We start from the raw sequence: 144,179 nt of genomic DNA, 5'->3' as shown, positions 1-144,179 counted from the left end.
GAGTATACTACCCAAAGCAATCTATAGATTCAGTGCAATCCCTATCAAGCTACCAACGGTATTTTTCAGAGAACTAGAACAAATAATTTCACAATTTGTATAGAAGTACAAAAAACCTCTAATAGCCAAAGCAATCTTGAGAAAGAAGAATGGAACTGGCGGAATCAACCTACCTGACTTCAGTCTTTACTACAAAGCTACAGTCATCAAGACACTATGGAACTGGCACAAATATAGAAATATAGATCAATGGAACAAAATAGAAAGCCCAGAGATAAATCCATGCCCCTATGGACACCTTATCTTTCACAAAGGAAGCAAAAATATAAAATGGAGAAAAGACAATCTCTTTAACAAGTGTTGGTGGGGAAAACTGGTCAACTACCTGTAAAAGAATGAAACTAGAACACTTTCTAACACCATACACAAAAATAAACTCAAAATGGATTAAATATCTAAATATAAGACCAGAAACTATAAAACTCCTAGAGGAAAACATAGGCAAACACTCACTGACATAAATCACAGCAAGATCCTCTATGACCCACCTCCCAGAGTAATGGAAATAAAAGCAAAAATAAACAAATGGGACCTAATTAAACTTAAAAGCTTTTGCACAACAAAGGAAACTATAAACACTGTGAAAAGACAGCCTTCAGAATGTGAGAAAATAACAGCAAACGAAGCAACTGACAAAGAATTAATCTAAAATATATATAAGCAGCCCCTGCAGCTCAACTCCAGAAAAATAAATGACCCAATCAAAAAATGAGCCAAAGAACTAAATAGACATTTTTCTAAAGAAGACATACAGATGGCTAATGAACACAAGAAAAGATGTTCAACATCACTCATTATCAGAGAAATGCAAGTCAAAACCACAATGAGGTACCATTTCATGCCAGTCAGAATGGCTGCTATCCAAAAGTCTACAAACACAAAATGCTGGAGAGGGTGCGGAGAAAAGGGAGCCATCTTACACTGTTGGTGGGAATGCAAACTAGTGCAGCCACTATGGAGAACAGTGTGGAGATTCCTTTAAAAACTGGAAATAGAACTGCCATACGACCCAGCAATCCCACTGCTGGGCATACACACTGAGGAAAGCAGAATTGAAAGACACACGTGTACCCCAGTGCTCACTGCAGCACTGTTTATAATAGCCAGGACATGGAAGCAGCCTAGATGTCCATCAGCAGATGAATGGATAAGAAAGCTGTGGTACATATACACAAGGGAATATTCAGTTCAGTTCAGTTCAGTCGCTCAGTCATGTCCGACTCTCCGCGACCCCATGAATCACAGCACGCCAGGCCTCCCTGTCCATCACCAACTCCTGGAGTTCACTCAAACTCATGTCCACAGAGTCGGTGATGCCATCCAGCCATCTCATTCTCTGTCGTCCCCTTCTCCTCCCGCCCCCAACCTTTCCCAGCATCAGAGTCTTTTCCAGTGAGTCAACTCGTTGCATGAGGTGGCCAAAGTATTGCAGTTTCAGACACAAGGGAATATTACTCAGCCATTAAAAAGAATGCATTTGAATCAGTTTTAATGAGGTGGGTGAAACTGGAACCTATTATACAGAGTGAAGTAAGTCAGAAAGAAAAATACCAATACAGTATATAATGCATATATATGGAATTTAGAAAGATGGTAACGATGACCCTATATGAGAGACAGCAAGAGACACAGGTGTATAGAACAGTCTTTTAGACTCTGTGGGAGAAAGTGAGGGTGGGATGATTTGAGAGAATAGCACTGAAGCATGTATATTATCATATGTGAAACAGATCGCCAGTACAGGTTCGATGCATGAGAAAAGGTGCTCAGGGCTGGTGCACTGGGATGACCCTGAGGGATGAGAGGGGGAAGAGGTGGGAGGGGGATTCAGGATGGGGCACACATGTACACCCACAGCTGATTAATGTCAGTGTATGGCAAAAAACACGACAATATTGTAAAGTAATTAGCCTCCAACTAAAATAATTTTTTTAAAAAAAGATACACGCACTCCAATGTTCATAGCACCATTATTCATAACAACCAAGATAAGGAAGGAACCTAGGTAGTATCCAGTAACAGATGAACAGATAAAGAATCTGTGATATATATACACACATATACAAACAATAGAAGATTACTCAGCCATAAAAAAAAGAATGGAAGTTTGCTTTTTGTGACAACATGGATGGATCTGGGAAGATTATGCTCAGTGAAATGACTGAGGCAGAGAAAGACAAATATTGTATGTTATCACTTTTATGTGGAATCCAAAAAATAAAACTAATCAATGTATATTTTTAAAAAAACAGATACAGGAAACTAGTGGCTACCAGTGGGGAGGGGAAGGGTGGGCAGAATAGAAATGATTAAGAGGTATATGCTACTATGTATAAAATAAATAAACACCAAGGATTGTACAGCACAAAGAATGTAGCTAATAATAGCTTTAAATGGAATATAATCCATAAAATTTTGAATTACTACATTGCACAAGTAAAACTAATATTATAAAATCAACCATATCTCAATTTAAAAAAATGAAAAGGGAGACATAATACAAATATAGGAACAATTTTTTAATTTAGCAGAAATGGAAAATTCTGTTTAAAATGTACACTACCAAAATGTGTTTAAGAAATTTAAAAAATTCAGTAACTGTTACCAAAAAAAAAAGCCCACCCTTTCCTATGTAAATACTTACTATCTCCATTTTACACATAATGAAACTAGGTGCCAGAGAAATTAAGTAACATGTTCAAGTTTCCATGGCCAATCAAACAAAACTATTGTGTTTAATCACTATACTCTACCCTTACCTGATACATGCTAGATCTGTGGGCATCGCAGAAGTAAAAGATGATGGTTCCTCATAGGATGTTAAGAATCTTTATAACACCATTCCTGAAAATATGGGAACTGGATTCATGGCACAAAAACAGACTGAAAACCTCCTAGGTATCCAAAGTTATATTATCCAATTGTCCCTTGATTTTTCTCTTTCCACTTGGAGCATTTTTTTTCCCTTTTGTTTTTGCTGCTCCTTAGCATTTCTACATGATATACCAGAGATGAAATTTAGTTTTGTTTCTTGTACAAAGAGCTAGGTGGAAGAGAAGGGAGACTGCCCAGGATGAAATTTATCTTGTTAAGCAAAAGAGATTAAGTCATCATAATCATGTTAGAATAGGTAACTAGATATAACTTCATATTAAAGCAATCCCTCTGGAAGTCCTTGCCACTGGACAAGTTAATGAAACTGACATGGAGCAAATTTCTCTTGCTATATCAGTGAAAACTACAGTATATAAGATAGACCTCATTTTTTTTACTGCCTTGTATTTTTTAAAAGTGTTATTGAAGTATAATTGAAATACAAATTACTATTAAAGTGTAAATTTTGATATACGTAAACATAGCACAGTCAAGACTAATGAACATATCCATCACTATCAAAAGTTTCTTACTGCTCTGTTGCTAGTTCCTCCTTCCTTCCCTCCTCCATACTCTCCTGGCCTCCAAACACCCACTGATTTGCTTTCAGACACTATGGATTTGTTTGAAGCTATTGGAATTCTATACACATGGAATATGCATACTGTATATATTATTTGGGGGCAGAGGTTTGGAGGCTTATTCATGTTGCTGCATGTACCGATAGTTTATTCCTTTTTGTTACAGTGCATGACTGTACCATAAATTATCCATTCCCCTTTTGATGGACATTGTGGTCTTCTCAGTTTTTGGCTACTACAAATAAAACTGCTATGAACATTTATGTATAAGTGGACAGATGTTCTCATTAAGAATGTCCATTTCAGAATGGACATAGGATTTCATGCCTCTTGGATAAATACCTGAGAGTAGAAGAGCTAAACCATTTGATAGGTGTCTACTTAATTTTTAAACTGCTTTTCAAAGTGGTTGTACAGTTTTCCATTCCCATCAGCAGAGTATGAGAGTTTCAGTTATTCTGAATCCCTGCCAGTACTCGATACAGTCAAACCTCTTAGGTTTTGTTGTTGTTATTGTTTTAGTTGCTTAGTCGTATCTGATTCTATTGCGACCCCATGGACTACAGCCTGGCAGACTTGTCATTCTAACTGGTGTGGGACTAATAATGATGAACATTATTTCATGTACTTATTTGCCTTCTATATTAAGTGCATCTGTTTCAAATCTGTGCAAATCTTTTGCTGTTTTAAATCTGATTGTGTTTTCTTACTATTGAGTCTTGACAGTGATTTATATATTCTGGTTACAAGTTTTTATTAGATGTTAGACCCATGAAGATGCCCACGTCTCAATCCCCAGGACCTATAAACATATTACCTTCTATGGCAAAAAGAACTTTGCTGATGTGATTAAGCTTAAGGACCTTGAGATGGGGAGCTTACCCTGGATTATCTGGGGGACCACCAGGCACTGTTTCCTCCAATCTTTTCAGCTGATTCTTTTCCCGGATTTGATTGGTTTCCTCCCATGCATTCATGCCATCTCTGGGATTTTTCTCTGCCCTCTTCTTTCTTCTCTGGTTCTCTGTCTTCTGAACTCTAACCATCTTGATTTATCTGGACTCTCAACTCCATCTCCTCAACACAGTTTGCCAGGCTCCATATAGGTTTGCCCTTCCTGACCCACAACCTGGAATTTCTCACAAGTTGGTAAATGGAGGCAAGCACAAGGCCCACCTTTTATTTTCTGGGTCTCAAGGATCATCTCCAGTGGAAAATCATGGTTTCATATATTTTGTACAGTTTTTTGGTTGTTCAAGTGGAAGGGAAACATGATTTCTTTTTCTCCATTTTGGCCAATAGCAGAAATCCAATTTCAAGTGTCTTAAAGGCACAATGTTATGGCAGGACTGCAGGCTACTTCACCAAAGTGTGTATGTGAAAGTGAAAGTCGCTTGGTCGTGTCCGACTCTTTGTGACCCCATGGACTATACAGTCCATGGAATTCTCCAGGCCAGAATACTGGAGTGGGCAGCCGTTCCCTTCTCCAGGGGATCTTCCCAATCCAGGGATTGAACCCAGGTCTCCCGCATTGCAGGCAGATTCTTTACAGGTGTCATTACCTTATTATTCCATAGCAACAAAGAGATGCACTAAAATAAGTATGTAAACCCCAGCAACTATGCCTCATTCATTCTTGCATACTGAGACATTTATCATAGTTTCTGGCCTGTAGCACATAGAAACTGCTTGATAAATATTTTTCAAATTACCATGATCAAAATAAAGTGAAAAGATATCGTAGGAACATTAGATTCAGATGTTGCCTCCCTGACTTCTGAACTTTCTCACTTTGTATATGCTTGACTGTTAGTCTTTCTTACAGAACCAGGCTTTCTCCATACATCAGGGAAGATTTTTCCAAGCAGCTACACTTGCACATTCTTCCAGCTATGTTACTCTAGAGACAGGATCCCTTTTCCTCCCGTTTCAAATGGAAAAATCCTCAGGAAGAACCATAAGCAGCCCAGATGATCACATGCCCACCCATTTGCCAAGGGAGAAGAGGATACTGTGTTTACTGTTTAACAAGGCACTCTCCCATTAAAAGGGTTTCTCTGATAGCTCAGTTGGTAAAGAATCCACCTGCGATGCAGGAGACCCTGGTTTGATTCCTGGATCGGGAAGATCCTCTGGAGAAGGGATAGCCTACCCACTCCAGTATTCTTGGGTTTCCCTTGTGGCTCAGTTGGTAAAGAATCCACCTACAATGCAAAGACCTGGGTGTGATCCCTGGGTTAGGAAGATCCCCTGGAGAAGGGAAAGGCTACCCACTCTAGTATCCTGGCCTGGAAAATTCCATGGAATGTATAGTCCATGGGGTTGTAAAGAGTCGGACACGACTGAGAGACTTTCACTTTTCCCATTAAAATGTCATTTGGAGAAATGTTATAGAAGTAGAAAAAAGACAATCAATGTAAGTATCTCATCATTCACAGACAGTATTAAACTTTTAGAACATTTCTTTCCTTTTCTGTGGGTAATTTCCTTTGGGAAGTGGGTAGCAGGGTCACTATGTTATTTAGCCTGGCATTTCAGTTTCTGCTTGTGAATGCTTGGTTTCACTTTTTCTGAGGAAAGTTAGATGGAATTAGAGACCAATTAAACCCTATAATTTACACCATAAGTCTATGTTTTAGTTGAACACTAGGAAATAAGGAAAGAGAAGAGAAACAATTCTACCTCTTCACTTGTATTGAGAAATTCTGTATCTTTAAGAAACCCACAAACCATGTTGTTCCCATTGCCAGGCTTGACTCACCTGCATTAAGGAGCACCTGTATACCTTCAGGGGAGTCTCTTTTGAACACCTGTATAAAGATTTGCCTTTAGATATTCCAAAGCACTGTGTCAAAAGTTACATTAAAAGGAGAATCTTGGCAAATCAGCTCCAGCAATTCTCAAATGTCATATGCCTTATGACACAGATTTTAAAACAAAGTCCCCATTTTATCTGGATGAGCCATGCATCAGTGTTTATTGAATATCTACTTTGGGCATAATACTACACATGTTGCTTTGGGGATCATAAAAGAAGTGGATACATGATTCTCACTCCAAAAAAGCAAACCACCCATTTAGTTGGAGAGGCAGGTAAAATCGGTCTATCATCTTTATTGTGAGTGTACTCTTGAAGGAGGTATTAGGATTTTAGAACCATGCATCTCAATTTAACAAACATTCAGTTCAACAATCTTGTATTTTTTGCCCAACACCATGTTACTCACTGCACTTTGCACTACAGTTAAAGCTATGGTTTTTCCAGTAGTCATGTATAGATGTGAGAGTTGGCCATGAAAAAGGCTGAGCATTGAAGAATTGATGCTTTCAAGCTGTGGTGATGGAGAAGACTCGAGAGTCCCTTGGACTGCAAGGTGATCAAACCAGTCAATGCCAAAGGAAATCAACCCTGAATTTTCACTGGAAGGACGGATGCTGAAGCGGAAACTCCAGTACTTTGGCTACCTGATGTGAAGAGCTGACTCATTGGAAAAGACCCTGATGCTGGGAAAGATTGAAGGCAGGAGGAGAAGGGGATGACCGAGGATGAGATGGTTGGATGGCATCCCGACTCAATGGACATGAGTTTGAGCAACTCTGGGAGAGAGTGAAGGACAGGGAAGCCTGGTGTGCTGCAGCTTATGGGATCACGAACAGTCAAACATGACTTAGCAACTGAACAACAAAATATGAGTGGCACATTGTCTCTCCCCACCAGGGCTCTTCCTAGAACATAAAGTGCCTCTTAACAGAGATGGAAATCTCATCCAAATCCCTCCTGGTGGGGCTTTGCAAAAATGTGCCCTCTTCTGACTGATGAATTAGAAAAAGGTGTCCCTCTGGTTGGACTAAATAGGGAAATGTGTCCCTTCCCCTAGAGCCCTGGGCTGAGCCAAGGGGACAGTGGAATTTGGACACTATTTGTTCTCCAGCGGTACAATCTACAGGAGGAAACCGTACCTCCTTATTTTCTGCTCCTTACATTTTAAAATAATAAGCATTTCTAATTCTTTGAGCCAGGTAAACAAGAGCTGTGGGCTTCCCTGGTGGCTCAGTCATAAAGAACCCACCTGCCAACGCAGGAGATGTGTGTTCCATCCCTGGGTCAGGAAGATCCCCTGGAGAAGGGAATGGCAACCCACTCCAGTATTCTTGCCTGGGAAATCCCATGGACAGAGGAGCCTGGCGGGCTACAGGCCATTAGGTGGCAAAAGAGTCCGACATGACTTAGCGACCGAACAACAACTTAGAGCTGTAGAACTCTGTTGCCTTAAGTTGTTGCTATGATTTCCTGTTAATCTCTTGGATTTTCTTCAGATTGCCCAGGCTTGGTGGGGCACTTATTATTTCAAGAGATATAGGTACCTCTGCTTTTCCCATGTATTGTTAGATATGATGGCAGAAGATCTAAAGAGTTTGTCATAAAAAGCCCCGGGCAGCTGCAGGAGCTTCTGCCAATGCATGCATTTCAGTGCTATGACTTACGGGTAAAGACAAGAGGGCTAGAGAATCTTTGAGCAAATATACAATCCTTCAGTGACCCCTCTGGCAATACATCAGAGGTTCTGCAGTGTAGCTCCAGGCAACAAACTGAGGCCAGCCAGAACTGCTGTGGGGGCGGGGGTCTTGGCTGTGCTCAGCTTTTGAAAATCCTTCACTACGCGCTGCCCAAGTGGCTTCTGATTGAGTACATTTGATGACTCCAAACTGGGCCTGATTGTTACTCAGGCTGGAGGGTCTTTGGGAGTGCTTTGGGAAGATCATTATTGTTTGCAAAACTTTCTTTCAAGTAAGGGTTGTCTCAAGTGTATAACAAGGGTGTTCCCATAACCAACTCCAAATAAATGAAAGCTTAATGCTAAGAACATTCAGCCTTTTTATAAGCTTTATTATAAATTACCTGGGATTTGTTGGGACTACCAATTTTACTACAGTTTGTACTTTGAAAATGAATATTGTTTTGTAGTGTTAGCCTCTTTGGTTAGAAAATAACTGGATTCCTGGCCTTCTTCAGGTCTGGTATCCAAGAGTTATTTGGAAAGCATGAGATTTTCCCTTCTTTCATCTATACTTGTTTGCTCTACTCAACCTTTACTAAATAAATAATAATCTCACCAAATAAGAAAGATAATGTAAGCTCCTTGAAAGAGAATTAGGTTGTTTGTTGCCGCAGTATTTATACTGGTCGGGAGCTGGAGGTAGCCTCAGGATCTGTTACTAGGTAATGAAATGTGCACCAAGGAACACCATGAAGTGGTTAGAAGAACAACTTAAATGTACCCATAGCAGCATAAATGGCCTAAGCCACAAACTAACGTGAAAGGGAAAGTGTTAGTCACCTAGTTGTCTCCGACTCTTTGCAACCCCATGGACTGTAGCCTGCCAGGCTCCACCGTCCATGGAAATCTCCAGGCAAGAATACTGGAGTGGGTAGCCATTCCCTTCTCCAGGGGACCTTTCTGACCCAGGATCAAATTCAGGTCTCTGGCATTGCAGGCAGATTCTTTACCATCTGAACCACAAGGGAAGCCCAAAACCACATGCCATTTCATGGAATTTCATGGAAAAAATGAAAAGCGGGAGTGTATATCATCAAAAAGTCTATAAATAATAAATGCTGGAGAGAGTGTAGAAAAAAAGGAACCCTTTACACTGTTCCTTGGAATGTAAATCAGTATAGCCACTAGAGAGAACAGTATGTCAGTTCCTTAAAAAGCCAAAAATAGGGCTACCATATGATCCTGCAAATGCACTCCTAAGCATATTCCCAGAAAAAAACATAATTCACAAAGTCACAGGATTAAAAAATCAATACACAGAATTCACTTGCATTTCTATACACTAACAATGAAAAATCAGAAAGAGAAATTAAGGAATCAATCCCATTCACCACTGCAACAAAAATAATAAAATACCTAGGAATAAACCTACCTAAAGAGACAAAAGTACTGTATCAGAAAATTATAAGGCATTGATGAAAGAAATAAAAGATGACATAAACAGATGGAGAGATAGTCCATGTTCCTGGGTAGGAAGAATCAATGTTATGAAAATGACTATACTACCAAACACAATCTACAGATTCAGTGTGATCCCTATCAAATTACCAATGGCATTTTTCACAGAACTAGAACAAAAAATTTCACAATTCATATGGAAACACAAAAGACCCCAAATAGCCAAAGCAGTCTTGAGAAAGAAGAATGGAGCTGGAGGAATCAACCTTCCTGACTTCAGATTATACTACAAAGCTACAGTCATCAAGACAGTATGGTACTGGCACAAAAACAGAAATATAGACCAATGGAACAAGATAGAAAGCCCAAAAACCCATGCACCTATGGGTACCTTTTTTTTTTTTTTTTTTTTTACAAAGGAGGCAAGAATATACAATGGGGCAAGACAGCCTCTTCAATAAGTGGTGCTGGGAAAACTGGACAGCTACATGCAAAAGAATGAAATTAGAACACTTCCTAATACCATACACAAAGATAAAATCAAGATGGATTAAAGACCTAAATGTAAGACCAGAAACTATAAAACTCTTAGAGGAAAACATAGGCAGAACACTTGTTGACCCCTATGATCCACCTCCTAGAGTAACAGAAATAAAAACAAAAGTAAACAAGTGGGACCTGATTAAACTTAAAAGCATTTGCACAGCAAAGGAAACTGTAAGCAAGGTGTAAAGACAACCCTCAGAATGGGAGAAAATAATAACAAATGAAGCAACTGACAAAGGATTAATTTCCAAAATATACAAGCAGCTCATACAACTCAATACCAGAAAAACAAATACCCCAATCAAAAAGTGGGAAAAAGACCTACACAGACATTTCTCCAAAGAAGACAACACAGATGGCTAACAAACACATGAAAAGATGTTCAACATCGCTCATTATTAGAGAAATGCAAATCAAAACTACAATGAGATATCACCTCACACCGGTCAGAATGGTCATCGTCAAAAAACTTACAAACAATAAATGCTGGAGAAGGTGTGGAGAAAAGGGAACCCTCTTGTACTGTTGGTGGGAATGTAAATTGATTCAGCCACTATGGAAGACGGTATGCAGATTCCTTAAAAACCTAGGAATAAAACCACCATATGACCCAACAATCCCACTCCTAGGCATATACCCTGAGGAAACCATAATTGAAAAAGACACATGTTCACTGCAGCACTATTTACAATAGCTAGAACATGGAAGCAACCTAGATGTCCATCGACAGATGAATGGATAGAGAAGTTGTGGTACATATACACAATGGAATATAAAAGCCATAAAAAGGAATGCATTTGAGTCAGTTCTAATGAGGTGGATGAACCTAGAGCCTGTTTTATAGAGTGAAGTCAGTCAGAAAGAGAAAGATAAATATCGCATGCTAACACATCTATAAGCAATCTAGAAAAATGATACTAAAGAATGTATTTGCAGGACAGCAATGGAGAAACAGACATAGAGACAGACTTATGGACACGGGGAGAGGGGAGGAGAGGGTGAGATGTGTGGACAGAGTGACATGGACACTTACATCCCCATATGTAAAACAGATAGCCAACGCAGTTAGCTGTATGTCTAGAGGGGTGGGATGGAGAGGGAGATGGGAGGAGGTTCAAAAGGGAGAGGATATGTTTATACCTATGGCTGATTCATGTGGAGGTTTGACAGAAAACAACAAAACTCTGTAAGGCAATTATCCTTCAGTTAAAAATAAATAAATTTAAAAAACATAATTCAAAAAGATACATGCACCTGCATGCTTATTGTAGCACTATTTACAATAGCCAATACATGGAAGCAACCTATGTGTCCATCAGCAGATGACTAAATAAAGATGTGGTATATATACACAACAGAATATTACTGAGTCACGAAAAAGAATGAAATAAAGCCATTTGCAGCAACACTGATGGACCTAGAGGTTATCATACTAAGTGAAGTAAGCCAGAGAGAGAAAGATAAATATCATATGATATTGCTTACATGTGGAATCTAAAAAAAATTATACAAATGAAATTCTTTACAAAACAGAAATAGAACATAGAAAACAAACTTATAGTTACCAAAGGGGAAAGGGAGTTTTGGATTAACGTATCACATTATTATTTGTAAAATAGACAATCTACAATATAGCACAGGAACTATAACCTATAATAACCTACAAGGTAAAATAATTTGAAAAAGAGCATATATAATTGTGTGTGTGTGTGTGTTATAGCATAAGAAAGTGAAAGTCGCTCAGTCGTGTCCGACTTTTTGCGACCCCATGGACTATAGTCCATGGAATTCTCCAGGCCAGAATACTGGAGTAGTTAGCCTTTCCCTTCTCCAGGGGATCTTTCCAACTCAGGGATTGAACTCAGGTTTCCTGCATTGGAGGCAGGTTCTTTACCAACTGAGCCACAAGGGAAGCCAAGAACACTGGAGCAGGTAGCCTATTCCTTCTCCAGCAGATCTTTCCAACCCAGGAATTGAACCAGGGTCTCCTGCACTGCAGATGGATTCTTCACCAACTGAGCTATGAGGGAAGCCCCGGCATATGACAAAGACTAGTTCAACACAATGTGATTTCTGCTTTTTTCCCCTGAAGAGTTTCAGACAAATGTGTTGGGATTTCATGGATCAGTATTTAACAAGCACTGTCCTTAAGTCTTCTAATCAGAAAAGCTTGTGGAACACTGCTCTAAAGTCTAGAGAAATCACTGGAGCACTGGATGAGAGCCTCTTATGAAAGGTGAAAATGCAGGACAGGGACTCAAGGAAGAGAAAGGAGATATTGCCATGCATAAGAACATTTGGGGAAAGCATCCAATCAGGTGCTGGGAGGTCTTATGTTCTTTGAAGCACATATAGAGTGGAAAATTAAAAGGGGGGGAATGTTGGCATTCTAGGAAAGAGTGCTGAGCCAAGTTTCAGAAGTGGGCAGCACAGAAGGAGGTGTTTAATATGAAGACTGCATTTTGGATTGGCATGCAGAAGGCTGTTGAACAAAAAGGCTGAAGAAAGATTATGCAGGACTTTGGAAGCCAAGGGAAGGTTTAGACTGAGCCCTGAATAACAACAGAACTTAGAGGTCAGGTAGATGAAAGAAATCCAAGAAAGGAGTTTGAGGAAGTGTAGCCAGAGATAGGAGGAAAATGCAGAGGAAGGACTTTCAAGAAGGTGGGTCAACTATTTGGAATGCTGCTGAAGTGTTAAGTGGGAGGAGGATTAGAGGGTCTTCGTCAGGTTCAAGAGCACGAAGGTCACTGGAGATGCAGAAACAGCTGCCTAATGGATCCCAAGCCATTCCCCACTTTTTCTTTCTGGACCCACAACTAGACTACCTTTCAGCCTTTTTCAGTTTGGTTGTGGTCAAAGTGAATAGAGTTCTTGGGCAACTTTTGCCTCATTTACTTAAGAGAAAACTCCTAGCCTTGAATGTCCACTTTTCACAGTGCCTGAAATGCAATGACTAACTTGACTTTGGAAGGCAGAAGTTGAGGATGACAGAGCCACTGTCACGGCACAAAGGTATGCACTAGCTCTCACGCTCACCTCAACATTGTTAAGTAGGAGAGAAATACATTTCTTTGTTCTTTAAGACATACTGTTGACTTATTACAGCAGTTTAGCCTGTTATCCTAATAGAAAGTTGGCACCCAGCACAGGGTGGGTGTGGTACCACTAAAACAAAGAATTAAAATTCCGTTGCATTGGTTTAAGAGGCCGGTTGCAAGTAATTAGAACAGACATCACTGTCTGGAAACTTGATGACCCTTATATATCACAGTAAAACATTTAGTAGAAGAACCACCTGCAATAGTTTGGAAGGCAGTGTACCTAAGGAGCTAACAGCTCTAGAAGAAGGGGTGGTAAAGATCCAGAATATGGATTTTGGTTGCCTACTTCTCAAAGAGGGATTCACCAAGAAGCTATTAAAGCTTAAGGGCCCCTCACTGGATGCACCCCTTCCATGAAACTGGAAGCAACACGTTCACAAGGGCATAAGACACAGTACTTGTGCGTGCTCAGCCCTTTGCGACTCTTTGTGACCCCACAACTGTAGTTCGCCAGGCTCCTCTGTCCATGGGATTTCCTAGACAAGAATACTGGAGTGGGTTGCCACACCCTCCTCCAGGGGATCTTCCCATCCCCTGCATTTGGCAGGCAGATTCTTTACCAGCGAGTCACCTGGGAAGCCCCTCTTCACAAAGGTATATGTTTTGTCAATTTTTCCAAATTAAGATTTTTTTTAATCATAATCAGTTAAGACAATTCTGTTTCTACTCCAGCTTCCCCTGTGTCACATGTTCCCTCGCGGTAGATGATGAAGTAATGGCCACATTTTAGTTGATTGTACTTCAGGGAAAAGTGAAACAGAATTACATGGTTTGCTGTTAGTTTCACATATGAGCAGGTTATTGCTAGCCATCCCAGAGTAAGAACAGCTTCTAAAAACATCACTACCGCTTAGTGGGCTATTTTATGGAGAACATGGCAGGAAGACTTGGCATTGCTTTAACAGTGTATGTAGACAGTGGAGAAAAAAAAATTGATGAGGTGGTTGAAGCCAGAAGCTAGTGTGTGGGAGACTCTTCCAGTCATTACAGAGGTCCAGTTGTAAACACAATACAGCTCTGTTTGGTACGGAAAATTTAGCACATTTAATATATGTGCATTATTCTGTGTGTGTGTATACATATATAATATGCAAATTAAAAGTTTAAATATTTTAAGCAGGAAATTTGTGTATCAAGGCCTAATCAAAGCTGAAGTTCTCTTCTGTTAGAAATATACTCACTAAAGGGTGCTAAGTCACTTCAGTCATGTCCAGTTCTGTGTGACCCCATGGGCTGTAGCCCGCCAGGCTCCTCTCTTCATGGGATTCTTCGGAAAAGAATACTGGAGTGGGTTGCCAGGCCTTCCTCCAGGGGAATCTTCCCAACCCAGGGATTGAACCCAGGTCTGTTACGTCTCCTGCACTGGCAGGTGGTTTCTTTACCACTAGAGCCACCTGGGAAGCCCATACTCACTATTTATACAATTTTAAATGGACCACGCAGTTTTCACCTTTTTCACTTGGAACCCATTTCAGGACACTACTCAGGGCTTCTGGTGCAGAGATCGCAATTGACTGACATCCCCAACTGCTGCTCCACTGGTTCTACCACTGCATTCACCAGCCTGGGAGCAAGCATGGCAGGGGTGCTCAGGGTGCCAGGGCTCCCTATTCTGGGAAAGGCAGGACTCCTCCAATTGTTGACTGTGGCCTGATGATGCCCCAGCAGCCAGGACGAACTCCTGAGTCCAAGGCTCTTCTTCTCTTCCCTCCCCTCTATTTCCTTCCCACCCTCTCTCCTTCCACAGATGCCAAACCCACAGCATGGTCTGAAGGCTCTCCCAGCCTTCTCCTTCTCCCTCCCCCATAAATCTCATGTACATTTCATCTTAGCATCTGCTTCCTGGTGGACCTGAACTAAGGCAAGTGTCATGACAATGGTCCAAAAAACAGGCAGGAAGGTGAAGATTTGGGGGACTGATTTACCTACTGACCAGCATGGCAATCCACTCCAGTATTCTTGCCTAGAGAATCCCCATGGATAGAGGAGTCTGGCAGGCTGCAGATCATGGGGTCACACAAAGTCAGACACAACTGAAATGACTTAGCATGAACGCATAGCAGGCAATGAGCGTAACATCCCAAATGATAAAGTGAGGCACCCTGGCCCAAGGTGGCAGCTCAGTTGTTAAAGATTTTAGTGGTGATGACCTAGGGAAATGTTCTGAAGGAGGAAAGCAAACGTGCGGGGCAATGATTCAGCCAGACATGGAATCTGACAGAGCACAGCATACACACCAGAGGCTCTGTTCACGGGGAAGGATGTGAGAGTGGGCCCACAGCCACAGGATTCAGTGGTCTGTAAGGTACCATCACTCAAACGGAGCCAGCCTCATGGAACAGTGGAATAACCTTCCCAGGTTATTCAGTGCCAGCTCTAAGACTTTCCTCTGGAAGGTTAGGTACTGCTCTCCAGGAGATATCACATGTACTTAATCAAAGAGCCTGCTATGTCCCCATGAGGAAGACGACATGGTCTTAGAAACCAAGGGTGGAAGCATAATGACCCCACCTACCCATGAATCCCATGACCCACCTGAAAATCATCTTTCTGTTACTTTATCCAGCCAAAGGAAGCCCTAGACGATTACAACCTGCTGTTGAACAACAGCTACTGTCAGGCTTAGGACAACACTCCTGTTGTGGAGGTGAGGACCGAGGAATGTGAGTGCGACTTGTGTCCCTTACGCTAATATATCTACATGTATGTCACGTAAGGCTCATTCCTTTCAGAGGATTCATGTTTTGCACAGCGAAATCTTTCCAGCTTGCCCCAAAGATGGCCTATTCTAGACACAGAGGCAGTCATGGGCTGAACTGTGGCCCCTCCAAAACTCACACGTTGACGTCCCAGACCCTCAGTACCTCAGAATGGGTCTGCATTTGGAAACAGGGCCTTTAAAAAGGTGGGTAAGTTAAAATGAGGCTGGGTCCTACCCCCACGGACTTTATAAGAGGCAATTAGGATACAGACACACAGAGGGAGGACTGGGTGAGGACACAAGGAGAGGACGCTATCTACAAGGCCAGAAGAGAGGTCTCATCAGAAACCAGCCTTGCCAACACCTTGATCTTAGACTCCAATACTGAGAGACAAATCATTTCTGTTCTTCAGGCGACCTAGTCTGTGGGATTTTGTTATGGCACCCCTAGCACGCTAATGTTTGTGCTAACTTAGATTTTTCTGTAAAGAAACTAAATGTAACCGCAAGGTCTACCTCCTATAAGGTTGTTCAAGGCTTACTCTTTTTTTGGCCGTGCTGTGTGGCATACGGAATTTTAGTTTTCCAGCCAAGGATCAATCCTGTGCCCTCTGCAATGGAAGCACGGAGTCTTAACCACTGGACTGCCAGGGAAGTTGCAAGACTTGCATTTTAAGGAAAACCAATATTTTCAAAGATTTGGGCAAGAAACCCAAATCTGTTTTCCTTTTTGAAAAATATTTATGCAATATATTGATACAGTAAATTACATCATTTTAATCACAATTTGTACAGACATTTGGAACATTAAAAATGCCTGATCTGGACATATATGAAGGGTATTTTTTTTGTCATCTATAAATTTATATATTCAACAATAGAAGTAAACTCAAACTTACTAGAATGTGAAAGTAATAAAGATAATTGATTAAATCAATATGAATTATTTTGACATAAAGCAAATTATAACCAAAAACTTTTCAGATCACACCAAAAACCATAATGCATTGAGAATTACAGATCCATTTGTATGTCTCCTTTGGGAAAATGTCTATTCAGCTTCTCTGCCCATTTTAAAATATGGTTGTTTGGGATGGAGGTTGTTGTTGAGTTGGATGAGTTCTTTATATATTTTGGATATTCACCCTTGATCAGTATTTTGCCAAAGAAGACATATAGATAGCCAACAGGCACGTGAAAAGACGTTCAACATCACTAATTATCAGGGAAATGCAAATTGAAACCACAATGAGATGTCACCCCAGGCCTATTTAGAATGGCTATTATCAAAAAAGCAAGAAATACTAAGTGATGGCAAGGATGTGGAGAACAGAGAATCTTCATACACTGTTGGTGGGAATGTAACTTGGTACAGCTACTATGAAAAACAATATGAAGATTTCTCTAAAAATTAAGAAGAGAACTACTATATGATCTGCCTATCTGACTTATGGGTATTTGTTCCAAAGAAAACAAAACACTAATTCAAAAAAAGATATGTACCTCTGTGTTCACTGCAGCATTATTTACACTATGCAGCCAAGACATGGAGACAACCAAACTGCCCATTAATAAGTGGATAAAGAAGATATGATATATATATTTAATATGTATATTATTGTGAGAAACCTGTATGCAGGTCAGGAAGCAACAGTCAGAACTGTACATGGAACAACCGACTGGTTCCAAATAGGAAAAGGAGTGCGTCAAGGCTGTATATTGTCACCTTGCTTATTTAACTTATATGCAGAGTACATCATGAGGAACGCTGGGCTGGAAGAAGCACAAGCTGGAATCAACATTGCTGGGAGAAATATCAATAATCTCAGATATGCAGATGACACTACCTTTATGGCAGAAAGTGAAGAGGAACTAAAAAGCCTCTTGATGAAAGTGAAAGAGGAGAGTGAAAAGGTTGGCTTGAAGCTCAACATTCAGAAAACAAAGATCATGGCATCTAGTCCCATCACTTCATGGGAAATAGATGGAAAAACAGTGGAAACAGTGTCAGACTTTGTTCTTTTGGGCTCCAAAATCACTGCAGATGCTGATTGCAGCCATGAAATTAAAAGACGCTTACTCCTTGGAAGGAAAGTTATGACCAACCTTGATAGTATATTAAAAAGCAGAGACATTACTTTGCCAACCAAGGCCGTCTAGTCAAGGCTATGGTTTTTCCCGTGGTCATGTATGGATGTGAGAGTTGGACTGTGAAGAAAGCTGATCGCCGAAGAATTGATGCTTTTGAACTGTGGTGTTGGAGAAGACTCTTGAGAGTCCCTTGTACCGCAAGGAGATCCAACCAGTCCATTCTAAGGGAGATCGATCCTGGGTGTTCATTGGAAGGACTGATGCTGAAGCTGAAACTCCAATACTTTGGCCACCTCATGCGACGAGTTGACTCACTGGAAAAGACTCTGATGCTGGGAAAGGTTGGGGGCGGGAGGAGAAGGGGACGACCAAGAATGAGATGGCTGGATGGCATCACCGACTCTGTGGACATGAGTTTGAGTGAACTCTGGGAGTTGGTGATGGATAGGGAGGCCTGGAGTGCTGTGATTCATGGGGTCGCAGAGAGTCGGACACGACTGAGCGACTGAACTGGACTGGAACTGGACTGAACTGGATGTATATTATAAAAGATACATTATATATGGGCTTCCCAGGTGGTGCCAGTGGTAAAGAATGTGTCTGCCAATGCAGGAGATACAAGAGTTGCAGATTCAATCTCTGGGTCAGGAAGATCCCCTGAAGTAGGATATGGCAACCCACTCCAGGATTCTTGCCTGGAAAATTCCATGGACAGAGGAGCCTGGGGGCTACAGTCAGTGAAGCTGTGAAGAGTTGAACACAAGCAACTGAGCATATTATATATGCACACACAATGGAATATTACTCAGCCTTTAAAAAAGAATGAAATCTTGCCATTTGTAACAATACGGAGAGAGCTTCAGTTTATTAGACTATAGTGAAATAAGTTAGATAAAGGAAGACAAATACCATATTATTTCACTCATATATAGAATATAAAAACAATCTAAATGAACAACAAAACAGAAAATAGAAACATAGACGAGAACAGAGTAGTAGTTACCAGAGGGTAAGTGTTGGTGGGAAACCAATACGGATAATGAGGATCAACTGTATGGTAACAAGTGGAAACTAAACTTTTGGTGGTGAGTACACCATAGTGTATACAGCAGTAGAAACACAATGTTATACACATGAAATGCTACCTCAATAAAAAATAAATTTAAAAAATTTAAACAAAAATAGATCCATCTCAAACAGAAATAAAGAATAAGTTCTTTATTTGGTAACACAATTAAAATAATGATATATAAAAATACATGGGAAAAATATAAATTGCTGCTGATTTAGCAAAATTCTGATTCCATCCAAGATACTAATAGAACATTCATACTGCTCTGCCTAAACAAGTATATCACTTTTCAGTGACAAACTACCTACTGAGTGCTGTCAATTCAAAGATTATTTAAAAGTTGACCTGCACTGGAAATCTTGAACTATTCTGATATCTTATAGAGCATACATGAAAGAAACCAGATTGAGGTTTTCCCAAATTAGACAATACTCATAAAAAAAGAGATGAGACCATATTGATAATGAAAAGAAAAATAAAATCCACATATCTTGGAAATTAACAAACTATTAAATCATAGTTCAAAAATAAAAATTTAAATTTTAAACACTTAGAAATGAATAAAGCTTGAACATATAACTTGCAGAGTGAGGTGAAAATGGCACTTCCAATGAAGGAGTGTTGTAAAAATGAATAGAGATTGAAAATGAATGTGTTAAATGTCCAACTAATAAGTTAGAGAAAACAGGATAAGTCTGCAGGAAGGAGATAACAATGACAAGAGCAGAAATGAACAAAATAGAAAAAAAATTACAAAAGAGAAAAAAAAAATCAATAAAACCAAAGTTGGTTCTTTAAAAATATTTATTAAAAGGTCAATCTCTCGTAAAAGTGATCAAGGAAGAGAAGGCAAGAGACAGCATGATCAATACTAGCATTGAAAAGGGATGCATCATTTATCTCCGTTGTATCCATGGTTATAATATTAACAGTACTATGAACAAACTTATTATAAAACTGAAAATAAAGACAAAATGCAGAAATCCTTAGAAAAATATATCCCAAAAGTAACTCAAAATAAATATTATATATGCAATAGGCAACTTCTACCAAATTTTATGAAATGAGTAATTCTAATCTCATACAAGCTTAAAAATGTAGAAAGGGGGAAAACTCAGGAATATATTCTCTGGGGCATTAAACTTTGACACTAAAACTCGAAAAGATTGGTACAAGAAGATTATAGGTCAATCTATTTGGGGAAGATGATGCAAAAATTTTAAATAAAACATTAGCAAACTGAATCTCACATGTATAGAAAACAAAATATACCATGACCAAGTTGCATGTTTATCCCAAGATTGAAAGACTGCTTTAATATTAGAAAATCTATATATGTCAGTTACTACATAAAATATATTAAAGGAGAAAAACTGATCATCTCAACAGATGTAGAATAAAAATTGTATAACTTATTTTTGATAAAAATCCCTAACAAATTAGAAACAGAAGAGAATTTTCTCACCCTAATAAAGGATAGCTACCAAAAATTTACATAAACTCTCATTTTTAAGTGTGGAACATTGAAAATATTTCCTTTAAAAGTAGGAACACAAAAAGTTCCACTGATAGTAAACACTGTGATAGATATCCAAGCCAGTGAAATACAGATAAAGAAATGACATACATTTCTTCATGGAATGGAAAGGAAGAAAAACAGTCATTTTTCACAAATGCTGTATATATAGACATAGAAAGCCCAAAAAACCTTATAGATAACTTATCAGAACTATGAGTTTGATGATGTAGCTGGCCAAAGATCAATACACAAAAATCAACTGCATTTTTATATGCCAGTCCACAAAGAGTAAATGGACTCTAAATACCCATTGAAAATGGCACCAACAATGGCTGATTTTATGTGGCCCAGATTTCATGAAATGTATCCAAAAATTATTCCAAATTTAATCAAAATACCTGCAATTCAAGAAACTCACTCAGTGTCAAGGAATGAATGAATGGATAAAGAAAATGTGGTATATTTATACAAGGGAATTTTATTCAGCCAAGAAGAAAAAGGAAATCCTGCCACTTATGACAACATGGACAAACCTTCAGGATATTATGCTAGGCGAAATAAGACAAAGACAAATACTGCATGGAACCACTTATATGTGGAATCTGAAAGAAACTCAAAAAACGAACTCACAAATATGAAGAAGAGATTGGTGGAGGTGGGGAGTGAGCAAAATGGGTGAAGGTGGTCAAAAGGTACGCAGCCTCACTTGCTTTTAAAGGATAAAAATAGGCTATATTTCAAAATTTAGGTCCTGAGAATATAATGTACTATATTATACAGTGACTATAGTTAATAGTGTATTGTATATCTGAAAGTTGCTGAGAGTAAATCTTGAAAGTTCTCATAAGAAAAAAATGTAATCATGTGTGGTGATGGACTGTAACTAAACTGTGATGGTCATTTTGCAATATATGCAAATATTGAAGCATGTTGTACACTTGAAACTAGTGTAATTTTATCTGTCAATTATACCTCAATATAAAGAAAGAAATTCAACGGAAGTTCCAGCGGGTTCTTTCTTGAACTCCTTCAAGATAATCACTAGAAACTGACAACACAGAGAACCTGACTTTCATGCATTCGAAAGAAGATGGCAGTTTATACTTAACCGAGGGCGGGGATACACAGAAGTGGCAGGTGTTTCCTACTTCTTCAAAACAGACTGCAGGTGATTTGATTCCAAATCACTGATGATTTTAGCCTGGGAACAACTTCCAGACATTGTCTTACCTATTTCCTCTGGTTACACATGCACATACAAGGACTGAGAACCAAGGTGTTAGCCAAGTAAAAATGACTTGTCCAACGTGATGTGTTACAAAATTGCCACTGGCAATTCCTCAATGCCCAGTCTTGAGGACTTTCCAGTAAGTCAGAGGAAAGATTTTTTCACCAATTCCCTATACCCTGGTAAATCATAGGGTACCCCCAATAAACAAAAGAATTAACCCAAAAACTTCTTTCGGAGAAGAGCCAAGAAAATGTGAGTATGGTTTGTGGGTAAAGAAGAGTTTAACTGGAGTGTGAGGATTCACTGAAGAGACATGAGGAAGAAAGGATATAGCATGGTTCTCAACTCATGGTCTCGGGACCTGGACACTTTTCATAGAGTCTGTAGGGTCAAAGCCATTTCCCATTTATACTGGGATGCGGTTTCCCTTTTCACTCTCCTTTCCTCTAAGCATACAATGGAATTTTCCAGGGGCTACATGACCTGTGATATCACAACAGATTCAGTGAAGAAGCAGATAGGAGAATACAGCCATTTTCTACTAAATCAGACACTGGAGAGATTTACAAAAATGTGAAACGATGCCCATCTTCTCACTAATTTTTTTGAAAAATAGTAATCTTTTCATAAAATGTGTTATATTAACATTATATCAACATACTTTTGTTATTGTTATTTTTAAATACATAAGTCAATATTTTTGAAATTCCTTCAGTCTTAACTTCCAATACAGTAAATGGTGACAAATGTTGCCTGTCTAAATGAAGGCTCTTTGAGGTTCTCAAGAACTTTTAAGAGGAAAAAGGGATCCTAAAACAGAAATGTTTGAGAACCACTGTTCTAGATTTCTAAAACTATGTTGAAGAATTTGTCTTTCACTCACAGGGAGTGGCTTGTCACTGGAGGGTTTTGATCAGGGAAGTGCAAGGTCAGATTCAGGCTTTTGGGAAGACTTATCTGACTTACTTGTGGGTAGATGGACAATGAAGGGGGGATGAAGATCCAACTGTTAAGAGGCCATAGAAATGCAGTTGAAAAGCAGTGACACCGTGGGACTAGACAGAAGGAGGCAAAAGGATACAGTAGTAGGATTCATGAGTGAGACAACTGATGGGACTCAAGGGGTACTGGAGGGAAATTGATGGATGTGTTCCCGAGTTGACCAAGATTGTGGTGGCATCCTTAATTGAAGTAGGGAAAGGGGGAAGTAGATGTGTTTCTCGGTGTTGAGTTTATGCTCTGACACGTTCACCTCGAGGCAAAATTGTGACTCTGATGAACGGATAGCTGGAAACGTGGAAGAGGACTTTGAGAGAGGCTCATTCACGCTGGACATGTGGAGTTGAGTGGGTTTGAGATGATGAAGACATTCCCCAGCAAGACACGGGGGGAGATAAAGATGGCGAGCAAAAAACCCAGAGGGGCAGCAGTAGGGTGGTGAGGGAAGCTCGGATCCAAACGGCAGAGAAGAAATTGGACTTTGCAATTTCTCAGAAGACAGGAAGGAACACCTCTAAAAGAGAGTAAATGGCACCCAGATGTCCATAGTGTTGAGGGGCTAAGAGAACTGGAAGACCCCCTGGAGGAGGGCATGGCAACCCACTCCAGTATTCTTGCATGGAGAATCCCCAAGGACAGAGAAGCCTGGCGGGCTATAGTCCTTGGGGTCGTAGAGAGTCGAACATGGCTGAAGTGACTTAGCATACACGCACAGGGAATTTGATTTGTAATTTTACTGGAGAGGTGGCTGTGAGTCAGACCACAAGGGGCAGAGGAATGAGTATAGGTTGAGATAGCCTAAGAAGAAGTATGGCAGCAAAAGAAAAGAGAGAAGGTGGTAGCCTGCTCAGAGAATGGAAAAACTCTCTGAAGATAAAGATACTCAGAGAAAAGAGCAGAGGCACCAAATAAATTCTCTCTTTGGAATCAGTAAGAGGAAGTCTGAAAAAAAGTAAAAAGACTGATTAGTATTGTAGAAAATGAGTGAAAGAAAAAAACGAAAAAAGAATGTATGACAGTGTTAAAGGTGTTAAAGGTGTAGGGACACCTGATCTGGGAGAGATCAGTGCCTGCAAGGATTCTGCGCCTGCCAATCAAACAAAATACAAAAGATTCTAGTTCCAGCAAACTCCTGGAGCTTTGACAACAGTCAACATTCAACTCAGTTTCCTCTGAAAAGTAGAACTCAGGGAGATTTTATTTTTGCATATTCTTCTTTATAACTGGAAATTGATCAATTTTCAATCAGGAGTTTGTATTTTTTTATAATTAAAAACATTCATAGTTTTTAACACTGTGTCAAGGCCACAGTTTTATTTTTAATTTTTTTAAAGGTTGCACTGCTCAGCATTCACGATCTTAGTTCCACAACCAAGAATCAAACCCGTGCCTCTCACATTAGGAGCATGAGGTCTTAGCTACTGGACTGCCAGGGAAGCCCCAGGGCCACGGTGTTAAACAATCTATCCCTGAGGAACAGGAAGGAATTATTATTACTTATTACTCTCTATATATTCTCACTTATTACTCTATATATTTATCCTTTAGAATTTCAAATGTGCATGAAATTTAAAATTTTAAGACTTTCAAAACACTGTCACAAAGAGGGGAAACAAACAGCTGATGTTGCATTCTCCGATGTTCAGCATTTGGTGCCAGACACAAGGATATAGGATCCTTGCCCTCGGAGTGTAAAGAGATGGGACTTAATGCAAAACAGCTTCCAAGTGCCAACCCAGTGTACAAAGTAAAAATGTCATGGCACAAGTTATAAGGCCATTGGGACTGATAAGAAACAAAGTAATTTGATACTTTCCAGAGCAGTGTCAGTGGGCTTCTGGGGACACCAGGTTTTAGAAATTTAGGAAAGACTGAATGATGGTAAAAAGAAGGCATCAAGTGTAAACCACTCACCTGAAATCATGGCTGGGACAAAAAGCACTTTATAGTAAAGTGCTTAGGAGCCCATGCTCTAAAGTCGTTAACACGAGGGTATGAATCCTGGCTCTGTCTCTTCACATTCTGTAGTCTTGGGCAAATCACTTCATCTTAAAAGGGGATAACTGTAATATTTGCTACATAAAGTTTCATAAGAATTAACTATGATGCTGCATGTAAAACATTTAGTTGGGTGCCTGGCATACGGTCAGTGTTCAATAAATACTTGTTGTTTTTTTTTTCACTTGTCAAGTTGCATTTATGTCTGTTATAAAATATAAATATAGCAAACATGGGCCTCCATAAATTCAATTAATATTTACAGTCTACTCCTAGTTGTTTATGCTAATATAAAATAACACAGCATGAAAATAAAAATTCATTACAATAAATGCTTTGAGAACACTATGCCTGCAGATATGCCACAAAATGTATGAGATATTGTCCCTGCCTTAAACACTAATTTGCAAACAAGATTTTAAAAGATATGTAACAATACAGGTCAGCTAATGCTGCATTCCAAATGCGTGATTTGGATCAAAGTGGTTCCGGAGTTTGAGGGTTAAAGAAATCACTGAGCACAGAAAGAATTAGGAAAGATGTTTCAAGGATAAGATTTGAATTGATCTGAAGAACAGGTAGGACTTAACGAAAATCAAAAAAGGAAAAGGGCATCCTGGGGAGGGAAAATGTGATAAACAGAGCTAGAAACAAAAAAATGCAGCTCATCTAAGTGAACATGGTGTCCTGGCCTGTATCCTAGGAGAGTCAAAGGATGTCAGCAGGGAAACTGGGGTTTAGTTAAGAGGCTATTTTGTTAATTTGGGAAAATGGCACATGACAATATAAGATGTCAACATTCAGAGAAACTAGGTGAGGAGTACGGTCATCATCAGTATCCCAGGGAGACGGGTTCCAGAACAGGGCTCCTGTGGATACCAAAATCTGGGGATGCTCAAGTCTCCTATATAAAATAATGTTATATTTGCCTAGAACATAGGTACAGCCTCCTGTATACTTTAAATCACCTCTAGGTTATTTGTAATACCTAATACAATGGAAGTACTATGCAATTACAGTCGATGGCTTGTGAGTTTAAGTTTTGCTTTGGGGAATTTTTTGGAATTGTTTTAAAAACTTTTTCCATTAATAGTGGTTGAATCTACAGTTGCAAAACCCCCAGATTCAATGGGTGAACCATATGTAGAAACTCTACCATCTCTGAAACTTCTCTATAAATCTAAAATTACTTCAAATTAAAGCTTATCTTTAAAAATGAGTTTGTGGAAAAGTAAACAAATATAACCAAAGCTCAGAATTTGGTTAGGAAAATACTGGTGAATGGAATAAGGGACCAAATAGTAGACGACTTTGCAAGCCTGGCTAGAGATTTTGGACATGTGCAGTCCTTGTAAGTCACTGAATGTAGAAGGGTGGTGGTGTGTTTGAAGGAGAAAGGGGCAGAGCCAGCCTTGAAATGGGTGCTCTGTCCCCATAGAGGCCTGAATGTCATCGTTTGTACTTGTTCAACCCCACACTCCCTGAAAAACAAATAACACACATTTTCGCTTTCATATTTTCCCTGGTTATTAAAATCCTAATGCTGGGTTAAATGGAACCAGAACTCACAGAACCTTTCAGGGTTCATAGAACAAACTCTGAATCAAAACGGAACCAGGACATACAGATCCTTCTGGAGTCCATGGAACAAACTTTGAATGAAATGGAACCAAGACGTACAGATCCTTCTGGCAATCAACTGAACAAACTGATTAAATGGAACTGGAACTCACAGAACTTTCCAGGGCCCACTGAGCAAACTCAATTCAATCACAACTCACAGAATCTTCCAGAATCCACGGAGCCAACTCAGAATTAAATGGAACCAGAGCACACACAACCTTCGGAAGCCCACTGAGCAAGCTCAGAATTCCACTGCACCGGAACACATAGAACCGTCCAGAACCCACCAAACAAACTTTAAATTAAACAAGCAGAACTCACCGGGAAACTCTGGGCTCGCACAACCTTCGGCAGTCTGCCAGGCATCCCTCCGCACCCGCCGTGCGCTGCGCCGCGCTCGCCCGACCCGGCAGCCCCGCTACTTTGACTCCTACGGTCCCCGGAGACAGCCGACACCGCACTGCTTGGCGTTGCTGCCTCTCACTGAAGTGGGGTCGGGGGCTGATTGCTCCTCCTTCTTGTGTACTGCGAGCCCACCCAATGGGCTCACCTGGATCCCAATGGGATCACCTGGATCTTGTTAAAGTCCTGCATCCTAGGCCTTCGGCATTAGATGGTTAGAGGATCTGCATTTAACAAGGTTTCTCAGTTATCTGTAGCTACATAACAAATCACTCCAAAAAGGAGATGCTAAACCAGTAAACATTTACGATCTCACACCTTTGCCGAGGGTCAGGGAACACCTTCATTGGAGGGCTCCTGCTGAGTGCTTCCTAAGGCTGCAGTGGTGGTGTTTTAGTCGCCTGCCTCTTGTGACCCTGTGGACTGTAGCCCGCCAGGCTACTGTGTCCCTGGAATTTTCCAGGCAAGAATACTGGAGTGGGTTGCCATTTCCTTCTCCAGGGGATCTTCCCGACCCAGGAATCCAACCTGGGTCTCCTGCATTGCAGATGAATTCTTTACCAACTGAACTAGGAGGGGAGCCCCTACAGTCGACATGGCCAAGGTTTTCCTTGGTGGCAGGGGAAAGTCCACTCACTGCCTGGCCAGTTAATACTAGTGTGACCAGAGATGACAGCTCTTCATCACGGGCCTCTCCATCCCACAGGACAACGTGAGTGTCCTGACAACATGGCAGCTGGGGTCGCACGGCAATGGTCCAAGAGGGAGCCAGGAGGACGTCCCAGTGCCTCCAAAGTTGCCTACGTCATTACATAGGTCATGTGTAATGACATGACCTGCCTCACTCAGCCTGGGAGGGACACCCGGGGCCGTGACTGCCAACCAGCAGGCTCACTGGGGCCAACCTGAGGCTATCGACCCTGCCCAGTATAGTTGGGGAAGCACTAGCTTCACCCAGAGCTCACAGCCCTGATGCGTGGGGGCTGGGAATGCTTTTGAGATTCCTTGGCATTGGCAGGATGCAGGGCCTCCTTCAGGGCAATGGGCTGCTCGCACTGTCCAGTCTGGAAAACTCTCACCTGGCCTTGCTGCAGACGCCAGAAGCATGAACGCATCGAGACTCACTGACCCGCTGATACGTGGGGCTAACTGAACACCATGGTGGCTTGTGAGCACCGCTGTCTTTCCAAGGAGCCTCGGTGACTGGCTCTCCCACTAGCATCTCCATCCCTCTGCCTCCCATCAACACAATTTCTATGTTTACCACTTTGGTGGGCGTGAAATGGATCTCATAGTTATCACGTGAATTCCCAAGGTTAGTTACTAAGGCTTACTAGCCATTTAGATTTCCTTTGTGTGAAATGCCCATTTTTCTACTACAGGGTTGCTTTCTCCACCATTGACATCTTTTATATATTTTGGATACTGATCTTTAGCAGTTACATGTGTTACAAACAAGGAACAATTCTGATCCTGGGGTAAACTACCAGAGGCTGGGGAGATGAAGGTAACTGATTGACTCCTCCGCCACCCTGCCCCCCAACCCTGATCATGCAAGCCTTCATGACTTGGCCTCACTCAATAGCCATAGTCCTGGAGTGGACTTTTTCTTTATGAAAAATTAGTATTGGAATGAGGTGCCACTTCTGCTGTATAGCCAAGAACAATCCCTTGGAGGATACTGCTTCCTTGTAGAGAAGGCTTAAAAATCAACAACGCCCTAAGTTATGAAAATGTGAGGCAAACGGGCAGTCCTGCCAGTGAAAGTTTAGGTGTAGGTGTAGGTATGTAAAATGACTGTGTTTGTTGCTTACCAACATTTGACTTTCTCCTTTAGGCGCAAGGGGAAGATCCCTTGTTGGGAGGAGTCGAGGTGCTCCCATCCAGAAGGAGTGAAGCCAGCTCTATGGGGAAGATTTATTTCAACACCTCAGGAGGCTGGGGCTGGGTTTTTTCCAACATGGCCCACCTGGCACCGTGCTAAGCTTTAAGGGGAAATGGCTGGGCGTGTGACTATGATCTTAAAGAGAAGTGTCCTCAGAGTTCAGGGGGACGCTGCTAGGGTGATGGAAAGAAAAGAACTGAATCAATAGGAGTCTCTTAGCAAGCATGCACAGGTTTCCTGCCATCAGAGTCTGCAGGACCACCTGTAACCTCACATGGCAGAGACCCAAGGCCTGGCGTTCGTGGACTGGTCACGCTTCCTGGTTTTCTCTCTCTTCCTGGTTTCTTGCTGCAGAACCGATCCGCTTTGAACTAAGTTCTGGTTTAGCTACCCAAGTAGGGTGGTTGGGGGAGGCTTTGGGAGATAAGGAGACTTCCTGTCCCTGAGCGCTGGTGGGTGCTCGAGCAATACACTGAATAAATAAAAGGTGAGGTGTTTATACTTCAAGCTAGTAGGTGGATCGTTCCAGATACACTGCTGACACAGATTTCTACCCGGTGAGTCACTTCCCTTACGGTCTTTCTCTAAGTTTCTTAAATGTATTCCCACAACACCTGCAGTTAAGCTCAGTGTTTCTGGGAATGTAAGAAGCAAAACACATCTCTGAGAAAAATGGACCCACAGGGTAATAATGAGGGCTTTGAGAACAGGAAATCTGCATGTGCTGGTCTGGTTCTTTATGCTTCTTCTTGCTCACCTCCCAGCAGGCTGCCTGTCTGAAGCCATCTGGAAGGACACTTGCAGGATCCTCTAGGTTAGCCATTCCATGAAAGCAAGAGTCCTGTGTTCCTTACTGACCTACAGGAGGGCCAGTTAGAAGCTCAGTAAATATTTATTAAAAAAAGACGAATCTAGAGAGCTAAGGGACATGAAAGTATCTAAACACTACCATGTAGGATTGAAGATGAATGACAGTTCATTTCTGCCCATTGAAAAGCCTATAGGGAGGGACCAGTTTCCTCAGAGAAGATTTGGTGCAAGGAAGGAACACATTAATACAGATACCCTGGGGAGAAAGTCTGTGTGATGGAGGGCTTCAGTCTAGGTCTCTCGGAGTTAAAATGAGCCAAAGAACATTTGCTTACTGACAAGTATCCATACCAAGAGGAAATAGAGAGCTTCAAAGAGAGGGAAGTAAACCTCAATATTCTGGGCCTGATGCCAGATATTCTAGCACATGAAAGATGACAGACACAGGAGACAACACCTCGAGACCTATTCCAGACTGTATATTTTCCTCCCTTTGTGGGTCAGCCGCTGTTGAGTAATGTGTGTCCAGGAAGTAATAGAGAATGTGAGGAAAGATGTTTTCTGCTGCTCTCTCTGTAATTCTAGGAGCCACACTGTCAGGAAGGCTTGAGGTCTAAGTCATGTTGTGATGTCTAGACTATGTGAGAAGAAACAGGATGATGGTAAGATGTAGCTTATGCAAGGATGCTTGTGGCTGAACATGTATTAGTAGTTTGATTCCCCCTCCCCCCAGAGTGACTGGAAAGGTCAAGGCAGCCTCTGTGCTGTGCTGTGCTCAGTTGCTCAGCCCTGTCTGACTCTTTGCAACCCCATGGACTGTAGCCTGCCGGGCCCCTCTGTCCATGAGATTCTCCAGGCAAGAATACTGGAGTGGGTTGCCATGCCCTCCTCCAGGGAATCTTCCCAACCCAGGGATTGGAACCCAGGTCTCCCGCATTGCAGGTGGGTTCTTTACTGCCTGAGCCACTAGGGAAGCCCCAAGGTAGCCTCTACTTATTGGGAAAGAGGAATATTTTATCCTTTTTTTTTTTTAATTGTTGCCGTGTTAGAAAACTCTGTTGTTTCTGGGACTTTGTACCATGTTTTTCTCCTTATGCTAATATAGAGAATGATCTAGTAAATCACCTGTATCTTACTACTTGTTCAGGTTTCCCTGGTGGCTCAGAATCAGACATGACTGAGTGATCAATACTAACTCTTGCTACTTGTAAGCAGGGGGAGAGTTTTGAAAAATGTAGAATTTTGAAAAGACACAGGGTTTATCTGATCTGAAAGGTTTATACCTAATTCAGGCAAAGTGGGGAGGCTTTCTGCAAAGATGAGAATTGAAAAGCATGGGAGTCTGAAAGACTGAAACATCTACAGGCTCTAAAAATCTTGAGTAGAAAAATAAACACATTTAGAAAATTTACTCATGCAGGCTGGGTTCTCACTACTGTAAAAGTAGAGGTAAGACTTAGCAGGTCACAACATTTTTACAGTTTAGATGCTCTTCCTTATTAGTGAAAGGACTGTTTAAGAAAAGCAATTTTGGCAAAAGAATAAATTCATAGTGAGACTGTTTTACACAATTAGCATTATTGACATTTAGGAAGCTTAAGTAGAATAAAGTCAATAAAATTGTAACAGGTATTCATCATGTTCTTCAGTTTTGATTCAGTGTATTCCTTTATTAAATAAATATTTCAGCATAAATAGTATATTGATCACTTAACAACAGAAACTCAGAGTCCAAATATCTGAATTTAAAATGACACTTGGGAAGTTACTTCCTTTACAAACGTGTGCTGAGCACCTATGTTGTGGCCAATCCTGGAGCAGGTCTCTTGAACATGAGGCTGAGTAACACCCAGCTCATATAATCCAGGCAGAAGATGCTCACACAAAGATAATCCACAAAATAGGGGACACTGAGCTCATGCCGAGTGCCAGCCAGCACTATATGTAATTCTCACAATCTTACCATCCTTCCTTCCTTCCGTCGCTCAGTCGTGTCCGACTCTTTGCGACCCCGTGGACTGTAGCCTAACCAGGCTTCTCCATCCATGGGATTCTCCAGGCAAGAATACTGGAGTGGGTTACCGTTTCCTTCTCCAATCTTACCATAGAAGGCCTATTAATCCATTTCATAGATTAAACAAAGAGCATCAGTTCCTTGCCCAATTTCACAGGGCTGATCTGGCTCCAGAGCTTTTGACGCTTTCCTCTGCTTATGTGTAATGTATACAATGATGGGCCTGTAAGTGATGGACACACGAACAGTATTATGAAAAAACGGAAGTAGCACTTTTGACTGGGTTGATGGGCATAATGAGGGAACACTTCCTAGAGGAAGCCAGGCCAGAAGGAAATCCTAAAAGATGTGTGAGGGTTAACGTTACCAGCCAGGGTTCTCGGCCTTCCCTAATCAATAGAAATTGACTAGAGGCCAGACAAGAAATTCAGGCAAGGCTTTATTGGGGCCCTTGCTGTAGCACGTGTGAACTCAAACAACAGGGTCCCTTGCTTGCTTGCTCCCTGAGGGGCCTGAACTTGTTCTTATATGGGGTGAGGGTGGGCGTGTGTCTGGGCGTTGGGCTGGAGGGCACCTCAATGTTTTTTGCCCACCCCTCTGGCGGTGTTGAGTGCAGGCGACAATGTGTGGTATTTTTTTGCTCAAGGAGCGGTGTGTCCAGGGCAAGCATTGCAGCACTGCAGCACAGGGTCCCAGGTCCCAGCCTGTCTCGTTAAGTTGATGGTTGAGGGGAGGTAGGCAGGAACTGATGCTGGAGAGCCCTGGGAACCTTCCCACGGAGCCTGGACTTCTCCCAGTATTCAGGAAGATTCTACCAAAAGGTTTTAAGTTGGGAAACAATACGGCTGGACTTAAGTTTTAGATCCATCTTCTCTGATGGCTTTTCAGAGCAGTGGATCTCAGAATTAAGCATTTCCCTGAGGGCTTTTGGGTTTCCCTGGTGGCTCAGCTGGTAAAGAATCTGCCTGCAATACGAGAGACCTGGGTTCAATCCCTGGGTTGGGAAGATCCCCTGGAGAAGGGAACGGCTACCCACTCCAGTATTCTGGCCTGGAGGATTTCATGGACTATACAATCCATGGGGTCCCAAAGAGACATGACTGAGCGACTTTCACTTTCACGGAGGGCTTTTAAAACAGAGGGCTGGGCCCCATTTCCTGAGTTTCATCCAGTCGCCTTGGTGAGAGGCCTGAGAATTTGCATTCCTAACAAGTGACACTGTTGTGGCTGCAGGCGCCACACATGGAACCTCCACTGTTGTTGTACAGGATGTATTTGAAAGGGGTGAGGCTGGAGACCATTTAGGAAGCTAATATCAGTAATTTAGGAAAGAGAAAAGGAACATCTAAAGTCAAATCTAGAACTAGAGTATAAGCTCTATGAGAACAGGAATTTTGTCTATCTTATTTAATTCTCTATTTCCACCATCTAGATTACTGTCTGAAAGTAAATGTGCTAGTCCCTCAGGCGTGTTCGACTCTTTGTGATCCCAGGTACTGTAGCCCACCAGGCTCCTCTGTCCGTGGGATTCTCCAGGCAAGAATAGTGGAAGGGGTTGCCATTGCCTTTCCTAGGGGATCTTCCTGACTCAAGGATCAAAACCAGGTCTCCTGCATTGCAGGCAGGTTCTTCACCACCTGAGCCAACACAGAAGCCTCGATTACTGTCTAGCACAGAGTAAGTGTCAATAGGTATTCACAGAAAAAAAGATGGGAGTTCCAGGTTTCTAACCTGGATGACGATGAGTGATGCCATGAATAGTGGTAGATACTACAGGATGAAGGGCAGCTTCGGGATGGAGACGGGGATATGTTGCATCTGAAGAATGTGTGAGAGTTCCGGGGGAATAAAATCATATGATAGCTGGGTGTGAGAATCTAAAGCCCAGAGCATGAGAGCTCTGGGCCAGAGATACCCTTCTGGATCCCACTGGCCAGTGGGTAGCTGGTAGTTAGAACCATGAGATTGGTGAATGAACTTGCTCTAGTGGAGCAGTTGGAGTGAGAAGAGCCAAGAGTTAAGAGTGAAGCACCACAATTTATGGAACAAGTAAAGAAGAAGGAAAAGGAGGTGGTCAGAGAGGCAGGAGAGAGCTAGGGGAGTGCAGTCGTGGGAGGCAGGGGTTTTAATTATTTGCTGTACTTTTTTATTATACAAATTTTCACACATAAAAAAGAGTGGAAAGAGTAATACAATTTCCCATAGAGCCCTCGACAATGGTCAACTCACAACCAATCTTATTTTACTTATATTTCTACCCACTTCCTCCTGCCAACTAAATCATACTATTTTTTAAATGAAAAACACACATCATACTGGTTCATTAGCAAATATTTCAGTACATGTCTCTAAAAGGTAAGATCTCTTTACACAAACAGCACCATTATGTTAATTCAACTAGTCCACTAGTTGAACGGATATTTGGGTTGTTTCCAGTCTTTTACAAAGTCACAGTTTTTGAGAACGAAGGAATGACTTGTAGTGCCCAGTGAATCTGAGCCATCTAATAGAAGACATTAAAGTATTCATCGGATTTTGCAATATGAGGGTCTGCTGCTGCTGCTGCTGCTGCTAAGTCACTTCAGTCATGTCCGACTCTGTGTGACCCCATAGACGGAAGCCCACCAGGCTCCCCCGTCCCTGGGATTCTCCAGGCAAGAACACTGGAGTGGGTTGCCATTTCCTTCTCCAATATGTGAAAGTGAAAAGTGAAAGTGAAGTTCCTCAGTCGTGTCCAGCCCTTAGCAACCCCACAGACTGCAGCCTACCAGGCTCCTCCATCCATGGGATTTTCTAGGCAAGAGTCAGTGAAACCTTAATCAGGGCTAAGGTGTACATACACAAACTACACAACAGTATGCAGTACCGAGCTTGGCAAGGATGGTTTTGACATCATGGTGCAAACGGAAGTCAGAATATAGTCGGTCACTGGGTGACTGTAAGAAAAATGGAGACGTCAGGATATATAAACTACTCTTTGAACAAGTTGGACAGAAAAGGACACAGAATTGTAACTGGATAAGCTTTTGGAAATAAGGGGTTTTATTTGGGGGCCCTCTGTTTTCTATATTTATGAATGTATGAGAAGATATACAGCGTGTTTGGAGATATAACAAGAGTAAAAATGAAAAAAGAAGTGTTGATGGCAGAGAAATGCTGTAATTCTTCATTTTTGAAGAGAAGACTTGAAGTTGTTGAATGTATGGTTGGAAAATCTAAATATGTAACAAGCATCTTTAAAAAAAATACATTTCCTGAAATGTATAGGAACTCAAGTCGCCATGAAAAGGCAACTTTCACTGGCCTGACCCTTGTGCCCTGGAAGCTTATTATAAAAGAGCATTTGTCCTTACAGCATTCTAAGACCTCCGCTACAGCTCTATCACTACTGCCTAGCCGAAACCACCGACTTTTCTCGCGACTTCCATAGTAGCCTCTGAATGGCCAGCCTGCTTTCGTTCTTTATTCTCCTGTGGTTCCCCTTTTCTACAGAGGAGCTAGGGAAACGTAACTCAAATCCTGCCTCTCCCCTGCTTTAAACCATTCAGTGACTCCCTACTGCAGTTGAAACAGACTCCAAAGTCCTTGGAAGAGTGTGCAGATGACGATCTGTAACTTTTCCAGTCTCCTCTCACTGTCCACATCTCAGCTCAAAGTTCTTCCCTTGGAGGGGCCTTCTCTGGCTGCCCTGCCTAAAACAGAACCCTGCCCATTCCCTAAAGTCACTGTTTACCACCACGTCCTGTTCATCCCCCTGACTTGAATGATCACACCTTCACTTACCTTGTGTTCATTGTCTGTCTCCCCAACCGAAAGGAAAAGCTTTTAGTTCATTGTAGCAACGCCAATGCCTTAAACAATGCCCAGAACACAGCAGCCACTCAATAGACATTTGCTGACTCTTGCAAGGACCTGTTATCTTTGTACCACTTATTATCTCTCCTTTGCTGCTGCTGCTGCTAAGTCACATCAGTCGTGTCCAACTCTGTGCGACCCCATAGACGGCAGCCCACCAGGCTCCCTCGTCCCTGGGCTTTTCCAGACAAGAACACTGGAGTGGGTTGCCATTTCCTTCTCCAAGGCATGAAAGTGAAAAGTGAAAGTGAAGGCACTCAGTCGTGTCCAACTCTTAGCGACTCCATGGACTGCAGCCTACCAGGCTCCTCCATCCATGGGATTTTCTAGGCAAGAGCACTGGAGTGGGGTGCCATTGCCTTCTCCATTTCTCTCATTTACTTTTATACAAAGCATTTCAGCTGAACAATTATGACTGGGGAATCAAACTTTGAAATAGACAAAATGGAGTTTGAGTTCATTAACAACAAAATGCAAGCTTTAGGGAGCTTTATATAAGCAGAGTGGAGTATCACTGAGTTAACTGGAAAAAAAAAATCCTGATCACCTTGTCTCAAGTGGAAAAGTGAAACATTAGCCTTTCTTTTGAAAGATGAGATTACTCGGAGTATGTGCACATACTGAATGGAAGAATCCTTTAGGGAACCAAAAGAAGGGTATTCTTGGTGAAGAAGTAACCCTTTCGATCCAACTGTACAGATAAATTGAAACCCACAATGCTAATGCCTGAGACTGCCTAGTTTGGAGGCAAAGTATTAGCAAGCCAGTTTGGCTACAGATCTATGGCTAAATATTCCAAGCTACTTTATAGATAAGAAAGATTGTGTTTTGAGTTCCACGTCCCTGATTTTGGGTTGGTCATTATTTGTCCCCATACTCAGGAGACAAAGGAAGTGCTATTTATCAACCAGCCTCCAAAAATTCTTGAAAAGACAGTGGCTTAAATGTGATTGATTCAGTTGGATATCCAAGCCTTATAGATCAATTATTGCTGATCATTGTTTTAATTTTCAAATAAGTTTCCTCATCACAATGGCTATAATCAGAAAACATTAGCTAAAGTAAATTATAAAAAGCAAGATTTTTTAAAAGAAAAATCTCTTTTATAAGAAAAAGGTTGACTGTATTTACACAACAGACTTTAAAGGTGATGCCCTGTGCCATGCTGTGCTCAGCTGTTTCAGTCATGTTTGACTCTGTGAAACTCAATGGACTGTAGCCTTCCAGGCTCCTCTGTCCATGGGATTCTCCAGGCAAGAATACTGGAGTGGGTTGCCATGAGCTTCTCCAAGGGAACTTCCCAATCCAGGGATCAAAGCGACATTTCCTGTGTCTTCTGCATTGCAAGAAGTTTCCTTTTTCTCTCTCTTTCTTTTATTTTTAAAATTATTTTTAATTGAAGGATAGTCATGTATGGATATGAGAGTTGGACTATAAAGAAAGCTGATCGCCGAAGAATTGATGCTTTTGAACTGTGGTGTTGGAGAAGACTCTTGAAAGGCTCTTGGACTGCAAGGAGATCCAACCAGTCCATCCTAAGAGAGACCAGTTCTGAATATTCATTGGGAGGACTGATGCTGAAGCTGAAACTCCAATACTTTGGCCACCTGATGCGAAGAACTGACTCATTTGATAATACCCTTATGCTGAGAAAGATGGAAGGCAGGAGGAGAAGGGGATAACAGAGGATGAGATGGTTGGATGGCATCACCGACTCAATGGACATGAATTTGAGCAAACTCCAGGAGTTAGTGATGGACAGGGAGGCCTGGCGTGCTGCAGTCCACGGGGTCGCAAAGAGTTGGACACGAGTGAGCGACTGAACTGAACTGAATTGGTTTATAATATTGGTTTGATTGCTTCCATACGTCAACATGAATCAGTCATAGGTGTACATATGTCCCCTCCCTCTTGAACCTCCCTCCCACCTCCCATTCTTTCTCACCCCTCGAGAGCCCCGGTTTGACTTCCCTGAGATACAGCAAATTTCCATTGGCTTTCTATTTTATATGTGGCAGTGTATACACTTCCTTGCTACTGTTTCCATTTGTCTCACTCTCTCCTTCCCCCCCACATCGTGTCCACAAGTCTGTTTTGTATGTCTGCGTCACCATTGCTGCCCTGCAAACAGGTTCATCAGTACCATCTTTCTAGATTCCATATATATGCGTTAATATATGATATCTGTTTTTCTGACTTACTTCACTCTGTATAATAGGCTCTAGTTTCATCCACCTCATTAGAACAGACTCAAATGTGATCCTTTTTTATGGCTGAGTAATATTCCATTATATGTACGCACCACAACTTCTTTATCCATTCATCTGTCGATGGACATCTAGGTTGCTTCCATGTCCTAACTGCTGTAAATAGTGCTGCAATGAACATTGGGTACATGCATCTTTTTCTATTTTGTTAATATGCCTAGAAGTGGTATTGCTGGGTTGTATGGTAGTTTTATTCCTAGTTTTTAAAGGAATCTCCATACTGTCTTCCAAAGTGGCTGTATCAATTTACGTCTTCACCAGCTGTTGGAAAGGGTTCCCTTTTCTCCACACCTTCTCCAGCACTTGCTGTTTGTGGATTTTTTGATGATGGCCATTTTGATCAGTGTGAGCTGGTCTCTCATTGTAGTTTTTATTTGCATTTCTCTAGGGATGGAGCAAAAGCAAAACCAATACCCAGTTGTGGATGTGACCAGTGATAGAAGCAAGGTCCGGTGCTGTAAAGAGCAATATTGCATAGGAACCTGGAATGTTAGGTCCATGAATCAAGGCAAATTGGAAGTGGTCAAACAGGAGATGGCAAGAGTGAACGTCGACATTCTAGGAATCAGTGAATTAAAATGGACTGGAATGGGTGAATTTAACTCGGATGACCATTATATCTACTACTGTGGGCAGGAATCCCTTAGAAGAAGTGGACTAGCCATCATAGTCAACAAAAGAGTCCGAAATGCAGTACTTGGATGCAATCTTAAAAATAACAGAATGATTTCTGTTCATTTCCAAGGCAAACCATTCAATATTACAGTAATCCAGGCCTATGCCCCAACCAGTAATGCTGAAGAAGCCGAAGTTAACCAGTTCTATGAAGACCTACAAGACCTTTTAGAACTAACACCCAAAAAAGATGTCCTGTTCATTATAGGGGACTGGAATGCAAAAGTAGGAAGTCAAGAAACACCTGGAGTAACAGGCAAATTTGGCCTTGGAGCACGGAATGAAGCAGGGCAAAGGCTCATAGAGTTTTGTCAAGAGAATGCACTGGTCATAGCAAACACCCTCTTCCAACAACACAAGAGAAGACTCTACACATGGACATCACCAGATGGTCAACACCGAAATCAGACTGATTATATTCTTTGCAACCAAAGATGGAGAAGCTGTATACAGTTAGCGAAAACAAGACCAGGAGCTGACTGTGGCTCAGATCATGAACTCCTTATTGCGAAATTCAGACTTAAATTGAAGAAAGTAGGGAAAACCACTAGACCATTCAGATATGACCTCAATCAATCCCTTATGATTATACAGTGGAAGTGAGAAATAGATTTACGGGACTAGATCTGATAGATAGAGTGCCTGATGAACTCTGGATGGAGGTTCGTGACATTGTACAGGATACAGGGACCAAGACCATCCCCATGGAAAAAAATGCAAAAGAGCGAAATGGCTGTCTGAGGAGGCCTTACAAATAGCTGTGAAAAGAAGAGAGGCGAAAAGCAAAGGAGAAAAGGAAAGATATAAGCATCTGAATGCAGAGTTCCAAAGAATAGCAAGGAGAGATAAGAAAGCCTTCCTCAGTGATCAATGAAAAGAAATAGAGGAAAACAACAGAATAGGAAAAACAAGAGATCTCTTCAAGAAAATTAAAGATTCCAAGGGAACATTTCATGCAAAGATGGGCTCAATAAAGGACAGAAATGGCATGGACCTAACAGAAGCAGAAGATATTAAGAAGAGGTGGCAAGAATCCACAGAAGAACTGTACAAAAAAGATCTTCACGACCAAGATAGTCACGATAACGTGATCACTGACCTAGAGCCAGACATCTTGGAATGTGAAGTCAAGTGGGCCTAAGAAAGCATCACTATGAACAAAGCTAGTGGTGGTGATGGAATTCCAGTTGAGCTATTTCAAGTCTTGAAAGATGATGCTGTGAAAGTGCTGCACTCAATATGCCAGCAGATTTGGAAAACTCAGCGGTGGCCACAGGACTGGAAGAGGTCAGTCTTCATTCCAATCCCAAAGAAAGGCAATGCCAAAGAATGCTCAAACTACCGCACAATTGCACTCATCTCACACGCTAGTAAAGTCATACTCAAAATTCTCCAAGCCAGGCTTCAGCAGTATGTAAACTGTGAACTCCCAGATGTTCAAGCAGGTTTTAGAAAAGGCAGAGGCACCAGAGATCAAATTGCCAACATCCGCTGGATCATGGAGAAAGCAAGAGAATTCCAGAAAAACATCTATTTCTGCTTCATTGACTATGCCAAAGCCTTTGACTGTGTGGATCACAATAAACTGTGGAACATTCTGAAAGAGATGGGAATCCCAGACCACCTGACCTGCCTCTTGAGAAACCTGTATGCAGGTCAGGAAGCAACAGTTAGAACTGTACATGGAACAATAGACTTGTTCCAAATAGGAAAAGGAGTACGTCAAGGTTGTATATTGTCACCTTGCTTATTTAACTTATATGCAGAGTACATCATGAGGAACGCTGGGCTGGAAGAAGGACAAGCTGGAATCAAGATTGCTGGGAGAAATATCAATAACCTCAGATATGCAGATGACACTATCCTTATGGCAGAAAGTGAAGAGGAACTCAAAAGCCTCTTGATGAAAGTGAAAGAGGAGAGTGAAAAGGTTGGCTTGAAGCTCAACATTCAGAAAACAAAGATCATGGCATCTGGTCCCATCACTTCATGGGAAATAGATGGAAAAATAGTGGAGACAGTGTCAGACTTTATTTTTTTGGGCTCCAAAATCACTGCGGATGCTGATTGCAGCCATGAAATTAAAAGACGCTTGCTCCTTGGAAGGAAAGTTATGACCAACCTTGATAGTATATTAAAAAGCAGAGACATTACTTTGCCAATCAAGGTCCGTCTAGTCAAGACAATGGTTTTTCCAGTGGTCATGTATGGATGTGAGAGTTGGACTGTGAAGAAAGCTGATCGCCGAAGAATTGATGCTTTTGAACTGTGGTGTTGGAGAAGACTCTTGAGAGTCCCTTATACTGCAAGGAGATCCAACCAGTCCATTCTAGAGGAGATCAATCCTGGATGTTCATTGGAGGGACTGATGCTAAAGCTGAAACTGCAATACTTTGGCCACCTCATGCGACGAGTTGACTCACTGGAAAAGACTCTGATGCTGGGAAAGGTTGGGGGCGGGAGGAGAAGGGGACGACGGAGAATGAGATGGCTGGATGGCATCACCGACTCTGTGGACATGAGTTTGAGTGAACTCCGGGAGTTGGTGATGGACAGGGAGGCCTGGCGTGCTGTGATTCATGGGGTCGCGGAGAGTCGGACACGACTGAGCGACTGAACTGAACTGAACTGAACTGAATAATGAGAGATGCTGAGCATTTTTTTCATGTGTTGATTGGCCATCTGTATGTCTTCTTTGGAGAAATGCTGTTTAGGTCTTTTGCCCACTATTGATTCCCAGGGTAGGCCAGATGGCTTCACAAGTGAATTCTATCAAACATTTAGAGGCGAGCTAACACCTATCCTTCTGAAATTCTTCCAAACTTGCAGCAGAAGGAACACTTCCAAACTCATTCTACGAGGCCACCGTCACCCTGCTACCAAAATCAGACAAAAACATCACACAAAAAAAGAAAACTACAAGCCAATATCACTGATGAACATAAATGCAAAAATCCTCAACTAAATTCTAACAAACAGAATTCAACAACACAGTAAAAAGATCAAGTTGGGTTTATCCCAGGGATGCAAGGATTCTTCAATACACACAAATCAATCAGTGTGATACATCGTATTAACAAATTGAAAGATTAAAAACTTTATGATAATCTCAATAAATGCAGAAGTTTTCAACAAAATTCAGCAACCATTTATGATAAAAACTTTTCAAAAAATAGGCATAGAAGGAATCTACCTTAACATAATAAAGGCCATATACAACAAGCCCATAGCAAAATGATTCTCAATGGTGAGAAACTGAAGGCACTCCCTGCAAGATCAGGAGTAAGACAAGGGTGCCCACCCTCATCACTGTTATTCAATAGAGTTTTGGAAGTCCTAGTAGGGCAATCAGACAGGAAACAGAAATAAAAGGAAATCACATTGGAAAGGAAGAAGTGAAACTCTCACTATTTGCAGGAAGATTCTTTACCGCTGAGCCACTGGGAAAGCCCTTAAAGAACAGAACATTTTTACATAAAACTTTTTCAAGTTCCAGGACAGAAACTTACAAGTGCTTTATGACATCCTTAGCTTAATACCAAAGGAAAACTTTTACAGTCTCTAGGAAAATAATAAAGCTTAATACAAATGGATACACCTAACATCTTTACACAATAAAAAGAGGGGTGTTGTTAATGTACCAAGTACTTCAAAAGATTATCTGCCGAAGTGCTCACAAGCCTCAACCATTATGGTCAGAGATAAATGACAAATACGGAAGGGCTTCCCAGGTGGCGCTAGTACCAATACAGGTAGAATAAGAGAAGTGGGTTAAATCCCTGGATTGGGAAGATTCCCTGGAGGAGGGCATCTCCACTCCAGTATTCTCACCTGGAGAATCCCAAGGACGGAGGAGCCTGCCGGGCTACAGTCCATAGGGTCACAAAGAGTCAGATACGACTGAGGTAACTTAACATGCATGCAGAGTGCAGAAGATGAGAAGCCTTCTGCAGCAGGGACTTCTAACTACCTATCCAATATTCAGTGGGATGCTGGTATATATGTCTAACAACAACAAAAAAGAAAGAAAGTCTTAATTTTTTGGTGTTTGTCAGTTTTTATGGTGTCAATGCTCCCATTGTGACATACTTCAGACTACCAATGTGTTTAACAACCACCTTGTTCAAACAAACAAACACCTGAAAATTTAACCATTAGCTCTCACAAGCCAGAATGAGCTATTTGGAGCACATCACTGTATTCATCCTCTTCTTCTTCATCACTAACAGAAATTCCATTTGTTGCACTGACAATTTTCTAAGATTAAAAACAAAAGAAAAGTGTCTCCCAGTCATTTTTTCCCCCAAGTCATTCTTGAAAACAGTCAATAAGATACCATGTGCTGATGAGAAGTAGGCACAAGTCATGGTGGCAATGGTGCTAGTGGTGTGATCCTTAGAAGAGCTTCAAAGTGAGTTCTCCCTTATTGTCCTTATCCTTTCCTTTTTCCTGCCTGGAATGCAGACATGATGACTGGAGCTGCAGCAGCCATTTTATAATCAACAGTGAGAGACGAAGTGCAAGGAAATCACAGAGATCTTGGCCCTGACATCTTTGAGTTGCCTTACCACCTCTGGAATTCTTATTTCTGATCGTTTTGCTTGCTTTTTTGTTTGTTTTTCTTTACAAGAAAACACATTCCTATATTGCTTAAGCAACTGTTTTGTGTCAAAGGCAGCCAAAGCCCATCTTTTACCTTGGGCAAACTTATCAATGGATGTAGACCTCATGAAGAGAAATTGCCACCAAAAGCAAACATGTTTAAAATTTTTTCTGGATATCACATAGCCGTTAAAACTTTTAAAGACTGACCAATCCACTAAATATTTTGCTGGAACGTGTCTATCTAAAATACTTGGCTTTGGATGGAGAAATTGTATTCTCAACACAGCACCATGAATGTTCGGTGAAAAGAACATTGGCTACCATTAGGGAACACCTCCAGTGCACCAGATGCCACGCCGTTAAGCACTGTAGAAGCGTCAGCATACTTACTGTATGACCTTGGGCAACTCCCTTAACATTCTGATGTTTCATTCTTGTCTGTAAAATGGAAATAATGTGATAGCTATATTATAGGGTTGATTTGAAAGATAAAGGAATTAATAATATATATGTAAGGTGTTCAAAGCAACGCCTGACAAACAGTAAACACTAAACAAATGTTAGCTATTATTAGCATGATTATTATTCCCCACAAATGCTATTGGATAGGCACTGTTATTACCAGCAGATGAGGATAAGGGCACCTGTTTCCGTTGTGAGACTACCAGGAGACGATGCCTCTCAAGTGTTTAGCATCGTGCCAGGCAAACGCTCAATAAACTCCAGCTATGATGAGTTCAGTACAGAACAGCACTCAGGTGAGACTCTTCAGTGAGATCTGTGCCAAAACAGTATGAAGGAAAAAAGTAGTTTTGTGGGGATGGGCGTGGGTGGAGGGGTGGGAGAGAAGGTTAGTGTTATTCATCTATCCCTATAATGTACTTATGGTGCCTTGTGATAGATAATTAAGCTGTCAGAGGATGAGTGATATTTGACATGCAATAGATGTGAAACACATATATGGACATGGCAAGAAGGAAAAAGAGCAAGAAGGTCTCGGGCTGGGGGCTTTGCAATAGCGAAGAGAGAACTCAGGGTCAGGGAACCTGGAGTTGGCCCTGATTCTGCCACTTACTGGTTTTTTAATTTGGGCAAATTATCTAACTGTTCACTTCCCTCACTTGTTAAATGAGAATTCTGAACTCAATGCACTCTTCCATCCCAACTTTTTGTTTTCTATTAATTAATTTGTTTATGTATTTGGCTGCACCAGGTCTTATCTGTGGCATGCAGGATGTTTAGTTGTGGCATCTGAACTCTTAGTTGTGTCATGTGGGGTCTAGTTCCCTGACCAGGGACTGAAACCAGGCCGCCTGCATTGGGAGCACAGAGTCTCAGTCGCTGGACTAGCAGGAAAGTCCCATTTCAACTTGAAGTAGGAATTTTGTTTGTTTAGTATCTAGGAGGTGATGTTGGACCATAAAAAATAGGCCAAATTTTGGAAACTGGAGCTGTTGGTTCATACACCAAGTATGAATGCAGGACATAATATTTAGATGTGTTGGGGTAACACCGTTGCAAATTTGCCAACATTTTGCTTGCGAGTATGAGTGAGACCAGGAAGGAAATGTGAGTCAGGGTCATGCTTTGAGAACCTTGGGTACCAGGCCTTGAAGTTAGAAGTGTATTGGAAGCACTGCTAAACTACCGTACTTTTCTTTTTTTTTTTTATATTTATTTATTTGGTTATACCAGGTCTTAGATGCTCCATGGGGAATCTTTGATCTTTGTTGCAGCATTTGGGGTCTTTTTTTTTTTTTTCTCTCTCTCGCTATGGCATTAGAACTCTAGTTGCAGCGTGTGGGATTTAGTTCCCAGGCCAGGGACTGAACCTGAGCCCCCTGCATTGGGAGTGCGGAGTCTTAGCCACTGGATCATCAGGGAAGTCCTCATTGAACTTTCTGAGCAGGAGAATAACATACCCAAATCACTCCCCTTGGGAGATTATTTCAGCAAGGAGAATTTTTTAAGGATCACCTGAGGTATGGAGGAGGGTTGGGGGATCACTCTAGAGGTATAGGCATGAGAACAAAGCAACTGGGGGCATGGGAAAAGAAGGATATGAGCAGTGTCAATACGGATATGAACATCACATGGAAGGGATGAACCCATGGAAATTCTCCCATATGATTTAATTGGCAAGGCATTGATGTGACAGTTCAGCAGTTTAGTGCAGAGCCATTCATTCTTGGCACAACCTATGGGTCTGAACATTTGTTAGGTGAATTTGGAAATGGTAGGTGGTAAACTCATAAACTCAGGGATCAGCCTTTGTTAATAATGGTTGAATTAACAGGTCAGATAAGCAAAGAGAACCCTATCGATTTATTATAGTTTAGGAATTCGGTAGCTTTAATATTCACTGTGAGTTTGGGGGGATAGCAATATTGAAATTCCTTGTGGTAGAAAAAGGGAAGAAGGTCTTCAAAAGCCTATGACTAGATGCTGCAAGTACTGCTGCTGCTGCTGCTAAGTCACTTCAGTCGTGTCTGACTCTGTGCGACCCCATAGAGGGCAGCCCACCAGGCCCCCCCCAACCCTGGGATTTTCCAGGCAAGAGTACTGGAGTGGGGTGCCATTGCCTTCTCTGGCTGCAAGTACTACCTGACCCAAATGGAAATGTGGTCTCAGAGAATAATCCTAAGCAAGGATTCAGAAACTGTTGAAATTCTTTCAAAATTCTACTGTCCCCGAGATATTTATCATCAAATGTTCACATAGAACTTTTACAGAGTGTACAGACTGTTTTGAAACTCTTAAGGTTAACAGTTTTTGGGAAATTCTTAGAAGTATCATTAGATCTGAAATGTAGAGTTGAGAGTGAGGACCATCATGAGAAAAAAAGCATTACTGTGAAGTATGCTCTCCTCTGGGCTTCCCGGATGGTGCTCAATTCAGTTCAGTTCAGTCGCTCAGTCGTGTCTGACTCTTTGTGACCCCATGAATCACAGCACGCCAGGCCTCCTCCATCACCAACTCCCGGAGTTCACTCAAACTCATGTCCATCGAGTCGGTGATGCCATCCAGCCATCTCATTCTCTGTCGTCCCCGTCTCCTCCCACCCCCAATCCCTCCTAGCATCACAGTTTTTTCCAGTGAGTCAACTCGTCGCATGAGGCGGCCAAAGTATTGGAGTTTCAGCTTTAGCATCAGTCCTTCCAATGAACACCCAGGATTGATCTCCTCTAGAATGGACTGGTTGGATCTCCTTGCGGTCCAAGGGACTCTCAAGAGTCTTCTCCAGCACCACAGTTCAAAAGCATCAATTCTTCGGTGATCAGCTTTCTTCACAGTCCAACTCTCACATCCATACATGACCACTGGAAAAACCATAGCCAAGAAACCAACTGTCAATCCAGAAAGACGTAAGAGACTCATTTGATCCCTGGGCTGGGAAGATCCCCTGGAGGAGGGCATGGCAACTCACTCTAGTATTCTTGCTGGAGAAGCCCATGAACAGAGGAGCCTGGATGCTGCAGTCCATAAGGTCTCACAGAGCCGGACGACTGAAGTAACTTAGCATGCATGCATGCACACACATGCTCTACTTTAAGAAAGATGCCCATTGGAATTTTCACAGCCATTCTATTACAGATTTATTTCTTCAGCAAATATTTGAGTGTCTACCGTGATAGGTCTGTGCAAACTTTGGGGATGTAATGAAAATCAAACTTCATATTACTTAGAAGGCTGTAGTCTTCCCATGAATATTCAACAACATGCCTCAGTTCAGTTCAGTTTAGTTGCTCAGTCATGTCTGACTCTTTGTGACCTCATGAATTACAGCACGCCAGGCCTCCCTGTCCATCACCATCTCCCAGAGTTCACCAAAATTCATATGCATCTAGTTGGAGATGCCATCCAGCCATCTCATCCTCTGTCGTCCCCTTCTCCTCCTGCCCCCAACCTTTCCCAGCATCAGAGTCTTTTCAAATGAGTCAACTCTTTGCATGAGGTGGCCAAAGTATTGGAGTTTCAGCTTTAGCATCAGTCCTTCCAATGAACACCCAGGACTGATCTTCTTTAGGATGGACTGGTTGGATCTCCTTGCAGTCCAAGGGACTCTCAAGAGTCTTCTCCAGCACCACAGTTCAAAAGCATCAATTCTTCGGCAATCAGCTTTCTTCACAGTCCAACTCTCACATCCATACATGACCACTGGAAAAACCATGCCTAAATACGTCTATAACTACAAGCAGTTCAAAGATCTCTGGAGGAAAGGGTATGATGAGAGAAGAAAGGGATATCAACATCCAAAATGTATGAATCGCGCCACCCCATTATCACTGGAACACCCCCCTTTACTTTTGTCTCCTGCTTCCTTTTTCCTTCTAGTTTTATTGAGATGTGATTGACACCCAGCACTGTATAAGTTTCAAGTGTATAGCATAATGACTTGAATTACATACATCATAAAATGATGACCACAATAAGTTTAGTGAACATCCATCATCTCGCCTAGATACAAAATGAAGGGAACTTCCTTTATTAATGTGAAGAACACTGCACCAGTGATCCTTGGCAGGCTTCTTCCTGGGAAACATTCACTTCAATTCACTTAAAAAGCTAATACACAAACTCTACATTACATTTATTTTTTTCCGTAGAACCATCTCTTAACATAAGCTTCTGGGTTAATAGTTTGCATATATAAAATTTGCAGCCAATTTTAAGGGCCCACCTTTTGGTAAGTGATTAATGATTGATGGACAAACTGCTTACATAGCAAAACAAATTTGTCTTCTGTCCGGTGATACCTCCTTTTCTGTGAGGATCTGGTCCACCTCCCTAGCTCAGCCCATCCACTTTCTCTGATCATACTGCTGAATCTTGCCATTATCCCAGACTGTCCCAGCTCCATGATTTTGATCTCTAGCATCCCATTCTCAGACTGTTCCTCAGCTTTTGGGAGTGGTCCCCAGCTCCAGCAATGGTTAGAGGCCTCCCCCACCCCAGCTCATCATTCCTTTGATCTCCTCACCTTTCCATCATCATCACACTCTCCTATGTCCTCTCCTCCATCCTTATCATGGCTTTTCAGAGTCTCTCCCTTGCCTACACCCTCTGCTTTCTGACCCTGGTTCCCTCCATCACATCCACCTGCAAAACCCCGGTTCTACCCCCTTAGGCCGACCGAGGCTAGAGGGAAAGCTACAGCCATGCTGACTGGCCTTGGTTTAAATTCATGACCACTAACCTCAAACAGGCACTTAATAGTGCTGCCTGGCAAATTTGCTCTCAAACTCTTCCCAAGAAGAGAACCGTCTCATGTCTGCTCCTCTCTCTTCCAACTTCCAGCATCTCTTCCGCCCTCACCAATCCTCAGGAAGTAGGGTCTGTGGCTATTTCACCAAGATAAGAGAAGCAGAGACAAGAGAACGTCCCTGTGTTTCCAGCTCTGCAATCACCAGCCCGTGTGTAGCTGGCTTCACACACTGCCTTCCTTCCCCTGCTAGCTTCTCCCTGCTTCAGCACGGAGGCTCCTGGCTCTTCCATGAAAGGGAAAAGAAGACTCAGCATCAGGGTCCTTTGCACGTAGAAACTCTCGCTGCAAATCCCGAGGTAGGCTCCCTCTTCCTTTAGGACTTCTTGACAGGAAGGTTTTCCCTCCTCCGTGGACATAGCTGGGCTTCCCAGGTGGCGCTAATGGTAAAGAATCTGCCTGCCAAGCTAGGAGACAATGCAGGTTCGATCACTGAGTAGGGAAGATTCGTTGGAGGAGGCCATGGCAACCCACTCCAGTATTCTTGCTGGGAACATCCCATGGACAGAGAAGACTGGCGAGCATTCTTGCAGATTGATTCACTCACTCATTCATTTCTCCAACAGTGTCAGGCTCTGCTCTAGGCACAGTGGGTACAGCGATGAATAGACACAAAATCCTGCAGTTTTGGTGAGGGAAGTACTTAGGTAGTGATAAGTGAAGTGTCCACGCCAAGCAGGGAACGAGGATACCAAGTGTACGTATTTGGTGGAGACGTGGTGGGGGTGCGGTGAGATTTTAGAGTGACCAGGGTAGGCCTCATTGAAAGAGGAATGTTTAAGTGGGAGAGAGGTGAGGGAGAGTCCCGTGTGGGCATCTGAGGGAAGGGCTTTCCAGGGAGAAGGCAGCTGGTGCAAAGGTCCTGAGGTGTGAGTGTGGCCCGGGGGATTCCAAGACTTGTGAGGAGACTGCGGTGACTCGAGGAAGGAGCAAGGGATAGAGTGGGGGAACGGGCCAGGAGAGTAAAGGGAGGCAGGAAGGAAAGTTCATGAAGGGCCTTCTCCACATTGTGAGAACTTTTGAGTGAAATGGGGAGTCAAGGGAAGATTTGCGAACATACAGTGATATCAAGGCAACCCCCATTCAAGTGTTCACAACTGTCTCAATAAGGTCCTTTTAAAAACAGTTCAAGTTTCTATTGCCATTGAAAGAGATACCTGGCCCCTGGGGCAAAATCAAATTTCACAGCATGTGTGGATATGAGTTTGGGTGAACTCTGGGAGTTGGTGATGGACAGGGAGGTCTGGCATGCTGCAGTCCATGGGGCCACAAAGGGTCGGACACGGCTGAGCGACTGAACTGAACTGAACTGAGCTGTGCTATTAGTAATTATCATCTGGGGCTACTAGGCTATGCTGGGAAAGGTCATCTATAGGCTAGAAAAATCAACAACTCTATGTCTTTTTATAGCTTCCCCCCAGAATCCAGGATCTGAATATGGATTAATCATCACGTCTTTTTTAAAAACAGCTTCATTGAAATAAAATGGACATGTCATATAAGTTGCCCACTTAAAATGTACTGCTCAATGAGCTTTAGTGTATCTATATAGAGTTGAGCAATCACGATCACAGTCTAATTTCATTTATTCATTTATTTTGGCTGCACTGGGTCTTAGTTGCAATATGTGTGCTAAGTCGCTTCAGTTGTGTCCAACTCTGTGACCCTATGGACTGTAGCTCACCAGGCTCCTGTGTCCATGGGATTCTCCAGGTAAGAATACGGGAGTTGGGTGTCATACCTTCCTCCAGGGGATCTTCCCAACCCAGAGATGGAACCTTTGTCTCCTGCATTGACAGGCAGATTCTTTACCTCTAGCGCCACCTGTGAAGCCGTTGCAGTATGCAGGATCTAGTTCCCTGGCCAGGGCTTGAACCCTGGCCCCCTGCTTTAGGAGCATGGAATCTTAGCCATTGGCCCACCAGGGAAGCCCCAGACCAATTTTAGAACATTTTTGTCAAGCCCTAAAGAAACTCCATAACCTTTAGCTAACACACCCTACCCTCAGCCCTTCCATTCCCCCAAACATAGGCAACTACCATTCTACCTTTCATCTGTATAGGTTTGCCCATTCTGGATATTTTGTATAAATGGAAGCTTACAATCTGTGGTCTTTTGTGTCTGGCTTCTTTCACTTAGCATAGTGTTTTCAAGTCTCATCCATGTAGCTTGTGTTGGGACTTCATTCTTTTTTATGACTGAATAATGTTCCATTGTATGGATAGAGCATACTCTATTTATCAAAGGAGGGTTTGAGCAGAGGAATGACCTGATCAGAGTGGCATTTAACAAGGCTCACTCCAACTATTGTTTCAAGGAGTAGAGAATGAAGAATTGTTTCAGATGTTGATCTCAGGGAAAATAAGATGAGGCCCAAGAATTGATCTGTAATGGCTCAAATCATTTAATGAAGAAATTAGCAGAAATATTCTGATGTGTGTATAAACAGGTTTTACATATTTACGGGTACTTGTTGCATTTCCTTTGAATAATTAAACATGGAATGCAGAAATAATAAAATAGCTAATAAATAAGAATTTTAAATGAATGTGGACATGTAAAAGTACATGAACAACTGGAGAGTACCATTAATTTTCTAAAAATACTGGTGGCAATGGTTCTTTTGGTACACGTGAAATTCATTCCTCAGAATAATTATTCGCCTCTAAACATAACTCAGCATTATGGTAATTATCCAAGATTTCGTGCCAGCTTACAGAGAGCTGGCCAAGAGAAAAATTAAATCTTACAAAAAGATACCGTCAATGTCTATGCAGATCAGGTTGCTGGGAGTTAGTTCGTTTTTACTTGGAGAAGTTGGTGTCATTTGAAAGACTTAGAAACTGGATGGAAAAAATTGTAAAGTTCTATTGTGGCATTTGTCATCTGGAGCAACGAGGTAACCAACTGGCATCATTAGATCCCGAACCGGCATAAAACACACGTGTTGATTGAGTCAAGGTTTGGTGTAAGCACAGGCAATAGTCATTAGGTTATCCAGTTCTGGGTACAAGCAACTTCTGGGGCTTGCAAATCACTAAGTGAGGGGCAAGGAAAACTAGATATTAAAAAGGCGAGGCTCGAAAGGTAACTGTCAAAATGCACTCCGTGTTTCCAGTGCAGTTCGGTGGGCACGGTGGGAGCGTGGATGAACATTTCGGAAATAAACACTGAAAGCGAAACTTCCCCGGCAGGTAAGGCACAAGTCCGTTCCCCCTGGACTGAAGGAGCCAGGGGCAGTAGTGTTTTCTCCTTGGAACTAGCGGGGCGTGGGGCTGGAGGCGGGGGAGGCGGCGCGGGCCCAGCGCTCGCGCCGGCAGGGCCGGGAATTTGGAGAGGATCCCTGGTCGGGCGGCGGCGGCGCGCGGGTGCGCGTGTGAGCGAGCGAGCAGGCGGGCGGGCGAGTGAGCCGAGTATTGGCAGCCGAGGAGTGGAGGCTGGGCGGCTCCGACTCCCTGACGCCAGCGCGACCAGATCAATCCAGGCTCCGGGAGCGAGCGAGCGGGCGGGCGGGAGGAGGAAGGAGAGGCCGAGCCGCTGAGCCCGGGCCGAGGCTCCGGGAGGGCCCCTGCGAGCGCAGCGCGGCGCAACGCCCGGCCGCCCGGACCGCGGCCGCTGGTCTCCCGGCCAGCTCGTGCGCCCGCGCGGATGGGCGCGCAGCCAACCCGGTAAAACGAAACAGCCCCGGACCCAGCTTTCCTCTCCGCCGCGCCTCCGCCCTCCCCTCGGCGCCCCGGGCTTTCCAGCGCCGCCGCCGCGGGCTGGGGCGGGAGCGGGCGGGCCGGTGGCCGCGACGGAGCGCGGGGCTGGCGGCGCGGGCTGCGGCGGGGAGGGGGGCTCTTCCCCGTTCGGGGCGGATCGGGGGACCCCCACCCCGCCCATGATGGCGCCTCCCGGCCGCCCTAGAGGAGCGGACCTGCCACCTTCGGCCCGCGGCGCCGGAGCGGCCGCGCCGGGCTCGGGCCGCGGAGCCCCCCGCGTCTTTGTTGGGTCTGCGGTGGGGAAGCCGCGCGCCCTGCCTGCGCCCGGCCCTCCGCGGCCACCCTCCCCCTCCGCCCGTCTCCCTCTCCCTTCCTGCAGCCGGGCCTGGGCGGTCGGCACGGCCCGCGGGCCCATTGTGTCCCGCGCCGGCCCGGGCGACCCCTGCGGGAGTCGGAGGGCGGCCGCGGGCGCTGCCCTTTCCGCGGAGCCGGGCTCGCGCCGGGGGTACGCCCGGCGCCCGGGGTCGCTCCGCGTGCGGGGCGGGCTCGCTCCTCTGCCCCCACCGGCCTCTTGGGGGTCGAGGTCAAGGAAAGTTCGCACCGAAATTCCCTCTTAATTTATTCGAAAGTCTGGCGGCGGCGGCGGCGTGTAAATTTCTTTTTTTTCTCTTCCGCCTCTCCCCCTCCCCCCCGCCGAGTCTCAGAGTGTCGTCTCATTCCTTTCCCTTTCCCGGATTCGATTGCCTCACTGCGTGTGTGTTTGTGAGTTCCCGGTGCAGCAACTGTTCATTTACTCTGAGCTCGGTCTTTGTTAAGTGTTTCTCGGGGTTGTTGCTGCGGGAAGGTGGGGGTGGTGGGTGTGAAAGAGACGTGGGCTTGTTTTTCTAGTTGATTAATGTATATATATATATATATATATATATATATATGAAGGCTTCCAGGGAGAGCGTTTGCTTGATGTACTTGGGGAAGGGCGGGGGAACCGATGCCTGCAGGTTCTTACAACTACAGTAGCTGCGGCTTTTGTTTATTTTGCGGCGCGGACGTTGTTTCCATGCACTTGCGAGATCGCCGGTAAGGCACTTCCCTTCTGAAAATCCAGGCGCGTCTCCCAACCATCTCCCGAGCAAGCATCGTTGTCGTAAGGGCTGTGACAACCGGCCGCCTGTTTCTTTCCCCCGAGGTTCTCTTGCCGTTGTAGCTGAAGTTTCTTAGGTGGAAGGACCAGAAGTTGCCTGATTTCTCGGGGTGCTGTTTCTGCTGCTGAAACTTTGAGCACGCCGCTCAATCGCAGAATGCGTTGATTGCAGAACGTGTCTCTCGTGGCCTGCGGTGGATAGCGTGCTCACATTCAGGAACACAGTGAGAAAACTGTTCTCTGCGCTGTGTTGATTTTTCGTCTTGTTTCTGATTACCGCCTGACGCTTTACTGGAGGTAGGTGAGCTGTAGTGGAGCCACGATTGAAAAAGAGTCGGGCCCGAATCAACGTTCACGGCCCCGGGATTTTTCAGTGGTATAAATATTTTGCATCAGTGTTATTCTGTCGAAGCGGCCAGGCCTGAATATGCTGTACTTGGTTTAAGTGTTTGTGCTCCCCGCTCCCTCCGTCTTTCCCATTTGCAGTTATTTGATATTTCTGTGCAGGAGTTGTATATTTGTGCACTATTGCAGTTCTTTCGGAAACTGTAACCAGGGCCTTGGGAGATGGTTTTCTAGAGGTGGGTGATGCCAAAGCCTCTGGAGAATCCGGGCAGGATCGGGTTTCTTCTGAGGGTAGGGATTTGTCCTTGATTTAGTTTTGACCGCTCCAGCCATAGGTATATAGCAAAATACATTTTTCCTTTTTTCAGTGTCCTTTGGTGTTATACCCCTGAGGAGCTGATGACCTTTGCGTTTTAGAGAAGTGACAATTTTTAGGCCATTTAAAATGTTAACTTATTATATACCTCTTGGAATTCAGTTTTCTACTAAGCTCAGTGAAGCATTAAAAGGAAGTGTCTCATTTTTCCAAATACATTTATTAGTTGAAAACTAAATTGCAGTTTGTAATTTTGATTTCTAGTAATTCTGGGTTTAATAACTTGGTTAGATTGGAAAAAGAATAAACTTGAGTGTAATTAGGTGAGTATATTTAAGCTTCAGTCGCCACCATAATCAAGGCCAAGTTGTGTGTGTATAAAAGATCTCATTTGTGTAGTCTTACAAGGCTAATGGAGGCATCGTTGAGGCATTATAAATAATGTAAGTTGTGTATAATGTAGAGTCTCCAGAGACTGCCGAGAAAGCATCATTACTAGCCTTTTCAACCTGCTTGAGATCTTAAATTGATTTACAGCACTGAACTGGTGCAAAATGATACATCAGGATGACATGGGGTCAGCCTGTAAAAGTCTGTGATGTCAGCCTATTAGTTCAGTCATCATAATTAAACCATATTACAGGGGCAGCTGAGCAGGAGTCTGGCGTTATCCTTCAGATATGGGTGGTACATGGATTCTGTTTATAGCGGAAATGTGGAACTGGTGAGGAACGCTCGTATTTCTGGAAGAGAAGAAAGGCTTACAGAACTCTGAGTTTCTGAAAAGAATTGAAGATAAATTAATGGATGTTAAGTCTGCGTTAAGTAGCTTTCCATTTGGTAGTGGACAAGCAGATGCTTTGGGGGTGCTGATAAGGACCTTTGCAGCTCTGATCCCTGCACTGAATCATGCTTCATGTGAGCTTGAATTTAACTTGGCCTTAGGGACCTTCTAAAATGTCAGAGGACCACATACTTCGCATCTCTGACCCTTAACATGGAGTCACACTGTATTGATGTATCTGCTGATACGTTATTTCTTTAACTAATCAGAGTTACCAGCTCTTTACTGAAAACAGAGACACTTAATATTTGAATTGAACAAATGAACCGTTCAGGAAAAGAAGATCCTTATTTTTTGCTTAAATTTCTGGCACTCCTTATTCAGTGTATCTGTCATCTGGGGCTGTGCTATCCAATCTGGTAGCCATAACCACATGTGGGTATTTAAATTGGAATTAATTAAAATGAAATAAAAATTCATCTTCCCAGCAGTACTAGCCACATTTCAAATGCTCAGCTCATATGGCTCGTGGCTGCCACGTTGCAGAAGGTGTACACAGAGTGTGCCAGTCGTCACAGATAGACAGTGTTGAACACTGCTCCTCTGGAACCCTTGCCTCTCCTCATCCTTGCTTTCTGCTCATCTTTCAGCTGGTACTCTGCCTCTGACGTCTGTGGATGAGTTTGTGGGCTCAGAGACAGAAAGAGCTACATCACTTAATTTTGCTGTCTACTAGTTGCTTTTTTTAAAAAAGCTCGGAAGTAACCATTGAAGCTGCTGCGTAAAATGAGGTTGACTTTTCTGTGGATCCTATTTATCATTGGTGTCATGGACTCTAATTTGATTTGGAGCTTTGGGTAGGAGAAATAATAGTAGCTGATTTTTTTTTTTCTCCCTGGATTTTTACCATATCCTTGTCTTTAATGCTCATATCTCATTTAAATCTCAAAATTTTCCTAAGTACTGTTTTCACATTTTACAGGTAAGGAAACTGAGTTCAGAGTAGTTCATTGTTTTGCCTCAGGCTACATAACTAGTGATGATATTCTTAGCAGTGATATGAACAAGGCAGCCTCACTCTAGAGTCTCTTTCTCGCTTTTTGACTGTTCTACCCCTTTTAACTTACTTTTTTAAATTGGAGGGTAATTGCTTTACAGTGTTGGGTTAGTTTGCTGTGCAACAGTGTGAATCAGCTTTAAGTATATAGTGGATCTTTTCTCATAGCTCAGTGGGTAAAGAATCTGCCCGAAAGGCAGGAGACCGGGGTTTGATTCCTGAGTCGGGAAGATCCCCTGGAGAAGGAAATGGCAATCCAATATTCCTTCCTGGAGAATCCCACAGACGGAGAAGCCTGGCAAGCTACAGTCCATGGGGTTGCAAGAATCAGACACAACTTAGCAACTAAACCACCACCATCCATATATGCTTCTCTCTTGAGTCTCCCCCTACCCACCCATAGAGCCTCGCTTTTAAATATATTAATATAATCTAGAGTACCTAACTCATCATTGTTCTGCTGGGCTTTATTATTCTGGTATAGACATAACTTTACTTTTATTTTTACGCTTTTAGGCAAATTTGCCTTCTCTTATTGTGCTCTACTGGGTCATTTTCCGTTGTCTTTTAAGTGCTTAAGAAAGGAAACATAATGATCCTACGTATCTAAGCAGAACATAATTGGAGGAATAATTCTGGCATAAAAGTAATTCAAGTCAAAGCCAAATTAGTTTTACCTCTGCTTTTCTGGAAACCTATTACTTTCTTTTCCCTTGCTTTTTTCTTATATAAAATCACAAACTGATGGTGCTAAAAAAATGTCCCAGTAGTTCTGTTTATCTCATTGAAATTAATCTTCCTTTAGTTGGTAAACACTGCATCTTGAGATGCAAATCGTTCACTGCAAATTCCTTGGGAAACTTGTTTCTTTAAATTTAATGTCTGCTTTTGTGTAGTCTTGTAGTTCAGCCATTGTTAAATTTGGGTGGGGGGCAGGGCCATTAGGGCTCTTTAAGAAATCTGATGAAACCCTGGATCCTCTGTCTCACTTGCATCCTCCAGTCCAAACATGCTTATTTGCTCTGGTAAACTTGTGTGTACACAAAAGTACCCCAATTGCGTGATATTTCAGGTGAAGGACATCCATGGGCCTGCCTTGCCAAGTGTGCTCATAAACACAGGATTTGTAATTTCCTTTACAAAGAGTAGAGATACTGAGTGTTAAAAAACTGCTCGGATGACTTTCTGCTCCAGTTGGTTCCTATCAAGTTGAGCGATCGGGGATAAGGGAGGGACAGCGGACTTGCCTGAAGTTACCAGCCAGTGATTGGAGGAGGGAAGCCCATACTTGAATCACTCTCACTGTCAAGTTCCCAGGTGTTTGTTTTTTATCCACCATGCCTGCAGTGTTCCTGGGCTTCCCTGGTGGCTAAGATGGTAAAGAATCTGCCTGCAATGCAGGAGACACTTTATTCCTGGGTTGGGAAGATCCCCTGGAGAAGGGAATGGCTACCCACTCCAGTATTCTTGCCTGGAGGATCCCATAGACAGAGGAACCTGGTGGGCTACAGTCCACAGGGTCGGTCACGATTGAGCAGCTAACACTTTCACAGTGCTCCTGGGGCTTTTGGTCTGATCATATCCAGTGTTAATTGGGCAGGGGAGGAAAGAAGAATTTTTCGGCACGATACTCACTTTGTGTGCCCAACATTGTTTGAGATGGTAAGGGATAAAGTCTGATAGCCTCACAGAGACTTTTTTACACATTAAAATTGATTTTTTTTAAGAGAAGAAAAAGAAAATGCCTCATTTAATCAATGAAACCTTTCTAGAAAATGGGAGATCCAAGACTGTACAAAGCTCAAATGAAATCAGGCAATTCTGCTATACAAATTTCCCTTTTCAGCTCTCAAAAAAAAAAAAATCACATTTCTTACCAAAAGCTAAAGATTGAGGTATTTAGGGAAGGAGCTCGGGGGTACTAGGGAGAGAATTGGAAGGTCTAAGGAGAAAAAGGATAATTTAAATATAAAAAGGTAGAGAAATTTGACATTAGTTATAAAATGACATTGAGGTTGATGAAGTGTTCTCTGTTGTACTTCTGTTTGTGGTTTTTCTTTTCTTTTTGAATCGCTGTTAACGGTTTATTATAAAAGGGTATGTTAGTCAGGAACAGCCAGATGGAAGAGATGCACAGGACAGAAAAAGTGTTCCATACCCTCTGCAGGCACCCTACTCTCATAGCATCTTTTTTTTTTTTTAAACCAAGGCTTGCTTATTTATTTGGCCGTATCAGATCTTAGTTGCCACACCTGGGATATTTGTTGCAGCACATGGACTCTCTAGTTGTGGCTTGCAGGCTTAGTTGCTCCTTGGCATGTGGGATTTTAGTTCCCCAACCAGGAATTGAACCCGTGTCCCCTGCATTGTAAGGTGGACTATTAACCACTGGATCCCCAGGGAAATTCCCTCTAAGAGCATCTTAATGTGTATTCACCAGCCTGGAGGCTCTGGTCTTAACATTTTGGTACCAAGATGAGCAGGATGTGCTTTGATAGCAAATAGAGGCATCTCCGTTTTGCATTGAACTGAAATCTCTTGACTCTTTATATCTGTTTTCTGCTATTACCTCGTAGTGCAGCTATTCCGGCTAACCTGGTGATCTGTCATCTGATTTGCTGCAAAAATATCTGAAGTATTTTTAATACTTCTTCTGGAGTTACTTTCTTTAAAAAGAAAACAGAAAAAGCTAAGCTAAGTTGCATGAATGTATTTACTTAAAATCTAAGTCTAAATTCACTTTGCTGTTCATTATTTTTTTTTACATTTTAATAATCATTTTATTAGTAACAGAAGAATCTCCACTAGTATTTACATAGTGCAAAGAAAGCTGTTATTACCCCTAAAATGTGATATAGCAGTCATCCTTCGTAACAGCAAAAGAACAAGAGGAAAATCCTTATGTTATAATTCACACTAATTTTGCTAGTTTTTAATTAGAACATTACAATGAAGACCTTAAATTATAAGTTGATGAGGTATGTTTAGAAATTAAATTACAAAATAATACAAATCCTTTTAAAGTATAATGTGCCAACAACGTTTTAATTAGGATTCAGGTTTCAGATGAGGCAAACAGTTTGATTCTGTGAAGTGTGTCAAGTTTGGAAGAAACAAGGTAGGAGGAAGATAAATTATTTCACAAGCTTTTTTTTAAAGATCAAAAATAGATACAGTGTTTAAACAGATAAGTTAATGTTCTACCTTATTGGCTGCAACATACAGAAAATACTTACCTTTTTGTGTTTTTCTTAAGCAAACTGTGTTCATTATTAAGATAGTGTCAGTTTTAAAGGCATATTGCTAATCCTAGGCAAAAAAGTAACATTTGCAGCTATTGCTGGCTGACTTGCAGAAGCAGCAGGCCATGTGGAACATTCATTTGCATAATGAAAACTGTCTTTCAGACGAGAAAAACCAATCTTTAATAAACAGTTCAACTCCAGTAACTGCATGAGGTTTTTAGGCAGATACAAGAAAGTGCAGTATTTGAGCAGTTTAACTTAACATCTTTGTGATTTTTTAATAAGCTAAAATGAGAACTTTAGGGAAGATTCCCTCTTGAAGATAAAGCTTCAGACTACGATTTGAGGGAGTCCATGCCTGGCAATTCTCCCAAAATCTGTTTGGTTCCTGTGCTCAGATAGGAGCCTTATTTAGAACCCAGGTCTATGGTGTGTGGATGGATTGATTTCTTAACTAATTTTCTTGAGACAGACAAGCCTGAGTTTCATGGAACACATATGACATACACAGCAGTTAATCATGCATTTATATGCTTTTAACCTCAATGAAAATAAAAATTCACTAATGTCATGTTTGCGAAAAGGATAGAGGAGTCTAGCTTTTGATTCAAAAATATATGCATACTTATTTAATGCTTTATTTGTAATTTCCTTTTAATTTTAGGGCAGCTATATTGTATTTTTTTCCTACAATCTTAAATAGTTATGGTATAGTTACTCAAAGTATTCATTCATTTACCTTTCTCTGTCTATCTTTTGTGGTTTCTTTGTGGTGTGCTTTTGCAAAGTGGAAGTATTTCAGACCTCTATAGTTGTTTTTTTTTTCCCTTTTAGTTTTGAATACCACAAGAGAAAAAGGGGAACTAATTATCTTTCAAGTATTATAATTAGGCATTAAATTAAGTCATTATTAGCTAAATGCAAGATCTTTTTGTGTTTTTCAATTGAAAGAGAACATGTCTTTTTAATGGAGGAGAAGGGTATGAAATGTCTCCTTACTTGATAATTTTGACATAGTACAGTAATGAGCATATGCTTCACTTAGCAAATCTATTAGTTCACAGTGTCTCAGTAATTAGTGAGAAGACAGAAAAAAGTGAAAAATCAGATGCAACATTGCAAGAGTCATTACATAGTGTTAATAATAGAGGGGTAAGTTGTACAGAGAGCACACATGAGGTCTTCTGTGGTGTGGAAGGACCTGGAGGTTTGCATGGGCCAAAGGATGAGACACGGGGGCAGAGGAGCGGCTTGGAAGACTGGAGGAAACATCAGCGTTAAGAGAACTTTCTGCCGTGATGGAAATGTTCTGTAACTAATGCTGTTCAGTACTATACCCGCTCATGACAAGTGGCTGTTGAGCATTTAAAATATGGCTAGTGCAACTGGGGACTACATTTTTAATTTTCGTTAACTTATGTTTAAATAGCTACCTAATGAACAATGGGCTCTTTTTTTGGACAGCGCAGATCTGGAGGCTAGCATGCAGCTCCAGAGGGTATTCCCACAGAGGGTATTCCTGACGGGGTCCTACAGGGCAGCGGTCCCCAACCATTTTGGCACCACTGGTTTCATCCAAGACAGTTTTTCCACAGACTGGGGTGGGGGTAGGGGGTGGTTTGGGGATGATTCAAGCACATTACATTTATTATGCACTATCAACGCAGTGTGCACTTCTGTTATTATTACATTGTGATATATAATGAAGTAGTTACATAGCTCACCATAGTGCAGAGTCAGAGCATCAGGCATTAGCTTCTCACAAGGAGCGTGCAACCGAGATCCCTCACATGCCCAGTTCTCAGTAGGATTCGCGTTCCTTTGAGAATCTAGTGCCACGCGCAGTAATCTGACGGGAGGCGGAGTTCAGGCCGTAACTGGACTGATGGGGAGCAGCTGTAAATACAGATGAAGCTTCCCTCGTTCTCCTGCTGCTCGCCGCTCACATCCTGCTGTGTGGCCCTGTTCTTCACTGTGGGTTGCTGTGCCTGGAGTTGGGGACCGCAGCTGTAGAGTGAGGTAGGAGAGGTGTTCCCCAAGGGGAAATTGGATGGGGATTTGAGGACCTCAGCATGCCTGAATAAGGAAGCATTGGTAAGTCACTGAAGGTGTTTGAACATGCAGTTTGTGCTGGAGAGGGAAAAGCCCACATGCCAGCAGATTGATAAGAAAGCAACTTTGAGTTATCTCTCTGATGGAGGGGGTTTTGTGAGTGAAAAAAACGCTTGGTAGTTATTTGACTATAGAGTAATGGGAAAGAGAGATGTCAGAGATTATGCTTAAGTCTCCGATCTGTGCGTGATTACTTACTTGTGTCCAGCTCTTCGACTCCATGGACTGTGGCCCTTTGGGCTCCTCTGTCCATGGGATTCTTCAGGCAAGAATACTGGAGTGGGTTGCCGTTTCCTTCTTCAGGGGATCTTCCCAACCCAGGGATCTAATCTGTGTCTCTTGCATCTCCTGCATTAGCAGGCAGATTCTTTACCATTGGGTCAACTGGGAAGCCCTTCCAACCTGAGTGGGTAGAAAATTAATAAAGCTTTTACTTAAGAATGGAGAAGAACTGGTTGTGGAAGAAAGGTTGTGTGAATGATAAATTAGAACTGACAGGTTGAATGTAACGTGGTGTACCCAAGTATTCTACAGGCAAGTTAGAGACACATAGCTAAGCTAAAGTCTACAGAGGAGCTCGGAGCTTTCTGTAGACTCCACATAGTAAGCTGCTGGGAAGGACGGTGGAACAGCTAGGAATGGATGGGCATTTGGGGAAACTGAGAGCTGGTGGGTTGACTTTTCCACTGATGCCCACAATTAGGAACTAGTAGAAAGGAGAGGCATGTTTGCAGTAGACCGAAGAAGGAACTGGAAGAAAGGTGTGGGGTCAGAGGAGTTAAACCAGGAAGCCAAAAGGAGAGGGATCCCAGAGGAATCTCCGGGGAGCGTGTTGTGTGGTTCAGGGTGAAGGAGAGGAGGTCAGCGTTCATCAGGTGAATGCTGCTGAGGTGAAGAGGCTGCGTATATTAAGAGACAGTCTTATATGCCCTCGAGTGACTGACGTTTCAAAATTGATGAGACTTACTCATTTGTGAAGGTTGAGGGAAAGAAGTTAACGGACAAAGAACCAGCACAGATGATGGAGTTGTTGATCTGGAGATGGTGACGAAACCACCGTCGTGGTAAGGAAGGAGACTGCCAAAGAGGCAGATTGGGGTCCATGGAAGAGAGGGAAGCAGACGATGGCGCTCGTGCCAGCTTGAGCTGGTTTCCCCAGTGATGGAGGAGACAGGTCAGTCCCTCCGTTGGGCTAGCGAGTGGGAGTGGAGGATCAGGAAACGGTCCTGAAAGTGTGAGAATGATGGAGACGTTTTGGAATAACCGTCGTCGGTGGCATGCTTGGAAATCTATAGAGAGCTTAAAGTGTGAACAGCCCAGGGAAGCCTGGGGTAAAGCTTGATGTGGCTGGAGAGCGGACTAGTAATTGTTGCTTTTTAGGGAATGGCAACCCACTCCAGTGTTCTTGCCCGGAGAATCCCAGGGACAGGGGAGCCTGGTGGGCTGCCGTCTATGGGGTCGCACAGAGTCGGACACGACTGAAGCGACACTCAGCAGCAGCAGCAGTGTTGATACAGCTTGGTGGCCTGAAAGTAAGGTTGGAGAGGAGTGCTGGCAGAAATGATTCTGGCCTCGGGAGAGCAAACAGTTTAGGAAATGAGGCATTCGAGTCAGATTGCCTGGGTTTAAGTCCATGCTCCTAACATTTACTTACTTTTTTTTTTTAACTTTGGGAAAGCTACCATTAACTTTTGAACGTCAAGTTTCTGCATCTGAAAAATAGAGATAGTAGTCTCAGCTTCAGGATTGATATAGTAAGATGAGTTATCCTTCCATATTTCATCCAAGATGCTGCTAGTCATAAGATGTTATTTGATATACTGCTGAGGAAAAAACCATCGTGTGGGGACCACATACCATTCATTGTAAATTTCCTGGTTTGGAGTGGGTGCATCTTGCCATCAGTGATGTAAAGAATGAGCATTCAGAAAATGTTAGTGTTCATTTGTAAGAGGCAATGTGATTTTGGAGTCTAGAATGTTAACGAAAGCAATATCAAATCCAATCTAGATAAGGGGTCACAGGTTCTAAGGCGTCTAATGCATTAAATGAATTGAAAAAGGTTAAGCAATGAGAATCCCAATAAATGAAATTGTAAAATATCAGGTTTGGGAATTTGTAGAGCAAGTGTTTCCCTGACAATTCCAGAGAAATCTTTTTAAGAAAAATACAGTAATTGAATCCTTTGATGATTTTTAAAAGTTAAGTTGCCCAGAGCTTTTAAAAGTATTCTGAATTTATCTTTGTGCTTTTCTTACAGTGTTCATCAGTGTTAAAAAAAATTTTTTTTTAAATCAGAGAATACATGCTCAGTGCAGAAAAATTCTAGCATGGATTCTTGTCATAATGTCAGAATGGAAAGGGGAGATTGATTCTTGATAGTCATTGAGTGAACTGATTGTCATTTTCAAAAGATAGTGGAAGGGTAGTATTAATAGCTACCTATAGAGCTCTTCTAATCATGGCTCCAAAGGCAGAAACCATAAAGGAAAAGTTCATACATCGAGCATCTGTGTGACCAAGCACATGTTCATGAATGACCACACACCAAAACACAACCTTTCAAATCTGCAGCAAGTTACTTTTCTTTGTAAGAATTATTTTAAATCAATAGGAAATACACCCCTGCAGAAAATTGGTACATGGGCCTAGAGAGTATCATACCAAGGGAAGCCAGACAGGCAAAGACAAATATCATAGGATGTTCTTTGTGTGTGGAATCTAAGACAATAATGCAGTGACCTTAACTGCAGAACAGAAGCAGACTCACAGACAGAAAATAAACTTACGGTTTCCAAAGGTGAAAGTGAGGGAGGGATAAACTAGCGATTTGGGGTTAACAGATACACACTGCTATATATAGTCGGCAAGGGCCCACTGTATCGCACAGGGAACTGTATTTAATATCTTGGTATAGCTTGCACTGGTTTGTTGTTGTTGAGTCTCTAAATCATGTCTGACACTTGTGACCCCCATGGACAGCAGCACACCAGGCTTCCCAGTCCTTCACTATCTCCCAGAGTTTGCTCAGATTCATGTCCATTGAGTTGGTGATGCTGTCTAACCATCTCAACCTCTGCTGTCCTCTTTGCCTTTTGCCTTTGATCTTTCCAGTGAGTTGCAGACTGTAGTCTTCCAGGCTTCTCTGTCCATGGAATTCTCCAAGCAAAAGTACTGGAGTGGGTAGCCATTCCCTTCTTCAGGGGATCTTCCCAATCCAGGGATTGAACCCAGGTCTCCTGCATTGCACGTGGATTCATTACCATCTGAGCCACCAGGGAAGCCCAGTTTATAATAGAAAAGAATCTAAAAATATAATCAAAATCATTTTGCTGTACACCTGAAACACTGTTAACCAACTATGCCTCAATAAAAAGATAAATAAATGCTGATCTCTTAAAGTTGGTAAAGGGCATGAGCAAGCAATTCGCAAACAAGTGCAAACGAATAGAAGTGAGATGTTCTGCTGTGACCTGGATGAGACTCTTCATTGGAAGGGGGACAGTGTCTTGTCTTTTACTTGATTGTATCGTTCTTGTGGACCAGGAAGGATCAGTCTGGGGAAACTGCGCTTTTCTCACTGAAGGAAAGGAAGCCAAAATTTCCCTGCCTCCTGAGAAGATGGAGTACAAAAAGGGACCCAATAAATCTGAGTTGGAGTTTAAGAGACAAGCCAACTCCATCCCATTTCCTTAATGTTGCCCCACGGCCCTCATGACTTGGGGCTCGGAGTCTCCTTAGCACGTGAGGTGTTCCCAGCACTTCGGGGCTGCCAGTTCCAGGCGGTTTCTCAGTCAGCTGGCACGATCAGTGCACCTAAAGGACACCAGTGCTTCATAGAGCATAGCGAGATGGGCCCCTTTCTCTCCTCCCTGAGTCGTGGTGTTAGATTTGATTCGTTGCAGTATTTCCTTTTTCATATGAGACACAGTGCTGGTCTTGAAACATGGTTTTGATTTTTGAACTAGACTGGTTCATAAGGTATTAAAAATAACAAGTTCCCTCACATAGTAAAGCCTCGTATAAAGTGAAAAATAATTTCAGGTTAGGCATCAGCGTTTAATTGTCTCTTGAGGGTGTTACTGTAAGTCTCCTACATACAAACAAGTTCTGAGAGCCTGTTCGTAAGTCCAGCTTGTTGGTAAGTCCGACAAAGTTAGCCTAGGTAGACCCAACTAACACAGTCGGCTCTGTAGTAGTACTGTACTGTGATAGATTTATAATACCTTTCACATAAATAATACATTAAAAACAAGTAATAAAGGAACCATTTTTAATCTTACAGTAGAGTACCTTGAAAAGTCCAGTAGCAAGTTACAACAGCTGGCACGCAGGGTTACGCTCACATCTTGAATGTCCGCAGCTTGAAGGTTCGCATGTAGGGGACTTACTATAGTTAAGATTGTGGGTGTAAGAAGGCTTTTCATGTTGGTGGGGTCTTTACCTAACTGAAGTACACTCAGTCTTATCTCAACATTGAGTTTTTACCCGGCCGCTAGACAGAAGAGAATTTGTCAGCATCTTCTGCCCCACCATCTCCTTTCTTTTAAAATGATCTGCAAATATTTCAACATTTGGCAGGGGGTGGGGAGGTTTTGAATCTCACCCACAGGCTTACCACTGGGCCTGTTACCTGTCCTCTTCATTCCTAAGTCCTTTTGGGGGGCGGTGACTGGGAGCGGGGGGCCTGAACCGGTAAGCATTAGGCAGACTCATCCCTCAGACTCTTTAAACGAAGTTGGGGAGGGAGGAGCAATGCCGGCACCTAGTCTTGATTCTGTCAAAGTGTGTCTTTGATTTTATGGGTAGCCTTGCAAAGGGAGTGGTAACACTGCAGTGAGTGTCTCTTTAGGAATTACACCCTCAGCCCTCTGCCGTCCCATCTGTTTCAGCTTCCTGTTGTGCTGTGTCCATCGCTGGCTTTGCAGTCTGGTATAATTAATAACAACCTCTTTCTTTCCCCAGTGTTCGTGTTGTGTGCTCAGGACTTCTATTCAATTTGTTCAAGCTCGAGAGAATGTTTGATTCGTTTCAAATGGTCGTCTGTTAAACTGTGAACAAAATTAACTTGGTTATTGTTGAAATGATCGACATTCAAACCGTGTTGATAGCATTTATTTGCATGGAAACGCTGAAGACTTCTGTCTTGTCACGCTGTGCAGGCTGAGAATATTGATCTGTAGTCCAGGAAAGCCTGCTTTAAAAATGGGTGCACCCTCACTGAGTGGTTCTGCTTTTTGTTGAGCCGGTGTTAATCGATTCCGCAAGTGTTTCACACGTCCAGCTCTGAGTTCTGTCTCGGGGAGGGACAGAGAAGCGCCTCAGGCAGTTTTTGCCCTGCAGAAGCAGTCTAATTACCGATAAGAGGAAACTGTGATTCTTTGGTGGCTCAGAGGGTAAAGAGTCTGCCTGCAATGCAGGAGACCCAGGTTCAATCCCTGGGTTGGGAAGATCCCCTGGAGAAGAAAATGACAACCCACTCCAGTGTTCTTGCCTGGGAAATCCCATGGATGGAGGAACCTGGCGAACTACAGTCCATAGGGTTGCAGAGCCAGACACCACGGAGCGACTTCATTTTCGTGATCATAGGAAAAGTTAAATAACAAGGCATCATTTTTCATGTCATAGCATCTTTGAGGGTGTAACTGCAGTAATTGGGATGGCCTTTTAGAATCGAGGGATTGCAAAGAAATTGGATGCAGTTGATAGAACTCCTGTGTCCTGCCCACTTCCAGCTTAGTGGATGGATTCTTCCAGCAAGTTTTTGAGAGTCTTTATTTATACTTCTGTTGGTAGTGTCTCTCTTAGCTTGATAAAGTTGATATAAGGGGTCATAAACGTAGGATTTGCACTGAGAGCTTGTAACTTTGGGGAAAACATGAACTTTGTCTAGTTGGCTTCTGTTTTAATAGCTTTTATTAGAGTTACCTTAGAAGAGAATGGCCACCCACTCCAGTATGGAGAATTTCATGGACAGAGGAGCCAGGCAGGTTACAGTCCATGTGGGTTGCAAAGAGATGGACATGACGGAGCGACTAACACTTTCACTTCAGTTTTCAGACTGCGTTCCTTGAGGGTATGTGGACAGTGTCTTTATGATTTTTGTGTTAGCCCAGTGATTCTCACTTTGCACATCAGAATCCTGTGAAGGACAGCCACTGCACAAACACCGGGGCCCATCCCTGGGGGTCTGATTTTGTGGTTATGGTAGGGAGCATTTTAAAAAAGTATCACAGATGAGTTTCACATACAGCAGCATTAAGAATTGTCGGCTTGACACATGGTAGTTTTGAGTGAATCTTTTCATTTCAATGTCTTTAAATACGTGTCAGGAAATAGGACCTGTGGCGTGTTGTAGGTCCCTTGTGAGTATGAACGATGGGGGATACCTACCCTCGGTGCTCCATGCTGCCCAGGTGGTTCTGAGGCTTACTGTTCTCCACCCCCTTTTTTCCTCTGAGGAGAAAAGAGAAAGAATTACGTGTCTTTGAAAGCTTCCCCTTTTCCCTTCTTGAAGGAATCAGCCATTCCTTGTGTGCTGGAGTCTAGACGTGGGGGCTCATAAAGACAGAGGTTGGGACCAGGAGCTCACAAAGAGGAGAGGAGTGTTGGAGGAGAGTGGAGGCCGTCCGCAGAGCCTGGAGGAGAGCAGAGGTCATCTGCAGTGTTTGGAGGAGAGCAGAGGTCATCTGCAGTGTCTGGAGGAGAGCAGAGGTCGTCTGCAGTGTTTGGAGGAGAGCAGAGGTCGTCTGCAGTGTCTGGAGGAGAGTGGAGGCCGTCCGCAGAGCCTGGAGGAGAGCAGAGGTCATCTGCAGTGTTTGGAGGAGAGCAGAGGTCGTCTGCAGTGTCTGGAGGAGAGCGGAGGTCGTCTGGAGGAGAGTGGAGGCCGTCCGCAGAGCCTGGAGGAGAGCAGAGGTCGTCTGCAGTGTCTGGAGGAGAGCGGAGGTCGTCTGGAGGAGAGTGGAGGCCGTCTGCAGAGTCTGGAGGAGCGCTTGGGCGTCACGGCTGTGGGGAGGGCAGGGCTGTTAGCACCAGCATCGCATGGGGAGAGGCCAGGGATGTGGCCAGTTGTCCTGTGATGCCGAGGGTGAGAAACCTGGACCAGGGGAGAACCAAGGGGACCAGGAGGCTGATAGGACCCAGAAGAGGTTGTGTCACTGGCCGCTGTTGCTGCCACACCTGTCTGCTGTTGGCTGTGTCCTTATCCCCTCCCCAAGATCCTCCGGAGTTGAGAGTACTGTGTTTTGCCCCATCTCTAGATAGCATTGTGCCTGCCAGCTGTGTATGAGCCATTAAAATGAATATCTAAATATTTTCTAGAATAAAATGTGATAGTTGGCAGAGTCCTTTAGTTATTTTCCATCTCTGCATTTACTTGAATGGAACAGTGTTAACCTCATGAAAAAAAAAATAGAGCCAGTAATTTTTGTTCTGTTTTGTGTATGTTTTCAGTAAAGGACCTGAAGTAAAACTGGAAGAAAACATTAAAAAAAAAATCTAGTCAGTCAATCTCTGAGAAAATCCGAATGAAAGGAAACTTTACAATCATAACAGAGGCTGGCTACTAAAAACTTAATTTTTAAAATGTTATTTCTTAGTGAGTTAAAGTTGCTCAGTCATGTCCGATTCTTGGTGACCCCAAGGACTATACAGTCCTGGAATTCACCAGGCCAGAATAGTGGAATGGGTAGCCTTTCCCTTCTGCAGGGGATCTTCCCAACCCAAGGATTAAACCCAGGTCTCCTGCATTGCAGGCGAATCCCTTACCAGCTAAGCCACCAGGGAAGCCCAAGATTACTGGAGTGGGTAGCCTGTCCATTCTTCAGCAGATCTTCCCAACCCAGGAATCAAACCAGGGTCTCCTTCATTGTAGGTAGATTTTTTTACCAGCTGAGCTACCAGGGAAGCCCAAGTTATTTCTTCAGTTCAGTTCAGTTAGAGCATCATTTATAAAGGAAAAGTTTGAGATAGCCCAAGTGTTTCCCTTTTAGGAGTGGATAAGAAAATGCAGCCTGTACTTCTGCTTTTTTAAAAAAGAAAAAACCTTGAGAAGTTCTGGAGATGATGATTGTGATGGTTGCATAATGGTGTGAACATACTTAATGCTAAAATGTTTAAAATGAAAATTTATGTTTTGTATATTTTCACACAATAAAAAAGTGCCATATGAAAGAGGAAAAAAAAAACACTACACAGTAATTGGTAAAAATAAACTAGTTTAAAAAGAGAATAATCAGTGAGAATGTAAAGAAAATGGATTTCTTAAGAGGAGTTTAATTGTAATGTTCCACAGACTCATCGCAAGAAAAGAATATTAATACTCAAACACATACGTGGGCTGTTAGTGTGAACTAATGCTGCTAATTGCCTTGTGTCTTTGTTGAGTTATAACTTCTTATCCCTATTTTAGGGTCTTTAGATGAAAATGGGCTTGATCTCGTACTTGCTGCCCTGGTAAAACTCTTGGTTTTTCCATGTTCTAGGAAAGTGGCAAGATACCAAGAAGGAAAACAACACCGAAAACAAAAATAAGTTGGGGCGGGAAGGGATTAAAATAAAACTGTAAGCAAATCCTTGCTTGTCAGTCCCTCTCCTTTATGCATGAGACAAAGGAGGAGGTTATTCAGGAGAAGCAGGATGGTAGAGGGGTTGCCTTGGCAAGCCCTTAGCCTTTCTGAACTTTGGTTTCATCATCTCTAAAACAGTGTTTACGTCATGGGATTCCTGTAAGGATTAAGAGAGTTAATAGGTATAAGTGCTTGGTGCTTCATTGTGATGGCGGTGGTGGTGATAGCAGAATGCTTTTCTTGCTCTCTCTGAATACTTGAGCTGTGTTGGAAATTGACGGCGACCATGGATACGCTCTTGCGTGATGTTTCCCATAGAACCACTGGCGTGACAATCCTTTGAAGTGGGTGGTGAGAGTTTATGGAGTCCTCGAACTGGGATAATTCAGATATTCTGTAAAGATGCTGCCAATAGGATGAATTTCGAGAGGAGGATTAGAGTGATTTCTGTGACGGAATAGGTTTTTAAGTTTTTATAATAAAACCACTATAGTTAACTCTGTCATCTACATATTTTCCACAGCAATATTAGAATCTTGAACAGGCATTTCTTTAGAATTTGCTATGTTCTCAAGAGTATAGAGTAGTTTTATGATTAGTGTAATAAGCGAAATGTGCTAAGGAATGAAAAACTTCTTTGATAAAAGTACAATACATATTTGAGAAGTAATGGTTAATTTTTATTAAGGCTGCTTTGGATTATCCATTCTGTAGTTCATTCCCACTGATGCGTGTGGTTGATGGCTTAAACTCTGGATTTCTGCATCAGGGAGGAGATGGAGTTGTGGCACAGGTTTGTGTCCACCCTCCCTTAGATAATTATAGAGCCTGAAGACGTCCTGCGACTCTTATCACAGTCAACCTGATAATGTGGTTCTTCCACCCTTCACGCCTCCCCTCCACTTAACAGCTGTGAGCTTGGTGATGCTGGGAACTGTAGCCTGCCCAGTTTTTTCCTACTATACCTTTACGTAAGCCCTTACAGAATTGTTCAGTTAAATAGTGAATTAGTGGAGAGTAAAGTTGCTTAGGAAGTTGAACATACAGAGGAGGAGAACTTCTAAGTGCACTCTGTTTATTGGGTTTTTCCATCCCCGTTGGTAAATAACTGGCTCTCGGGAGGCTAATAGGGAGAACTGGAGTGAACAGCTGATCTGAGGCGAAAGAGTTTACGGTGCAGGCCTCACCTCATTCTGTAGGTGACGCCTGCTTGTACCCACAGCATTATTTCCCTGACCCGATGAAAGACAAGCGCCTCTGCTGCCTTTTCACTCTTAGCTGGAGGGAACTCTTGCTGGAGGGTAAAGCGGGCAGCCGCTCTTTGCTCAGTTTCTGCTCTGCGCTGTCCAAGTGAAGTCCTTAAGTCCAGCTTGGGTTTTTGGCAGATTGAAAACAAGATGTCATTGATTGTGAAGGGGAGTGAAATCTGGCCGATCTCAATGTTTGTTTCAGCGGTTATGTAAACTTAGATTTTGAGGAGTTATTTTATTCTTCCAAATAACAGGTTAACATACTGGGAAAGGACAGGACTGAATTGCTTTTGAGATACCTGATTAATACAGAACATTTCTTTGGTAAAAAAAATTCATGCATTGAAAAATGTGAAGGATATTTGAATTATTAATGGAAAGGGGACTAGAACGGTGAGGAAACTTATTTTTTGTTATAATATGCCATTTTGTAAAATTGAGTTTTTTGATCATGTGGTTGAATTGCTTAATAAAAAAGTACATTCCCATCAAATATCCTGTTCACCCAGAATTAGGTCATATATCCCAAATCCATATATGGGAATACATTTATGTGAAAATCCTATTTCAATGATAATTCTGTTCTGTACAGAAACACGTTCAATGATTTTTTTTTTCTTTATGAAAAGATAAATCTTGCCACCTGTTAGTCATAATATTGTCTTCTGGGGCCGTGTAGAACAAATATCTTAACCTACTTTCAGTTTTTATTTGTTTTTATTATTGGGGTTTTAAAATTGGAAACAGTTATTGGTTATAAGTCAAAATGGTCTGCTCTCCTCTCCCACCAGTTCACTCCCTAAAGTAACTGCTTGTTCAGATTTGCTTCTTTCCTGGCTTTTCAAGGAACACATATATTTTACATGCACAGGTTTTGTTTCTATTCAAGTTTTTTAAATGAGATTGTACTATGTGTAGTATTCTGCAGCTTTTTTCAAACTGAACAATTATCATACGGTTTTTTTTCCATGTTAGACAAGAAAGGCTGCCCTCCCCCCACTTGTTTCACAGTTAACACCACTGTCGGATGTACGTAAGTTAATCATTCCATTATTGTCAGACCTCTGGGTTATTTTGTACGTGAATGGTCTTGAACATAGATCAGGCTCATCTGAGGTTGCTGCTTCCCTGGGAGCTGTTCCTCCGGCTGTTTTCTCTCATAACCCTCATACCACAGGGTCTACAGGAGTGGGGGTCTCCCCACTGCCCCCTTCAGGCCATTCTTCCAGCATTCTCCGTAAAAACACCCAGCCTTGACTGTCGTGTCAGACTGTGCCACACCTCCGCTCCTTATTATTCACTCCCCATCCTTCACCCTCATCACTGCAGGATTTACTGTCCTTACTCCCTCCGTTGGGGCTACCTTGGTGGCTCAGACAGTAAAGAATCTGCCTGCAGTCTGGAGACACAGGAGACATGGGCTTGATCCCTGGGTCGGGAAGATCCCCTGGAGAAGGAAGTGGCAACCCACTCCAGTATTCTTGCCTGGAGAATCCCATGGAGAGAAGCCTGGTGGGCTGCAGTCCACGGAGTCGTACAGAGTTTTCGTTCCAAGTGAAGCTCCTGTTTTCTCACTTAGAAATGTCTTAAAATCACAGAAACATGGTGGGGATCTGATCTGAAAGTCTGGAGACTGGGTCCTGATTTCTCACTCTGGATTTTGGCCTGCCTTTTGTTTCCACTTCGCAAGGTTCGCTTTAAAATTCCTGACAATGACAGAGCAACAAGTTTTATTTCTCTCACCTGTGGAGGAAGTGGCCTCCACCCAGTTTTACTGAATTAGGAGGGAAGTGATTTTTTCAAGTGATAAAAAGAAATAAAATTCCACGTTCTTCCCAGAGGAGGAGTTAACAATTGGGAGAGTGGCGTGAGACCGCATGTTGGTTTGTAAAAGGATATAACTTGTAAAGATGTTTCCTTTGATGCCTGTGATGAATATGGATGTGTTTCCCTTTTAGAGGGTTCTGATTAAATGACTCAATTAAGAGCAGAGCAGGAGGGTCTAAATATAGGGAGATGGCTCAGGCGGCCCTGCCTTGTGTATGTCACTCCCTCCTACAGATGTGCGTGTTTGTGGTTGCAAATAGCACCTGTGAGATCCACGGAGAAGGAGCAGTGTTCCCAAAACTGAAATATAGCAGGATTGCTGGGTTGTTTTTTGTTTTTTTTTTTTTAAGTTCAAAGGATAGTTTTTTTACTCCTCTGGCCTATTCCATTTTCATCTGTGAATTTAGTATTTGAATTACTTATTGTTTTAGCCTAGTGAATAGACTTCAGTATCTGTTCTGGTTTAAACTGTAGATCTACCGCTTACTAGAACATGATCTGGAAAAAGTTACTTAACCTCTGACCCTCAGGTTTATTAGTAAAATGGAGATAATGATATGCATCTTGAAAAGTTGGTATAAAAAGTCAATATGAGTGTAAAAACTACCAATACAATCCTTGCATAAGGTAATAACCGAACTAAAGTAGCTTCTTCCATTTGTTAATGATTGAATCATTCAGAATTGGTCACTTAATGGAAATTTACCTCATTTAGCATTCTTTGCAAGCTGTAAAGTTGCTGTTTTATGAAAACTTAAAAGACTCAAAAGAATTTTTTCTAAGAGACAACTACTGCAGACCTTTTCCTCTAACAGACAGACAGTAAAGTTTGAAAGTGCCTCTGTTCTTCAGTGTCCAGTGTTTGAGGAGTGAGCAGTAGCAAGCCGGTAACTACAGTTCTTAAGTTGAGGTGACTGCAGATGAGATTTACCAGAGTAGGCTCGTTAGGACCTGGGTATCTTGAAAGGCTTACCATGTACAGAAGGACAGTTTACCATTACAAGCATAAATTTGAGGAGGGGAATTCAGGGGGATTAAAGAATGCTGCAACTTTCAGAAACTTCCTTGTAACTCATATGGAAAGGAATCTGCTTGCAATGCAGGAGACCTGGGTTCGATCCCTGGGTCAGGAAGATCTTCTGGAGAAGGGAATGACAACCCACTGCAGTATACAACTTTTAGAGGACGTGGCAAGGAGATGTGGAAATAAGCCAAGTTTCTTGGTTGAAGTTGAGGACAGTAAGGAAACTCTGCTTTAAGCATCTACCTAACTAAACAAGTATCATCTAGTGAAACAAAACCAAACTGACACTGTTTTGCAGGGACTGTCTGTGACTAAGAAAAATTGACCAGGTGCCCTGTCGGCAGCCTGAATTTGTCAGGCTGGACTTGTGTATGCAGAGCAGAACTGAAAGAGTTCTTGTCTTGAAGAATTTTCCTACACAATGAACATATATTGAAGAGGGTACTTAATGCAATTGAATATGTAAACTACAGCACTGTAGTTAGAGACACATCTAAGTGTGACATCCATAAATCCTTGATTCCTTTTCACTGAGAGGATGCTGCTTTTGAAATCATTTGGCTGAAATATTACAGCCTGCAGTGAACTTCCAAGTGACAGGTGGTAAGCACATCCTCTTTTTGATTCTTGCAATTCCCGCTCACTTAACACTCCATTGAGAGAGACCACATCTCGGCAGCTCTTGCTGGCTTGTCCCTCAGATCACACCTAAGAGACTGGAAGAGAGGCTGTTGGTGCCTGTGTTTTTAAAGGCACCGGTACCTGCATGATCGCATGATGAAAATTAGCTTTCAAGAGCTGGTCCTCTCTTCCACCTTCACCCCCTAGTTTCTCCAGATTTGGAAAATTAATCTCTGAAAAAAATTTTAATGAAAAAGAGAAAGAGTAGCTATTCTATGTCATCAGTCTTACATTTAGAAAGTGGGGAAAGTTTTGGAAGTAACTGAAACAGCCTTAGTAATAAGAAAGTCAGGAAAGTTGAAGTTTGTCTTCTGGGTGTTTGGGCTTGCCTTGTGGCTCAGCTGGTAAAGAATCCGCCTGCAATGCAGGAGACCTGGGTTCGACGCCTGGGTTGGAAAGATCCCCTGGAGAAGGGAAAGGCTACCCACTCCAGTATTCTGCCCTGAAGAATTTCATGGACTATATACTCCATGGGATCTCAAAGAGTAGGATACGACTGAGCAACTTTCACTTTTCTGGGTGTTTGTGACAACAGGACATTGCTGCTGTTCCAAGACCAGCAGAATTCCTCAGTGATCTACAGTGGATATTCATATTACTTTCTTGTATAGGAGCTATAAATATGTATATTTATACCTTATATATATACACACATATATATATTTCCCCCCTAAGGACTCAGTCAAAGTAGAGTTCCTTTTAGCCCAACTTCTGAGCAGAGAAATAGGTGGTTTAAAAAGTGCTTTCAAGTCTGTCAAAGAGATAGAGGTTTTAGTCATCTGTACTTTCTTGTTGTAGGATTTTTTTTCCCTTTCATTTTGATTAGTGGCGAGCTTTATTTAGCTGCATTTGACCTGTTTGGAATTGGGAAATGTTGAATGAAAGTTGAGGGCTAACTGCTTGTTTGATAGAAGAAAAAGAAATGCAGAGGGACTTCACCTATTTTCTCCTACAGGACAAGTATCTCAAACCCAAGTGAGTTCCTAGTTGGAGTAAGTGGGAAAAGGAAACATTTGAACAGGTGATTTGTTGAAATCAAATCACAGACCATTGTTACTTTGGGGTCTTTTCTGAGACTAAGATAGCTAGAGAAAACCCGTCTCTCTCTCTCTCTTTTTTTTTTTCCTCATTGGGATGGCATTGCACTTGTGTAGCAATTTTAACTTTTTTTCCTCCTCCGTTTGCCTTAAGAGTAGATAATGGTGTAGCATTTTCCTTAAGGAGCTGTGTGATCAGTAACCTATGGTGCTTTTATTCAGAGCTGTCTGGAGCTGGTACGTGCTGGTGTGTCCTGTTTGTTTCCAGGGTACTCTCTCTGCCTGGCTTCATTACTGCTTTTCCTTGGTACCCTTCCTAGGATTGCTTTTCCAGCTGGAAATGTGAGCACGTGCGTGGCTTCAGCCTTCCTGTTCAGGCAGTCTGTGGGGTGTCTTTGGTTCTGCTTTTAAGTAATAGGTATTTTAGCTTTATCAAAAGCTTGGTAGTTTCCCAGTTCTTCATGACTTTTCATTAATTCTGTAGCCTAATTTTATTTAGGCCTGTTTGGTATGGTTCTCCCCTTCTTTCTGTGAATTCTCCATCACACTCTTCCCAGCAAAGCTCATGGCAGTTCTTGGATTCTTGGCTTAAATGGGTTGCTCTTTATGTTTTAAAATATATACTAGCATTGAGTCTCTGGAATATTTTTCTTTGCGGGCCTTCATCTTTTTAAGCATTTTCAACCCAAATCTGTAGTGTCTGGTCTGTGATTCTGTGGTTTCTATGAGTGTCGGGAATGTTTGGGTGTCTGTTTTATCCTTCTTGGGAATCGTGATTTGTTTTGAGGAGTCTGCTCTTGGTTAGGAGTATATATGGAGAAGGAAATGGCAACCCACTCCAGTATCCCTGCCTGGAAATCCCATGGACAGAGGAGCCTGGTGGTATATGGTCCTATGGGGTCACAAAGAGCCAGACGTGACTGAGCAGGAGTATGTGGTTGACCTTAGTACCTAAGTGAAATAAAGCATGTTAAAAAAAAAAAAATAGTCCATTTTGGAGTAATGAAAAGTTACATTACAGATTTCCTGGTATGTTCACTTTTTGACCCTTTTTGATGTTTTAATTCAAGCATCTCAGGGGAGGTAAGAGTTCTCATCAGGCCTTGAATCCTACCTAATTGGATGTTAGGATAGAAAATACCTTTCCACAGTACTAGTTAATATTGCTGCCAGTCACTTTATGCAATACACCTCTGAGGTACTTCCCATTTCCATGGCATTCTAGTGAGGTGTATAGTGAAATAATTTAGACATGACAACTAAACTACAGGAATCATATGGTTTGCTTATGATTTCTCAAAAGCCCCACAGTAGCTCTTTGAGAACTGGAGTCTTTTTCTGTTTCTTCACAAGATCATCAGTTTGAGAAGAGCTGGTGGTATAAGTCAGGAAATACACATGCAGTGTAGTTACTTGGAAATACTTTCTCCAGCAGAATAGATCAGACTTTTCATAGAAAGATAATCTTTACAAAGTTGTCTTCTTTCTCAAGTAAACTTATCCAACAGTTAAACACTTCCAAAGCGAAGTTAATCAATATCCCATAATTAGTTCCTTGATTCTTTTGATCTTTATGCCTTGATGTTTTACCATTAGAGTTAAGACAGTAATGAACCAAAGAACAAGAAGTTGGGGGCTGGGGTGAATCGCTTGCTTCACTGACGATAGGCCATTTATCTACTTTTTTTAAGGTGCCTGGAAGGAGTCTTTGATACTTTTCCCCCAGTTGCTTTTGGAGCCTATATTTTATGCTGATTTTGTTGAACAATTTAGTTATTCCTCAGTATTTAAAGGGATCATTTATTTTGTCTGGTTCACTGAATTCCATGCCAGTGCACGAATTATAACAGCACTAGTCAAGCTGCAGAGGGCGACTGTCCATCACCTGTCCCCTCTTCTTGTGCTTTTCTTGATTTGTGGTCTTGGTAGCCCCCAACCCCTCCCCCTGTGTCTTTTTATCATATCTTCGGATACAAATTAGAATAATTTTCCTTTAAAACTTTCAGTGGGAATCTGGGATCTGAGGTATTGCATGGCACAGAGTGTATTTTGTTGATATTCACACAGTTGGATAATTACATGTTTCTTTACTAGATGAGGCAGAGATGAAGAAAATGCCCCTTGTGCAATTGTCTAATGAGGGTTCCTTTCAATGCAGAGCAAGCTCACACAGCAGTTAAAGTTACTTTACAGCTTTTTGCTTTTTTTCTTTTAATGTTAAGGAATACCACGTAAGTTGCAGAATTCAATGGCCATGTCAAAAGGAGCATTATAAATGTATTTTTCACGTTTGGTTCTGGTAGTGCTAATAGAAATCCTTTCCATGAGTGAGACTCCATAGGGAATGGTACTGACTTTAGAACCCTGTCTTAAACTGCATTTTTATTACGTCCCAAATCAGGTCACACTGTAAGTCTAATTTGATTTATAAGTAGACTTTGTATGTGACTTGAATTAATGAATTGAGGTGGGTTTTTTTTTTCTTCATTTGCAAATATTTGTGTATAAAGTCTTTTTAAATTTTTTGAAGTTACAGATTTTCATTAAAGAATGTTTGAAAAGTTTTAACAAGTAGGAACAAGAGAGACTTAACCTTCCAGACCCAGCCACTGTTAACACTTTGATGTATTTACATAGTTGTTCAAGCTATATACACAGTTTTATATTCTGCTTAAGGTTTCTTCCAAGTTATCATTTTTATGAACATAATTTTTAAGGACTACATAATATTCTTTTGAGTGGGCTATACTACAGCTTCCTTAACTATTTTCCAATTTTTAGATATTTATTTTTTTCCTTGCAGTAAAGAATACTCTGACGAAAATCATCATGCAAAAACAGTTTTACGTTTTCAGTGCAGAATATTTCCTTAGTGTAAATTTCTAGAAGTGAAGTTACTGGAACAAATCTCGCCCTTTTTTGAAGACATCTTGGGGGTTCTTTACCGGTTGAGTGCTTTTTCTTCTTTGTCAGTGTGAAATGTTTGTATTTGGAGAAGAGGGAAGGAAATCTCTGTTTGCTGACTCATGTTTTTATTTTGCACTTTAAACTGATAAGGCCACTTAGCTCTTGACATAAACTAAAGCAGGAAGTACCAAAAGGGGCAGAAAAAAATGAGTTGTCTTGCCAAGGCCATCGTGTCATGGACTCTTGAGTTCCTGATGGGAGGTGGGTTACTTGTTTGACTTGACTGTAAAAAAAAATGCTTCCCCAGGAGGCAAAACTCAGTCATCAACCTGTGTTTTGTTTCATATACACATTTATATGCAAGAGTTTATGATCTTGTCATTTTAATATTTTTAATGGCATCACCCCCACACACACACACAGACAGTTCACACACACACCCCCACACCACACCCCTACCCCTACACACACACACACACACACACCACACCCCCACCTCTAACAGTGTTTGGAGGCAGTAGCGTTCTGTTGTTGTTGTTTTTACTTACACACACACATACAGAGTCCTGGCGTGCTGCGGTTCATGGGGTCGCAAAGAGTCGAACTCGACTGAGCGACTGGACTGAACTGATTCACAATGTTGTGATTCAGTTTTTTGATGTTGTTGTTTTTGTTCCCTGGGTGGAGAGGCCTTCTATATTGAGGATATCACCTTAGCTGTCTTTCTAAAACATGAATCTAATCACATTGATACTCTGATATAAAACCTTCCATTTGTCCACAGGATAATAGGTATCACAGGCCCTTCACAGTCTTGCCCTGCCCTTATCAGCCTTGTATCATCTACATCAAGCTTGAACCCTAGCATTTCCCTGATGTCTGTTAGAACTAGCTATTTAGAAAAGTGGTTTAAAAAGTGAGGCTCTAGAGCCAGAAACATGGGTCCCCACTCTGGCCCCACCACTTAGCACCATGCACATGAACCTTGGACAAGTTAATTCTCTGTGTTTCACTTTCCTTACCTGGATAGTAAGAAAAACAGAGTGCTCTCTTAAAGAGGGTTTGCCACAAAGTTTAAACTAGGTAATAAAGGGAACAGTGTCTCTCGTGTAATGATGACTACAAATATTAGTTCTATTGTTTTGCAAAATTCTGCTCATCCTGTAATGACATTTCCTCTGGGAAAACTTCCTGAAATCCCTGGAATGAATTGTTCCTTCCTTTTCTTCTCTCCTTTTCTGCTTTTATGTATTGTTGTGTGGCGTTTTTCCCTGCGGTAGAGCTTTTGTGAGGCAGTGTGGTCATGGTTGGCACATGCTCAGTCCAGGGGCCGCCTCTTCTGTTCCTGCACTCAGAGTTCCCCTTGTTCCACTCATGGAGCTCCATTCCTGATGAGACCTGCACTCGCCTCCAGACTGCTCAGCACAGTGCTTCAACTTGGCATACGGGGAGCTGGTTTGCTTCCTGTGAGTTCACTGTCAACACACTGGCTCTTCAGGATGGCACCATCTTTGTCTCTGGCCTTGGTGGGGTAGCCTGAGTACTTAGCAGGCACTCAGTGCAACTTCACTGAATGAATGTCAATTTGAATAGTTAAAAGCAAAGGTCTGAAATTCTGGTCCTCAATCTCCCCAACTCCCACCCAACACCCACGCCTTCTATGATAAATCCATCAGTTCTAGAGTTTAAAATAGCCCCAAGTGATTTTGATAGAAACTCACCCCCTCAATTTGAAATCCATTGGCTGAAATATAAAACCGCAGCTTTTGGAGTTGAAGAAAAGGACATACAGGATAAGGAGAAATGTATTCTGTTGATAAATTGTTACTAGAGGACAAGGAAAAAAGTTGTCTGTCTTGTTCTTTTGCACAATTAACCTTTAGTAAAAGTAAATAATCATTTCAGGAGGCACACTCTGACCAAGTGTGACTCTTGATGATAGCATAGTGTTTTGTTTTTTATTGTTAGACAAAAGTAATGCCACTTTCAAAGAACTGGTAAATCTGAGTAAAACTCTTTACAGAAGAACAGCTGAGCCCCTGTAGCCTATTGAGTAAGTAAAGCTCCACCCTTGGCCTTCTAATTCCTTCAGGGAGCTAAATCATTCATCAAACATTTATTGAGACTCTGATATGTGCCAGGTACAGGGCTCCGCTCCAAAGACAGGAAGATGGTCAGATAGAATTCCTTATTCCTCTAGTGAGGAAGTAACTATTGGCATGTACAATTTGCTGTGACAGCAGTCCATCATTATTATCCCTTTCAGTTCTCAGAATCAGTAATGATTTCCCCCTTTTATTCCTGTTACTGGTAATCTGTGCCTTTTCTTTTATTGATCAGTTTTGCTAGAGGAATATCTGGTTTTATTAATATTTTCAAAGAGCCAACGTTGATTTTATTTTCCTATTTTATATATGTATATATTTAATTTTTGCTCTCATTTCCTTTTACTGTCTTTGGGTTTAATTTGCTGTTCCTTTTTTTTTTCTTTTGGTCGATACATAGAAAATTAGTTTTCAGCTGCTTTTATTTTCTAATATATGCACTTAAGATTATAAACTTCCCTCTAAGCATGGATTGAGCCAAATCTGATGTGTCAGATTTTTATAATCATCCCATTTAAAATACTATCTAATTTCCCCTGTATTTTCTTCTTTGACTCACAGTTTATTTAAAAGTGTAATTATTTTCAATAACAGTATTTGGGCATTTATTCTTAGTTGTACTGTGATCAAAGAATGTATTCTTTATAGTTTTATTCCTTTGATATTTGTTGAGATTTGCTTAACGGCGCATTATATGGTCAATTTGGATAAGTATTCCATGTGATTTTTAAAGTTAGATGTATGCTGCAGTATGCTGGGCGCATACGTGAATTGAGGCACGTTTTTAAACATACAATCTCCTATATCTGACAATTTTTATTTGCTTGTTTTGTCATTTACTATTTTGATCTCCTGCTAAGACTGTTTGTCATTTTAATTATGTCAGTTTCTACTTTATATATTTTGAAACCATTACTGCTTGGATAAAAAATTAGGATTGTGTTATATTCATGGCAGAGCACCTCTTTTAACCTTATGAAATGTCCCTCTTTTACCCTTGGTGATACTTCTTTCTTTGAAGTCTCTTTTGTCTGATCTGATAGCTATGTGAACTTTTTTGGTTAGAATATGCACAGTACAGCTCTTTCCATTCTTTTTCTTTCGACTTTTCTCTGTCCTTATATTTGATATGTGTCTCTTGTAAGTACACTATATATTTTCATTTGGCTTATTTAGTCTCTTGATTTGTAAGTAATTCTCGAGACTTTGAGGACTATATCTGAATTTTACTGTTTTCTATTTGACCCACCTATTATGTACCCCTTTTTGTTCTGAAGTCTTTTTGGTTAATCATATTTTCAAATAGAATTCCATATTTTTAGCTCCTCTATTACCATTTTACCACTTTTAAATTATTCTTTCAGTGGTTGCTTTATTATGACATGAATTCATAATTTGTATCAATAATAATTTAATGCTTTAGCCTGGCCAAGGTAGTTTAAGGACCTTAGAACTCTGAATTCATTTATCCCTTCTGGTTCTTGGTTATGCATTTTAATTCTGTATTTTAAACACCACAAGATATTCCTATAATTGTTTTGTAAAGTCAGTACCCTTATGGAACTCTTCATTCTTTCCTACAGTTTTTTGCTTTTCCCTTGTGCTTGAGAATTCCTCCTGGAAGCCAGTTATCTCAAGTTTTGTTTGTTGTAAAGCACTTTTATTTCACAATCATTTTTGAATGATTTTTTTCCCACTAAGTATAGCATTCTGAGTTACCAGCTATTTATTGCATTTGGCATGCTAAAGATATCATTTTACTGTCGTTTTGTTTTCATTGTTCCTGTTGAAATGTCAGCTGTCACTGTACTCATTTGAAAGTATTGTGTCTTTTTAAAGATTTTTGTTGTAGGTTTTCAGCAATTATACCATGATATGACACATTAAAACTTGTGGATTTCTTTCTGTTTCTCCTTCTTGGGATTTGTAGGGCTTCATGAATCTGTGGCTAGATGTCTGTTGCCAGTTTTGGAAAGTCTCTGGCCGGTAACTTTGAATATGCATATATCCTCTCTCACAGTGTTTCTCTCCTTTCCTTTCATCTTGATCTAGTCTAGTATTAAGATGATTCTAGGCTGTGTTTCTGAACACTGTCCATTTCAGTTTAGCCCTTGCACTAGGGCATACCTCTTCAAGGGTCTCAGCGGAAAATCTGGTATGTTTACCAGAGTTTCTCCTTCTTGGCAGGCCCTCAGCTCTGTTTTTTTTTGGAGGGGGAGTGGTCTCCTCAACACTGTGAGACTCCTGAAATCTCTGCTTGGTCCTTTAGCTTCTTGCTACTTGGCTTCTTACAATGTAGCTTTGGCAAATGCCTTCAGGAGAAAAGCAGTGAAGAATGTTCAGCTTATCACTTCATCGCTTTTCACATCTTTCCAGATGTGGCCCCTCATGTCCTGAGTACTTTGATTGCTCATTGATGCCTTTAAAAATTTGGGCTCCCCCCACCTCGATTTATTCATTTGTATTTTATTCAACATTTATAGTTGTTTGGGGAGGAGGTTGATTTGATAACTGCTACTCAGTCTTAGCTGGAATTGGTGCAAAGTTATCATCTTTAATCTTTTTCACCATTTGCGTGTTTATCTAGTGAAGAGTAACTGGGAGGTTTAAACGAAACAACTTGACTAAGTATTTGGTACGGTATGTGTTCACGTGCTTCATTCGTTTCACGTCAATAAAAGGCATATTTGAAGAAGCAGGGAATGAATTTCCTACTTAATTGCCTGATAGTCCAAAGGCATAGACTTGTATACTGAATAAAGACCCTAAAATGTTGCCCCATTTATCTAATAAAATATAACTACCTTTTCTTTTAGCATGAGATACTTGAGCAAACCAAAAACAGATGCTAAGACTGTTGTAGTTTTACTTTGTCCTGTTGCTCTTAGTTTTTGTTGATTGAGGTGTATTTAGAAATAAATATTTTAGAGCCCATGAGTGACTGTAAATATAAAATATCACAGTTTCTGTTGAGAACTTGAACTTTTTTTGCACTAAGGGGAATATTGCTTCCACCTGATAACTCATATAAAAAGTAGCATACTTCTTTTTAAATTGCATCTCAGTTTATTCATCTATAAAATTGCAATGATTGTATTACCTAGTTGAAATAATTATTTAAAGGGTTAAATACTGTGCTAGTCTGCTGCCATAACAAAATACCACTGACGGAGTGGCTTAAACAATAGAAATGTATTTCTTAAGTTCTGGAATCTGTGAAGTCCAAGATGAAGGGTCCAGCCAGTGTGGTTTCTGGTGAGAGCGATTTTCCAGGCTTGTAGGCAGCAGCCTTCTCTCTGTGTCTGCAGGTGGCTTTTCCTCAGTGGATGCACACTTAGGGCAGGAGAGAAATCTCTCCCTTCTTCTTATGAGGCCACTAATCCTCTCAGGTTAGGACCCCACCCTCATGACCACATTTGACCTTAATTACTTCCCTAAAGGCTCCAGGTTCCATCTCCAAATACAGTCACACTGAGGCTTCAATATGAGTTTGGGGGTGGGGGGGTGCATAATTCAGTCCATAGCACACTGTAATACATAAAAGCACTTAAAATAGTACCTGGCCCGTGGTAATTGTTTAGTAAGTTGTGATTTTGTGGTAGAGACGATTTTAAACATCTTTTTCCCTTTTTTCTTTTCTAGGTGCTTGCTTTGGGTTTCTTTTGGAAACACCAGGAATGGTCATTTCTACTTTTCAGGACCTCCACACGAAGAAACTGAGGAGAATCTTATGTAGATAAAGTGAAGCGTCTTTCACTGTCCTTGCACGTTTGGGGACGTCTGTATTTCTTCCTCCACAAGGAGTGTGCGTAGCACCATCATGAACGTGACAAGTTTATTTTCCTTCACAAGTCCAGCTGTGAAGAGACTTCTTGGCTGGAAACAGGGTGATGAGGAAGAAAAATGGGCAGAGAAAGCCGTTGATGCATTGGTGAAAAAGCTGAAGAAAAAGAAGGGTGCCATGGAGGAACTGGAAAAGGCCTTGAGCTGCCCAGGCCAGCCCAGTAACTGTGTCACCATTCCCCGCTCCCTGGACGGCCGGCTGCAGGTCTCCCACCGGAAGGGGCTGCCGCACGTCATCTACTGCCGCGTGTGGCGCTGGCCCGACCTTCAGAGCCACCATGAACTGAAACCACTGGAATGCTGCGAGTTTCCCTTCGGCTCCAAGCAGAAGGAGGTGTGCATCAACCCCTACCACTATAAGCGAGTAGAAAGCCCTGGTAAGTGAGTCCTTTCCTGTAGATGCATTTAGCAGATTTGTGTTGTTTCTCGAAATCATCCCTTTCCATGTTTTTTAGTTGTTGTAATTTATAAGTATTAGGGGAAAAGTCATGTCTGTCAATCCTTGAAAGGGTCATACGTTCTAACAGCATAGTCTCTAGTTAACTTTATTTCTTAGGAGCAGGGCTGTGAAAACTGTCATGGAGGCATTAATACCTCTGCCTTTTCATAAATTGTTTTTTTGCTAAATTTATTCTTTATGTTTCCCTTTGGTTCTGTGCGTTTCTCGAGACAGAGGTAGCTATGATTTTATTTCAGGGGAAGAAAATCAGGAGAGGAGCGTGGTGTTGCTGTCTACATACTTGAAGATGGTTGCCAGTGACTTGTATCACTTTATCCTTAAAAATAGCACTTTTTGTCATCTCCAGTAGAATTTTGCTATGGCATACTCCCTGTGGAGGATATGAAGGAATTACGTTGTGCTGTGGAATCATTTGATACTATTACATTATACGAGATACTCCTAGTTTTTACATGTGTGACCTTCGAGGGGGTGGAGGAAGCATAATAAAGGATATACTTTTAACATTTACTTGGTTTTGACTTAAATTTGAGTCCACATTCTAGACAGTGGCATCAGTTGGAAAGTGATTAGGCAATCTCAGGCACTTGAATATCTCAGTGTCAGATTGGAATCAAGTTTGTTGATGGATTGGTTAGTAATAGCTCATGGTTACCAGGGGTTCCCAATTGAGGCTGTGTGTTAGATGCGTGTGGCTCTCTCCCAGACATTCTTTTTCTGGCAGAGCCCAGTGATCCGTGTTGTTTTTTCTTTTTTTTTGATCCGTGTTTAACACGTACTCCAGGTAGTGTTGATGGTATTGGATTGGTGTTTGGGAACTATGCTATATCCCGGAGTAACCTGGTTGTCAAATAAAAAGCTTTCTGGTTTCCTATGGAATGTTTATCACATTTAAAAAGGGAAAAATTAACGTCTTTGTATCCACGACCCCGTTGCCTGCAGTAACTACTGTTCTGAATTTGATGGTTAGATTTGATGAACATCATACCCAGGCATGCTTTTTACTGTTGTTTTATATGCGTGAATCCTTGACAGTATGTACTGTTATTTTGTATATTTAAAGGTATTGTATTAGGGCTTCCCTGGTGGCTCAGAGGTTAACGCGTCTGCCTCCAATGCGGGAGACCCGGGTTCGATCCCTGGGTCGGGAAGATCCCCTGGCGAAGGAAACGGTAACCCACTCCAGTATTCTTGCCTGGAGAATCCCATGGACGGAGAAGCCTGGTAGGCTACAGTCCATGGGGTGGCAAAGAGTTGGACACGACTGAGCGACTGAACAGAACAGAACAGATAGTGATATTAGAATATCCTTCTACAACTAGCTGTATTCATTCAACATCATGGTTTTGTGATTTCTGTATTACACACTTTAGGGTTACCTTGTCAAGGCCTGTGAAAAATCCTCAGGAGGTTTCATTCGAATTTCATTGATTTCATTTGGGGAAGGATTGACATAGTTCTGCTCTTGAGCGCAATATTTTTCTAAATTTATTTAGGTTTTTTCCTCCATGAAAGTTCTTGCACATCTTTTCTTAGATTTATCAATATTTCTAGGTAACCAGGTTTTATCGTGTCCTCTTAAAAGTTACATTTTTGTTGCAGTTGTTCATGGCTAGACCTGTACTTGATTTTTTCCCGACAATCTTGATGAATTCTCCTTTTTCTAATATAGACATTCTTTTTCTGCTTGTTATATCCACCGTGATGTAAATTTTAATGTACAGTATATACAACAGGGTCATTCAGGTACATGGCTTTTTGATTCCCATAGTAACTTTAAGAGGTACAGGGGGAAGATTCTAATCCCACTTTACAAACGGCGACACTGAGGTCCCTATAAATTAAGTGACCTGTGTGTCAGACAGCCAAGAACTGGATTGAGAAAGCATTGTGGATCCCGTTTCTCCAGACCTCACCCTCCATCCTGTGACTTTTCATCCTGGGCAGCAGCAGTTGCCTCCTGACTGGTGCCCCCTGCAGGGGGACTAGTGCACTACAGAGTGTTCTTCCAGGAGGCATGCTCTAGCCATGTAACCTTCCTGCTTCCCATTGCCTTACACACAGCTTTGTGTTCTGGTCCTCGCCTACCTTGCCAGCTTCTTTTCCCAGGTTGATGCTTTCGTGTACTTTCCTGGTGATGCAAGTGGTAAAGAACCCTCCTGTCAATGCAGGAGATGCAGGTTTGATCCCTGTGTTGGGAAGACCCCGTGGAGAAGGAAATGGCAACTGACTCTAGTATTTTTCTTGCCTAGAGAATCCTATGGACAGATGATCCTAGTGGGCTACAGTCCATGGGGTCACAAAGAGCTGAGCATGACTGAGCACACACACGCTTTGTGTGGTTGAGTCACATGGGAACACTTGATGCACTCCTGTGTACCTCATTTCTTCTCCTTCTCCTTAGTCTTCCTTGCAGGATAGTAAATCAGGCTCCAAGATGGCAGGAACCATGTGTATAATTAACATCTTTACTTTTAATAGCGAGCACAATTCAGTACATTGCTAATGTTAAAGGCAAACACTGCTTTCAATTTCTCTTTTAATAGCAAGCACAGTTCAGTACACTTCTAATGTTAAAGGCAAACACTGCTTTTAATTTCTCTGTTTGACCATTTTTTTCTTTTGTGACAGATGAGTTTTTGGTTTGTTTGTACCCTCTGACCATTATCTTCCCTTTTGTTTCATTTCATTGCCATTACTATCTGACATTAGATGAATATTAAAACATTAAAAGTTAATACGGAAATGATTTTGTAACTCTTTAAGACCCTGATGCTGGGAAAGATTGAGGGCAGGAGGAGAAGCAGACGACAGAGAATGAGATGGCTGGATGGCATCACCGACTCAGTGGACATGGGTTTGGGTGGACTCTAGGAGTTGGTGATGGATAGAGAGGCCTGGCTTACTGCGGTTCATGGGGTCTCAAAGAGTCGGACACGACTGAGCAACTGAACTGAATAATTTACATGTAAAAGGCTTGACAGGTAGGAGTTGGAAAACCAGCTAAAATAAGGCATTTTGAGACTCCACGGATATCACTTCATCCTCCCCTTTAGCCAAGAATCTGGGGAGCCATGTGTAGACCAGTTCTCAAAAACCATGAGGCCAAGATCTGGTGAATTTGAACATGTCAGGATTTTCCTTATATTTTTCATACTGTGAAGAGGATTGAGAACAAACGGACTTTTTCAGAGACCACCATGAAGCAGTCCCTGCACTTTGTTGGGAAAAGCCCCACCAAATCAAAGTGCCTGGGGGGCCTCAGCCCCGCACACTGCCAGTCGCACAGGCATGCGGCAGGGCACACTCCTGGCTGTTTTGGTGAACTGGGAAACGGGGGGTAGTTCTAAGCTGCAGATGCACAGCTCAACACTGCGTTCCTTTGAACCTTGTTTTTACCTTTCAACTTTTCCCCAAGATACAGTATTTCAAAGAGCAGTTTAGCAGTTGAAGCATAAGTTAGTCAGGTCTACCAAATTTGTTGTTTTCTGCCAAGGCCCCTATTGAGACCTCAGGAGGAAAATCCAGGAGAAACTGCAAGTGTCTGAAAGGTTTAAAGCAGTGGTTTTTCAAAGTGTGTGGTCCCCAGACTAGCAGCATTGGCATCACCTGGGAACTTGGTTGAAATGCATATTTTTAGATCCTTGCACAGACCTACTGAATCAAACTCTGGGGATGGAGCCAGCAGTCTGTGTTTGGACAGGCTCTCCAGGTGATCCTGATTCAGGCTCAAAGTGTGAGAACCACTGGTTTCCAGGCAAGTCATCAAGTCCAGCTGACAAGATGAGGTCTCTTATTGAAAAGAGATGCTAATGAGTTACAGTTTGAAATCCCTCTTTATTTAGAAAGTTGCATTTTGTTAGGGGTATAAAATTGACTTGCTCTGTCTAGAATGTCCCTTCCTGCTGATATTTATTAAGATTAGCATTTTGATACAATGTGTGTTTTAGAGGGTAGGAGAGTAGAGGGTGAGAAAGGAATGCTTTGTTATTTGACTCAGTTGCTGCTGCTGCTAAATCGCTTCAGTCGTGTCCGACTCTGTGCAACCCCCTAGACGTCAACCCACCAGGCTCCCCGTCCCTAGAATTCTCCAGGCAAGAACACTGGAGTGGGTTGCCATTTCCTTCTCCAATGCATGAAAGTGAAAAGTGAAAGTGAAGTCATTCAGTCGTGTCCAACTCTTCCCGACCCCATGGACTGCAGCCCACCAGGCTCCTCCGTCCATGGGATTTTCCAGACAAGAGTACTGGAGTGGGGTGCCATTGCCTTCTCCGTTTGACCCAGGAGACATTTTCTAATTGTTCTTTTGGGTGTCTTTTACTATCTGTGTTTTTTAGACACAAAAGACTAAAAATTTTAGTGGTGGGGGGAAGAAACCAAAAGTTATAGAAACACTTGTATTCATCACAGTTAACAATGGGATTTACCTGTGGCTGATGTATGTTGTGGTTTGACGGAAAACAGCAAAATTCTGTAAAGCAATTATCCTTCAATAAAAAATAATTAAAAAAAAAAAAACCAATGGGATAGAGTGTGAGAGGCAAGAATCTTTCTTTTGGGCTTCCCTGGTGGCTCAGACGGTAAAGAATCTGTCTGCAATGCAGGAGACCTGGGTTCAGTCCCTGGGTTTGGGAAGATCCCCTGGAGGAGAGCGTGGCAACCCACTCCAGTATTCTTGTCTGCAGAATCCCATGGACAGAGGAGTCTGGCGGGCTGGTAGTCCATGGTGTCACAAAGAGTCGGACACAACTGAGTGACTAATTTGTTTTGTTCTTTTTTGGTAAGTGCTTACCAGAGGTAGTACCAAGGTCCAGAGTAACTTGGCCATTAGTGAAACGAGCTTCTTTGGGGAAAGTATTGATAGAAAGTAGTAAGACTTGTCTGCCAGTGTGGACACTTTTAGGAAAGAGGAAGTTCTTGTGTCTGCTGAAGACTGTGACCCTGCTGGTGACGTAACAGGTGATTGTTTACTTGGACTTCTGGTAGTCTTTAGAGTCCAGGCTACTTATTAGTGGTTGGGTTAAATGGCGGTCTTCTTTTTCTTGACCAAAGAAAATGCTGACGTGATGAAGTTAGTCGTCTCGCTGTGGGGTGAGAAGCCATTCCGTTGCTATCTGCCGCCATTAAAATACCTTCGTGGAGATTTCCTGTCTTTTTTTCCTTTTTCTTTTTTTTTTTAATGTTTTTCACATGGTTCCTGAGAACTATCTTCTGTACTTTGAACTTCAAAGGCCATATCAAATCTGAGCTTGAAATTCTGACATTTCAATTTTGATTCTGATCTCTAAAGTAACACCCTGATGTTCGCTTCCTGGTGCTTCTTTCATTTTCAGCATCATAGCTCCCAGCTGTTTAAAATTCACCTAAAATCCTCTTCAGAACTCACCTAAAATCGTCTTCACCTGTTGACTGAATGCAACTTTTGCCTCTTTGGCTGCCTCAGTCACCAGGTAGTTCCTAGCTCCGTAAATTTTGCCTTAAAATCTTAGAAATGGAAGGTGAATCAGCGGTTACTGGGATCCGAAGGGGAGTGGGCGTGGCTGTAAAAGGCAGCGTGGGGGAGGGGCCCTCGTGTGGGTGGGAGTGTCTGCGTCTTGGCTGTATCTGTGTCAGTGTCATGATTGAGCCTGTTCTAGTTTTGCAGGATGTTACCCTTGGAGGATACTGGGTACAGGGTAGACAGGATTTGTTATTTCTCACAGCCGCATGTGAACCTGCCATTATCTGAATCTAAAAATGGTGATCCCTGAAAGAAGCAGCTGGTCTCGAGTCAGTCACCTGAGTGCCCCTCCTCCAGACAAACCGTTGCGTCTGGCAGGCAACCGAGGTGCTGTACGAGTAATTTCATTTCACACAGAATATTAAAAAGACGTATACAGAAGGCTCAAGATTTAATAAAATTAATATTCAAAAATAGAATCAAAAATTTTACTGTGTTTCTTCATGTTGTACGTGTGGTTTTTCTTGAGCCAATGATGACAGAAACCTCTGTGTAATTAAAGTGTCTTTTTTTAGTCTTGTATTTGGAGGATGGGGAAAGGTCGGGGGGCAAGTATTGACTTTTCCTCCAAGTTTATCCGAGTGATGTGGATATCTCGGAGTCTGGTAACTAAAGCTGTAAGCCAGATACCAAGACACAGCAGTTAGAAGCATTGTGAAGATTTGGGATTAACTATCAACAATATCAGCTATAAAAATTAAAGCTTTATGACCTGTGCATTATAGTCAGTGTTCTCCAGAGAATCAGAGGATAGATATAGATCCTATGTATTTATAAGATACTATTAAATTTAAAAATTTATTAATTATCCTACTAATAAGTCTACTGTTGGTACTTCCCTGGTGGGCCAGTGGTTAGGATTCAGTACTTTGTGCTGAGGGCCTGGGTTCATTCCCTGGTTGGGGAACCTAAGGTCCCACAAGCTGCATGGCATGACCCCCTCCAAATAGATTTTTAAAAGTTTAAAAAGAAGTCTAATATCTGTTACAGATTTATTATGGACTCTGGCTCACGTGAGTGTGGAGGCCAAGAAGTCCCACAATCCGCTGTCTGGAAGCTGAGGAGCCAGGCAGGCTGGTAGTGTAATCCCAGTTTTAGTCCAGCGGCCTGGGAACCAGGAGCACTAGTATCCAAGGGCCGGAGAAGACGGATGCTCCAGGCTTTTTGTTGGCGATCAGCATTTGGGTGAGATCCACTCACATTGGCCAGGGTGATCTTCCTTGCTCAGTCTGTCATTTCAAATGCTCTGTCCTCTGGATACACCCTCAAAGACACAGCAAGAAGGACTGTTTCACCAGTTCTCTGATCATCCTTTAGCCGAGTCAAGGTAATGCACGAAATTAACCATCACACCCCATGTTCACCATCTAAGTTTCTCTTCAGCGACTTCCCTGGCAGTCCAGTGGTTAAGACTTTGCCTTACAATGCAGGGGATGCAGGTTTGATCCCCGGTCACAGAGCTAAGATCCCACATGCCTTGGAGCCAAAAAGAAAAAAGATTAAAAAAAAATAGAAGCAATATTGTAACAAATTCAATAAAGACTTTTAAAATGGTCCTTATAAAAAAAATGAAAGAAAATTTCTCTTCACTCAAACGTCTACAATTCGTGTACAACTCCCCAGGAACTGAGTCTGCCCGAGAAAGACAGTAAAGAATCTGCCGGCAGTGCAGGAGAGCCAGTTTCAATCCCTGGGTCTCCGGAGAAGAGAATGGCAACTCACTCCAGTATTCTTGCCTGGAGAATTCCGTGGACAAGAGGAGCCTGGCAGGCTACAGTCCATGGGTCGCAAAGAGTCAGACAGGACTGAGTGACTCACACATACACACACACACACACACACACACACACACAGAGGAAAGAAAGGCACGTGAGGACAGCAGTGTGCTAAATTGAATGATTCAAGTCTGTATGGGGACACAACCAACTCTTACAAGCCTGGGAGTGGCCATGGACTCAGCTCACTTGACTCTAATGCGTCGGACATTCTGTTCCAGTCTGTGTGGTGGTTCAGATATATGTGTTTTAACATATGTGTCTGTATATTTCATTGTACAAAGGATTTGAATCAGTTTACAAGGAGACTTATAGTACAGTAGAGAGTATTACTAATAAAGTAGGCCAGGGGAAAAAACTTCATAAGGAAGGTCAGGACTAAGGAGAATCAGCACATGTGTGTTCCAGGAATGGCTGTGATACAGATGTACTGCCGTGCAGAGGTACTGTGTGCGTGCGGTCCTAGGCTGGATGGTTTGCTCCTACTTTTGGTGTGGGAGAGAGATGTGTATGACCCTGAGATGAAGGAAAAATGCTTTGAAGGTTGTAGAGCATTTGTGCCTGAGGGTGGATGGTGGGTTAGAGCCACTGAGGCAGTTTGCAGAGACTTCCTGCTGGAGGGGATCCTTGGGGCAAGAACGGTGTGCTCAGACTTTGCAGTTCCTTTTCCATCGTCCACTCAGGGCTCTATTCTCCCATCCATGTGGAAGTTTTGTTTCGCAAAAGCATTTCACTGCTACTTCTGCTTCCATCCAAGCTCAAGGCACAGCCAAGTGGACGTGGACTTTAGATGGCAAACTTCTTTCCCCTGTATTATCGTTGGCGTGTGGCTTGTGTCTGATAGCTTCATCACTGTCATCTGCAGTTTTATTAGAAACGGATAAAGTAATGGAATCGTGTGTAGGGTTTTATACCAGATCTTTATCTTAAATCCAAGACAAAATATGGAGTTTATTCTTTTGATCTTCTTTCCTTGAGCAGCTGTTCTTAGTGCATGATTCGGGGCACTGGTTTTGTGTTATTTATGAATGGACGAACTCATGGTAAGCTTTAGCAGTTACTGTGTATTATTTGTATATAAAATATGAAAGTACATAAATTACCTTAGTTGAAGCAGATACCTGGATCATCATTATGTGACTTGTTTCTGGGTAGGGTTTTTTTATTGCCAGATCTTTCCCAACTTGAAATTTTAAGACTGTGATCCACAGATGATGCGAAGTATCTTGCTGCTTTCCTGACCATTGTTCTCTACTTCATTCCTTTTCTGTCTCTGTCTCTAGGTGAGCTAGAGAAGATATTATCAGACCTTTTGGATTCACTTAAGGTTCATCGCTGTTGCATTGCTGTTCCTACAGTTCATAAGGCTGTAGGACAACTAGCCAGCCAGCAGCTATTAAAACCCAAGCATACACGCAAAGAACCATGGCTGATGAAAAAGCAATTTTGAAAACCACAGAGAAACACTTGTAATGAAGTAGTTCACTGATTGCAATTGTGAGGTCGTAAAGTTTTCAATCAAAAGGAAAAGCCTGGCTAGTAGCTTCCAAGACTAGCTTGGGGTGTACTGACACTGAGGCCTGGGAGTAGTGTGTTGGGGCTTTTGATCCCCACATGTGGCTCCTCCTCAAACAGCGGTTTATTGCGGGTCTGGGAGTGTTTTGTGTGGTTGTGGTGGGGACGCTGCAGGTGACTTGCCCTCAGTTGGTGTAGTGCCTTAGGCTCTTGATGGACCCTTGAAAAGGGAGAGAAATGAGGGGGAAGGTTGGCTTTTGTAGTGATCTCAGGCTGATTCTCTTGGTTTTACTTTCAGCCTCCAAAGCTGCAAAGAAAAGACGACGTTTCTTTCTCCCAAAATTGTCCCATCTCCTTGTCTTTTCCTACTTTGAAATGCAGTAATCTTTCAAATGATCCAGCATCATGCCTAAGAACCCTGAGTTAGCCAAATCACCAGACCTCAGCCCTGATATTTGGAAAAACAAGATTTGTTTGGGGAGGAGATAGGGAAGGAAAGAGTGGAGGTTCACAGAGCAGGGCTGAGGGACTTCTGGCAGCTGGAGGCTACCCTGACTACTGTGTTAAAAATCTCAAGAGGGCCTGGAGAATAGGAGAACTAAAAAACGCATTTTATTAATTTGTTAGCTTGGCACTGTTAGATGTTGTCTCAGGACTGGTTTGAAAGGCTGCAGACTTGTTTCCCCTGCGTTTAGTCTGGACTAGGCACTCACGACGCCAACAGCAGTTCTTCCCTGTGGGTGAAGATGTGTTAATGGACTGAAACTGTCCCTCAGCCCATTTCACCTTCCTAATTACCAGTGCCCTCAACTGAATCTCTCCACTGTCGTGGCCTTCAGCACCGAAGCCTGCCCTTTAGCATTCCATTCAGTCTGCTCTTCATGACACTGGTACGGGCCACATGGGTTGTATAACTAGAAGTAATGTTAACCTCTCTGAGAAGGAAATAAATCTGGAAATAGAGACTTTGTTTAAATAAAGAGACTTAGATCCACAAAGAACTGTTTGGCATTTTTCTCCCCTGGTTATTTCTTTATTTTTCTTTTATTTTTTGAGAGAATCTAGTTTTCAGAATTAGTAAACTTTCATTTATTAGCTATATGAGGAGTAGACTTTTAAAAAATTATTTATTTTTGACCTCACCAGTGGGCATGTAGGATCTTAGTGTTCCCTATGTGCATGCTAAGTCGCTTCAGTCATGTCCAACCCTTTGCAACCCTATGGACTGTAGTCCGCCAGGCTCCTCTGTCCATGGGATTCTCCAGTCAAGACTGCCATGCCCTCCTCCAGGGAATTTGCCCAACCCAGGGATCAAACCCCCATCTCTTATGTCTCCTGCATTGGCAGTTGGGTTTTTTACCACTAGTACCACCTAAGAAGCCCTCAAACCCATTCCTTGCATCGGAAGCACAGTCTTCCCACCACGAAGTTCTGCCCTCCGCCCCCACCCCATCCTTTAAATGCTTGCTTTTATGCTCTGGAATCCATTTAGCAGACCTTACGATGGAAGATGAGGTTTACATCCTCCTACATCATGACATCATTTCCAAAGCAGCTGTCTAAGATGCTGCTGTTCTCAGCCCCCTGCTCTCTCTCACAAAACTCAGTTTCATATCTGAGTTAAGAGTATGGCTCACATGGTCACACATCACCTGACTGCCTGCCCATTTGCCTGGGTGGGATCTTCAGTCAGGAAAAAGCAAAAGGAGAGACTGTGCCTCCTGAGTATTATTTGGGTGGCTTTTTGTAAACTGAAGGTATACATACCTATGACAGCAGAGTGAAATTATTTGCCTTGAATATTTTTTCCTGTATCAGTTCAGTTCAGTCGCTCAGTCGTGTCCGACTCTTTGCGACCCCTTGAATCACAGCACACCAGGCCTCCCTGTCCATCACCAACTCCCGGAGTTCACTCAAACTCATGTCCATGGAGTTGGTGATGCCATCCAGCCATCTCATGCTCTGTCGTCCCCTTCTCCTCCCGCCCCCAATCCCTCCCAGCATCAGAGTCTTTTCCAGTGAGTCAACTCATTGCATGAGGTGGCCAAAGTATTGGAGTTTCAGCTTTAGCATCAGTCCTTCCAATGAACACCCAGGACTGATCTCCTTTAGGATGGACTGGTTGGATCTCCTTGCAGTCCAAGGGACTCTCAAGAGTCTTCTCCAGCACCACAGTTCAAAAGCATCAATTCTTCGGCGATCATCTTTCTTCACAGTCCAACTCTCACATCCATACATGACCACGGGAAAAACCATAGCCTTGACTAGACAGACCTTGGTTGGCAAAGTCATGTCTCTGCTTTTTAATATGCTATCTAGGTTGGTCATAACTTTCCTTCCAAGGAGTAAGCGTCTTTTAATTTCATGGCTGCAGTCAGCATCAGCAGTGATTTTGGAGCCCCAAAAAATAAAATCTGACACTGTTTCCCCATCTGTTTCCCATGAAGTGATGGGACCAGATGCCATGATCTTTGTTTTCTGAATGTTGAGCTTCAAGCCAACCTTTTCACTCTCCTCTTTCACTTTCATCAAGAGGCTTTTGAGTTCCTCTTCACTTTCTGCCGTAAGGGTGGTGTCGTCTGCATATCTGAGGTTACTGATATTCTCCCGTATTTTTCCTGTATATTTCCCTGTAATTCTGTCTAAGTAGCTCTGTAGCAGACTCAGCAGTATGTTTTCTGTGATAGTATTGTTTCTTCAAGCATGTAAAAAGTGTCTCCAGGGTATGGTGCTGTACTGGACAGGTTTTGTTTGTTTGTTTAAAGAAAACATTTTTAAAATTTATTTTTTAAATTGTGGGAAAATTGCTTTACAGTGTTGTGTTGGTTTCCGGACAGGTATTTAGGTACAGTGGTCAAGTTAGGAAAGAGTTGTGGGCAAGTGCTTTTGAAACATCTGACTGCAGCTTTTCAATAGGAAAAAGAACAGCTGATGTTAAAATGAGTTATTTATCAAAGAGAAAACTGATGGGAGCATGTCCTAAGGACTCGGGTCAGCTTGAAGGGGCTGTTCCTGGCTAAAGCAGATAGTACGACCAACAAGAATTAAGGTCAGAAATGAATTATCAGCCACTGGAGGATAAAAACAAGGATCCAAGCTGATAATGAATGAGGGAAAGGGTTTCCCTGGTGGCTCAGTGGTAAAGAATCCACCTGCCAATGCAGGAGATGCAGGAGACACAGTTTTGATCCCTGGGTCAGGAAGATGCCCTCGAGGAGGAAATGGCAACCCACTCCAGTATTCTTGCCTGGGAAATCTCATGGACAGAGGAGGCTGGCAGGCTCCAGTCCGTGGGGTCACAAAGAGTTGGACACGACTCAGTGACTAAACAGCAACGGTAAATGAGAGAGGAAGGCTGTTGCTTGCAGCGGAATGCTGACTAGCAGATGTGGAGTTCTCCAGGAAATTCGGGACAGATGGGAACTGTCAAAGGAGATACTTCCCTGTAGTTGTGAGGTGGTGGGGCAGAAGCTCGGGTCAGAAGGCTTGGACTAAAATTTGGGACTTGGTAATTTTGACCTTGGGCTGGTTCCTTCTCCTCTTTTAGCTTGTGTTTGCTAACCTCTGAAATGGGGAGTGATGATAATATCTACCTTCCAAGGTCATGCTGAGGGTTGAATCATGCACGTGAAAAGGCTTTCTGCACTCTGGGAACTTTAAATGTGGCTGAAACAGTGATACAAACAGCATAACTTCTGTGCACATCTTCTTCAGAATAAAAACAAAATTCGTAAAGTTTTCACCAAAGGCATCTTCAGAAAACTATAGTACAGTTGATTAATGAACAGCTCGGAGTTTAGAGCCTTCCACACTGTGGAAAATCCATGTATGAATTTAAAGTCAGCCCTCCATATCCACGGTTTTGCATCCTGGGATTCAACCACCTGAAGATCATGTGCATATACAGTGAAAAAAAAAATCCATGATTGTGGATCTGCGCAGTTCAGATCTGTGGTATTCCAGGGGCAATATTTATGGTATTAATAACAGTAGCAATAAAAATTAAAATAGCTGCTTTTTATGTGCCAGGCACAGTGCTCCTGGACTCATCTACATGCTCATTTCCTCCTGACCTCAGCTGTTAGAGGTACAGAGAGACGCCAAGCAGCTGGGCCTCTGAGCTGCTGTTTGTGTCACATCGCTTTAAGGGGAGAGGCGACATTCAAACTTCAACTTTGTAGTTGGAGTCTAACCACAAAGTCCATGCTGCCACTCACCACACTACTGCTTCCCTAAAGGAGTCATTCCCCACACTTGGGCAGCTTTCTTTCTTTGACAAAGGAGAAAGGTATCAAAAATTTTCAGTCGCAGAGGATTTAATCCAAAATGCATATGTGCACCAGCTGCTTGAGTTTGGGATTGGTAGATCAAATGAGTCAATTCTAAAGCAAATCAACCCTGAATATTCATTAGAAGAACTGATGCTGAAGCTCAGATACTTTGGCCACCTGATGGGAAGAACTGATTCATTGGAGAAGATTGAAGGCAGGAAGAGAAGGGGACGACACAGGACGAGATGGTTGGATGGCATCACCGACTCAATGGACATGAGTTTGAGCACGCTCCGGGAGATGGTGAAGGACAGGGAAGCCTGGCATGCTGTAGTCCATCGGGTCGAAAAGAGTCGGACAGGACTGAGTGACTAAACAAAAAACGGTAAATTGAGAGTCTACACCTGTGCTTCAGATGTTTCTGGAGGTTTTATTGGTATTTATTTCCCATCAGTCAGTCTTCATCATTAGATAACAAGTGTCTGTTTCCGGGAATATATTTAACAGAATCAAATTTGATCTAAGAATGAGAACTAATTGCATGCTGCTGCAATTACAAATGACTGTCTGCTGTGACACCTGGGGAATGACCATTTCCATATCAATAGCGGCCAATAGATGCTTAGACCCACTAGGCCGGGGCTGACCAGAGCCCAGGAACTTGTTAAAACTGACCTGTGCAACATCAAGAGACACCTGTCTCCACTGCTGCCTGGTTGTATATTCATGGGCAAGTTAGGTAGTCTCTACCTCAGTATTCTAAAGCTGAAACTGCAATACTTTGGCCACCTCATGCGACGAGTTGACTCACTGGAAAAGACTCTGATGCTGGGAAAGGTTGGGGCGGGAGGAGAAGGGGACGACAGAGAGTGAAATGGCTGGATGGCATCACCGACTCTGTGGACATGAGTTTGAGTGAACTCCGGGAGTTGGTGATGGACAGGGAGGCCTGGCGTGCTGTGATTCATGGGGTCGCCAAGAGTCGGACACGACTGAGCGACTGAACTGAACTGAACCTCAGTATTCACGCTAGGTCAGAGTTGTTATAAGGATTGTTACCATTCTTCAGTCGCTAAATTGTGTCCGACTCTTTGCAACTCCATGGACTGCAGCACGCCAGGCCTCCCTGTCCATCACCAACTCCTGGAGTTTGCTCAAACTGATGTCCATTAAGTCAGTGATGCCATCCAGCCATCTCATCCTCTGCCTCCCCCTTCTCCTCTTGCCCTCAATCTTTCCCAGCATAGATTAGTTAACATTTGGTACAGCACTTGATATAAGTCATCACAATATAAATGATGAAATACAAAGAAACCTGTGAGAAGTACTAATGTTCCCATTTTACTAGTAAGAAATGAGATGTAAAGAGTAAATTCCCCATCAGTTCAGTTCAGTTCAGTCGCTCAGTCGTGTCCGACTCTCCGCGACCCTATGAATCACAGCACGCCAGGCCTCCCTGTCCATCACCAACTCCCGGAGTTCACTCAAACTCATGTCCACAGAGTCGGTGATGCCATCCAGCCATCTCATTTTCTGTCGTCCCCTTCTCCTCCCACCCCCAACCTTTCTCAGCATCAGAATCTTTTCCAGTGAGTCAACTCGTCGCATGAGGTGGCCAAAGTATTGGAGTTTCAGCTTTAGCATCAGTCCTTCCAATGAACACCCAGGATTGATCTCCTTTAGAATGGACTGGTTGGATCTCCTTGCAGTATAAGGGACTCTCAAGAGTCTTCTCCAACACCACAGTTCAAAAGCATTGATTCTTCGGCGATCAGCTTTCTTCACAGTCCAACTCTCACATCCATACATGACCACGGGAAAAACCATTGCCTTGACTAGACGGACCTTGGTTGGCAAAGTAATGTCTCTGCTTTTTAATATACTATCAAGGTTGGTCATAACTTTCCTTCCAAGGAGCAAGCGGCTTTTAATTTTATGGCTGCAATCAGCATCTGCAGTGATTTTGGAGCCCAAAAAAATAAAGTCTGACACTGTTTCCACTGTTTTTCCATCTATTTCCCATGAAGTGATGGGACCAGATGCCATGATCTTTGTTTTCTGAATGTTGACCTTCAAGCCAACCTTTTCACTCTCCTCTTTCACTTTCATCAAGAGGTTTTTTAGTTTCTCTTCACTTTCTGCCATAAGGGTGGTGTCATCTGCATATCTGAGGTTATTGATATTTCTCCTGGCAATCTTGATTCCAGCTTGTGCTTCTTCCAGCCCAGCGTTCCTCATGATGTACTCTGCATATAAGTTAAATAAGCAAGGTGACAATATACAGCCTTGACGTACTCCTTTTCCTATTTGGAACCAGTCTGTTGTTCCATGTACAGTTCTGACTGTTGCTTCCTGACCTGCATACAGGTTTCTCAAGAGGCAGGTCAGGTGATCTGGGATTCCCATCTCTTTCAGAATGTTCCACAGTTTATTGTGATCGACACAGTCAAAGGCTTTGGCATAGTCAATGAAGCAGAAATAGATGTTTTTCTGAAACTCTCTTGCTTTCTCCATGATCCAGCGGATGTTGGCAATTTGATCTCTGGTGCCTCTGCCTTTTCTAAAACCTGTTTGAACATCTGGGAGTTCACGGTTCACGTATTGCTGAAGCCTGGCTTGGAGAATTTTGAGCATGACTTTACTAGCATGTGAGATGAGTGCAATTGTGAGGTAGTTTGAGCATTCTTTGGCATTGCCTTTCTTTGGAATTGGAATGAAGACTGACCTCTTCCAGTCCTGTGGCCACTGCTGAGTTTTCCTAAGTAATTGAACAAGACTTCCACCCAGAAGTCCAAAGCTAAAGCCTGCTTCTAACTCTTTTTAAACTTCCTGTGAACCTTATGAAGGACCTTTTCCTCTCCTGATATTTTAAGCTGACACCCTGACTTTTTTTTTTAATCTCTAACAAGCTATGAAGTCTCTGATAACATAGCACCCTCCTTCTGTGGGAGTTAAGCAAATAAATATTGGGCCGAGGAAAGGAACCTAGGGTAAGGGTGGAAGAGGAGCTGGAGAGAGGAGCCGGCCACATTCACCCTCCCAGAACGGGGTCTCTAACCCTGCAGCAAAACGGAGGCTCCTGCATCTGAATTCACCCCGCCAGGACCCTCGGCTTCTTGATCTGAAGCCATTGCTTTTTCTGTGGCTCTGAGCGTTCTGACCAGAAAACCTGGACACTGAATTTTCTTGTCAGCTTAGTATAAAGCCATGCTGGTCTTCTCTGTATCATTCTAACTTAATCTGTATACCTGAGGATTGAGACTGATGCTGTATCGAGTTTTAGAGGTGGAAGGGATGCTGCTTAGACATCTGGCAAGGTGAGAAAATTGAAGTCCAAGTTCCACAGCTAGTGAGAGATGGAGACAGGACAGGAAGCGTGGGGCTACGTTGCCAATAAATACGGTAACCCCTCAGCTTCCCACCCAGGCTGCGTTCACTCAGACCCCAGAAGGTCTTATCTGTTGTGTGGGGGTGAGGTAGAGGAATCTTCCTTGAAACAAGTGTCTTCCTAATTGACTGAGGACTATGCTTCGAGCAAGGGCTATATTAGTCAGCTTATAATAACTAATCCAAAAATAGTAATATTCACAAATATAAATAATTGAAAAAAAATTTATTAGGGACAATACAGAAGAAAAAAGCTCAATTCACCCCCAAAGGGGCTGGTGGTCTGAGTGGGGTAAAGTCAAATTAGCAGTAAAATGTTGCTGATGCCATGATAGTCTAAGCCACAGTGGGGCACAAAGAAAAGAGAAATTCATTTCTTCTGGGGGTGGGTAGAAAGAACAGGAAAGATACCCTAAAGGAAATGACACTGAACCTGAGATTTGGAAGTATATCAAGTGAGCGAAAGTACAGGAATATGAAACCAGCAGGTGGAAACTGCTGGAAGCTTGGGGTGGCTGGGTAAGGAGTAGGGTGAGAGAGTTACCCCACAGGGTAGGTTGGAGCCTGTATCTTCAGTAGGTCATGGAGTCTTAGAGGACATCCTGTGGGCACATAATCTTGCAGATAAGATGCGTTTCAAGGGGATCGATCCCCTTTGGTGTTTGGAAAGAGGGAATCCCCTGTTACTTAGGAAATTGGGTTCTCAGAAGTTGATTTCAATTTAGGCCCTTTTAAACACATTATTGACTGGGGAATTTTTGCAGAAACTTAATGCCTGTGTCACTAATACGTGCCTGGTCAATAATGTGTTAAGTAAATTTAACCTTTTTTCACAGATAATTTTATTGAATACAGTTCATCTCTTTGTTTATATTTAAGTTTTGTTCACATGTTCATCTTTTGTTCATGTATGTGTACTCAAGAGTGAGTCAGTTCTGATGAGGTGGATGAGACTGGAGCCTGTTATACGGAGTAAGTAAGCCAGAAAGACACCACCACAGTATACTAACGCATATAATGGAATTTAGAAAGACGGTAATGACGACCCTATGTGCGAGATAGCAAAAGAGACACAGATACAAAGAACAGACTTTGGACTCTGTGGGAGAAGGCGAGGGTGGGATGATTTGAGAGAATAGCATTGAAACATGTGTATTACCGTGTGTGAAGCAGATCGCCAGTCCAAGTTCGATGCATGAAGCAGGGCACTCAAAGCTGGTACACTGGGACAACCCTGAGGGATGGGATGGGGAGGGAGGTGGGAGTGGGTTTCAGGATGGGGGACACATGTACACCCATGGCTGATTCATGTCAATGTATGGCAAAAACCATCACAATATTGTAAAGTAGTTAGCCTCCAATTAAAATAAATTAATAAAAAAAGAGTAATTGATACATTCCTTGAAAGTAAATACTACAAAGTGAAAGGAAGTGAAGTCACTTAGTCGTGTCCGACTCTTTGCGACCGCATGGACTGTAGCCCACCAGGCTCCTCTGTCCATGGGATTTTCGAGGCAAGGGTACTGGAGTAGGTTGCCATTTCCTTCTTCAGGGGATCTTCCCAATCCCGGGATCAAACCCGGGTCTCCCACATTGCAGGCAGACATTTTACCATCTGAGCCACCAAGGAGGCAAATACTGCAAAGTTGCTATCTTTAGACAAAAATCATCCTAACTTTTAAAAAGATGCTGCCTCCAAAAACTAAGCAGAAGAATGAAAAGAGAATGTTAAATACACAATCTCTTTCCAGTCTTGCAGTACTGAGTACAGTCGTCTGGTGGTTATTATGAGCAGACCTTGATTCAAACCCTGGCCCTCCGCTTAGCAGCTGTGTGACCTCAGATGCTGTCACCGAGCTGGGCTGAGCCTGCTTCTGCGTCTGCCATGAGGATTCGGGAACTGTTATAAACTCCGGGTGGGCAGGGACAGTGACTGTCCCACTGATGTCTGCATCTGCCGCGTCCCACCCAGAACCTGGCCCTGGGGTCCGGTGAGCGTATATGCAGTGCCCAGTGAACCTTAGCTAATGTCGCTTCACACCCTCCCTTCTGCCACGTCACTACCAATAAGCACACAAGATAAAGTGCCCCCATTCAGGGACTTGGGGCTCTATTTGCGTTAAAATTTAACCTCAATTAAGTGTCCTGAGAGACTTTTCTTCAGTGTAGTTTCCCTGACATCCTGAGGTCAGGAATTTTATTTCATAATTGCATATACTATTAACTTTCAAGTAGTTTTACCCTCTCTGCCACTCTCCCCTGGAAATGTTTCTATTCAGGAGATCACGAACACACACCTAATCGAGGGACATCTGCTTGGTACAGTTATGATACTGGGCACAGCTGCTCTGGCAGGTTGACTACCCTCCCCCCCGACCTGTTTTCAGATGAGAATTGAGGCTGCGGGACCTGATCTCAGGGACCTAAGCTCCCATTAGCCCTGGACCACCATCCTGCTCTCGGGTGACCTCACTGACTGTCCTGAGCGAGGTGTGGTCTGGCACTTGGGCACCATGATGCTCCAGATGAGCGCAGCAGCAGACATGCCCAGTTCAGGGCTAGAAGGGCCTTCAGTCCCCTTGCTCTGCGGAGTGAGGAAAATTGAGACCCTGGGAAGTTAAGTGACTTTCTCAAAGTCACAAAACTATTCATCATCATCATCAGGCTAGAACTTGGGCATCTCCACTGTAACCTAAATTCCTTTTCCACGTCTTCAGAACTAAAGGGTGTTTATATACTGCTGGTCGCAGCCAGCTTATTTGCCATCACATCTGTGTGGACAGAGGCAACAGCCTGGCAGCTTTGTTATCAGAACTCTCTTATATGTTAAAAAAAAATTTTTGTCCCTGAACATTTGGCATATCTCAGCCTCATCTGCCTTCATCTGGTTACAAGACTACTTTATGCAGATAACCTAGTGATAGAATTTCAAATACTTCAAATTCTTAAAAACGTTCACCGATCTGGAGGGTATACAAGAATACTTTGCACAGCCCAGCCCCCGTCTCCGGGGTTAGCTGTTTCTTGTTTCTTTCTCATCCCTTTTCCCTGTGTCCTGGTAGCACAGTAAAAGCTGAGTCCAGGGGCCGAATCACAAATGTCTCCTGAAACTTGGTTCCAGAAACAAAAATATATCCTGAAACTTTCTTAGTTTGGTTTCCCTATTGACTAGAAAAGGGATTTTATTTCATTTTTTAACTGAATGGTGGTGGTGGTTTTAGTTGCTAAGTTGTGTCCTGCTCTTGTGACCCCGTGGACGATAGCCCGCCAGGCTCCTCTGTCCATGGGAATTTCCCAGGCAAGAATACTGGAGTGAATTGCCGTTTCCTTCACCAGGGGATCTTCCTGACCCAGGGATTGAACCCACATCTCCTGCCACTAGGGAAGCCCCAGCTGAAACAGATGCATAAATACTTTGAAAGGCAGAAATTTGACTTTTTTCCTCATGAGCGATTAGGAAAAGATATATACGCAGTTACTAGGCATTTTTGAGTAGGTGGAGGGAGGTGTCGTGAATTTATCTAGGAGCCTTCCCCCTCACCCCCCAAACTAGAATCCACCTGAAGAGATGGTGTGAAAACAGCTCAAGTTTTTTGTTTGTTTTAACCAGGGTTAGGACTCCTAAAATACAAGGATGATACAACACATTTGGAGTTTGAAATGATTCAATTCAAAAAGAAATTGACGGGCGTAAAGAAAGTGTTTAAACATCGGGGGCCCCTCTTTCAGAGGAGATTCTCGCAATTCAAATGAACCGGTAGGAACAGTCCTTAAAGGCAAGCTGCAGAGTTGAGTCATGCTCTCAGGTTGCCAAAGGAGTAGTTTTATCAGTGTGCCAAGGAAAAGGGTTCCCGGAAGAGTCAGTGCTCCCCTGCTCCTCCTTTCCCTAAACTAGAAATAGACTGCAACATGCAAAGTGCTAAGAGGAGGACACGCCCCACGCTCGCGCCCTTCCAGTCCCTGGCCTGAGTCAGCTGCAGCGTTGGCACGTCTCGCTCCTCTCGGCTGGCTCATCAGCCCCTCACCCAGGAAATAAGAATTTCATAGAGGTTTGTTTCCACGTAGATAACGGGTCTGAGTCTTTTTTCTTTTCTCTTCCCCCAGTAGCAAACACAGCTTCATATTGAAATACTGCTGAAATGAAAGGAAGAGGAACTGGGGGTCGGGGAGACTGGCACAGAGCACGCATCCCCTTGTCCTTCCGGAGTCAGCACGGGCGAGGTGCCTGGGCCTTGTTTCAGAGCAGCTTGTGTGTGGACGTAGCCCTGCCTAGCTCGCTTCTCCCCGTCTCCTCTCTTTTACATTAATACTTCATTCCAGGACTAGCAGCTGTTTCAGATGCCCGTCCCGTTCCTAAATTTAATCAGTGATTGTTTATAGCTTGGATGACCATAAAATTTGCTGTCCAGACCAGAACACTTTTGAGAGTGATGTGCTAAGTTGCTTCAGTCCTGTCTGACTCTGCGCCACCATGGACTGTAGCCCGCCAGGCTCCTCTGTCTATGGGATTCTCCAGGCAAGAACACTGGAGTGCGTTGCCATTTCCTTCTCCTGGGGATCTTCCAGACCCAGGGATTGAACCCATGTCTCTCATGTTTCCTACCTTGACAGGGGGGTTCTTTACCACTGGCACCACCTTGGAAGCCCTTTTGAGAGTGATATTGGGTCAGCTATTAATAATTCCATCAGAAAACAGCTACAGGCTTGGACTGTCCCAGACAAGCCAGAATATACAGATACCTTATTTATAATCTTCAAGCTACCCGAATCAGATTTGATGGTGATTCACCTATTAGCATCATCAAGAAGTTAGAAGGGTTTCATAATTGAACTTATTCTACTAGACTAGAATTTTCTCCTGTCAGTTGCGTGACCTTAACTCTCATTTGTCCACTTCTAGAATTTATTCTACTTGCTTATCCCTTAAACATCCCTTAAACAGACTATATCAGACAGAACTTAACATTCTTGGAAAGTTGGTCATCAAGACAGCAGAACCTCAGGGGTTGAGAATGCCCATTGCCTTTGTTTGAATCCCAACTCTCCACCCTTTCTCTGGGACCTTAGGTAAGTTATCCCTCCAGCTTTCTTATTTGCAGGGTGTGATAATGTGCTCAGCGTGGTTCCAGGCTTAAAGTAAATATTAGTGGTGGTAATCTGAACTTTGTAGATTTTAGTCATCACCTGAAAACCAATTTGATGAACGTCTCCTTGCTTCTGCGTAAATACTCTTGGTTCTGGAATCTAGCTTTATATCTTATCTACCTCCCTCCCTGCTGTCACCAGTCACTTTTCACTGTAATTTTCTGAGAAATTATAACTTGTTAGTATTGTGAGGACGAGTAAGTAGAAAATCCGTACATTCACAGCGCCCCAGCACAGTGTGCCATGCCGGGTACTCAGAGCCACAGGTAACGTGGCAGGAACGTCCTCCCAGAGGGTCAGTCATACTGCCTTGTACGTGGTTTAAGATCCTACTTTCGTGTCTGAAAAATAATGAAGAGCAGGGTCTAAGATGCGTACAGAGTGATTCAGATCAGTCACAAGGTCGGTGTAATCTCAGTTCCACTTGTACTGCTGGGACCCCAGCTGCATCCACTGTCCTCTGTCACTGAGGCTTACTTTGGTGGGAAATGTTGAGAAATCCTGGGGAGATGTCTCCCAGAAACATTTTAAGGGTATTTTAAGAGGGTTTGAAGCACTGGTTGCTGCTATTATTAGAGGGTTAAATTGAACTTTTGGTAAATTGGACAAAAATGCCCTCTTCCTAGAGTGTATAGGAGGATATCCATTTATTTTTTTCACCTTGAAGTTCTGCTCAGTAACTTTGAACAGCCCACAGAAGACGTTGCATGATCTAAATGTTCATCGCCACTTCAGCATGACACTTCTTGCAACTCTTTACTTTTGGTATCTACAGTTGGGTTTCACTGTAGGAGCTAGTGTATCTGTGGTAGCAAACTAAAGTTCCTTTCCTGGATGGGGGTTCTGAATTGGGAGATGTACATCTTAGAGCCCCAGAAGAAGACATGGTAGGATAAAACTGTTTTATTTGGAAATGTAGTAGAATTTGAGAACTCCAAGGAATGGTTACCAAACCTTGAACATAGGGTTGGAAAAGGAACAGATAATAGAACATTTTAACCATTTTTTTTTAACTCGCAAAAGATGGTTTTGAATTGCCTCTTTACATTTATTTTTTTGAACAGCTTTATTGAGGAAAAATTGGCTTAGAATAAACTGTACATGTTTATAATGTACAGTATGATTAGCTTTAACATGTGTGAAAGCATCAGCACAGTCAAGACAGTGAACTGACTCTTTACTTACAACAGTTTGCTTTTGCACCTTTTCAATCTCTTCCCCCAGCCCCAGCCCTCATCCACAGACCGCTACCGTGTTTTCTGTCACCAAGCACTGTTTTGCATGTTCTAGATTTTGTATGCATGAGATCATACAGTTGAGACTCTTTTTCTATCTACCTTGTCTCAGCATATTATTTTGAGATTGATCCATGTTGCTATGTGAATCAGTATTTCATTCCTTTTTATTACTGAGTTGTTGCTTAGTTTCTAAGTCCAGCTCTTTTTGTGACCCCATGGACGGTAGCCAGCCAGGCTCCTCTGTCCGTGGGATTCTGCAGGCAAGAATACTGGAGTGGGCTGCCGTTTCCTTCTCCAGGGGATCTTCCCGACCCAGGTACTCTTCTTTAACACTGAGCCACCAGTTGTTGTTCAGTCACTAAGTCCCGTCCGACTCTCTGCGACCCCATGGACTGTAACACGCCAGGCTTCCCTGTCCTCCACCATCTCCTGGAGTTTGCTCAGATTCATGTCCATTGAGTCGGTGATGCTGTCTAACCATCTTATCCTCTGCTGCCCTCTTCTCCTTTTGCCTTCAATCTTTCCCAGCTTGAGGGTCTTTTCCAGTGAGTTGGCTCTTCACATCGGGTGGCCAGAGTATTGGAGCTTCAGCATCAGTCCTTCCAGTGAATATTCAGGGAGCCACCAAGAAAGTCCCTTATTACTGGGTAGTGTTCAATATATGGGCTTCTCTGGTGACTCAGCTGGTAAAGAATCACCTGCAATGTGGGAGACCTGGGTTTCATCCCTGCATTGATCCTCTGGAGAAGGGAAAGGCTACCCACTCCAGTATTCTGGCCTGGAGAGTTCAGTCCATGGCGTCACAAAGAGTCACATGATAATTAAAAGATACCATTTAAAACTGACCCACTAAACAGTGTAAGGTTAAATAAGGAAAAAATGGAAGACATTAAAAGATACAAATAGAAAAATCATCATATAGCAGCAATATTAAACTATCTTTAGAGTTTCCTTTTTAAAAAACACAGAAGACAAATAATTACATCACATAGAGAAATATAGTAAATATAATACAATAAGTAACAAAAAATAACATGACAGAGTTGATACCAAGCAAAGGAGATCCAACCAGTCCATTCTGGAGGAGATCAATCCTGGGTGTTCATTGGAAGGACTGATGCTAAAGCTGAAACTGCAATACTTTGGCCACCTCATGTGACGAGTTGATTCACTGGAAGAGAGTCTGATGCTGGGAGGGATTGGGGGCGGGAGGAAACGGGGATAACAGAGAATGAGATGGCTGGATGGCATCACTGACTCGATGTACATGAGTTTGAGTGAACTCCGGGAGTTGGTGATGGACAGGGAGGCCTGGCGTGCTGTGATTCATGGGGTCGCAAAGAGTCGGACACAACTGAGCGACTGAACTGAACTGAACTGAATGAGTCATATCAATAAATATAAATAGGCTTAATCACCTATTAAAATTAAGAGGTTTTCAAGTTGGTTCATAAAGCAAAACTTTATGCTGTATTCAAGAGACCTATCCCTCCCCTTCCAATAAAAAGTGATTAAAAATAAAATAAAATGGAGAAAAGACAGTCTCTTTAACAAGTGGTGCTGGGAAAACTGGTCAGCCACTTGTAAAAGAATGAAACTAGAACACTTCCTAACACCATACACCAAAATAAACTCAAAATGGATTAAAGATCTAAATGTAAGACCAGAAACTATAAAACTCCTAGAGGAGAACGTAGGCAAAACACTCTCCGACATAAATCACAGCAGGATCCTCCAAGACCCACCTCCCAGAATATTGGAAATAAAAGCAAAAATAAACAAATGGGACCTAATTAAAATCAAAAGCTTCTGCACAGCAAAGGAAACTCTAAGCAAGGTGAGAAGACAGCCTTCAGAATGGGAGAAAATAATAGCAAATGAAGCAACTGATAAAGGATTAATCTCCAAATTATACAAGCAGCTCCTGCAGCTTAATTCCAGAAAACTAAGTGACCCAATCAAAAAATGGGCCAAAGAACTAAACAGACATTTCTCCAAAGAAGACATAAAGATGGCTAATAAACACATGAAAAAATGCTCAACATCCCTCATCATCAGAGAAATGTAAATCAAAACCACAATGAGATACCATTTCACACCAGTCAGAATGGCTGCTATCCAAAAGTCTACATGCAATAAGTGCTGGAGAGGGTGTGGAGAGAAGGGAACCCTCTTACACTGTTGGTGGGAATGCAAACTAGTACAGCCACTATGGAGAACAGTGTGGAGATTCCTCAGAAAACTGGAAATAGAACTGCCATATGATCCAGCGATCGCACTCCTGGGCATACACACCAAGGAAACCAGAATTGAAAGAGACACATGTACTCCAATGTTCATTGCAGCACTGTTTATAATAGCCAGGACATGGAAGCAACCTAGATGTCCATCTGCAGATGAATGGATAAGAAAGCTTTGGTACATATACACAATGGAGTATTTCTCAGCCATCAAAAAGAATGCATTTGAATCAGTTTTAATGAGGTGGATGAAATTGGAGCCAATTATACAGAGTGAAGTAAGCCAGAAAGAAGAACATCAATACCGTATATTAACGCATATATATGGAATTTAGAAAAATGGTAATCTGAACCCTGTATAAGAGACTGCAAAAGAGACATAGGCATTTAGAACAGTCTTTGGGACTCTGTGGGAGAGGGTGAAGGTGGAATGATTGGAGAGAATGGAATTGTAGCATGTATATTATCATAAGTGACCAGTCCAGGTTCGACGCATAAATTTTCCTCTGTTCAAAAAAAAAAAAGTGATTAAAAAGCTAAAAATCAAGGAATTGGTAAAGATATATCAGGCACCTGTAAGCAACAAACGGAGGATTGTGATTCTGATATCACACAAAATAGAACTCAGAAGACCAAAAGGCACTGACATGGAGAGACACTTCAGCACGTTGTAGACTGGGGCTCTTTTTGCAGAAACTAATGTGGTGGATGATTGTTTTGTAAGTGAATATTGAAACACCCTCGTTTGAGTAAATAACAACTTTTTTTGCACTTAATGTATTTATTTGAAACTTTGCATGTCTCACTGAAGCATTCTAATACTTCATTGGAGTGTGATGGCAATATAGCTGACATCCCTGTGCAGAAGAGCAGAACGTCTAAGACAAATACACCGTGTGTCACTGCACTTGCCCTTAGAAGAGCAGATTCTACACTTTGGCAGCATTTTTCTTTTCGTCCTCTGGGTATTATTTCCTCTAGAATATGTTCTTTTCTTTTACTCGATAGTCGACAAGGTGAATTTCTTCAGGGGATCTTTTAGAAACGAGAAATTTCATGATGTGTCATTTTTTAAGATTTTATAGTAATAAGCTTGCGTTTATAATATACACACGATTGGAACAAAGACCCAACAGAGTGAAGTGTGAATGATTATGACAATCCTAAGTTGTGTAATGAATGCTGGATCGATCTTAAGCTCTAAAACTTCATGATACTTATGGTCAGTGATGCGTTACAGTGAACATATATGCACCAAATATCACAGCTTTATACTGTGTATAAAGCACAGTATGGCAGGAGAAGCAAATAGGAACTTTAATGCACCAGTCTAAATATATGACAGGTTACCTGGGGAAAACCTAAGTAATCATAGCAACCAGAGATTGGAAAGCTGCCCGCAGGCCAAGTCAAGTCTGTTAGTTATTTTTGTAAGTAGAGCTTTTTAACACAGCCACACCCAGCTGCTCTCCCGTTGCGGTGCCCAAGCTCCTCATTGCAGTGACCGCTTTTGTTGCGGGGCACAGGCTCTAGGGCTCACGGGCTTCAGTAGTTGTGGCACATGGGCATGGTTGCTCTGCAGCATGGGGAATCCTTCTAGATCAGGGATTGAACCTGTGTCTTCTGCATTGGCAGGCGGATTCTTTACCCCTGGGCCACCAAAGAAGCCCTATTTCCATTGCTTTGGAACATTGTATTGGCACTACCAATCAGTTCAGTTAGGCACAAGAAAATAATTTGGAAGGAAGAAGTAAAATTAGCTGTGGGAGACATGACCATTTGCTGGAGAACTAGCTCTACAGTGAGTCAATGATAAAAATAACTGAGACAACAAAAGAATTCATCCAGGCAGTAACATATAAAATAACAGAGAAGCGTCAGTAACCAATATATAAACAATTACCAGATAGAAGGTATAAGTGAAAGTGAAAGCTATAAGGTAAAAGTGAAAACTCCATTTAAAATAGCAACAGAACAGATAAAATACTTAATAAACTTAATAAGAAATGTTTAAAACCTAATACAGTGTTATAGATTAAATTCTGTCCCCTGCAAAATGTATCTGTTGAAGCCCCAGTCAGCAGTCTCAGAATGTGACTGTTTGTGATAATAGGGCCTTTAAAAAGTTAAAATGAGGCCGTTGGGCTGGACTCAAAACCGACTGCTATCCTTATAAGAAGAGGAGATGGGGACATACATACAGAGAGACACCAGGGAAGTTATATGGAAGAACACAGCAGGCAAGTGACCATCTGCAAGCCAAGAAGACAGGTTTCAGAAGAAACCAACTTGCCAAACACCTTACTCTTGGACTTCCAGCCACCAGAACTTTAAATAAATAAATTTCTGTGGTTTAAGCCCCACGGTCTGTGGTATTTTGTTACAGGCAGGCCCAGCAAACTAATACAGATAGTAGCTATGGAACGATCCTGAAAGACGCAGAAGTAGATTGGACCTTCCCAGTTCTTGAATAGAATACTTTAACATGATAAGATATTACTTCTTACTAAGTTAATGTTTAAACACAATGTGATCCCAGTAAAAGGACCAATAATCTTTTTTTTCTGGAGGTCAACAAGATGATTATCAAAGTTCATATGAAAAAGTAAGCGTGTGAGTAGAACTGTGAAGTGGACTGTGAGAGGGGACTGGCCCTACAGATACTAGCACATACTATAAAGTCTCTACCAGGCTTCCCAGTTAGGTGGCTCAGGGGTTAAGAATCTGCCTGCAGTGCAGGTGATGCAAGAGACACGGGTTCAATCCCTGGGTCAGGAAGATCCCTTGGAAGAGGAAATGGCAACCCACTCCAGTATTCCTGCCTGTAAAATTCCATGGATAGAGGAGCCTCGCAGGCTACTCTTTTGTGGGGTTGCATAGCATCAAACACGACTGAGCACGCATGCACACATAAAGTCTCTATCATTAAACCAGAGTGATACAGGGCAATGGACTAGAATGGAATGGGCTGAAATGTCTGAAAAACAGACCCTAACGTACGTGGAAGTTTATGAGAAAGGTGGTATCTCTGACCACTAGGACAGAGGTGGGCTTTTTAGTAAATGGTATTGGGGCAGCTGGGTAGCCTTTTGGAAAGATAAAATTAGATCTATTCCTTATGGTATAAATAAACTGAACACCAGATGAATCAGAGATTTAAATAAAATATGATAGCTTACATGCATTGGAAGAATGCTTGGATGAATTCCTCCTTACAACCTGGGTGTAGAAGAAGACTCTATGACTCAAAATCCACATGTAATTAAAAAAAAAAGTTGACTACCAAAAAATAAACTTGCACATAAGCAAAGTCAAGAGGCAAACTGACAGACTGTGTTAAGATATTTGGAACGTAATATATCATGGGCTGATATCTCTAATATATATAAGATATATAGATAAGATATATATAGATAATAATATATATTATATAAGATATATCTTATATAGATAAGATATAATATCTATAATATAGATAAGATATATATTTGCCTATATATTTATGTGATTTATTTATCTTTAATGAAAAATGGAAAGACCAAAAATGAGCAAAAGGTACAAGCAGACAGTTCATGAAAGAAGACTAAAATAGGTCTTCTGAAGTACATGAAAAGATGGTCAACATGAAATGATATATATAGAAACATAAAAGGGCACCAAAATGCCTACCATTTTTTCACCCATCCAATTGTCAAAAAAGTAAAAAACTTGACAGAATAGTCTGTTCAGGAGATTTTTGGGGGAAAATCACTTTCATTTGTTGCTTGTAGCTATGCAAAATGGTACAACCCCTATGCGTGGATACTTGATGATAACAAAATTATATCTGTATTTACCCTTTCACACAGTATTTCCACTTCGAGGATACACCTTTAACAGTACTACAGTATATGCATAGAGTTATTCATTGCAGTATTGTATATAAGGTTAAAATATTGCAAACTACCTAAATGTCCAGATATTGGAGATAGGTTGAATAAACTATGGTGCTGTTAGCTATAAAGACAAATTAGGAAGATCTCTATAGGTAGTATGAAGTTAATTCTAGAATATGCTAAGAGCCACGTCATTGGTAAAGATGCTGGGAAAGATTGAAGGCCAAAGGAGAAGAGGATGAGATGGTTAGATAGCATCACAGTCTCAATGGATGTGAATCTGAGCAAACTCCAGGAGATGGTGAAGGACAAGGAGGCCAAGCACAGTCCATGGGGTCTCAAAGAGTAGGACACGATTTAGTGACTAAACAACAACAGTTGAAAAAAGCCAAGTGCAGGGGCTGCCTTTCTTTTTAGTAATAAAGATGAAATAAGGAAAAAAAAAACATTTATCTGCTTAATTTCCTTAAGAAGATGCACAGGAACCAGACAAAAAAAAATGAAATTGATTATTCTCTGAGGAGATTAGATGGGCAGACTAAGTAAATAAATTGTAATACATACATATAATGAGATGTTACAACATTGGAGGACTCATACAAACATCATGTTGAACTAAAGCCAGACGCAAGGGTATATACGATTCCATTTATATGAAGATTTGTACATTTTACTACCGATGTGTTACACCTCAATACCTTTTTAAAATTCATTTAAATATACCATTACCTACATCAGGAGTGACAAAATCATCTCTTTTAATTACCAGAAGTGAGAAAAAAGGTATTGATCTTGTCAAGTTTATCTGTAGAGTGTTGCTTTGTTGTAGCTGGTGGTTCACTTCCGAGGTCACGTGCAGAAGCTGATTGATCTCGCCTATGGTGTACAGCAAGGGCAGACCTGTGCCTTAGAGCCAGACCACTGCACACCAAACAGCAAGCACACGGGGACACGTGTGCAGAGCATCCACCGGAGGTGCAGAAATGCACTGCTTTCCCCTGCCTTCCCCTGCAGGCAGTGGGGAAGGAAGAAATGCCCAGTTCTAAAACTGTTCGGCAATAGGAGTCGCTGAAACAGGAGCCCAAGTCAGGTGGGGAGGGGAGGGCAAGAGAAGAGAGACGGAGATTTGATTTTTTCTGTTGCTGTCTGTGCTCCTGTTGGTAGGGTTTAGAGGCCAGTATTTTCTAGCTTTTAAAGGTAAGCATCAGAATGGAGAAGTTATAGTTAGGTGACTATAAAGGCAAATTGGTAAGTGGTAATTCAAGTTGTCACAGTCAAAAGAAAAAGAGAAAGTGTTTGTGTAGGTAATTTAAAGATATTGCACTAGTTCAGAGCATGTGTGTATTTTGGAATATATTGGATTGACCAAAAAGTTCATCTTATGGAAAAACTCAAACGAACCTTCTAACCAACCCAGTAGATTTCTGTTGGTGTTGGGAAAGTGCTTGTGACTATTGGGAACTTTTTCTTCAACCAAAGTAGTTTACACTTCAAGTGATTACTGAAAGGTAAAAGGAAGAATTATGTCTTTTCGTTTTCCTTTTTTCCTCTTCATAGGTTTTTTTTTTTAATTGGAGTATAGTTGATTTCGGTGTTGCGCTCGTTTCAGATATACAGCAAAGTGATTCCGCTGTATACGTATACACACACACACACACATTCTTTTTCAGATTCTTTTCCATTATAAGTAACAATCATGCTTTTGATTTGGACAAACTCCATCACTGTGTGAAAAAGGAAATACATTTATTACACTAAAAAGATTTGTTTCTAAGGGATTAAATTGTAGGGAAACCAGTGAATCTTATGGAGGATTATGGACACATTTAAGATACAGTATATGAGACATTTTAACACCTTCAGAAACCGATTTTTACTTAAACAATTTTCAGCTCATGAATCAGTTATAATCCAAGTGTTAAGAGCACTGTTTCCAGTAGAAATGATATAAGCCATGGATAGATGCACTGGAAGGCCCTCAAAAATCTACTTAGTTCCTAATGCCACTAAATACGGTTTCTTGGGGAAAATGTATTCTGAGTCCCAACTCCCAATAACAATAACAGATTTTAAATCTCCTCTTTTCTCCTCTCGTGCAGTTTACCAAATGGACTGTTTTTCTCCTTCTAGCCACAAGAGCAGTAGGGATTCCAGGGACCTTTATTATTCGGGAGGAGGCATCCGGTGACCCGGGCAAGAAGCTTAGGAACAACCCAGTTAGGGTTCTGGTAGCTGGCCCTTCCCTTCCCTTCTCATCATGGCCCTTGTAGTGTAGTGGCTGTGCCTCTGGAGTTTTCTGGAGATTGAGAACAACCCTGCTAATTATCGACTCCTTAGGTTCCTAACACACGGAGCTTTGGGGAGTGATTCGACTTGTTTTATTTCCTTCTCTGCTGCTGCTAAGTCACTTCAGTCCTTCTCTGCTAGTGCCTACATTTTTTTGACCTTTGTACCTTGTGTATTCAGTTGGTAAAATGCTGATTGTATTGCTTCCTTTGCCTATCAGGTAGTGATAAGGATTGCTGAGAAGTGGTAAATACATTCAGATCCTTAGAGGAAAGTGTTCATGAAGTGTGACTACCAGGACACACTATAGAGTCTGTCCCACAAAACATCGTATTTTATCTGATGAATTATCTTCATTGGCATTTGGATTTTATACTGCTCATTGTATTTATCCTCTCAACCTTAGTTACTATTAGCACACGTTCTTTGGTTTAAAGTGAGCTAACGTGTCCATTTAAAACATCTGTGGTGAGGCAGGACCACCCTGGTGGTCCAGTGGCTGGGATTTTGCCTTCAAATGCAGGGGGCGCGGGTTTGGTCCCTGGTGAGGGAGCTGAGAGCACACGGGCCTCACAGCCGAAAAAATCAAAACATTAAGCAGAAACAATATTGTAACAAATTCAGTAAAGACTTAATTTTAAAACATTTGTGGTGGATAATTCACAGCATTCAATAAATATTGTTAACTCTTAAGTGTGAAATCTTTTCCGCCAGGGAGGTAAACTGGAATTGTCAATGGCGATGTATGTTCTTGGTTGTACCTTGGCTTTTAGTGGGTGAGAAAATTAAGGATCGGGGAACTTTAACATTTTTCACGTAAAATAATGTATTTCGCAGACTTTGCCTGGGCACTTTGTTGATGCTGCAGGTCTTGGGATGGGCCGTCTGATTCTGAGCAGACCATCATTTTTACCGCATTTGTTCCCGAGTGGGAAATGGCTTTTCATTTGAATGGGGCTTTTGAGCTGGCAGCACGACAAGGTTCAAATAACTTGTTGTGACTTACAGATTATGTTTCAACTTTGTTGTGTTTTAGTGTGACCTTATTAAAAGATTTTCATCATTCTCATTTTGGTCCCTCTTTTTTTTTCCCCCTTTCCAGTTCTTCCTCCAGTACTGGTTCCAAGACACAGCGAATACAATCCTCAGCACAGCCTCTTAGCTCAGTTCCGCAACTTAGGGCAAAATGAGCCTCACATGCCACTCAACGCCACTTTCCCGGATTCTTTCCAGCAGCCCAACAGCCATCCGTTTCCTCATTCTCCCAACAGCAGTTACCCCAACTCTCCTGGAAGCAGCAGCAGCACGTACCCTCACTCTCCGACCAGCTCAGACCCAGGAAGCCCCTTTCAGATGCCAGGTAGGTTGCCGCGTTTGCTGACGTTCTGTGGTCAGTGAGATGCGTCGTCACAGTGCCATGGAGAAGCTGGGTTTCCTGGAATGGGGAGAGCTCACAAGCCTTGGGACGTGGCACTGTGCTCTAAAACTCAGGATACAACTTTGAATGAAAGGAGACATCTCGTAGCCAAGCACGGCGGTGTTTTATTTGTCCGGCACAGATGCTTGAATACGTTTTCGTGTTTGATTTTTGAAAGGTTTTGAAACAGCTGCATCCTTCTGGGAGTGGCATGGTTGTTGCAGCCTTTGCTCTTAATAAAAGCGAGCGGAAAAAAAATAGCACGCCGCACACATTTGCTGTTTTCATGCAACGGAAAAAAAACCCTGTCATAAGTGCAACCTCAGAAAAGATATTTCCTGGGGGATCTCACACACGCACACACCCCCCCACACTTAATTGAATTCGTTTAAGTGGTGATGTAATCCTGAGAAACATACACTTGAACAACAAAGGACTTGCAACAGAAGTACTGGAAACCATCTGCTTGTTTAACTTCGCAAAGACAAAAGACCATTATCCTTTTGTAGGCTTCTCTGAGGGTGTAATGTCTGTCAATTAAATGATTAATTAGGACATTATATTTTTCGAGTTATAGGTTAATAAGCCAGCATCTCAGAACAATAAAAATGATTAGTGCCAGATTTCTAGCCAGTCAGCCTCACAGAGGGTACATTAAGCAAAGATACACTTGACATCTATTAACATTTCAAGAAGGGAAAATGAGTGGGCAAGCATGTTTAACATATTGAAATGTTTGGGGGCAAATTTGAATTCGAAAGCAGAGCTAGTGTCTTCTCAAAAATTGAAAAGTGGCCCATACTTGATATTCTTATCTTTTATTTATTTATTTAGTGCTTTTTTACATTTTAAACCTGTTTATATTGAACTGGCTTGTTTTTCTATCAGAAACTGTTTAAGATGAGGATGGGAGATAGATTTATTTCAAAATCCAACTTGTATCATCTGGTGATTTCCTTTCCCTCCTGGACCCGTTGTGTTTGAGGAACAGGTTAGAGGCAAGGTTAGATGTTTTGGGCGGCTTTGAAGCAGTGGCAGACTCAGGGTAGCCCCAAGAGTGGAAAATACTGAAGATTATTGCTTGAATTTACACCTTGTCCCTGGCTGTCAGGGATTAAGGCACAGGCCGAGTAGAGAAAACATGGAGCAGAGAAAGCTGAAGGGGGGGGAGGAGGGCCTCACGGAGAGAGCAGAGCATCACCCATAGTATCCGGTCCTTCCCACCGGAGCTGATGCCACAGGGGGCTGATGAAGTTTTCACCAGTCTGCTTGCAGAAATTTATTGGATTTGGTCTCAGAGGAGGCTCTTTGTCTTCGTTTTTGGCTGGAAATAAAACAGAGGCAGTGTTACAGCTGCAAGGAAGAAGCTGAATTTTAAAAAAGCGGTAGAAAGGGTAGAAAAGTCATCTGGATCAGGTCCCCGCGGTCCTGTCTCTGTGCTCGCAGCAGCTGGGGGGCGAGGGGGTGGGGGTTGGGGGAGACGGTGGAAGTGGCCAGGGTGTGATTCAGCTGGAGAGTCAGTCTGGGAAATCGCTGAGAAACTCTGCAAGAGCCGTGTTAGCTTTTCTATTTGACAGTTGCCCCGAGTGGTGTCAAGCACTCATCCAGGCTACTGGTTAAGGTGAATCTGTTTCCTGCTCTGTCATATGTGCCAGATGATACCATGGCCCTTGAGGAACTCGTTTTTCCGTCACAAAGGATTATTTATGGGAAAGCCATACCCTTTATTTTACTTAAGAAAGTACAAGACTGGGGCTTCGCTGGTGGTCCACTGGTTAAGACTTCCTTCCAGTGCAGGGGCTGTAGGTTTCATGCCAGGTTGGGGTGCTGAGGTCCCATTTGCCTCGTGGCCAAAAAAACCAAAACATGAAACAGAAGCAATATCATAACAAATTCAGTAAAGACTTAAGAATTGGTCCATATCACAAAAAAATTAAAAGTGAAAAATGTGAAAGCACAAGACTTGTGTTCGTGTTGTTTCAAAAATCATGATGTTTGCATCTTATTTGCCAGTTGATTATGAACTTTTCCAGAAGAAATGTATACAGAAATTCTGAAATTGAAGATAGTTGTGACAAACTGATTTGTTTCCTCTTATTCTATTGCTAGAGACTAGTGATTATTTGAGTGGATAGGAAGTTAGGTGGTCCTAGCAGACTTTCTTGAAGTCATGGGAAATTCACAGTTTTGAGTCAGTAAGTTGGCTGTCGTGAAACTCAGTTGGTAAATTCCTAAGAGCCCATAGATTTAATGCATGATACCCTGAAGCTCCTTTTCTGAAGAAGTCCTGTGTAGCTTTCAAAGGTTTTCCATTCACCAGGGAAATGACAAAAGGCGGAGGTCCTTTGAAAGTGGGTTGTGTGCAAGCACGTTTAAATGCTCTTCTGATTGTTTTAAAAAGGGGTGATCTGGGTAGGCAGACAGCTTCTAGAACTGGTATACGATGCTTTCCTCCCACTGAATTTTCACTGCAGTCATATAAGAGTATGAGATGGTAGTCACTTTCAAAAGGCATACCCCAAGCCCAGTGTCTGTATCATCCAGTCTTCAGATGGGGAGGGTGAAGTGGCAACTTAATCTCTTAAGAATTTCGGCATGGAAGAGAATATATGTTTTAAGCTTGTGTGTTTACTAAGGATAAACAAATCTCTCTTTTTTTTTTCAAAATTTATAGCAGATACACCCCCACCTGCTTACCTGCCCCCTGAAGACCCCATGACCCAGGATGGCTCTCAACCCATGGACACAAATATGATGGCACCTTCTCTGCCCTCAGAAATCAACAGAGGAGGTAAAATGAACTGCTGCTTATTCTCTTTTTAGAGTCTGAAGTTCTCTGTCCAAAAGTTGCTTTCTTTCACAAATTTTTTACTAGTCTTGAAAAAGCTATTTGAAAAGGAGCACTTATAAGAGAATTTCAGTAGAAAGAATTCCTTGGATTAGAAATAAGCCTTTTATATGAAGAACAGACACACCGATTTAGCTAATGAAAGTCTAAATATAATTGTGCAGCCATCTGTTTAGAGCCTTGGTACTTAATACTTCCAAATTGGTGATAAAGGAATATTTTTAAGTGAAAGAAAGGGACGTTGGCGGCGGGGGGGAGTGTGCAGTGAGTATAAAATTGAAGTAGAGTTTTCACTGGTGATTTCCAAAATGTAAAGTTCATATAACAAGGCTTTCCAAAAGGTTCTTTTGTTGTCAGGGTAACTATTCATAAGCCTCATCTTCTCTCTGGCCCTCATCTAGAATAGTGGCAGCTGAGCCAGACTAATAGCATTCGTTCCCTGAGTGCTCAGTTAATGCAAATTGAAGGACCTCTCGGGTGGCTCAGTGGTAAAGAATCTGCCTCTGTTGAAGGAGACACGGGTTCAGTACCTGGGTTAGGAAGATCCCCTCGAGTAGGAAACGGCAACCCACGCCAGTATTCTTGCCTGGAGAGTTCCATGGACAGAGGAGCCTGGCGCGCTACAGTCCGTGGTGTCACAAAGAGTCTGACATGACTTACTAACTAAACAACAACAATGCAAATTGAAGTTAAAATACACGTTCATTATTAGGTATGTCTTATTTCATTCTTAGCACTTTTTTAAGTAAAGGACTGGAAAGAACCTCAGCCTTTGTCAGAAGTCGCTGATATTTTTTTAAGTTTTTCAAAGTTGATGATGAACTCAGAGAACTTTCCTTCAATGTGCAGTGCAATAAATTGGAAGTTACACCTTTTTAAGGTGTAAACATTGCTTATATCTTTTTTATTGGATATGTGTTTTATTTTTTTACTGACTCTGGGTTTGATAATCTGTGAAGCATCCTCTCAAACATAATTATGAACTGACAGAGATTCTGGTTGGGGAAGATAACTCCTATCTCACACACCTTTGGAATGTGTACTTGGGGAACAGAAGAGAATGGACATGGTCTGAAACAGTTACGAGCATGTGGACTTGCCACCATGGTTGTTAAGCCCAAAGTGTCTGATTTCAGAAAACAGACCTTTCATTGGCTTTCAGATTTTTCCTTTAAATGGCTTAAAATTGCTTCCCCATTAGAAAGTAAGTTTACAGTTAATGTTTTTCTAAGGACTGCTGGCTTTGTTGAACCTTGGTGGTTTTCCTCGAGCAGGGGGTCAGCACACTGCAGCCCACAGGCCACGTCAGCCTACCTGCCTGTTTTTATAAATAAAGCTTTATTGGGACGTAGCCATGTTCATTCATTACGTATTATCTGTGGATGTTTCTGCATAGCTAGGGCATAGTTGAATAGTGGCCACAGAGACCATGTGGTCTCTAAGACCTTACTGGCCTTTAACAGAAAATAATTGTCAGTCTCCAAGCTAGATGAATAGTATTTTGAATGATCCTGGTAGCTGATTAAAGCCTTCTCTTAATGAGGTTGCAGCCTTCTTTAAGATTTGGCACCTGTAAATCTGAAAGAACCTTGCTGATTGACATGGGGTGACACTTAGCAATCACAGAAGATTGTGTTTGTTTTCAACTCACCTGCTCAAGTGTATAAAGCAGCTAATGTATGGATGGATTTTTTTAATGATTATTTTTCTTAATTTCTTTACTGTATTCTGAAGTAAAGGGCGTTTTAGTATTCATGGAGGTTGATGTTCAGAACACAGAGGTAGTTCTCCTTTAACAGAGTTCATGCTTTCAACATGGATTTTCTTTTTTTTTAAATGATTATATACTCCAAGCTTCATAAAAACTTAAGATCTTTGCATATTGGCACAGTGGAAATATATGGTTTGTGTTCCTGGAATCTCTAAAACAGTGATATAAGAGGTTTTACTGCAGAAGGAACTTATCTTTAGAACCTTTTAGTTGCAAATGTTTAGAAGCATGTTCTGTTTGGAGATTTGTTAGTCTTAAGAGATTTGACTTAACAAGCTGCATCCTGTCAGTAAAGTTGGGTAATTTCCATTGTTGGTCCATTCTGGGAATGGAGAGACAAAACACACCTGCTCTGCATGACTTAAAGCAAATATAAGGAAGTTAGCATGAAATCTGGGTGAGAGAGATATGATTCATCCAGGAAGAATGGCCAGCTGGCAGGATTTCTTCCTGAGTTTGAGGACTGGAGCAAGGCTGTAACTGTGAGAGTTATTGGCAACGTGAAGTCAAGTAACTTCTTATCAATAATTAGAAACTGATTTTTCATTGCTTTGAAGAAGCATCGGCATACTGAGGCATTGTCCAGAGTCATTCCTTTTTTTGTGCCAGCACCTTTGGCATATTTCCTGTCCTCTATTGTTTTCTCCCCACTTGTTTTTTTCACTTGCCACTTGTTGCCTTTCTTTAGATGGTGAGCCAGGGTCAGTGGTGGGGTCATTTCCATTTTGGCAAATTATAGAGCCAGCAGTGTCCTGGGAGTGTCCAGCACATACTGCTGGTGTGCTTAGCCGTCATCTTGTTGATCCAGTAGCCATCAGAGAAAATTATCTTCCAATGAGGGTGAATGCCTCACTTAGCAAGGAGTCCATGCTTCCGAGATCAGAGATAAGCTCGGTACCTGATAATAGTGGTGGCTGTGTCACATCTTCATTCCATGACCCTGAGCCAACTTTACGCCACAGTTTCAGTTTTGGAACGCCCGGGGCACTCCCCACAGTTGACTCTAAGCTTTCCTTTCTTACAGATGTTCAAGCAGTTGCTTATGAGGAGCCGAAACACTGGTGCTCTATTGTCTACTACGAGCTCAACAATCGTGTGGGCGAAGCATTCCATGCCTCCTCCACGAGCGTGTTGGTGGATGGTTTCACCGATCCTTCCAACAACAAGAACCGCTTCTGCCTTGGGCTGCTCTCCAATGTTAACCGGAATTCCACCATCGAAAACACCAGGCGGCACATTGGGAAAGGTGAGCCTTCACTGGCACGTCTCTTGAACGTCTGTCGTGTTCTCCTTCCCCCAGAACTGACCAACAGTCATTCCTGGAGCCAACGCCAGATTGTATACACCTGCTCCAGTTTGTAAATAATTTTTCAATTTGTGTCATCAGGAAGTTCTACATTTCCCAATCAGTGATTTTTGTGGTCTACTGACTCATAATAATTATTTAATTAGTTGAAATTGTGATGTGCTATTTGGGGATACTATTCCGTCATATGTTTTGCTGCAGAACAAAATAGCTGTTAAAAATTCTTTACAACCTAAAACTAAAAGCAAATGCAAACAAGTAAACTCTAATGTATTTTAAGAGGAATACATTAACTTACTGGAAAAAAAAAAATCAAAATAGCTTATGAATATAGTAGTAATGCAGGAGACCTGGGTTCAATCCCAGGGTTGGGAAGATCCCCTGGAGTAGGAAATGGCAACTCTCTCCAGTATTCTTGCCTGGGAAATCCCATGGACAAAAGAGCCTGGTGAGTTGCAGCCCATGGGGTCACAAAGAGTCAGACACAACTGAGCAACTAACATAGTATTTGCATATCCTTGGCCTGGGCCAGGTAAGGTAGAGTGCCAGCAAACATATCCTGAACTCTTTTGAGTAGTCTTGATTATTTAGTGGCAGAATGAAGGAAACAGTTATGAAACTTTAAGATGTATTCATATTATAAAATTAAGCAAATGACTAAATGTGTGGATGTTGTGGGGAACCTGGGTGTTCACTGTGGTATGAGAGACATACAGGTGTGGAAGAGGGTAAAAAATAAACCCTGTGGAAGTTTTAGTGTGAAGTTATGATTTTAGTAATGTGTATATGTATGTGCGCGTGCATGTTTGTGGTTTCCTGTTTATGTGTGTGTGTGAAGGCCTAGGTATTGGGTTGGCCAAAAAGTTTGGATTTTTTTCCATGTTACGGAAAAGGCCGAACGAACTTTTGGACCAATCCAATAGGTGTGTTTCTGCATGCATATAGTTTCTGATTATCTATTGGGTTTGATCTGTGTGCATGTAGTCTTTGATTCATATGCTGAAAGGGTCAAGAGGCAAAGATGCCCAGCAGTAGTAAGCACATACAGTGATCAGACCATCATCTCTTGACACCATGCTGTTAGAGAGGAACCCAGATATTGGAGAAAGGGCTGATTTCAAGGCTGGAATAGGTGGGCACTAGATGAATGTAGAATGTTTCAGTTCAGTTAGTTCAGTCACTCAGTCGTGTCCGACTCTTTGCGACCCCATGAATCACAGCACGCCAGGCCTCCCTGTCCATCACCAACTCCCGGAGTTCACTCAAACTCATGTCCATCGAGTTGGTGATGCCATCCAGCCATCTCATTCTCTGTAGAATATTTAGTTATGTCCAAAAGTAAAGAAATATGTACACATGATGGAGGCATGTCACAGGAACCAACTTTGAGTGATTTCTACTGCCAATTTGGACAGTTGAAACACTGAAATAATTAAATACAGTGATGAGTTTTAAACCACTGGAGAACAATAGTAATTCTTAAGTCCATACCAATAATAGATAAGTAAATGAATGGCGAAGACTGATGGCTAAATATAGTGTGAGTTGGTGGAAAGTCTCCATTTTGCAGCCCATCAGGCAAGAATTGTCAATGGATGCTAAGCATAGAACGTTTTTATGAGAATCAGGGTGTTTGTATGATTTTTAAGTGTTTCCTCACAGACTGCCTATTATTTACAAGGGAGAGTAAAAATCAGTTATTGTTTCCTGGAGAAATTGGAGAGCAATTTGACTAGGCGATCAAAGTTACCATCACCAGTGAGAGACAGGTGGCTATCATATGGCTGCAGCTGTGGTACCCTGATGAGGAGATAATATCACCTACAGAGAATCCCAGTTGAGAATGCAAATCTGAATCTAATCACAGGGTACCTTCAGACAAACCACAGATGAGGAAGATTCTATTAAAAAGGGTGAGGAGGAACTGTATTCTTCCAAAATATCAATGTCAAAAGACAAAGATGTGAGACTATTCCAAATTAAAAGAGGCTAATGAGATACCACAGCTCTGTAGTAATCTGCCTGACCCTTGACATGATCCTGTACCAGACGGGGAAAAAATACTACAAAGATTATTGTTGGGGTTAGCAGACAAAGTTAGAATATGAGTGGCAGAAAGGATAGACATCGTATATCAATGCTAAGTGCACTGGCATTGCTAACTGTACTGTGGCTTGTAAGAGAAGACTCCTATTCTTAGGAAATACACACTTAAGTATTTAGGGGTAAAGGGCCATCGTGAAATGGTTCAGGAAGAAATTATATATGTCTTTTATATTTATAGATCAATAGAGACATCTTTCCATCTGAGAGTCTTGTGTCAGAATATATACACACGTGTGTATATGAGGGTGTGTGTGGAAGAATAGATGGAGGGCAGTACCCATGGTGAACATATGGAGTAAATTGCCGCAACAGATGAATCTGGATAATGGTTATATGGCTGTTCTTTGTTCCATTTTTCTTTGTTGTTTGTTCTGTGTCTATAAGTTTGAAATTATTTCCAGAGTAAAAACTTTTTAAATGACCTCTTGTGAAATTAAAACCAAATTAAAAGGTTATTTAATAGATCCTTAAAAGACACTGGAGATGCAGTTGAGTATTTAATCCTGGAAACAAAAATAACTCCTCTTAAAGCAGGAATTGATAGATGGTTCCTTAGTATGGTTAAGGCAAAAAAAAATCTAAACTACACATTTAATGATGGAATTCCAGAACTTAGGTTCATAGCATATAGGTGTCTTCCTGTGGTCTGTAAACCCCTGAGACTGTATATAAACACAGTTTTGCATACATTTGGGACAGAGGAACATATTTTTCATTATGTTCTAAAGTTGACTGTTACTGCACGGTAGTAAAAAGCCACTGTACTCTGGAACATTGCTAATAACAATTAGGAAGAAAACATGGATTCTGGGAATGCTGCTAAAATTGTTCCAGATGCCTTGACGAAAAGCGCTCAAATGAAGATTTGTAAATAACAGAAATAAGCCAAAATTATCATTATTTGTAGATGATATGATTAATTGATTGATAATATTCTTGGGATCGGCTCTTGAAATGAAATTAGAAGGCCAAAAATTCTTGATGTATTTTGCCGAATTACTTTCCAGGAAGTTTTTCAGTCATACCAGAAACTTAACGAGTGTCTTTCCATTTTTACTCATTCAAAATTACTTAGAGTGATTGTGTCTAGTAAAATGATAGGATTGTTTATCTAGAAACTACTAAAGAATCTGTTTTTAAAAAGTATGTCAGTTTTCTTTAATCTGACAATAACCAGTTAGAAAAATATAATGGAGAGAAAAAAATCACATTCTCAGTAGCAACAGAATGTATAAATAACCTGAACCAGCGATATATGAGAATTATATAAAGAAAACCAAATTTAACTGAGAGAGAAAGAAAATTTGAATAAATAAATGGCAGTTGATGTTCCTTAAAGAGAAGACTTACCATGGTGAGAGCATTAGAAGCATATTCTAATTTGTCCTAATATAATTCATAGTTTAAAACAATCCATGTCAGAATCACAGTGTGATGTTTTTTGAAAGTTGGAAGATGTATATTCAGCATATTATCTGGAAATATGTATTAAAGGCGCTTCCCTGGTGACTCAGACTGCCTGCAATTTGAGAGACTCGAGTTGGATCCCTAGGTATAAATTAGTGAAAATAGCTAAATTTTTCAATGGAGGAATAAGGAAAAGAATCTTGAGGTGGGGGTTAATAAAAGATTATGAAGCTACAGTTAAATCAGTGTGTAGACAAAGCAATAGAATAAATTCAGACTGCACTATATATAAAAGTTTAATGTGTGTTAAATAAAACAAATTGGTAGACTGTTTCAATGGTCCTGTAATAACAAAGTTAGCTTTGCAGGGAGGCTAAGAGTTCAAATTCTGACCTCATTCCACAAATGCAGGTGGATTAATGAGGTGAATTATTTTATGGCAAGCTATTGAAAAGTTCAAAGAAAATAAACTGCTCAGAGAGGCAGAGATTTTCTAAGCATAAAAAGCAACAGAAAAGTTTACAAGAGATTTGTCTACCTAGAGATTTCAAACTTCTGTGGGTTAAAGAAAAACAATAGCATGAACAAAAATCAAAAGACAAAGGACTAGCAGGGAAACAAATAGGAAATAAATTATTTATATCTTTCCTATATGTGCAGCTCATAAAAAATATTAAAATACTGGAACTCCAGTGGGATAAATAGGTAAGAAATATGAACAGTAGATCCACAAGAGAAACACAGATGGTAAGTCAGCAGAGGAGCACACATCCAGACTCATGTGCAAATTAAAACTATTGTCTCCAGCTATAAATTAGGGGAATTTTGTTGTGTTTTAAGCTCAGACTCAATACAGGCATGGGTGAAATGAGAACGGCACACATCTACTGCTGGAGACATGTAAATTGATACGCGCACTCTGGCAAAGTGAATCAAAAGCCTTCGATCCAATGACTTAACTTCCAGGAGTCTCTCTTAAGGATATTATCAAGAATTATGCGGCGACATTGATCATGGCATTGTTATCATAACAGAAAATTAGCATTGACAAAATGGTCCAGTAATGGGAGAATCCTTTAAATAAATTGTTGTATTCATTCAGTCATGGAAATGTGTTAAATGTTTGCAAAGAAAGTTTGGTAATATGCAAGACAGACCCAAAATGATGTGTATTCATAGTTATTACCTCTGGGCCACTAAAGTAGTGATCATGTTTTCTGCTTCTTTATATTTTGTTTTACTTTCTAAATTTTCTAAAATGAAAATTCCTCATTTTTATAATCAGGAAAAAACTAAAAAAACAAACACATACACCCTCAAATTGTTTTCTCTACATCAGACAGAAAAACGGGCTTCTGCTCCAGCGGCGGTTTAATTGTTACAGGGATCTTAGCCATTGTGTGTACTTATAAACACAGCACACAGTATTTTGAATGAGACAATAGTTTTAGCACTGACTAAGCCTTGCCACAGTTACCTGCAAGGTCCATTGTTGAAAGCCACATGGGATGTGACTCTGTTTGCTGGGTGACCTGTGATGATTTGGGGCTTTGTCAAAGTAGCTTTTTTTTTCCCCCTTTCATTTTTTTTTTTTTTTAAGAATTGGATAAGATCAATTTCCTACACTCCTGGCACTCAAGATCTGACCGGAAGAAGTTTGGAGCAGATAATAATTCAGCGAGATCATATTCTACACTGAATGATTTTTTCTGGGCTTTTTTCCCTGGACCTTTCCTTCTTTCTACTCTCAGCAATACTTCCTCCACCTGTGGTTTTCTGGTTCTTTTACTCTTCTTGATCCTCCCTTTCCTTACCCTAAAATTTTTTGAACGGCTTAGCTGCAAAAGAAATACGAGAGAGCTTATGTGATGAATATGTGTAGGATCCCATAATCAAGTCCAGCTTTCTTATGATATATTTTTTAAGTGAGACTGTGCTTTCAATCCATGGCCAAATAGGGCATTAAATGCTTTTTAAAATGAAATTGCTATCCTCTGTTAACCGATTTTTAAGTTAACACACTTTGCTGTGTTATTTAATATTTTCTAAAAACTGTCTAGACATGCATGTTGACATACAGACTTTGTATTAACTGATAGCGTTAACTAAGATTTTATCAATTATGCCAGACTTAAGGAATGTTTATCTAATAACCGTGTAAATTTACATTCTGAAGCTACCGCTGTGCTCGTCAGCTGTAATAACCACAATAATAATAAAGCAATAATAACCACACTCTACGCTTGTCTCCCTGCAGGAGTTCACCTTTATTATGTCGGAGGTGAGGTATATGCCGAATGCCTCAGTGACAGCAGTATTTTTGTGCAGAGTCGGAACTGCAACTACCATCACGGATTTCACCCCACCACTGTTTGCAAGATCCCGAGTGGGTGTAGTTTGAAAATTTTTAATAACCAAGAGTTTGCTCAGTTACTGGCCCAGTCTGTGAACCATGGCTTCGAGACGGTCTATGAGCTCACAAAAATGTGTACTATTCGCATGAGCTTTGTGAAGGTAAGTGGTTCTGATCCCTCCGGTCAGGGTTTAATGCACTTCTGCATTATATGTAAATCTCTGTCCTCTTGATGTGTGTCTGTAGACACCAACTTACTATCTAGCCATTTTAACCTTTAATAAGATGTCAACTATTGGGAAAATATCACTGGAATGTAGGAGTGTTTGTGTTAAATGTTAATAATAGCAGGTTTTTTAAAACTTTTACTTATTTGAGTAGCGCTATTTTATCTATTGTAATATTATTAGAATATGTTTTATATATATATATATATATAACATATTTACTCTAAATGCATGGTTGTCTTATGAGAGCAATCCTATAAACACACCCCTCTTTTTTTTGATTCTATATTTGTTAGTATTTATGATGATAAACACTTGGTACTTTAGTTTCAACAATAAGCAAGTGATTTTTTTTTTTTTTTTGTAGAGTCAAAAGTTTTTTTGAAAGTAAAAGTTCGCCACACTAGGATTTATTTTTGATTGGTCCAGAATTTTTTTTAGTGGTTCCAGCAAAGCTTGTGATTTTGTTATAATTCAAGAGTTTAATAAGGCCCTCCTTGCCTCAGCACTAAGATTGTGCTGTTAGGTTTGAGGAGGGTGAAGGTTACAGACGTTGTTCACTAGAAGTGACCTCTTTGCTGCCTCTTTTGCCTCTGAGAAGTAAAAATTTTAAGATGCCATCAAAGTGTAAAAAAAAGTTCAAATATCTGATTAAATTTATAAGTCAGTAGGTGGCTCAGTGGTAAAGAATCCACCTGCAACGCAGGAGACATAGGTCCAATCCCTGGGTCAGGAAGATCCTCTGGAGGAGGAAATGGCAACCCACCCCTGTGTTCTTGCTTGGAAAATCCCACGGACGGAGGAGCCTGGCGGGCTTCAGTCCATGGAGTCACAAGAGAGTCAGACACTACTTGGCAACTAAACCACCACCACCAACTTATTGTGGCTGACTTGTCTGAATTCTCAAACACCGACTCTCCTCCTCTGTTACCCTGAGTGGCAAAACTAATTATATATTTGGGCGAGGCAGTCACCTTCCATGTCCTCTCCTCAGAAGCTCACTGAACTTGTTGTTAGACCTGTTCTGTGATGACTGTATTACAGAGGACAATTTCGGAACCTTACTTTGTTAATCATCCTTTACATCGAAGATAACTTTCCCTGAAAATCGTTTTTTCCCTACTTCTCCGAGTCCTGTTAGGAGAGTCTCACGGTGTGTCTTAGTGTTTGTTTTCTTGAAACGTGATTCAGCAGTTTCTCAGAGCCGAGTCTGGTACCTTTCAAGTATTGAAGGAGGTGTTCTACCTTTTAGAGAGGTTTTCCTAAGTGCTCTATACCTGTGAGACTACAGAGAGCTTTCTCATCCATTGTTAATGTGCAGGTTTAATTTTTGTTTGACTTTTTTTTTTAATTGAACCATTTTTAACATCTTTATTGAATCTGTTCCGATATTGCTTCTGTTTTGTCATTTGGTTTTTTGGGTCACGAGGCATGTGGGATCCGCGCTCCCTGACCAGGGATCAAACCCTTGCATTGGAAGGCGAAGTCTTAACCTCTGGACCACCAATTGTAGTTCTTCAGTCACTAAGTTGTGTCCGACTCTTTTCAACCCCTTGGACTGTACCTCGCCAGGGTTCCCTGTCCTCTGTCTCCTGGAGTTTGCTCAAACTCATGTCCATTGAGTTGGTGATATCGTCCAACCATCTCATCCTCTATCATCCTCTTCTCCTCCTGCCTTCAATCTTTCCCAGCATCAGGGACCGCCAGGGAAGTCCCTAATTTTTGACTTAGCATTTTGACTAAGTGAATTTTAAAATTGGGACAGTGACTTGCCAGCATTGTTTGTGTTTATTGTTTTTGTTGACAGGGAGGAAATATAATAAATAAAACATGAAGATCCATGTTCTAATTATGTCATGTGATTAAGGCCCAGAAATTCCTTCCTGATCCCCCTGTTCATTATCTTTAAAATGGGTGACTATAGTTAGGGGACTGGGGTCCCTTGATGAGTCTATTATTATCAAAGGACCACTCCAGGAGAATTTACAACTGTAATGCTCCAATTGGCTTTCTTCTTAAACTTATTTCTTATTGATTACCCAATCAATTTTAATGATTTTACTTTTACAGGTTTTTAATTATTTACTTTTACACAAGTGAAAACCACCTTTACACTAATAAAAAGTGTTTATAATCAAAGATATGCATTAAAAATAGATTAACATTTCATTCATTCAGCAAACATTTTTTAGCACCATTCCAAAATAGCAATACAAAGATGATAAGACACCTAACGTCTCTAGCTTCAGACTATGTTTAATTATAATATAAATTGATAAGTACTGGAATGAAGGGTTATACAAACAATAAAGGGCAGCTACTTACTACTTTAGCAACACAAAATGTGATCACTGTACAGCCTTGTTCTTTATTAGCATAAGCACTACATACTTTTCCCTCAGCATCTTAGAGAAAGGATATAAAACATTTTAATAATATTAATAGCCGATTTTGTACTATTTTGTGAAGATGATCAATTTTGGACTTTAAACATGTATTTTATAAATTATTTGCACAGTAAACTCCCCATATGTGAAAATTCTAAGTCATTTCAGCTCAACAAGCATCTCTAAAGCTTCTTCTTTGTGCCAATCACTTTCCTTGATGTCTGAGATAAAAAATAAGTGAGATCTGGTCTCTCCCTTCAAAGAACTTACTGTCTAGTGCAGGAAACATGCACTTCAACAAACCTTTTAATTAAAGTTAGCAGTATGTGGATATGTGTACAGATGCATGGATGTTTATACCTGTGCAGTTCATATATTTCAGGTTTCTTCTGAAAGTTCTGATGTTCAGATACATTTTTTAAAATTCCTGAGATAGATAAAGAGAATCCAGCCTTCTCTGACATCTCTCAGGAAACAAGGGTTTATCAGTATCTCATATGCCATCGTCCACACCTATAAGGATTTGATGTTTGCAATAGTAAAATTATTTTTCTCTTCTTCATAGAGACTTTTCTTCTGTCAACTTTCATGTCCTAATTCAATAATCCTGAAGGTCTCTGGCAAGCTACCCTCTTGTACAAATGATCCAATTCACTGGTTAGGTCTTACTAATAGATTTTTGGATACTTCTGTGCTCCTGCCAGATTTGCGTAGAGATCAAAAGGTCAGGAGCTCTGTGTTAGCAAGGGAACTTTCCGTGGCTGAAAGAGGGAGAAACAGAATGTCAGTTTGTCTTACATACCTTTCTTTCTTATTTTCTTGATGATAAGAATTTAACAATACCTGTCATCATAGTATGAGTAACATAATGGGCAATGAAAATGAAAGTTACAAAGTGGCTATTACAATAGCCTTATAATGTAGTTTGGGCTTCTGTGGTGGCTCAGAGGTAGAGAATCTGTCTGCAGTGCAGGCGACATGGGTTCAATCCCTGGGTTGGAAAGATTCCCTGGAGAAGGGAATGGCAACCCACTCCAGTATTCTTACCTGGAGAATTCCATGGACAGAAGTGCCTGGCAGGCTGCAGTCCTTGGGATCACAGAGTCAGACACAACTGAGTCGGACACTTAATGTAGTTTAAAATTTTCATTCCCCGAGACTTGTACTCTTTTTTTTTTTTTTTTTTTTAATTTTTTTGGCCATACTGCATAACATGCGGGATCATAAGTTCCCTAACCAGGGATCCAGCCCGAGCCCCCTGCAGTGGAAATGCGGAGTGTTAACCACTGGACCACCAGGGAAGTCCCCTAAGACCAGTACTTCTTAATCTGGAATCCACATGTGGTCTTTGCGGAGCTATGAAATTGTCTGCCAGATCATGTGTACACATTTGTGTTGTGAAGAGAATCATATGTTTACTTGGAGCATCTGGTTGTATGAGCTGTTTTTACTCCGTCAGTTGAACCGCTGAGTCAAGCCAGTTAAATGACCTCCACTGTCGTTTCTAGGGCTGGGGAGCGGAGTACCACCGCCAGGATGTGACTAGCACCCCCTGCTGGATCGAGATCCATCTGCACGGCCCCCTCCAGTGGCTGGATAAAGTCCTTACCCAGATGGGCTCACCTCATAACCCTATTTCATCTGTGTCTTAAATGCCTCCGGCTTCTGCCTCTGGAGCACTATTGAGCCTTGCATGTACTTGAAGGATGGACGAGTCAGACAGCCATCTGAACTGACAAAGGAGCCTTGACAATACTTGACCTCTGTGACCAACAGTCGGATTCAGAAATAAAAAAACCGGGGTAACATACTGTTGATATCAAGAACCTGTTTAGTTTACATTGTAACATTGGATTGTAAAATCAACTAAAATGCGTACTTTTTAGCAGGACTTTGTGTATAGTTAGAGAGAAGGCCAAGCCAGGGACACATCACCTATTGGAAGAACGATCCTGAGAGAGTCTTTTGTGTTTGGCACTTTAAGGTCATTGTTTGGCAGAAGTTAAGCATTAATAGTCTTTCTGATGTGTGTTTTTATCAGGTTTAGAGCCTGCGTGGAGTCTTCTCTTCGTGGGTTTTCATAATATTTTAAAACTATTCGTTTAGTAAAGGTTTTTGTTTGTTTTTTAAGTAAAGGTTAATCTTGGTGATATACATAGTAATCTTTCTAAAATTGTATGCTGACCATAATGCTGTCAGAATAATGTTAGACATATGCTCTTTGCTAAATATATATGTACAGAATATTTGAAAGTTAAGAATTGATTAGACTAGTGGGTTTAGGAGTATTGAAGGGGGCGGGGGGAGAGGGAAATGACAAATGTAGAATATACTGTAAAAAATTCAGTTTGTTGCTTTAAAGAAACAAACTAATGTCTGAGTTTTGCTGTGTTTCCATTTTTTAGAGATTTTATCCTTTTTTTCTTGCATCTTCTATCTCATCCTCTCCAAAAAAAAAAAAAAAGTTATACAGCTGGTTAATTCATGTAACTGTGAGAGCAAATGAATAATTCCTTCTTTTCTGAAATTGACTGCCTATGTATTTCAATACCAGCTGAATGGAGTTGCTTGAATTTAATAAGGAGTTTTTATGGAGTTTACAATACAGAAATAGGCTTTAATTTTCAAGTGAATTATTTGCCAAACCTAGTTAACTCTGTTAAATATTTGGAGGATTTAAAGAACATCCCTGTTTAAACCAATTTCAAACTTATAAAAAAAATTTTTTTGTACTATGTTTGGTTTTATTTTTCTTCTGCTAATCTTTTATATTCACTTACCCTCTCATACATTGAGTACTTTTATTCCAAAACTAGTGGGTTTTCTCTACTGGAAATTTTAAATAAACCTGTCATTATTGCTTACTTTGATTAAAAATTTGTTGTTTCCTTTCTTCACATGTAAGATTTTAGGATTCATAAAATTCATTACTCTTGAGAGATTTTTCTCGAATATTCTTTGCCAAACATAACTAAATGACTAAAAAACTAAATTGCAACGGCAGGGAGACTTAATCATGAAAAGAGCAGTTCATGTCTGCTCAGTCACTAAATCATGTCTGACTCTCTGCGACCCCACGGACTACAGAGGATCCCACCAGGCTCCTCTGTCCATGGGATTCTCCAGGCGAGAATACTGGAGTGGGTTGCCATTTCCGCCTCCAGGGGATCTTCCCAACCTAGGGATGGAACCCCAGTCTCCCAGGTCTCCTGCGTTGGCAGGCAGAATCTTAACCATTGCGCCACTTGGGAAGCCCAAAAAGAGCAGAGTCACTTTAAATCAGAAAAGAAGGGATATAAAGGAACTTTAAATGTGGAGAAAAAAACAGACTTGCTCAACTTGGAATTCCGGATCTAAATGCACAACATTTTTTTATGTGAGGAATTTCATCAGCAGCTGTTATTGGTGGATACCTCTCAGTCAACCAGAAGTCCCAATTACTGAATTTCCGATGAGGATGCAAGGGTGACTCAGAAAGGATGCGTGGGACAGTGGGGGAGGAAGGAAAACTAAAATTGCAGCAGGACAATTGCCTCTGCCATCTCCTGGGGACTGGGCTGATCCCATTCTCTCTCGCCCCACCCCACTCCCAACACTGAGTTGGCCCAACACCGAGTTGTGAGGGACACAAATTTGGGGAGACTCAGATTCTTCCCTGGCCAAACAGATGCCACTGTTTCTCCTGTTCATTTTTATACCTCTTTCCCCGGTTACTTATCAGCCTCATTTACTCTCCAAACTATGACCAAGCAGAAATTTCTGCTGCATCTTGCTGTCTCCAAACTCATGGTGTAAGTTAGAGAGTCAGATGGAAGATCTCCCTCATAACACACATTCATATGTGCTTTGCTGGGTTGTTTTGTTGCTGTGAACCTCCGTGCCTTCATCTGTAAAATGGAGATAATGTTGTGGTGTCCTTGCCACAAAGGTGAAGAGAGGATCTTTTGGAAGAAAAATACGTGTGAATATACCTTGGAAACATTGCTGCCATGCAAGTATGTGGTCAGTGTTTGCTTGGATCCTCTCCGTACTCTGTTTTCCCACTTACCTACTAAGTCATTCCTGGCACAGGTGATTTGGATGCCTGATGGTGATTGGTACGCATTTGGGCTAAGTCCCTTCAGCAATGTCTGACTCTTTGCGACCCTAGGGACCATAGCCTGCCAGGCTCCTCTGTCCATGGATTCTCCAGACAAGAATATGGGAGTGAGTTGCCATGCCCTCTTCTAGGGTATCTTCCCGACCCAGGGATCGAACCCGCATGTCTTATATCTTCTGCACTGGCAGGCGGGCTCTTTTCCACTGGCACCACTTGGGAAGTCCATGGTGATGAGTGAGCTATAATAGAGATTAACACAAACTTCCCGGGTGGTCCAGTGGCTAAGAATCCACCTTACAATGCAGGGGACGTGGGTTCAATCCTCATTTGGGGAGTTAAGATCTTCCTTGGTTGGGGAGTTAAGGTCCTATATGCCATGGAACAACTAAGTTTGCAGGCCACGACTAGAGATTCTGTACGCTGCAAGGAAAGATCCTTCATGATGCAGCTAAGATCTGACAAAGCCATGTACATAATTAAAAAATGAAAAAGTAACAAAGTTACCAGGCCTTAGCAATGAAGTGTAACTGGAAATTGTCTAAGAATAAAGCGCTCAGCTCAGGATTTCTCACCGTGCTCTTAGTGGACAGCTATTTTTCACTTTCCCGTGTTCCTGGGGCTGCCTATTGGGACAGTCGTGCAAGCAGTGTCGCTACGCAGGCAGCCAGCTTGGAAATCTACCAGGTGAAACTCCCAGATGTTCCAGGGCCCTAGGAGTTGGCAGTATGGAGCCTCTATCAACCCTTCATGCTCAACTGCGATTATTTGTAGTTTTGGAAAAAATCCTGGAACTGTTTTCATCAGCCATGTGTGTGCTGAGTCATTTCAGTAGTGTCCAATTCTTTGTGACGCTATGGCCTGTCGTTCACCAGGCTTCTCTTTGTCCCTGGGATTCTCCAGGCGAGACTCCTGGAATGGGTTGCCGTTTCCTCCTCCAAGGGATCTTCCTGACCCAGGGATCGAACCCATGTGTCTTTACCACTGAGAAAGCTGTCAGTGCCACCTGAGAAACCCTATGTCATCAGCCATAGGAGGCTTTTAAGTCTCCTGGAAGTTTTTCATTAAAGGAATAAAAAAGTCAAGCAACCGTTTGTTTGGATTACTAGAAAAAAATGTAAACTAGTTCAAACAGAAAATAACTAATGTGAAGTGTTTCACGGTAGCCGTGTTTTCTGCCCCTAAGAAAACACTAGCTGGGATGATTAGAGGTGGAGGATCCTGGAGCCACTGCCTCACCCCACTACTTCACAGACTGGACTTCCAGCAAATTCTGGACTTCTGTACACTTGTTTTCTCATCTGTAAAAGTAGAGGCAATAAAGTCTATCTCGCAGGTTATTGTGGCGATTTAGTCAACCTCTCATGAGTATTAGTATTACTGGTTAAATCTGGCTCAGAAGACAGTCTGAAAGGAATTCAATTCAACAGACATTTGATGAAGACCTACTTACCATTAAGGCATTTAATAAGGACAGTGGAAAATTCTGAATCTAAGGACTTTAGAGACCAGCAAGGGAAACGGGAAGAGAAAAAACTAGCAACTCATGAGTGTCTACGGAGCCGGGCTCTGTGCCTAGAGTTCCCACACAATGTCTTCCATCTTCACAGGAACGTATGATTTACTGTGTCCTTGACTCCGTAAATTTTTTTTTTTTTTAATAAATGAAGAAACTAGTTCAGATGTGAAATAACTTGTCCAAAGTCACCTTGCTAGTTACCGTTGTTCAGTTGCTAAGTTGTGTCTGACTCTGTGACCCCATGGACTGCAGCACGCCAGGCTTCCGTATCCTTCACTGTCTCCAGGAGCTTGCTCAAACTTATGTCCATTATGTTGATGATGCCATACAGTCATCTTATCCTCTGTTACCCCCTTCTCCTGCCCTCAATCTTTTCCAACATCAGGATCTTTTCCAATGAATTGATTCTTTGCATCAAGTGGTCAAAGTATTGGAGCTTCAGCTTCAGCATCAGTCCTAGCTAGGTAGCATAGGACTGATTTTAAAAATCTAGAGTTTCATTCCAGTCTGTTAAAATCTAGAGTTAGTTTTATTATATTCTTACTCTTGTCATTTTGCGACATGTAAACTTACTATAAAATAAGGCAAAATGAAAAGCACAGAGAAGCACAAAGAAAACTTTAAAAAAGTTCAGACTTGGCTGAGTGGAGATGAATGAAGGTTTTACAGGAAAAAGTTGTGTTTAAGGTTGAACCCGGAGGGCTGGAAGCATTTTGAAACTTTGAGGCAAGAGAACAGTCAAAGTCTGTATGATAGCTACCTGGTGTTTGAAACACACCAGCATCTGTCCACCAATTTCTAAGACCGGCCTCCAATCCACAGGGTTATTGTGGGGTTTTCCGTACAGTATAACGTGATATTCCTTCTGGCTACTATCACATGGTCCAGGTGGGGGCCTGTTCAGGGACTGGAAGTGGGAAAGTGCCTGGCGGAAGCTACGGTAAATCTTAGCGGAGTTGCCTGCTGCCATCTCTTGTGCTATCTGGGCTGGAGGTGAAAAATGAGAGAGACAGGGTTCTCAGGGAATCTGGGTTTCCAGATCTAGGATTTCCCGAGTGCTGCCACAGTCCTGTTCTTGGCTCTACGGGGACACACCAGAACCTGTGGCGAATCCTTTCTTCTGCTTCATGTACTTTGATTCAGATTTTTGTTACCTGCCGACGAATGTGATTTAAGCAATTATTTGACTTTTTAAAGCTAGCTCATTTTTATAAGTAATTTTGAAAGTGAAAGTTGCTCAGTCATGTCCAACTCTTTGCAACCCCATGGACTATATACTCCAGGCCAAAATACTGGAGTGGGTAGTCTTTCCCTTCTCCAGGGGAATCTTCCTAACCCAGGGAAAAAACCCAGGTCTTCCACATTGCAGGCAGATTCTTTAACAGCTGAGCCACCAGGGAAGCCCAGGAACACTGGATTAGGTAGCCTATCCCTTCTCCAGGGGATTTTCCCGACCCAGGAATTGAACCAGGGTCTCCTTCATTGCAGGTGGATTCTTTACCAACTGAGATATCAGGGAAGCAAGGATTAATACAGGTGACTTTAAATTCTTATTTACTCAAGATTTTAAAATTGAAACAAAAAGAAGAAAGTGAAGGTCACCTGTACTAACCCTTGATAAGTAAATTAAGTTTATCCTTGAACTAGGTGATTATGATAACTTAGCAGAGAGATATGCAGTAGGTGATGAGAAATTCAGGTCTGAAGCTTGATCTCACAGAGATGATGATTGGCATTTATTAAGCAGTTACTTACATCAGCCATTGTACTGGGTGTTACAAGTGAATATATCCTTAGCCCTGCCCTCAATTTTGGACTGGTTCCAAATTGGGAAAGGAGTACATCAGGCTGTATATTGTCATCCTGCTTATTTAACTTCTATGCAGAGTACATCATATGAAATGCTGGGCTGGGTAAAGCACAAGCTGGAATTAAGATTGCCAGGAGAAATATCAAGAACCTCAGATATGCAGATGACACCACCCTTATGGCAGAAAGTGAAGAGGAACTAAAAAGCCTCTTGATGAAGGTGAAAGAGGAGAGTGAAAAAGCTGGCTTAAAACTCGACATTCAAAAAACTGAGATCATGGCATTCAGTCCCATCACTTCATGGCAAATAGATGGGGAAACAGTGTCAGACTTTATTTTCTTGGGCTCCAAAATCACTGCAGATGGTGACTGCAGCCATGAAATTAAGAGGCTTGCTCCTTGGAAGAAAAGCTATGACCAACTTAGCATATTAAAAAGCAGAGACATTGCTTTGCCGACAGGGGTCTGTCTAGTCAAAGCTATCGTTTTTCCAGTAGTCATGTATGGATGTGAGAGTTGGACCATAAAGGAGGCTGAGTGCTGAAGAGTTGATGCTTTTGAACTGCGGTGTTGCAGAAGACTCCTGAGAGTCCCTTGGACTGCAAGGAGATCCAACCAGTCCATCCTAAAGGAGATCAATCCTGGATGTTCATTGGAAGGACTGATGCTGAAGCTGAAACTCTAATACTTTGACCACCTGATGAGAAGAACTGACTCACTGGAAAAGACCCTGATGCTGGGAAAGATTGAAAGCGGGAGGAGAAGGGGACGACAGAGAATGAGACGGTTGGATGGCGTCACCGACTCAGTGGACGTGAGTTTGAGCAGGCTCTGAGAGATGGTGAAGGACAGGAAATGCTGCAGTCTGTGGGGTCGCAAAGAGACAGACACAACTGAGCAACTGAACAACCCGCTCTCAAGGCGCCTGCACTCTACTGAAAGAGGCAGAGAAGTGAGTTGACAATAACACAGTGATTGTTATTGCAATCAAGGGGGTGGGGGCGGCGCAGAAGGGGACTGAACGGGCATCAGAAGAGTAAGGGAAGACTCCTCAGAGGACTTGGCGCCTCTGGGATCAGTCGCAGTATGCTGACTAGGGATGATACCCGCGCGGGATGGGTGTGGGGGAGGATGTATACTGGCAGAAGGGGCAGATTGAGGGAGAACTAGGCACATCTGGGGGCACAAAATGCAGTGTAGCTGGACTGTAGGGCAATTTGCAACGGTGAAGAAAAGGGAAAAGGGGGCCAGTCATTAAAGATCTTGTTTATGTTACACTAAAAAAATGAGATGTTTTGCCCCTAGGATTTTAGCTCCTAGAGATCTCAACCTACAAGCGGTTCAACAGCCCTAGGTCCAAGAGAGAATTTACAATGAAGCGCACACACAAGGGGCTTCTCCGATGGTTCAGTAGCAAAGAATACAGGGGACGTGAGAGACATGGGTTCAGTCCCTGGGTTGGGAAGATCCCCTGGAGGAGCAAAAGGCTACCCTCTCCTGAATTCTTGCCTGGAAAATCCCATGGACAGAAAAGCCTAGCAGCAGGCTGCAGTCCATGGGGTCCCAAAGAGTCAGACCCGACTGAGCGATTGAACACACACCTACACACAAGGATGAGAAAGGAACTGACAAAGTACAAAAGAATCACTGAAGCCAGACAGAGACCGTCCACAAGGAGGGTTTAGGGAACAACACGAAGAGAACGGATAGAGAAGGCTGAGACCTTAAGGTTTACAGTTGTTTCTTAGAAAGTCCCTGGTGACCTTGGAAGTTTTGGCGGGGAGGGTTCATAAAGCCAATGGATAGGAGAGAGTCTGGAGTGAAAAAGTGGAGGCAGAGGGTACTGATTCTAGAAAAGCTGAGTGGTGAGCAGGAGACAAGGAGAAGTGAATATGGTGAGTGGAGACGGGGGGAAGTGAGGATGGAGAGCTATTAGGCACCTGCCGGATGATGTCTGCCCCCACTGAGATCGTCCCCTAAGGCTGGACTGAGGAAGCACCGAAAGGTCGGAACATGCTCTGAAGAGAGGATTCAGTCAGCAGTAAGTCGAGCCCCGGGAAGAGCATCAGTGGCATGGCTGAGGCGGGGATGTGACCTGGAAGTAGATCCCATCTTCACGGTTCCATCAAGGCTCTGGAATTGGGGGCGGGATTAGGGAAAATGAGCGTGGTCACCTTCCCACATTTCCAACAGCTGAAGGAGGGGTAAGGTACAAAGGATGACAGAGGATGAGATGGCTGGATGGCATCACCAACTCAATGGACATGGGTTTGAGTGAACTCCGGGAATTGGCGATGGCCGGGGAGGCCTGGCGTGCTGCAGTCTATGGGGTCACAAGGAGTCGGACACGACTGAGTGACTGAACTGAACTGAATTGAAGGTAGAAAAGCTGCTCGCCCACTGTCATTTCTAGGGAGCATGGGTGTGGAACCTTCAAGTAAATTCTGGACTGGTACAATACCAGCTGAATCATTTATAACCATAGGTATTTCTTAAAAGAATATGTTTCGTGTATTGCCGGCATTTGATCTAGAGTGTTTTCTAACACTAGCAGAATTTATTAAAGAGGAACAATTTGCCCAATGTCTTGCAAATTATTGTACTAGATTTAGGTTTCATTACTGTTTCACCTGTTACTGTTTCACCCACTCATCTTTCACTAAAAGATGAGCTGTTAGCCTCAATGTTAGTTGATTCTTCAATACATGTACTTTTTTTTTTCCTGGGAGAATTGGGATTGGAAAAACTGTAGGCTGTTTACTGAAAAGCCTGTTTTTATTGAGTCCAGTGATTATGGAAGTGTTGTACTCTTATCATTCTTAAGAGGTTCATTGGAAGGACTGATGCTATAGCTGAAACTCCAATACTTTGGCCACCTCATGCGAAGAGTTGACTCACTGGAAAAGACTCTGATGCTGGGAGGGGTTGGGGGCGGGAGGAGAAGGGGACGACAGAGAATGAGATGGCTGAATGGCATCACCAACTCGATGGACGTGAGTTTGAGTGGACTCCGGGAGTTGGTGATGGACAGGGAGGCCTGGCGTGCTGTGATTCATGGGGTCGCAAAGAGTCGGACACGACTGAGCGACTGAACTGAACTGAAGCGGTTTCAAGGCAGTGGTCACCAAAGAGAGTGCCCCTAGGACTCCTCAGGGCTGCACTTTCCAAGCACTGGAACTGGAAGCCTTTCAGCAGATCTGAAGCCCAGTGCTGGCAGCCGAAAGGCTGTAATCCACACCAGCTGAAATCTAACATGGTATTTAAAAGGCAGGGTTGTATTATGTTTAAAAGCTTGGAACTGACTTTGTGAAAAGCTGACAATGTATAAATTCCCCACCTCCATCAGCAAACCAGTTAATCAGAGTAACACAGGGCTCTTTATCCCTTAACATAGAGTAAGTTTTAGAAAGAAAAAAAAAATTGAAATTGAGCTGCCATTACCCTTTAAGACCGATCCCCTTTGAAAACCTGTGAGAAAATGTTCTTTTTTCCCTTGATCTTGGGTCAGGTGGAGTCACTTCCACCTTATTTCCATCCCATGCTGATGTGGCCATTGAATCGGGGCACCTGAGTTTTAGGGACCAGTTTTCAATGCCGGCTCCGTCACTCTTGAGCTGTGTATTTCAGGCAAATGAATTAACATCCGAGCTTTAGTCTCATCATCTGTAACACAGGAGAATGGTTTCCATGTTCTTGTAGGTGTGTGATTCACTCTGATTCACAGGCAGACTGTGCACACTTAGTAGTGGCTTATTAGAGACCATGAACACTTGGTGGCACTGGGGATGCTCACCTAGCCAGCCTCATAAATGCAGGCCTGTCAATAAAGGGGGGTGGTAGGGTTCTAAGTATCTCTGGGAGATGGGAGATGATTTAAAACTCAGAATTTTTCAAATCCCCACAAAATAATAAACATTCTAGTAAAGAAATGGCAACTTCCTAGTAAACAATGTTCTAGTAAAGAACATTCTAGAAAGGAAATGGCAACCCACTCCAGTATTCTTGCCTGGAGAATCCCCATAGAGAAAGGAGCCTGGTGGGCTACAGTCCATGGAGTCGCAGAGTTGGACACGACTGAGAGACTAAGCACACACAAATAAACATGCAGTGAGTTCTGGCAAAGAAAAAATGTAGGAAAAAAAGCACAGTGCCCAGTGTGTACCATAACTAATGTTAATAAAACAAATCTTGTCCTTTTTTTCTGAAGCTTCAGGAGTCCCATCTGTGGATTCTTTTGTTTCTCTGCATTTCTTCCTCTTTTAATTGAATGAAGGAATTTTTGAATTCTATAATGCTTTACAACTTTCCAAAGCTTCACACCCATGATTTCATATGTGCTCGGTCACTCAGTCGTGGCCAACTCCTTGCAACGCCATGGGTTGCAGCCCGCCAGGCTCCTCTGTCCATGGGATTTCCCAGGCAAGATACTGGAGTGGGTTACCATTTCCTCCTCCAGGCGATCTTCCTGACCCAGGGATCGAACCAGCATCTCCTGCACACGGGCAGATTCTTTCCCACCGAGCCGTGGAGAAAGCCGCATGATTTCATTTAATCCCGTAACAACCCGCTTCCCCTCCACCCCTGTGCTGCCCTGCTTCTCGCTCCCTCTGGTGATGGCGGTTTGTTCTTTGTATCTGTGAATCTGTTTCTTGTTCGTTGTATTCACTCGTTTGTTATATTTTTTAGATTCCACATATAAGTGGCGTCCATCTATGGATTCTTGACTAAAGAATCTCGAGGTGACTATACTGCAAGTTTTCTCCTATTTACTAAAGAATTTTGCCTTCAAGGTGCTTATAAATACTGATTTTCCTTTCTTTTTTTCCTTTGGCTATGCTTCATGGCATGTGGGGTCTTATTTCCCTGACCAGGGATCAAACCTGCACCCCTTGCAGTGGAAGCCTGGAGTCTTAACCACTGACCTACCAGGGAAGTTGCTGGTGAAATGAAAATGGTGAAATTAAGTGAAAATGTTGATTTTCATTTATATTGCTTCCTACATTACCCCTAATTTAGAGACTAGCTCCTTGTTAGGACATCTCTTACCCTGGTGATCTCCAGTTCTACAATCCTTTCTTTATTCCTGGTTCCCTCCTGGGCTATTTGACATGGATGTTTACCACACCGGATCTCAGACCTGTAACTTGCACCACCAGTCTTAGGGTGCCGC

General features: G+C 42.1%; 1 protein-coding gene across 5 annotated transcripts; it reads left to right on the top strand.

The window, feature by feature from the left end:
• The first annotated feature begins 51,506 nt into the window (after window positions 1-51,506).
• SMAD1 (SMAD family member 1) lies at window positions 51,507-134,464 on the top strand. Of its 5 annotated transcripts, none has more exons than XM_055404355.2 (7): window positions 51,507-51,800; window positions 83,871-84,448; window positions 116,866-117,123; window positions 119,858-119,971; window positions 122,824-123,045; window positions 128,876-129,132; window positions 133,094-134,464. In XM_055404355.2, the coding sequence occupies exons 2-7, from the start codon at window positions 84,049-84,051 to the stop codon at window positions 133,235-133,237; spliced, it is 1,395 nt and encodes a 464-aa protein (XP_055260330.1). In that variant the 5' UTR covers window positions 51,507-51,800; window positions 83,871-84,048; the 3' UTR covers window positions 133,238-134,464. The 5 variants fall into 5 exon arrangements, with proteins under 5 accessions (XP_055260330.1, XP_055260325.1, XP_055260327.1 ...); XM_055404350.2 differs by having other exon boundaries at window positions 51,511-51,800; window positions 119,855-119,971; window positions 133,094-134,463; XM_055404352.2 differs by lacking the exon at window positions 51,507-51,800 and adding an exon at window positions 52,442-52,595 and having other exon boundaries at window positions 119,855-119,971; window positions 133,094-134,463.
• Window positions 134,465-144,179: the final 9,715 nt, after the last annotated feature.

The sequence above is a fragment of the Moschus berezovskii genome, chromosome 19 (genome assembly GCF_049115385.1).
Source record: "Moschus berezovskii isolate FMDL1 chromosome 19, NW_MosBer_1.0, whole genome shotgun sequence".
Lineage (NCBI taxonomy): Eukaryota > Metazoa > Chordata > Mammalia > Artiodactyla > Moschidae > Moschus > Moschus berezovskii.
Note: the sequence above shows the minus strand (reverse complement) of the source record. Positions and strands in the feature narration are given on the sequence as shown.

Excerpts from the sequence above, each read along its gene's own strand:
- SMAD1 (XM_055404350.2), top strand. The coding sequence starts at position 84,049 with ATGAACGTGACAAGTTTATTTTCCTTCACAAGTCCAGCTGTGAAGAGA. Across the intron at positions 119,972-122,823 it reads CTCAGAAATCAACAGAGGAG|ATGTTCAAGCAGTTGCTTAT; the intron begins GTAAAATGAACT and ends CCTTTCTTACAG. Across the intron at positions 129,133-133,093 it reads TTCGCATGAGCTTTGTGAAG|GGCTGGGGAGCGGAGTACCA; the intron begins GTAAGTGGTTCT and ends TGTCGTTTCTAG.